Source organism: Molossus molossus, unplaced genomic scaffold, assembly GCF_014108415.1.
Source record: "Molossus molossus isolate mMolMol1 unplaced genomic scaffold, mMolMol1.p scaffold_m16_p_10, whole genome shotgun sequence".
Lineage (NCBI taxonomy): Eukaryota > Metazoa > Chordata > Mammalia > Chiroptera > Molossidae > Molossus > Molossus molossus.
Window position 1 is genome coordinate 59,311,852 of NW_023425345.1, and position 144,179 is coordinate 59,456,030.

A 144,179-nucleotide genomic window follows, 5' to 3' on the forward strand; every position below is an offset into this window, starting at 1 on the left:
GCCCTGCTGGGTTAACCACGATGGGCAGGTGTGTGAGACCACCAGATGATGTGACAGTAGCCCAGTGGAGTTTAGGGTTACCTGTACCACCAGAGGGTGGTATAAATCTTTGGAAGGCAAGGTAATACTTCTATCCCCATCCCCATTTCCCCTTTTAAACTGGCCTCTGTCTTCTCACGTCTCACTTTTCTTTAGAAGTGAATCGAACTGCCATTCTACAAGCTTATGTTGCCGTGGCTTCAAATATGTCAACAAACAGTGAGTGTGACCATCATGGGGGCAGCGTGTTCAACAAAGTTGAAGTAAAAATGTTTAAAAATATGCTCTTAATTCCTAAAGATAAGACATTCAATATCTATGCAATCAACAGAAAAAAAAATTACCTGAAAGTTGATATTTAGTCACAAATATTTATATCATTAAAAATTGCAAGAATACTGTTATTTCCATTTATAAATATTTATTGAAGACATTGTTACTGAATCTCCACTATGTTCCAGGTACTAAGAATATGGCCGTGGACCAGAGACAAAGCCTCCATCTCACGGAGCTTACACATAAGACAAAACCAAGTGAGTTTACAAATAAATGTATAAATCTAATGTAGTAAGTGTTAAGAAGGAATATAAGTCAGACTACAGAGATATTCAGGGGAAAGGGTAGTACTCCTAAGAAAAGGTGGGTGGTAAGGACCATTTGAATCAAATATAAAAGTGACTATGTAAATTGAATGATATTTATCTATTTATTCAATATATATTTATTGGCTGCCCCTATATAATGCAAAATAGGTATTTATTTTTAGTATTTAATCTATGATATTTACATTCTTCAGGCATTAACTTTCTGGCATAACATAGAGATTAGGATTTTAGGTTTTCATATCATATACCTGTGCTTGTATCTTACTATACAGTACATGTAATGGGAAATTAATCTCAGTCTCGGGTGTCTCATACATAAAATAATATCTGTCCCATAGATTTGTTATATGTATAAATAAGCTAACAATGAGAATCACCAAACATAATGCTTAGAACACATTCATGCTTATTAAATGTCAGTTATTGAAATTAAAATCAATGCATGGCAAGATCTTTCAAGTTAAAAATAAAATATCAATTACATAATTGTAAGAGCTCTGGGGATTTTTGTTATTAAAGTATTTTGCTTATTTTAGTGGTACCATTTAAAAAATGAATAGTTACAGGCTGCAATATGGAAACATATATATAGCTGTTTTGACTTTTCTACAAATGAAAACAAGTCAACCATAAGGTCTCATTTACAAGATTGTATTAGATCAAGGTAGTGTAATGCTTTTGAGAATTCTCTCTATATTCCTTCTTTCCGGATGGTTTATGTTTAGTAGCAGGGACAGAATGTTACGGGTCATCCTGCCATTAAGAAAGTGGGTTGTCTGTATTTTTCCCCTGAAATATCTGTACATTCTGCCACAGTCTTTAATCACCAAGATTCTCATACCGAGTCTTCCTTGTTTCCACTTCAGTTCCCATTTGAGGGTAGGTAGGACATCTGTACTCCTTGAATGACACAGAACTCTGAAGCCACTATCAGGCCCCAACTTCAAGTTGGATGGGCCATGGAAACAGGTTTACATTGTCTGTACTATGTGCTCAAAGGGAGGCTGAAGTTCCTGCACAAGTCCTCCTGCAACCAGGGTGTTTCTATTGAACACCCTTGGGTCTACCTAGACTTTTGACCTGTAAATGGGGGCAGGTGTGATGACTCCCTTTCAAACAACTATTTCTAAACCATTCCTATCAAATATCTTTTAACCCAGAACAGTGGTTCTCAAGCATGCAGTATAGTAACCTGAAGGGCTTTTAACTCATAGACAGCAGAGCTCCAAGTCCAGAGTTCCCGACTCAGTAGGTCCTGATTACAGCTTAGTAACTTGAATTTCTAATGTCCAGGGACAACACTTGGGGAACCACTGACCCAGATAAATCCTTATTTTCTTTTGGTCTGAAAGATCATCATGCCAATTTTTCCCTTCTTTATATTTTATAATGTAAACTATATTTCTTAGTCTTTCAAAATTAGCCCCATATTTTAAGCCAAACTTTTGGAATTCTAGGAAAACCTTTTCTTTCTTACCAAAGCCTAGTTCTTCCAAATCGAAAGTGCTTTGTATTTGAGACCTGTGGTTTCTTCTTTTTTTCTTGCTATTTTGTTTTTGTTTCAAACTAAGATTAATGAAATAAAATGCCAGGAGAAAGAACAGATATATTTTTTTCTAAAATCAAATATGCTTTTCAATTTTGAATAAACAATACATCTGCATGTTTCTAAAAAGTGTCTACTGTTTAAGTATCCTCTGTTTTAGCCTTCTGATTGTAATTATGATTTAGTCTCATAACAGTCTTCCAAACTCTGGAGGTATCATACTGTTTTGCAATTATGTTCTGTTAAATAACGCTTAGGCAGATTACAAGTGCTTAGCTAAGTTAATATGAGCAACCATTTACAATCTGTTAAATTTTGCTTATGGTAATTTTTAAGAGATTATGTTGGATGCACAAATAAGCTAGCTGAACCTGCTAAATGAAAGTGCATGCACTTAATCCTTTTTCTCTTACTGCATTTAAATTAGACCAGAAGAATTGCTCTTTTTATAGCATGTCCCTAAGAGTTGAAATGAACACCTGGCCATTGTGGAGAATATTGTGTATAAATGCCTACATACAGACACATACTCATATACATACACTCAGACATTTCAGTAAACTGTGATGAGATGAAACCAGACACAACACATAAACACAAGAGCTGGCTAGTATCATTTATATGAATAAAACAATGTATTATTTAAACTCTCAATTTCCCTGGCTCCAAGCAGACTAGACAATTTATTTGATCTAAATTTTAATCATCTTTTTTTTCAAGTAGCCTCAAATTTAACTAGGATTTAATTATAAGTTTCTATTTTAATGACTGGGATTTAGGTGTGAAATTTTGGTTGCCACTTTTTTGTTTGCGTGTGTGTTTGGTTGGTCGGTAGCTTTACAGACAGGCTCACCATGCTGCATAGATCCATGGGCACCCTTGATCTGCAATGGCCCTCAGTTTTCGTATAGAATTTACATCTCTATGGAATATGAACATAGTTAAGGTATTTGAAACTGATTGTGATAGTGGAGGACAGAGCAAAAAAGGCTAGTGCATGTTCTCAGGCAGACAGTCATGAGAGCTGCTTTCTGTTTAGCAGGTGAAGTTGTTACTTTCAGGACATACTTTTGTATTTGAAGTTCTATCTCTTGTCTATTAGTCTCTGTAATATAGATCAATCGAGACATTTCTTTTTTTCCAAAATGGTATCAGCCTGTCTCTGATTCTTCCCTGCCAGCTGCCTGTTCCTATTTCTGTTTATTTCAAGCAATCAACAACTCTTTTACATTTCTACAGGCTGAGTTTCTGCGGTCCAGTCTTTCTTTTGGCTGGAAAATAGGTTGGCTTCATTTGAGAGCAGGTCTAGTAAGCATGGCTATAATACCAATTGATGCATTTTGGTCCAGGATCTTGATGATTTCAACTCCATTTTGCTAATTGAAGACATTAACACAGTGCTTGCCAATCCATTCTGTCCAAACACGGAACAAAGGGAATGGCAGTGTTCGAGAACTCTAAGCTCTGAGCATGCATCATTATTCTTAGACTCTGTGTTAATCTTCACTGCCTCCCATGGGTGCCATTTATACTGGAGATTTGTAATTTTGCCTACTCAACAACCATTTCCTTTCCATTTGGTAAAAGCACCTTGCCTTTCTATTGGAAGATAGCTCTTTCCTCAGTCTTAATCCATGTCATTTAAAGGAGGCTTAAACTTTAGCAATACATGCCATCCAGATGTGACCATTTAGGGCACTTCAATCCCCTCATTACCTCAGTGGGACCAGTGAGATCCATATAGGTGGGTTTTACTGTCAAGAGAAAAAGGAATGGCTTTGTTTGTTTGTCAAAAGGGATGCTTAAACTGATAACACTCCATCCTGTCATCACTGGGTATCACTTTATACTACTCCAGGTAGAGGAGAGCTACCTAAAAATAAAGTCAGCAAAGATAAGAGGAAAGCAGTGGTAAAGAGTTACCGTTAGAGAGCTATTCTTGAACACCTCTCAAGCCATACCTAAGGCAGCTTCTGCTCTCAGACTTCTCTGCTGTACCAAACACTTCACTTCTGCTTGCATCACTTTGCATTGGGTTTCTGCCACCTACTGTTAAACTGTACTAGAAAGCTCGTTGATTGAAACAGTATCTCTAGCTCCAAACACTGTCACTGATAATGACAAAAATAACAAAGGCATGATTGAGCCATCCACTTTAGGATACAATGATTTATCGTGTGATAAATTAGTAACCACTTTATTGAAATTAACACCTAACATTTCACCTGTAGGGCTACTGTGAGACCACTGGATGTGATATACGCATGCACTCAAATGTAAGTCGCTGGCTTTTTAGAAAACCTTTCTTTCATTTTTGGTTATCTCCTCAGTTACCCAAGTATCATATGGCCACCTTGGTTTCACAGTATTTACTGTATTTCCTTTTTTATTAAGCCAGCCTCTTTTGACAGACAGCTGGTATATAAATAGAACAGCATAGTGGAGACTGATGATGAGCTCTGGAGGTTAACAGATACAATGACAGCTCTGGGCTCCGTAGGTCAGGAGAGAGTTGCTGCCAAGTGTAGGATTTGCCCAGCAAGACCTTGGCTTCCAGGATGATTGTCATTTCATTGTATTACACTGAGTCTTTAAACAATCCATAATTTACTGCATGTCTTCTTGAATGTGTGCTTCTAGGGCAGAGTCAGCAATGTAGAGACTTTCCCAAATAACTTTATCAAGGTCTTCACTGTATGCCTGTGATCCCCAGGAGCAGAAGCGTTTCCCTTATTGTTTAAACTCCAGATCCTAGACTTTTTGTTTCCTAACTGATCAGAGTGGAAAATGAGGACCGGAAAGAGTCAATTTTACCTCCAAGTCTTTGGCTTTATCAGTGTACACAGAAAATGATTGTTTTGCTGAATGGAATATTTTCACAATATGTGGAGATAATGTACAAGATCTCAGAGTCCTCTGAATTATGAAAACATATATTTTAACTCTGGCTCTTGTGCTTACTATCTGGGAGTTTTGGGGACTTATCTTCCTCCCATGTAAGCTAGAAAAATCTTAGTGTGCAATTTTATTGGGTGATTGTTACTATTAAATTATATAATCTTAATTAGTCAGCAAAATGTGATTTATTAGTATTAGTGTTTTATCATACACTGTAATATTAATCATTTGAAATGAGTCCAGCACTGCCCAGTGTTGCTCAGTAGTTAGAGTGTCAGCCCCGGGACCAAAGGGCACATAGGTTACAGGTTTGATCCATGGCCCTGATCTGGGCCATGTGGGAGGCAACCAGCCATTGTGTCTCTCTCACATCAATGTTACTCTCTCTCTCTCTCTTTCTCTCTCTCTCCAACCCTCCCTCTCTCCTTCCTCTCTCCCTTCCACTCTGGAGAAAATAACTTCAGGTTAGGATTAACAGCAACAACAACAAAAAGGAACATAAAATGAGTCCAATTCTCAGGAAAAGATATTTTTAGTAATAATTTTCAGGATGTGTGATTCAATCAAAAAAATGTTGTGTGGTTCATACATGTTGTATCATAAAATTGTTTGCCTGAGGTTACTACTTGATTTACATTTTCTACCTGATTTCTCCCACTCTTCTTCCTATATGCATACATCATAGCACATTATTACCAATATGTTTCTACTTGTTTTTGTTACCCAGGATGTGAACAAACATGAAATGTTTCCCCTGATGGAAGAAATGCAAAGGCCCTTGAGACAAATGAATCTCCCGGAGTTAAGGCAAGATGCTCTTCTCTGGAATTCAACACAGTCATGGAATCAAAGCACACAAGACGTGATCTATCAGTACAGCCTCAAGGTCACAATTTTCAATTCAGAGAATCACCCTTGAGAGAGTTTCAGAATTAGTAAGTGCTTCTGGGACTGCAGCAGAGAGCAGTGCAGGAGGAAACACCATTTATAAAAGTGAAGAAGCTACAGTGAATACTAATTTTTTTTTTTTTTTTTGAAAAATGACAGAATAGGCCAACCTATAAAATGTAAAGTGATAGTAATTATGACTTATTGGAGGTGTTTGAAATCATTACTATTGGTGATGATGATAAACAGAGTTATTCAGGACAAGTGGGACAGTTAAACAAAAACTCAAAAGAATATGCAAGAAAAAGACCCAAGACAATAGAAATATTTTCCTGAAACAATAAGAGAAAGGTAGAGAAAAATTAATGAGACCTGGTTAAGCTAAAAGATTAAAATCTTAGTATCAGGAGTTTGGAGGACCAAACTAATTAAGTTTAATAAAACATATTTAAATATTCTCACCATGACAAATTTTTCTATTTTATTTATATTGTTGTTTATAAATAAACAAATAAATAAATACTGTTGAAACTAATATTAGCAATGTTGATAGTGATATGTTATCTTTATGTAAGGTCTCTCTCTCTCTCTCCCTCTCTCTCTCTCTCTTTTTTTTTTTCTCATAAACTCTTAATGCCATGCTTTTAGTCAGTCCCAGAGAGAGTAAGATGCTTGTCAAGATCACAAAGCAGATGGGTCAGAATTGGCACAAGAATTTATATTTTCTAAAGGGTCAACCAAAGCTTCTCCCATCATATTATACCCTGTTAAGTAGGTTTTTTCCCCAATTTCATAAACATTTGACATAGAGGCTACCATCTCTGTCATCCTTATGATTACAGACAGTTTCATCATTTTCCTAAATTTAGGGTAGTTTTACTAAAACAAACTGGTGATTACATTGGTTATTATTTGTCTCCCTAGACACAAACTGATCCTGAGTGTGTTCTAATAATATTTTTGTATTATTCTCAGCATTGCAAAATCTATAAAATTAGCAATGGTACGGCTTAATTTATGGCAGGAGTGTGTGATGTATCTGGGAAATTAGAATTCTGCTTTGTGTGGTCAAAACGGGCTGCTGCAGGTCTTTGGGTTAAGTTTCCTGCCTCTTGAGTGCAAAACAGGGTTGTCATATTGCTTTGAGGTTAAGAGATTATTTTAAAAAGTCACTGGAGTGTGACCAGTTGGGAATTTTGAGATAGTCAGAGTTGAGACCAATCTACAAGATTGTGGATGTCAGGAAATTCAATATTTTAAACACAAAACTATTTAAACAGTTATCTCCACACTAGTTAAAAATTGCCAGTGTTTATTACAATTGCTTCTTTGCCCTGAAAGTGGCTAACTTTATAAAATCCCCATTAAGCTTATAGACAGAATTTTATTGTGGAGCTAAGTGGCATCATAACTTTTCTCTCCTTTTCCAATTGTTCAACTTCGGCAATTTAAAATATAATTATCCTTCGTGGTTCTGATACTGAACTTTTCAATTCATCAACAAGTAATAGTGTTCTTATAACTATTTCATATGTGTCTTAATTCCTTGTTAGTTTATATTTTTCTGCTATGTATTCATCAAATGCATTGTACTGTTCTCTTCATTAAAATGTATCTCTTTCTCATCTAAGTCATTTCCCCAGCTGTCCAGATTCATCAGTATTTTTGATCAAGCCTCAGAATTTTTAATTTATCTCTAGCTTCTAGCATTTTATTATTACAGATTGGGGTGTGCATTCATTTTCATATTCCACTGACTGTTTAGTGAATATGTTGAATAATACCAATGCACATTCTCATGGATCCTCGGGGACTTTGTTGTCACTTTGATCTCCCAATGACACAAAAAATAATTGTAATTTTCTATTTGCTGGCATAACTTGTTTACTCTTACTGTATCATTATTTGTATGCAACAAAACCTAAAGTAATGAAGCCCTCAATTAACTATACAGTTTATGCTTTCAACTTTTAGGGAAAAAACAAAGGAACCAATGGCTAAATGATAGGTAGCAGGTACCGAGCTTAAAAACATACTCTGCAGAGTCCTGGCTCAATTTTGCTTTAGCTCAGTTTCTTCTATCTTCTAAAGCTACAATGACAGAGTTTTATTATTTTTTATTTCTACTTTTTTGGTACGTGCCCTTAGCAGGAAGTGAACCCAGGACTCTCTGGTCTTCAGGCCAATGCTTCAACCGCTGAGCCAAACCAGCCAGGGCGTATGACAGAGTTTTAAATGGTGAAACTTGGGTAAGCAATATCCTCAGCCACCCTATTAGAAAAATGTATCACAGATTCTACAATAACCTGAAGAGAATTGGACCTGCCAGCTTCACGAGAAAATGCTCTCTCAGGTAGTATTGTATCCCTCACCTCTAGGCACAGACACATTGTTAAAGAGAAAACCACAGGCTCAAAATAACACCGCTCATGCTCAAAGCCCATGAACCAAACCTAGATTTAATACCTGATCTAACTGCAGTTTCAACCCCTTCCAGAAACATAATCTTATTCAATTAGCTTGGAATTTTCTGGTCAAGCACCAGTGAGGTCATCTGTCATATGAGCCTTCTCTCCTGTTCTCTTCTCCCAAAGAAATGATGTCCTGGCCCCAAAAGAATTCTTTCTTTTCTTTTGGTCACAGCTCCCTTACCTCACCCTTCTTCCTGAAAAACCTTCCATTTTGTACAAACCCTGGGAGTGCCCTTGCACTTGCTAGATGGGATGTTTTCTGGTTCATGAATCGCTTAATAAAGACCATTAGATCTTCAAATTTACTTGGTTGAATTTTTAAAGAAGATATATACCCAGTGAGACTAATCAGTAAATCTTTAGTGCAGAGAATTATGGAGACCTAGCTATTGTTTTCTTCAGAACAAAAAACAGCTAAAAGTGAGTCTGATGTAGACTAAAACAGGGTGATATGATCATAAATTGCTAAATGGTCATGTCACGGTGGGTAATGTTGCCCCAGGCATATTACTTTTTTAGTAAAAGATTTATTTTTGCCCGGCCGGTGTGGCTCAGTGGTTGAGTGTTGACCCATGCACCAAGAGGTTGTTGGTTCAAGTCCCAGTCAGGGCACATGCCCAGGTTGTGGGTCCGATCTCCAGTATGGGGCATGCAGGAGGCGGCCAATCGATGTTCTCTCTCATTGATGTTTCTATGTCTCTCCCTTCTTCTCTCTCTAAAATAAATAAAGAAAAAATTGTAAAAAAAAATTTATGTTTGCTTTAAGCAAACCCTGTTCATTGTTTTTGTGTGCCTAGGTTTAGACACGTTTGAAATAAGCACACCCACCCTCAAGAGATCACGTAATCTTGCCCTGGCTGGTTTGGCTCAGCGGTTGGGGAGTCAGCCTGCAGTCCAGAGAGACTGGAGTTCAGTTCCTGCCAAGGACGTGTACCTTGGTTGCAGTTTGTCCCGGGCCCTGGTTGGTCATGTGGGTGGCGGCCACTCTATGTGTTCCTTTCATGTCTATTCTTCTCTATCTCTCCCTCTTCCTCTCTCTCCCTCCAACTTTGTCTGAACAAAAAAGAAAAAGAAAAAATGTCCTCGGGTGAGAATTAAAAAAAAAAGAGAGAGAGAGATCGCATAATCTTGTTAACTGTCCTGAGATTCAATTCCCACCGTGCCCACCTTCATGTGATCTAGTATAGTCCCTCCTTAATTTCAAATGCATAAAAGAAGCTGCAAAAGTATCATTCCTGAAGCATTTGAAATCTTGCTTCCTGGCAATTGTCCTCAGTTTGGGCTCAAATAAATTAATAGAAATTCTCTATAGGTTTGGATGTTCTTATATCAACAGACATCATGCCCAAGCTCAGTATTATTATACCGTGGTCTACCCTTCAAAGTGTAGGGGAGCAGAATTTATCACCCCAAAACACTTCTCCTTACACAAGGATTATTTCAGGCTGGTTATTTTTAAGAAAGAGCAGACATAGGAGATGTTCTGAAAGAAAGTACCCTTTGTAAAAGATATTTACATTTATAAGTGAAATCTCCATTTGTAAGGGTGTCTCCTTTGTTGTACAAAGAAGAGTCGCATGGCCTTGTCTCTAGAAACTATTATCAATGCAGAGAGCAAGGACTTAAATCTGCATAGCCACCGTGTTCTGAGTTACTGAGCTTTTCCTGGTGTCCTCCCATAACTAATTCTCCCCACCCCAGCATCCTTTTTGTCTTTAGTGGACGATGATATTTAAGGTGATGGCTTCTGCCATTTTAGAATTACTGTTTCCTGGGCTTCTCCCGGGTATACATGTTATTAAACTTTTGTGTGGTTTTCTCCTACTAGTCTATTTTATGTTAATTTAATTATGAGACCAGCCAAAGAACTAGAAGGGTAGAAGATTTTTCCTCCCCCAAAGAAGCAAACACTGCCTCCTACCTGGACTGTCTCTGTGACAGTGGTTGTCACCAGTCTGCTTCCCTAATAAACCATATGACAGTGCCCGAATTTGCCACCTCAGATGTTGTTTCCTCAGTTTTATTGCCTATTTTCATACAAGTGTTAGATCCTAGCCATGGTCAAGTAGCTTGGGGGACTTTATCAAGCAGGGCTTATTTGAAATCAGTCCAAGCCAAGGGAGATATATATCTAAAAGTCAAAATTAAAACATCAGGTGTGATTTGCATTTCAATAAGCATAAACATGAAGTGTTACTGATGATAAAGAAATTATTTTTTAAATGGAGAAAATAGTGTGAAATATGAAAAATGAATACATGCATGTTTGCTATCTTAGATGCAATTAAAAGGTATTAGAACAAGGAAGGGAGATGTTAAACAGATACATAATATTTCAATTATAGCACACAAATTCTACTATAAATTATCTTGGTTAAATTATATAACCAAATCCATTCCCTGTTACATTATTCTTAAAATGGCAATTATAAATGCTGAGTTGTTCCTGGGGTTTAGGTGCAAAAGTAGATACAAAGTCCCTATGAAAGTTGCTTGTGCATGATTGACAAGAGGCCATAAAATGTTAGCTACCTACACACTTCTGTCCCAATGCAGTGCTTAGTGAATGTTTCTCCAACTATTTAGGTGAATAATGTAAAGCAAAATATGAGGAAGGCATGATGAGGAGGTAAAGTGACATAGATTGCAAAGAACAAGGAAGACCATGTTAAGTCTAAAATCTCCAGAAAGGAAACCTATAGTGTGTTAATTCATTGTATCAGTGGACCTTGTGGTGGAACCACGGCAGCAGACAGCCAACAAAATCGTTTCCAGGCACAGTATAACACTAGCCAACGGAGAGTGCTCTTGGGTTACCTCCCTTTTATTTATTTAAGAAGCAGCTCTATTTATTTATATTTCCTTCCTTCCTTCCTTCCTTCCTTCCTTCCTTCCTTCCTTCCTTCCTTCCTTCCTTCCTTCCTTCCTTTCTTCTTTTCTTTCTTTCTTTGTATTTATAAAACTGTAATGCCTCCTACAATGATCATAAGCCAAGCAGTAGAAGTAATTTCCTGCTCCTGGGAGATGTGGTTGTTGTTTCTGTGCCATGAATGGACAAGTAGAGCCCTTCTATTTTTACATCAACAGGGTATTTGAGTCACTAGATAAGTGGATAAAAAAGCATTTACACCATGGAATACTATGCAGCTGTAAGAAAGAAAGATCTCTTACCTTTTGAGATGACATGGAGGGACTTGGGGGAGTATTAGGCTAAGAGAAATAAGCCACTCAGAGAGACAAGCACCATATGATCTCACTTATTTATGGAATATTATGAACAAAATAAGCTGACAATCAAAACAGATCTAGAGACATGAAAGTAGGTAACAGACTGACAAACCTCAGGGGGAAAGGGATTAGTGGGCTTGGGAAGAGATAAACCAAAGAATTTATATGCATATACACCTAACCAATGGACACAGACAATAATTTGGGGGGGAAGGAAAAGGAGGAAGCAGGGAGGAAGAGGTCAATGAGGGACAAAAGGGAGACATCTGTAATACTTTCAACAATTAAAATAATAATAAATAAAAATATATATAAAATAAAGAAAGAAAAAGAAGAGTCAATTGAGGACGAATAAAAAAGGATTTCTTATTGTTGTCTAAAAATATTCCATAAAATTCTCTGGGAAGTTCAGAAGAACAGCAAAATCAAGTGTGCAGAATGGCTGTGATGTGGAAAATATTTTGGAAACAAAAGTAACAAATTCTTTCGAGCAGTTGTGTATCAGTGTATTATCGGTCCTCTTGATGTCACAGGGGGTGTTATTCTGAAGTAAAATACAAAGATTGACAATTCTGTGATTCAAAAGAGCCATATGCAGAATAGAAAACATTTCAGGAATAACCTAATCAAATCATTTCTCTTATATTTTCTTTTTAAGATATATACACAAGAATCATATATGAAACAAACATCTAAATTGAGTCTAAAATGTACCTTTCCATAATTATAAAATACACAAAAACTACCGAGGTAAGTTTCCATTGACAATGTTCCCTTATTATTTCTTCTTCATAGTAATGAACATAGTAGGGTGTCATACAATTGACTATGTCTTGGATTTAATGTAATTCAGCAGCGGCCCAGATGCTATGAAGTAGTGACACAGAATATATCCTAAGATGAAAATGTTATGGACATTTCAGAGTTTTTCTTGTCTTTCCTGATTAGCTTAGGTTTAGCAGCCTATAGAAAAACCACTGTGGATGCACAAAAAGTTGTAAGTTCTATCTTTTTGGACATGACCGCAAAGGAGAATGAACAGAGAACACATTTTAAAAAATTAAGAGAAGCCTGGTCGGTGTGGCTCAGTGGTTGAGCATCCACCCATGCACCAAGAGGTTGCTGGTTTGATTCCAGGTCAGGACACATGCCCAGGTTGTGGGCCCGATCCCCAGTGGGGGGGCATGCAGGATGGGGCTAATCGATGTTCTCTCTCATTGATGTTTCTATCTCTCTCTCCTTCTCCCTTCCTCTCTCTCTAAAAATCAATAAAGAAAAAATATTAAAAAAATGTTATTGCCCTGGCCGGTTTGGCTCAGCGGTTAGAGCGTCGACCTGCTGTCCTGAGAGACCCGGGTTCGGTTCCCGCTAAGGGCATGTACCTCGGTTGCAGTTTGTCCCCGGCCCTGGTTGGTCGTGCGGGTGGCAGCCACTCGATGTGTTCCTTTCACATCGATGTTTCTCTCTCTCCCTCTGTTCCTCTCTCTCCCTCCCACTCTACCTGAACAAAAAATGGAAAAATGTCCTCGGGTGAGGATAAAAAAAAAAAAAATGTTATTCGCAGATTTAAAAAAAATTTAAGAGAAAATATAAAGGGGGGTCATCTCTTAAAACAAATAAAGAGTATCTGTGGGATCATACAGATTCAGTTGCTTATCGACTTGATATTTTATGACACATCCTATAAAGTATTGAGTTTTCTGGAAAGCATGACTGGTTTGTCTATATTATATTTGTTCAACTAAAAATGGGCAAGGTGCTCTCTTTGTCATCTGAGGAAATGCAAAGTTTCCTCAGGGGTAAGGATTTTTGGGGGGTGGGGGGTGGGTAGATATTTTATTCTAAAGAAAAAATACAATCTATCAATCCCACTTTCCAGAACTTTTGCAGTAGTATAAAATAAGTGTGCTAGGCCAAGAGAAAGCTGGGGGGAAAATCAGATCAGAAGAAAATTATTTATATGGTGAAGCACATGGATTAAATGAAAGCACAGAGATACTTGAGTCCAAATTTGCTGAGTGGTGGCCTGCATTTTGCACCTGCAGCGTGTGGGCACAATTCAAACGCGATAACATCTGGCATATTGTAAGCGTAGTAATCAACAATTGCAGAAGCATTTAAATTGTGGCTGCACTATGGGAAAAGAGAGAAAATGCAATTAAGAAGATGTGCGCAGAAGATAGGTTTAAACTCACAATTTCCATGTGGCTCATTCTTCAGATGTGAGAGACCAGAGCCAAGGCTAAGAGGATGTGAGAGGGACGCAGAGGTTACGGAGCTAAGAGTATTTAATCATGGAGTGCTGGAAATGGGGAGGGGGTCTTTGGAAATAATCAGGTCTGGTTACACATCCCAGTCCCATCACTTCGTAGGTGGAGGGAGTTGAAACAACTACTTAAATTATTTGAATCACGCTCTCAGTTGTAAGAGGAAAATAATAAAGTAATGGAATACTAGGAAGGGTGTGGGTTTATAAGGAGAATTAAACTTAGAAAGCTGAAAGGTAGGAGGCATCATGAATACAAATGGTAGTTTTCTTTCTCAATGTTTTCTCCCTTGTATTTCTGCCCTATAGTTTATATCTAATGATGATAACTTTTATGAATTTACCTTGACAAGTGTGTTTTAATTTGACTTATAAATTCACCTACTTCATGCCGTAGGGAATTGGAGAGCATGTGTTCTTTCTAAACCCTGTGTTGAAAGTTTCTAATGTACAGATTCATATGCTAGGTGCTGGAATTACAGTTATGAGTGAGAAGAGACGATGACCCTCGGATCATTGTAATCTATGGGGTGGACCATACATTAGTCAATCATACATAAAAAATAAAGTGACATTATACATATAATAAGCATCATGGATAAGGAATTTACCTTGCAACATGAAAGGGTGAAGAAGTCAAGGAAGTTAGGGGAAACTGTAGTAAACTGAAGGAGGAAGAGAAAATATCTAGGCAAAAGGCCTGCTTATATTGTAATCCTACAAATTAATTCACTGATCAAGCACATTTTATGACCAACTACCATTAAAGTACAAAAATTTTGCAATGTGGTAATTTCTTAGATGTGCATTCTTCCAAATTGTCATTAAAACCGGGATGGTTTTCACAACTATAAAATAATATTTGTTTTAATTATTTAATGTTGCTGCATTGCCAATGAACTGTAAAGCTTAAACTCAATCTCCTTTAAAATTTTGTCAGTCTTTGCCATTAAGTGAATTTACTTTGACTGAATTTGACTGTGATAATAAATATTTATAATGCTGGCTCCAAATGGTGTTTGTAACGTGTATAATTCTCAATAAAATCATAAGCCTATTTTAAACTACAAAATACATTCTGGGCATAAGCAAGAACATATAGTTGGATTGGTTGAGGTCACTTATGCCAAAGAAACAAAAGATAACAAAGTCTCTAAATCAGGGTCATTTATAATAGTAATGAACATCTGTTATAAATTCTCTTCTGTATTTCTAAGATACATTTTTGGGGAGTGAGATAGAAAAACATTTTCAACATATAAACTCTTTGAACATGATGCAGTTATAGTTTGATTTCCAATGCCTTTCTTAAAACACAATTTAAAGTGGATTAACTTTCAGATATAATCTATTATTTAATTGAATATTCCATCCTTTAAATTTCTTCTTATGTGGAGTTGTTGTTCTCAGCCGTCCTCAGAGCGCCAGCATGGAGGTCTGTTACAACAGTTAACTGATCAGCCAGTTGATTAAAAAACAGCTTATGATTTATCTCAGAGACATCGTTCCCTATCATACCCCCTTCCCTTTTGTTTAAGAGCATTTACAAAACCCAGTAACTTCTCAGAGAAGAGCAAGGACCTCAGATCCTCAATGAGGCTCCCGGACACATTTTGGAAAGCGACTTACTGGTAGTTCACTCCCTATCTTGCCCTTTAAAACTCTTCTCCCAGCCCGCCGATGTGGCTCAGTGGTTGAGCGTCGACCCATGCATCAGCAGGTCATTGCTTAGATTCCCGGTCAGGGCACGTGCCCAGGTTGTGGGCCCAATCCCCAGTGGGGGGCGTGCAGGAGGAGGCCAGTCGTTGTTCTCTCTCATTGATGTTTCTCTCTCTCCCCCTCTCCCTTCCTCTCTCTCTAAAATCAATGAAGGGGAAAAAATTGTTTAACTCTTCTCCCAATTGTACAAGTCAGGTCAAATAAAGTTTCTGGAGACGACCTTTCTACTTAAAAACAAATAGTGATCACATCAGTTGAGGAGAAACTTATGTGCATTTGTGTGTTATTTTAGAGATTTTTTTGTTTATATATTTTAAACAGATAGAATACAAGTAAAGAGATAATAAAGCTATCTGGGTTACATATTCTCAAATAACATTTTCTGCCTCTGAGACTGAGAGTTAGTTTGCGGTTTAAACTTTTATTCACTTCACAAATGTTGATTTGATATGGTTATCTGTAAAGCAGACTTAGATAAACAGGTAGAATATCAACATTAAGGGATTCTCTGAGCAGCTACGTACCTTGCCTATACAATGTGCTATGCCGTTTCAACCCGGCCAGTGACTGGTCTAGAACCAGAGCAGCTGTGTGATCATTCGTGGTCATAACCAAGCACCGGTCATTGTCAGCACACCTTCGGAACAGGTGCTGCTGAGTAAGCTGAGGGCAGTGTATTCTAGTAGATGTGATAGGATAAGACCTAGGTTCTGTAACGTCAACCTAGAAAATGTCTGTGTGTGTGAGGAAGAGTACCTACCGTGTGATTCCTTAGGCTCCTGTTTAAAACTCTTGGCAGCTGTTAGAGATCATTAGCCTAATTTTACAGATGTGAAAACTGAGGTTGAGAGGTTGACAAAATCATTAACTGACACACAAGAACCAATAATTAAGCTCCCATTTGTCTGAGTCCAGGACAAACCCAAGGGTGATGGGAAGACTTTAAGTTGAAAGAGAAGTAGAAAGAGAAGAAAAAAAATAGTGTCATTCTCACATTTCCAGGCAATACCTCAATGTTTTCTCAACATGTTCTCAGTGTTTCAGTGGAAAGATTTCCTCACAATCTCCAAACAATCTCAATGAAAGACCAACTGGTTCAAAAACGTTTATCTCATCACTGAATAACAAAAGTCCTAAAAAACAATTCTGGAATCACACTGATATAATAATGGCACCATGATGTTTACAGGCTGATAGGGTCTCAAAATTAGGAGTTTTCATCAATTGCATGGAACTAATCTTCAGGTTTTAAGTTAACCTGACTTACAGCACAACTCATCTTCACTTCTGCTATGCAAAAAAGAAAAAAGGCACAAATCAATGAAAAATTGGCAGTGAGTTACAAATAGCCTTCTCTTTGAATTGTCTAATTTTGGTGAGTTATGCCTTCACCATACTTTCCAGCAATATAGTTTTTTGAAGTGAATTTCTTTTTGGCCAGAAGAAATAAATGAGTAGATAAATAAAGGGAAAATGAGGTTCTGCAGAAAAATGAAAACTTTCTAATACATCTTCCATCTACGAAATACAGCATAGTTACTTATGTAGTTAACTGGTCTCCTAACCCTTAAAGCCACAGCAAGATTTATCATTGAACACTGAAGATAAAATAATACTTGAAGTTATACAACATATCACATATTTCAAGTATCAAATTACTGTCATTTATTTTTATTTTATTTTTTTAATCCTCACCCGAGGATATGTTTTCATCTATTTTCAGATAGAGTGGGAGGGAGAATGAGAGAAACATTGATGCAAAAGAGACACACGGATTGGTTGCCTCCCGCATGACCCTGACCAGGGCCAGGGTCTGAACTGCAACCGAAGTACATGCCCTCAAGCAGAATGGGACCCATGACTCTTTGGTCCACTGGCCCACACTCTACCCACTCAGCCATACCAGCTGGGGCTATTGTCATTTAAATAACTTGTAAATCAACCTTCCTCTTACTCCTAAGACAGATTTAGTCTCAGTAAATCACTAAAATCTTCCTGCTTTTCAGCCAAACCATTATTGTCTTTTATATTCTACCAAGTGCCATGTGACTCCTCCCCAAAAAAATAAAAACCAGGGGATCACTGCTACAGAGAAAATCCTTTAGGTGTTCTCATGGATAAAGTATTTTAATTTTGCTTCCCCTAAGGTTATATAATAACGCCTTAGAGCAAGAGTCAGCAAACTTTTTCTTAAAGGGCAAGGTAGTAAATATTTCAGAATTTTACCATCATAGCATAAAAACAGCTACAAAATAAATAAACAAATGGTTTGGCTGGAATCCAATAAAATGTACTTAAGAAAATAGGACAGAATTGACCCACTGTGTGCAGTCTGCTGACCTCCGCCATGCAGGTTAGAGTCACAGCACTGTCCATTTGGCCAGTGTACCCCACTGAGCATTGTTTCATTCACAGTTTCCAAATTCACTTACTGCCAATAATCTGTATTCTTTCTTACTCTCCTTTTAATATGAAATTGCCTTCATATTTAAACCGTAGCTATTCTTAAAATTCCACATCAAATCCACCTCATTAGAGAACTTCAGTATGCATAGTATTTTGTGCATAATAAACTGTTATAAACTATTTCACCCATTAAGTAGTCTTTTCTCTTGCTGACTTAAAATAGTGTTCATTACTTTTGCCCATGAAACCTATTTTTAAGTAGTAAAAGAAAAACAAACCATCTGATTTAAAAAAACAAGTAAATAGCCCTGGCCAGTTTGGCTCAGTGGTTAGAGCGTTGGCCCGCTGACTGCAGAGCCCCAGATTTGTTTTCCGCTAAAGGCATGTGCCTCAGTTGCAGTTTTTCCCTGGCCCCGGTTGGGGTCGTGTGGGTGGCAAACACTGGATGTGTCTCTCTCACGTCGATGTTTCTCTTTCTCTCTTCCTCCCCCTCTCCCTCCCACTCTATCTGAAGATAAATGCAAAAATGTCCTCTGGTGAAGATAAAAAACAAAAAGAAAAAAAACAAAAACGAGTAAATAACTTAAATAGATGTGTTTCCAAAGAAACCTACCAATGGCCCTGGCCGGTTTGGCTCAGCGGTTGGAGCGTCGGTCTGCGGTACGGAGAGACCCGGGTTCGGTTCCCGCTAAGGGCACGTACCTCGGTTGCAGTTTGTCCCCGGCCCTGGTTGGTCATGCGGGTGGCAGCCACTCGATGTGTCCCTTTCATGTTGATGTTTCTCTCTCTCTCTCTCCCCCCCTCCCGCTCTATCTGAACAAAAAATGGAAAAATGTCCTCGGGTGAGGATTAAAAAAAAAAAAAAAAAGAAACCTACTAATGGCCAAAAAGTACATGAAAAGTTTTAAGCATCATTATTCTTCCGGGAAATGTAAATCAAAACCACAATGAAATATCACCGCACAGATGTTAGAATGGCTATTATCAAAAAGACAAGAAGGTTGCTGAGACTGTGGAGAAAGAGAGTCCTAGCACACTGATGGTAGAAATGTAAATTGCTGTACCCACTATAGAAAACAGTATAGAGGTTCTTCAAAAATTTAAAAATAGAACTACCATATGACCCAGTAATTTCACTTATGTGCATAAAACCAAAGGCAATGAAGTTACTATCTCAAAGAAACATCTGGACCCCTATGCTCATTGCAACAATATTTATAACAGCCAAAAAGTGAAAATAACTTGTGTCCATCAACTGATGAATATATATATATATATATATATATATATATATATATATATTCACACTATATTTAGACACACAGTGGAATATTATTCAACCATAAAAAAGAAGAAAATCTTGCCTTTTGTGACAACATGAATGTACCTTAGGGCCATTTTGCTAAGTGAAGTAAGTGGGAAATAAAAAGACAAATACTAATGCCCTGACCAATGTGGTTCAGTGGTTAGAGCGTTGGCCTGTGTGCTGAAGGGTCACTGGTTCAATTCCCCATCAAGGGCACATACCTGGGTTGCAAGTTTGATCCCCACACCCGGTCAGGGTGTGTGCAGGAGGCAACAAATGGATGTGTCTCTCTCACATCCTAGTTTCTCTCTCCCGCCTCTGCCTGCTCCCTCCTTCCCTTCCACTTTCTCTAAAACTCAATGGAAAAAATATCCTTGCATAAGGATTAACAACAACAAAACCCAATACTGTATATTCTCACTTATATGTGTAATCTAAAAAAAAAGGCAAACTCACAGACAGAAAAAGTAGAATGGTGGTTGCCAGATGCTTAGGTTTGGAGGAAATGGGGAGATGTTGGTCAAAGGGCATAAACTTTCAGATATAAGATAAATAAGACCTGGGTACAACATGTACAGCATGGTGACCATAACTAACAATACTACACTATATTCTTGAAATCTTAAATCTTACCTGATATTGCCACACACACACAAAATCTTAATTATGTGAAATGGTAGAGATGTTAACTAACCTTATTGTCAATTATTTTGATAAATATATATATGCATCTAATCATCACTTCATATACCTTAAACTTATATATGTTATATGTCAATAATATATTGCTAGAGCTGGGGGAAAATAACTAAAAGGAACCTGAATTATTATGTGATCCCCTTGTTGGGGAAGTATGAAAACCAGGGAGTCTAAGTAATTTTCCATGGTCAAATGACGAAAGGCACAGTAAAACCCAGCTCTCTTGAATCCCACTTTAACGATCTTTATTAAGGCTGTAAAAATCTTAGCCTTATATAAGGATTCCTAAGAGGATATAACTCAACATTCCATCAAGTACAAAAGCTCTTCTTTTAGTTCACTAGTGACTAATATCCACTTTCAATATTTTGAATCATAGGGAAATGACTACTGATGTGCTTCTACTTACACATAGCTTAGTTTCTAAAAGGACCATTGTGAGTCCACTTCTTATTAAGCCAAAATGAAACTCTTAAATTTTGTGTTAATGCATGCAGAGTTGATGACATGGTGATCTAGTGAGAGTCTTTGTTCTTATTAATAAAAATTGTAAGTAGAAAGTAAAACGGGAAGCTTCATTACCTCCTATGGAGATATATCCATGGTTGGACAAGTCTAATTGCTTTTTCTTATATTGAACAAAATCTTCCCCTCTGAAATATTTATTTGCTTTTGCTCTATTGATTTACTCTCATGGTATCTTATCTTACTTTCCCATGGCAAATCTTTGCATAGTTCAGAAATATTGTCATGCCCCCTCTAAGAATCCTTTTTCAGTGTAAACAGCAATGGAATTGTCATTAATTATCCATGGCATGTAATACCAAGAATAATTCCAACAACTCACATACATGTATATCACTCTTAAAATATGGTGGTTCCCACAATGGCAAGTGGTCTGACCAGCACAGAGTACAATAAGCCTCTTGTCTTTTATGATTTGTAAACCCAAGGATATTTTTTCCATTTATCTTCAGATAGAGTGGGAGGGGGAGAGAGAGAGAGGGAGAAACATCGATGTGACAGAGACATATATTGACTGGTTGCCTCTTGCACAGCCCTGACCAGGGCTTGGGATGAACTGCAACAGAGGTAGGTGCCCTTGACTGGAGTCCAATACACGACTCTTTGGTCAGAGGGCCGACGCTCTAATAGCTGAGCCAAACTGACCAGGGCTAGAGTTCTCTTAATACAGCATGATTGCACTACAGATAGACTCTCTTGGCAAAATCTGTTAGTAGTTTGCATATCTTCCTTACTCTTTAAGTAGAGTTCAGTAAGTTAAAATCAGAAATAACTCAGTTATGTTTCAACAAATTTCCACATAAACTATTTGCTCTTATTTCTTATTCAGTTGAGTGTTCAACAGGTGCTTGAAATTCACACTATAACGTGGAATTCTAAGCTGTTTAATTAACCTCATATGTTTTCACTGCTAATGTTGCATGGTTGGGGGGCTTTGGCTTAATTTTCTAAATGAGTGGGCCACTCTTTAGTAAGGAAAACATTCTTTTATGAGTGTTAAAATTTCTGGAAAAGAAAGTTTGAAAAAAGTATGTTTTGTGAAGTCTTAACAGAAATGTCAACAGCATGACAGAGCATTGTGCATTGAGATCTACATTTCATATGTTTTGCTAGGGTAGGCTCTCTCTGAAAGAAACTCTCAGAGTGTTGAGATTGAAACTACTCTGAACTTGTTTTTACACATAGCCATTGGTTGAATGTCATCAACTGCAATCTAAAGTTGTGAGAACAGACTCTCCAAGGCTGGTGATCAGCCCCGAAAGAGATCTTAAATATATCAATAATTCTCTACCTAAGACTCCAATTAATTTATTCCACAGGTCAGCATTTTGCTGAGTTAATTTAAATCTATTTCATTTATTTTTACAGTTTTCTTTATAAATGTCACTTTAAAGATATTATTTTGAAAGAACAAAAGAAAAAAATAATGTTTGACAGATACATGTTTAGGCAAAACCAAATTAAACAGTACAAAAACAAAAAACAAAGCAGAAGAACATGGGGAAAGTATCTGATTCTATCAACGCCACAGACTCTCATCTAGCTATGCTGGCGATCTAAAGAAGGACTTGGAGCTTTCTAAGCCTTCTAAATTAGAGTCGCAGCCTAAAGCTGCCACATCAAGGTTCTTATCTATAGAACAAGCAGATCAAAATCATTTGCAACAGTCAACTCTGCCCTTTTTTCTTATCTTAATTGGTTTATTAACTTGTTTTCAGTGGGAGTACTCCTGTATCAATAAGTTTGTTAAAGGCTTTCAGCATTGATTTAAATTTCAAAATGGATGTGACTCAAGCTGTGGAATTTGACTACCTCAGGTTACATTTTGTTCACCTACCTCTTTAAAAGACGGTTTGTAGATTGTCCTATCCACCCTGTAGTGTGTGTTTGTGAGATGGGAGGAGAGTGACAGTCATCAGATACACCATCTGACACAGAGGCCGCAGACTCACATAGAATGAATGCTTAGCCAGCTCCTAGGATCTGTAATATTAACTCCCTAGAGTAAATCCATCATATGTCTCACAACTGGTCTGTTTTTGTGATCAAGTAATAACCGATACAAAGATACATAGTCTGACATCCAATGTCCTGCCTGAGGTGTCTGCTTTTGGTGATTCCCAGTCTTGCTCATGTTCTGTTCACTAACTTTTTAAGCATTGTGAAATCCTGATGTAAAATAGACCCTTTCCCCTGGATTTTTCCAAAAGTCACAGTATTCATAAAACACTTCATTTAAATTGTCAGTGATTGTAGAGATTTGACATTAAAAAATGCGAGGCACTCTTGGTGTAGGTTCTTTCATCACTTTCTCTTTTGGTATTTTTCATGGTCCACCTGCCTTTTAGGCTCCTGTTACTTTGCTCAGCTCCAGATTTACTCCAAGACTATGTTCGCCTGTCCATATTTTTATATTTTCTGGATATTCTTTGCCTTTTGCTTCCCAATGTATCTATTTTATATTTTAGAACCATTTATATCTCCCCTTTGTATTTGTATCCAAAGATTCTAAAAGTGTCCAAAGGATCTTCTATTCTGGGCGTCATATTTAGTAAATAGCTTTTAGAAAAGCTGACAGAGGCTAAAATGTAAATCTTCAATTTCCCAATCCCTTATCGGTTCTTAGAAACTCCAGTTGCAGTAATTCAATGGTAGGCCCAAGTGTTTAATTCTTTAATAATACTTCAGGTGATTCTTATTATTATGTAAGTTTGAAAAATACAAACATAGAAGAATATGTGCATCATTTAAAAATAGTTATTGAGCATCTGCTATTTATTAGGCAATTTTCTAAATGTTGACGATGTGAAAATAAACTAAACCAACTCTTTGCTGTCATGCTGCTTATATTCTAATTGTGTTGTTGAGTGTATATAGACAATAAATAAATATAACATATTAAATCAAACGGGGATCATTTCTACAGAGAAAATTTAAGCAGCGCAAGGGTGATAATGAGAGTGAGGTAAGTATATTTTATAGGGTGATCTTAAAAGATTTCAACAATGGAGATCTATTTGTACAGAGGTCTGAGAACATATTTGTGCATTTAGACCAGCCATGTAGCTATTTCACTGAAGAGTATTCCAGGTAACTGAAAAAATAAGAATGTCCATGAGACTAAAGTTGAGTAAGTAAAGAGAAAGTAGGCAAAAGCCAAAGGTCATGGTAGGATAGAGAGGCAGGGTTGTAATATCACACAGGGATATTTTAATGCTTTGCTTGGTATTCCAAGTGTGATAGAAAGTCAAGAGTCTGAACCAAAAAAGTATGGTATAGCCTATTTAGCATTATTATTATTTTTAAATCTGATCATAGAGCTAAAGGTCAAAGACAGAAGCAAGGAAGAAGAAAAAATTCTGAATTCTCATCAGTGCTAAAATTATATACTTAGGCAATAAGCAAATGTAAGCTCAGTGTCAAAATATTTTTATGTTTTGTTCATTGTCATATCTTCAGGGCAGATTGGCATATAATGAGTACTGGCTTCTACTCAGAATAATCAATCTTCGTCAAGGTGGCTAGAAACATATTTTATAAAGTTATTGCAAGTTTTGAAATATTTAGAGTTGTTCATAGTACTATAATATTTATTATTAGAATAATAAATATTACTACTATTATTTATAATATATTATTCTTTTAATATCCATGGTATTAATGGTGGTAACCTCTCCTTCATTTATAAAATTAGCAATGTTTATCTTCGTTTTATCTTGGTTAGCTGGACTAGATGCTGATCTATTTTATTAATCTTTTCAAAGAACCATCTCTTTTATTGATTTTCTGTCTTCAATTTCATTGATTTCTGCTTTGACTGATATATTTTTCTGCTTCCTTTTGGCTTAAACTGATCTTTTTTATTTCTGCTTTTATAAAATGAAAATTTAGGTTATTAAGTTAAAAAGGTTTTAGGTCTTCCTTCTTTTTAAATAAATGTATTTAATGTTATACATTTACCTCTAAGTACTATTATCACTGCACCTCACACATTTTGATGTTTTATTTCAAATTTCATTTAGTTCAAAATATTTTTAAATTTCCAGAGAGCTATCTTCTTTGATTAATGGGTTTAGTAGAACTGTATTGTTCGAACTTTACTTCTGAATTTTCCAGCTAGCCTCCAGTAATTTGTCGAAATTACCATTACTTGTTACTACTTGATTATGGCTCTAGTGAATTCTGCTCCAGGTAAACAAGTTTCCACTGTGATTTTCTGTATTTGCATATCTTTTCAAATTTCAACATGGTGGTTTGCCCTGTGACAGCAATTCTCTGATAGGTCCATAAAAATATTTGATTTTCTGCTTGTTTAGCTTTTTTTCTTGTGGCAATGATGGGTATGATGATTTCCAAGCTCTTTACCTGTTGGAGGTTAAACTGGAAGTTTCTAAGTACTACGACCATGTGAATGTCAGTTAGTGGAGGGTTATATTTATTTTCTTATCATTTATCATTATATATGAAAATTTAAATATTTAGGGGATATATATGTATATATATATTATATGTGTGTATATATATATATACACACACATATATTATATATATATAAATGTCTTGATTAGAGCTTTGTTTTGAAATAGTTAATGGATTCCAAACATTAAGTTTAATAAATGCTAAGAAATGGATGTTTCTTGCTACTTCTACCCAGGCTTTGCAGTACCATTAAGAGATGCAAGTGGGCCCAGCCAGTGTGGCTCAGTGGTTGAACATCAACCCATGCACCAAGAGGTCACCAGTTCGATTCCCGGTCAGGACACATGCCCAGGTTGTGGGCCTGATCCCCACTGGGGTACCCGCAGAAGGAGCCAATCAATGTTTTCTGTCATCGATGTTTCTATCTCTCCCTCTCACTTCTTCTCTCTCTAAAATTCATAAAATAAATAAATAAAAAAAGAGATGCAGATGGCTGAGATCAGAACCATATAACAGGATGAGTGCCTAGCATGAACATCATACTGACTAACCCAGACTCTCATTTTATATCCCTGTTTCTGTTCTCGCCAACCTAGAAAAAGGATTATAAACCAATAAATGACAATGAAGGGTCATTGTAATAGAAGCTAATTTTTAATTATGTGCCATATGGATTTTTTTTAAGGCCTTCCTTCTTATATTCTTAGCTATGCAGCCTGAAAAATAGACGAACTGCTCTGGGCATCTGTTTGAAAGTTAAGGCTAAAAGTAGAATATGCCTTTTCTTCACAATAGCAATTAGAGTTTTCTTTCTCAAATAACCTCGCAAACAGGATGGTTTACAACTGGCATGCTGTGACCTAGTTTCAGTTGGTTTCATACGAATATTTGCTATAATAATGTAGGCACCAAAACTCAGCATGCGGAGCAGCTAGAAACCAATCCTGGGGTCTTCTACTACCTTATTGATCAATTTCAGGGAAGTATTGTCCTCCAGGTACTCAGTAGATATTCTTAAACTCCACTCTATTTATTTTTTGTTCCCTTACTCCTTATGGAGAGAGTTCCAAGATTAAATTTGCTTCAAAATTCAAGTGCTTATTAGCTGAGAATATATTTCCCCAAGTAGTTTCTTCTATGTACATGGGAAAAGTTCTAAAGAAATTCCAATTTATTTTCAAGTCATTGATAAGGGTAACATTTTTTTGGTTCTCTAAAGAGTAGAGGAGTACAAAGAATACTTCTCAGAGTCAAGACTGCAAAGCATAAACTCACTACAATACAGTTCTGTTACCAGAAATATTTTACTCCAGTTGATGTTTTCTTAATTGGTTAAAACAGCAAATGATACAAACCTCTTTGGATAAGATACGAAAATATAAAGAATTATACACAATGTTTTAATATCTTTGTTCCATTGTTTCTATGTTCTGAAATTGCATTCATGTTATTTTAACCTATGTGCCTGCTTCCTCCTCACACAGACATCTATAAACACTCTGATTCCTCTAGCTTTGTTTCCCCAAGTCCCTAATTACAGAATGAGCTACTCTTTACATAGCTGGATTGCTGATGTTTTAATAATGTAGAACTTTCAACTGGAAATCATGCTTTTTCCTGTTATCGAAACAAATAAAAAAGGATATTTTCTATAAACTCAGATGTTTCTCAGGACTAATATAGGCATCATGCAACCAGGAACTATTTCTGAACTGAATAAAAAATATTAGATGCCAATCATTTTAGGAAATATTGTAGCAATTAATGAGATTAAAGAATTACTGAGTCAGGTGATTGTTATTTTAGCAAATATATGGAAATTTTTCTTACACATACTGTTTTTCTTAAGTGTAACATAAAAATATTTATTCTGAAGGTGCTTCCATTGATGAAAAAAGTGTTTCTTTAGAAGTTGTCTTTAGAGCCTTGGCCAGGTAGCTCAGTTGTTTAGAGCGTTGTTCAGATACACCAAGGTTGTGGGTTTGATTCCCAGTCAGGGCACATTCAAGAATCAACAATAAATTCATTAATAAGTGGGATAACAAAACGATCTTGCTCTCCCCCCCCCCAAAAATGTGAATAAATAAATTTAAAAATTAAAAAAAAGTTTTTGTTAGAAACAGTGTTGTTGGTTTTTTTTTTCATTAATATTATAGATTCATTCAGCCCTAGACACCACTGTCAGGCTCCGGAGAGTTATTCTAGAAAATATAAGGCTTATGTTTTACTTTTCTTGGGCTTTGAGTCCTCGATATGAGTTAGTTTTGACCTGGATGGCATAATATGTCTTAATATTTCATACAATAATTGTTTTTTTAAAGAACCCATGACATAAAACTTTGGAGAGAATTAAGGTGATGAGGGACAGCCTCTTGATGAAACAGTTAAACCTTTTTGAAGTCCAAACAGGAATATATTTCTTTCTTCTTTAAAAAAAAAAAAAACAATGAAAAAAAACCTCTCCTTTTTAAATCACCTGATTCTGCCCTAGATCAACTGGATACACACTAGAATGCTCCAGGAAACAAAAGACAAAGAAACATTTCAATGCAGATGCTATGACTTTGTTAGCTCTAACCTAATGTGTCATAAATAGAAAAATTTGCTATGCAGTTATCCATTTGTTCAACACATAGTGAGATCCTATAATGCACTAGACATTGAGCCTTGATCTAGATTATCCCATGCATGTAGACAAATTAGGCATTTCTATAAGGGTATTCTATTTCTTTTATGAAGTCATTATAGTATTTTTATGAAGCAGAAATCTCTCTGCTATAGGTGGAGAGGGGTCAAATAGATAGTAGCAGAAAATGTAAAGATGTTAATAAGAACAGGAAGAAATGGCCAGACATGATCAGGTGAAGAGAAAGCCCACATTAAATGTAAAGATGATATAGTAAACATAGTCTTATAAATTGAATTAACATCCTAGATTTGATTCTACCAACCCTAACCCTTGTTTGGAGGGAAAGGAATGGTCTGTGTGAAATTAGAATTTTTATATGCTGATAAAGTAAATGGTAAAATTGAGACTATGACCTGTGCTAGACAGACGTGGCAGATGAGGAGGCAGATAGCAGGAGAGGAGTTAAAAATAAATGAGAGAAGAGGTAGAGGTATTTATGTTAGACCTGCCCTCCTGCCTTTGATTGTTATCCAGAATAAGAATAACCTTGAGAGGTAGAGGCTTCCAGATGCACAAGAAAAGAAGTCGTTGGTACGTTTTCTGAATTGTTATTGAAAACAGTCTCTCAACCCTTTCTCTTTTCCTTTCTTCATTCACCAAATCTCTACTGAGCACCTTCCATTTGGCAAAGTATTACTCTTTGTTGTGGGATACAACATGCAAAAACCAATATCCTGCCCTGGACAGTTTGGCTCAGGGGTTAGAGCGTTGGCCTGCAGTCTGGAGAGACCCGGGTTTGGTTCCTGCTAAAGGGCACGTGCCTCAGTTGCAGTTTTTCCCCCCAGACCCTGGTTGGTTGTGTGGGTGGCGGCCACTCAATGTGTCCCTTTCACATCGATGTTTCTCTCTCTCTCTCTCCCTCTCTCTTCCTCCCACTCTATCTCAACAAAAAATGGAAAAATGTCCTCTGGTGAGGATAAAAAACAAACAAACAAAAAAACCAATGTCCTCATGAAGCTTATATTCTAGTGGGTAGAATTTGATTCAGAGTTAGTAATTTGAAATCTTATAGCTATGTACTACTTGGTTTGTGATTACTGACTTGGGTTCAAGGGTCAATAACTATTCCAAAACTAGAGCCATTTATTTTTATAACTTGTCCTCAGTACGGTAAACAGCAATCCATCAAAACAAGTTAACTTATTTGAGTACCATGTACAACTAGAGCAGATTCAGCAGAAATTTGCTTCACTTGAAGTTCAAAATATTCCCCTTTTGAAAATCTTTGCTCAAAGTTGAAAATCAAAGTCAATGTATGATTATACTGACACTAAAAAATATCCCTTGATAAAAACAGTTATATTTATTTATATGGGGGTAGCACTTTGTTGCAATTAAAAAGAATGTATATATATTACTTTATTATATTTACATATATATGAATGTAATCAAGTATGGTGTAACTTAATACATAATAAAATGTAAATATATTATCATTATAAAACCGAGGTTATAAAATATAGAAAAATATGTACATAAATTATAAAAAGCTTTAGGTTATTCTAGCTCAAATCATTTCAAAAGGCATTTATGCACTAAAAAACTCATTGTTTTGTGAATCCAGCTAAAAATTTGTTAGACATCATGACCTTTTCCCTCTACTCTGTGAAAAAACAAAATTAGGCTAATATCTGATGTAAATAGTGAGTGAACATGGGTTTGAAATAGACTGGGAATATAGCTCAGTAGACCTGATGCTGTAAGTATCTCTAATCCTGATGCAAATATGCCATCGGTGAGGAAGAGTTTGAAATAAGGTGATGTAGGCTAGTCTAATTTTCCACTCTGTGCCATGCATGATAGTCCTCGTAATTCATACCTGGGGGAAAGGCAGGAGAAGTCTGAAACCAGAGATGCCTCAGTGTATTAAGGAAAGTGCCAATTAAAGAACATGTATTATCAACAAGTAATCATGAGTGCATTAGTGCATAGTTGAGAAGGAAAATAATTTGGCTTAAGAGGATTAGAAATCCCCAGTTCCTAGTGAAAAGTAATTCAACCACATAGCAAAATAAACAAATTCAATAATATTTGAAGTTTGTGAACAAAGTAGAAGGGAAGAACTGACTGTGATGATACATGCAAAGCTTTGTGCTCAGTGCTTCTGAAAAATTTTACTTTTCAGGAAAGTCTTACAGAGGAGAGAAAAACAAAGCTCACTGTTAAAGCCTGAACCATTGTTTTGCATTGATTTCTATGTGTTCTCTTTCTCTAAGAACGTCACATTATTTATTAAAATTGTGACATCACAATAATAGATACACAGCTGAAGTATTATTGAAAAAACACTTTGCAAGAATTATAATTCATTTATCTTTGATTTCATTGGTTTTGTGTGGGTTATTTATGCATCAATGTTCAATACAGTTTCATTTACTTTATGCCCAATGTTATTTGTAAAGTCTGTTGATGTTTCACCAATTGACAACAAATCAATAGAGATATTTTTAGAAAGTATTCTTTCTTCCCCTTGATGGTGTGACTTTTTCCAAAATGTCCCAAAATTACCTCTATAAATAGAAGTAATAATTTATCTCTATTTCAAAAAATTGTTCTGAAAATAATTTTAAAATAATTTAAGTGGAAATGTTTTACTATTATAAAGCACTATGCAAAGAAAATATCTATTATTTATTAATATAACAATTAGCATATATAAGAATGTCTTCTTTGGACACACAAAAATGAAATGACAAGGTAATTATGAGAAATTATAGAAAAAAAACTAAAGAAATCATGCAAAGGTAGATTAAACCTGTGTCAAATTTTAGTCTCAAAAAAAAAAAAAAACCCAAACACACACACACACACACAAACACACACACTTTGATCACTAGGTTCCAACACACTCCAGGTGGCAGGAAGCAGGAAGACATTCTCAATTAACCACCCTACCCCGTCCCCATAGCCTTCTACTCCCTCATTACATTACACCCGTCATTTTTCTGGACTGTGGAATGTGAATTTGTCTCAGATACCCTAACTGATGTTGTTGGCACACACCTCTGCAAATATGGATGCCCTCTTACTCCACCTCCCCAAGGGTGTTATACTTAGCATAAAACTGGACATCACTAAATGTTTCAAATGTGGTGAACAAAATAAAGAAATTGAATATGTGTTGAACTTGCCTGCATCCACTATTGGGTCCTGTTTATAACCAGAGAGAAAGAATCTTGAAAGCTGCCAAAGTGACTATTTGTTCTGCTAGTAGCAAAGTGGTCTCTTTCAGTCAGCATCTAGTAATAGATAAAATAGAAAATCTCTGGCTTGAGTGGATTTGTGATTGGTGTACAGAGCGTGGTGTTTCTCTATCTTATACTTAAAAGAAATCAGTCAGATTTTTAATAAGTGAAACTACACTATACATACGTTATTTCTATTTTATACAGGCTGTATACTTATCATTCTGTTTTTACTGTGTGTTAGTGTTATTTTAGGTTTTATGTGTTATTTGGTATGATTTGCTAAGCTATTTTTTGGGCCTAGGAACACTAAGACTTTTTTTTTCCATATAAATTACTATAATGGTAATTGTTTCTTTGCTTTATGTCATTTTGGCTTCAGAATGGTTTCATAGGAAGGCTCCACTTTAAGATAGCAGGGGAAACCAGGAACATTTATCATCATTTATGACAAACTTTTCTCACAAAGATTTCTTGAGAAAGACATACTCATTTGATGTCCATGATATTCTGTTGGGAAAGCAATTATAAAAGTAAAATGATAAAATATTTTTATTTGCGTTGAGGAAGGTGGCAGCTTCTCCCCCTCCATCTTTGAAGATGTTTCCTTGAAAAAATAATAGGCTGAATCTTTTGATTTTACAGTGTGAGGTTGAGGGTTTTCTGACCTTTTGAGCTTTAAACATATACCTCCAAAATTTACCCAGGAGTCTCTCACAAGTAATGGTCATGTGTCTCTCATGGAGACAATGAAAATTTGTTTTTTAATTTTTTTTCTTCATTGATTTTAGAGAGAGAGGAAGGGAGAGGGAAAGAGAGATAGAAACATCAATGAGAGAGAAACAATGATTGTCTGCCTGCTGCACGCCCCCTACTGGGGATCAAGCCCACAACCTGGGCATGTGCCCTGACCGGGAACTGAACCAGCAACCTCCTTGTGGGTGGGTTGACGCTCAACCACAGAGCCACACCGGCCAGGCGATAATGAACGTTTTAATGTCGCTTCCTTTATTTTGCTATGTAAATTTATGTGGATTTCTGCCCACAATTGCAGTCTCTGATGGATGTCTTCATGCATGCAATCTGATATGCATACTCAGTAATTCTCTCTTTTCTTTATTTATATAAAGTTTTAGTTTTTCTCTGAGGGAGGGACGTGAGTTTCTTTTTTCCTAACAGAACTGTATCTCAACCTCTTCTATCAGAGAGAGGTTCAAATTTTTGTCATAATCAAGAATATTCTAATCAAGGTCTAGAGGGGGGAACAAAGACAAGGACAACTTGTATATGTAGAAAGAAATGGGTAGAAATATCTTGGCTTTATACTCTTTTCTGGGTGTTTTCAGGTTATCGCACCTAAAAAGTCTGGGTAATTTGAAGATGAATAGTTTTTGAAATTAGGCAGATTTGCATTCTGGGAATGCATAGGTATGAATACAAAAACTCTTTGATATTCAAATTCAAATTCAAGTTTATTCAATAATCATCTTGTTTGAGCTTAGAATTAGCTGACTGAAATGGCTTCACTGTTGCTAACATCTTCCCATATCATTCATCAAAGTCTGTGAGAAGCAGAGATCCTGCATGTGGACAGGAACTTTGGCTAGCAGCCTCACCACATGGCGCCACCGCCTGCTCTATGATCAGGAGACCAGAGTCCAGTATTTCCTCTACCCCTGTCTTTGGTGACATTATAAGGTAGCTTTTCTGGAGCAAGGCATTTCTAGGCATGAGTGTGGAGTGTTACAGTCTCTTTTAGAAATGACTAAGGCTCCATATTTAAACAGAAGTATCTGTGGACTCTTTAAACAAGTGCTAGAAAGCTAAAGTATTCCCTGATTGTCTGGCACTGTTGAATACCAGAGTTGCAATACTTAGGAATGGGACTTAATTGTTATGCCCAAATGGAGAACCCGTTTTATATACTTTATACAATTCTGGTCAGTTAAATAGCCTAATTCAATGGAAGATTTCATATTTTTTAATGAAAACTTTTTTTTTTTTTTTGCATTTTGGTTAAGATAATGTTTGAAAATTTGTAAAGATTGTGATTTTTATATTGTTAGACTGATTTTAAAAAACTCATCAGAAGAGATTTATCTTTAATGTTATCAAATTCTTATACATTTAAACATTTTAATTTATGAATTATTAATTTATAATATATTTATTAAATAATGCTATGAAAATTAAGTAATAAGCAAGAAAAATTACTTCCAGATCTTGAAGGCAGATGTCTTAATGACCCATATGAATGCATAAAAGTTGACTGATTAAGAGTTGCCATTACAAACCGCTATTAAATATAAATTTTCTTAAAGTTAATTAATATCTTCTTTCCAAAAAAGCATGCCATTTTAATATATAGAATAAGTATACCAATGAAGAAAATACAGTGAATTTTTAAATTTAATATCAACAAATTATGTAACAGATAAAATATTTATAAACTAGTTTGTCTTGGATATTATTTTCAAGATATTTACTATTCCTTATAATGGTAGAAGAGGTATTGAGAAGGGATTCTAAATGGTGTCTCAGCTTACCAAAGCAAAAATTACTAGGTACGTTTTCATCCACCAATAGATGTATTTGAAGTAAGACAAGATTAAAAAAAAAAGAAAAGAAAACCTTTAAATTCACAAACTCTATCATGAATAAAATTAAAAGGTTCTATTGCCTTCATTAGTTTTCTTCCTTCTGATCTCCAGAATTTGCTTTTAATATCATCCATCAGAATCCTCTGTGGAGGAAAGGTCACAGATCTAATTCATCATTCAGGCACAGAGGACATTAGCATCTAATATACAATGTGAGATATCATATGTGATAATTAGGATGTAATTATGTTCATATAATTCCTCCTAGATGTCTTTAGGCGCTAGCTGATCTTCCACTGCAAGAAATCACATACGCTGTTCCTATGGTTACCACGAGGGGTGCATTTATAGAGACAGCTCAACACCATAAAAGGAGTAAGAGACTAATTCAGAACTGCACTCTGGTCTCCAAAAGTCTCTCTGCCCATTAGTATTTCTGTTATCCTGATGTTAAGATGGTGTTCTTTACTAGGAACAGAGCAATTAATAAAGCATTTAACATGAATAAACCAATTTAATTAAATTCCAGTATACTTTAGTCCATTTATTGCTGCAGTTCTATATTCCTGATAAAATGTAAAACAAAAGCAAAAGAATTGGAAAAAAGAACAGAAGTCTGTTATTTTAAAGGAGAAAGCATTTTGAAATAACTTCCCTTAAACATAACTGAAGTGATTGATGAAATAGTACAAGTAAAGTCAATTAGCACTAATATATATATATATTTATATAGTATATATATAATGAAATATATATATACATAAAATGGAAAATAGTATTTTCAACACACAATTATAAATTTATTTAACTGAGCATGAGTTGATCTTTCTTGTTATTCTTTTTTAATTATTAATTTATTTTTGTTACAAATGTTTCTCCTTTTTTTCCCTATTGACATCCTCCTCCCCATCATACCCACCCCGTCGCGAGCTTTGTTGTCCATGTCCATCGCTTAAGCATACATGCATATAAGTTCTGTGGTTTATCTCTTCCTCCACACCACCCCCTCTTCTGAGGGTTGTCAGTCTGTACCCTACTTCCACGTCCCTGGGTCTACCCTGTTCCTCAGACTGTTATGTTCATTATATTCCATAAATAAGTGAGATCATGTGATATTCATCTTTCTCTGCTTGACTTGTTTCGCTTAGGATAATAATCTCCAGGTCCCTTCCTGTCATCTCAAAGGATAAGAGATCTTTCTTTATTAGAGCTGCACTGTATTCCATTGTGTATATGTACACAACTTTTTTATCTATTCCTCTACTGATGAACACTTGGGCTGTTTTAAGATCTTAGCTATTGTAAATAGTGCTGTTATAAAATTGGGGGTCATATATTCTTTCTGATTGGTGTTTCAGGCTTCTTGGGGTATATTTCTAGAAGTGGGATCACTGGGTCAAATGGAAGTTCAATTTTTAATTTTTTGAGGTAGCACCATATTGTTTTCCATAGTGGCTGCACCAGTCTGCATTCCCACCAGCAGTGTACTAGAGTCCCCTTTTCTCCACACCCTCGCCAACACTTGTTGTTTGATGATTTGTTGATGGCGGCCATTCTGACAGGTGTGAGGTGATACGTCATTGTTGTTTTAATTTGCATCTCTCTGATGATTAGTGATGTTAAACATTTCTTCATATGTCTCTTGGCCAATTGTATGTCTTGTTTGGAGAGGTGTCTATTTAGTTCCTTTGCCAATTTTTTAATTGGATTCTTTGTCTTCCTTTTGTTGAGTTGTATGAGTAGTCTATATATTTTGAAAATTAACTCCTTATCTGATATGTCATTGGCAATTATGCTCTCCCATACAGTGGGTTCCCTTTCCATTTTGGTGCTTATTTCTTTTGCTGTGCAGAAGCTTTTCAGTTTGATGTAATTCCATGTGTTCATTTTTTCTTTTGTTTCTATTGCCTTAGTTGATGTATCATTGAAAATTCGGCTGCGTATAATGTCCAAAGTTTTTTGCCTACATTTTCTTATAGGATTTTTATAGATTCACAGGTCACATTTAAGTCTTTTATCCATTTTTATTTTATTATTGTGTATGGTGTAATTTAATAGTCTAGTTTTATTTTTTTGCATGTAGCTGTCTAATTTTGCCAACATCATTTATTAAAGAGGTTGTCTTACTACATTGTTTGCTCTTGCCACCTTTGTCAAATATTAATTGAGCATGTCTTGGGTCCATTTCTGGGTTCTCTGTTCTGTTCCACTGGTCTATATGCCTATTCTTGTACCAGTGGCAGGCTGTTTTGATTACAGTAGTTTTGTAGTATAACCTGATATCCGGTATTGTAATTGCATCTACTTTATACTTCTTTTTCAAGAGTGCCTTGGCTATTTGCTTTTCTGTTTTTTGTTTTGGTACCATATGATCTTTTGAAGAATTTGTTCTAGTTCTGTGAAATATTTTGTTGGTATTTTGATGGGGATTGCATAGAATCTATAGATTGCTTTGGGTAGTATGGACATTTTAATGATATTAATTCTTCCAATCTGTGAACAAGGTATATGCTTCCACTTTTTAATATCTTCCTCTATTTCCTTTTTCAATGTCCTGTAGTTTTCTGTGAATAGGTCCTTTATTTTTTTTGGTTAAGTTTATTTCTAGCTATGTTAATTTTTTTGCTGTGATGGCAAATGAGATTTTTTTTTAGCTTCTATTTCTGGGAGATCATCATTGGTATATAAGAATGCCATCGATTTCTTGACATTAATTTTGTATCCTGCTACTTTGCCAAATTCATTTATTAAGTCTAGTAGATTTTTGATGGAGTCTTTAGGGTCTTCTATGTATAATATCATGTCATCTGCAAATAATGACAGTTTCACATCCTCCTTTCCAATTTGGATCCCTTTCATTTTTTTCTTCCAGTCTGATTGTTGTGACTAAGACTTCCAGTACTATGTTAAATAAGAGTGGCGAAAGTGGGCATCCTGTCTTGTTCTTGCTCTTAGGGAAAATGCTTTTAGTTTTTCCCCATTGAGTATGATGTTGGCTGTAGGTTTTTCATATATGGCCTTTATTATGTTGAGATATGATCCCTCTATTCCCACACTGCTGAGCATTTTTATCAGAAATGGGTGCTGGATTTTGTTGATTGCTTTTTCAGCATCTATTGGTTTGATCATGTGGTTTTTATCCTTCATTTTATTTATGTGGTGTATCACATTTATTGATTTGCGAATATTGTACCAGCCTTGCATCCTTGGGATGAATCCCACTTGGTCATGGTGAATAGTTTTTTTTTTTTTTAATTTCTGGATTCAATTTGGTAGTATTTTCATCAGGATTTTGGCATCTATGTTCATCAGGGATATTGGCCTGTAGTTTTCTTTCTTTGTAGTGTCTTTTTCTGGTTTTGGAATTCAATTTATGCTGGACTTATAAAACAAGTTTGGAAGTCTTCCTTCTTCTTAAATTTTTTGAAATACTTTGAGGAGAATGGGTATTAGTTCTTCCTTTAGTGTTTGGTAAAACTTCCCCGTGAAGCCGTCCAGGCCTGGGCTTTGTTTGCTGGGAGAGCCTTAATTATCTCTTCAATTTCCTTAGTTGTTATTGGTCTGTTCAAGTTTTCTATCTCTTCCCAGTTCAGTTTTGGGAGACGATATGTTTCTAGAAATTTGTCCATTTTGCTTAGATTGTTAAATTTGTTGCCATATAATAGTTCACAGTAATTGTTAACGATCCTTTGTATTTCTGTGGTGTCTGTTGTTACTTCTCCTCTTTCATTTCTGATTTTGTGTATTTGGATTCTCTTTCTTTGTTTCTTGGTGAATCTAGCTAAGGGTCCATCAACCTTGTTTATCTTTTTGAAAAACCAGCTCTTTGTTTCATTGATCCTTTGAATTGTTTTTTTGGTCTCTCTGTCATTTATTTCTGGTCTGATTTTTACTTTTTCTTTCCTTCTACTTTCTCTGGGGTTTTTTTTGTTTGTTTGTTCGCTTTCTAGATCTTTAAGTTGTGAGGTTAGATAATCTATTAGAAATTTTTCTTGTTTCTTGAGGTCAGCCTGTTGTGCTATGAACTTCCCTCTCAGAACTGCTTTTGCTGCGTCTCATAGATTTTGTGTTATTGCGTGTTCATTTTCATTGGTTTCCAGGAAGTTTTTAATTTCTTCCTTGATCTCCGTGGTAACCCATTCATTGTATAATAACATGCTATTTAGCCTCCATTTGTTCCAATGTCTTCGCATGTTCTTGTTGCAATTGATTTCTAGTTTCATGCCATTGTGATCTGAGAAGATGCTTGATATGATTTCAATCTTCTTGAACTTGTAGAGACTTAGTTTGTGTCCTAACATGTGTTCTATCTTTGAGAATGTCCCATGTTCACTTGAGGATAATGTGAATTCTGCAGCTTTAGGGTGTAATTCTCTGTAGATATCTATTAAATCCATTTGGTCTAGTGCTTCATTTAGAGTCTCAGTTTCCTTTCTAATTTCGTGTCTAGAGGATCTATCCAGTGATGTCAGCGGGGTGTTGAAGACCCCTGCTATGATTGTATTGCTGTCAATTTCTCTTTTGAAGTCCTCCAGAAGATTTTTAATATATTTTGGTGTTCCTATTTTGGGTACATAAATGTTTACCAAGGTTATATCTTCATTTTGGATAGATGCTTTCAATATTATGTAGTGACCTTCGTTGTCTCTAGTTATGGCCTTCATTTTGAAATCTATTTTATCAGATATGAGTATTGCTACCCCAGCTGGTTTTTCCTTTCCGTTTACTTGGAGGATTTTTTCCCTTCCTTCACTTTCAACTTATCTGAATCTTTTGTTGTGAGGTGGGTCTCTTGTAAATAACATATATACGAGTCATAGTTTCTTACCCAATCAGCTACTCTGTGTCTTTTTATCAGAGCATTCAATCCATTTACATTTAAGGTGATTATGTATATGTTCTTATTTATTGCCATTTTTGTTTAGTGTGGTTCTATTTTTCTTATTATTTCTTCTACTAATTACAGCAGTCCTTTTAACATTTCTTGCAGTGCTGGCTTGGTGCTAATGTATTCTCTTAGCCTTTTTTTTTTTTTTTTTTTTTTTTTTGGTCTAGGAAGCTCTTTATTTGACCTTCTATTTTGAATTATAGCCTTGCTGGGTAGAGTAGTCTTGGATTCAGATCCTTGTTTTTCATGACCTTGATTACCTCATGCCTTTCCCTTCTGGCCTGTAGTGTTTTGTTGAGAAGTCAGCTGATTACCTTATGGAGGTTCCTATGTAGGTAATCTGTTGCTTATTTCTTGCTGCCGTTAGTATTCTCTTTTTGTCTTTAATTTTTGGCATTTTAATTTCTGTGTGTCTTGGTATGGGCCTGTTTGGGTTCTTTTTACTTAGGGCTCTCTGTGCTTTTTTGAACTTGAATATCTTCTCTCTTCACCAAATTAGGGAATTTTTCTGTCACTATTTCTTCAAATGCATTCTCTAACACTTGCTCTTTTTCTTCTTCTTCGGGGACTCCTATGATGTGAATATTACTACATTTCCAGTTGTCCCACAGTTCTCTTAAGATGTCTTTCTGTTTTTTAATCATTTTTTCTTTTTGGTCTTCTGATTGGTTGATTTTTTCTACCCTGTCTTCTAATTCACTGATCACATCCTTAGCTTCCTCTAGTCTGCTGTTTAGGCCTTCCAATGTGGTCTTTATCTCTGCTATGTCATGCTTCATTTCTTCTTGGTGGTTTTTATTTCCAATTGGTTGATTTTCAATGTTTCTGTGTATTTACTCATGGTTGTTGATGTCCTTACTCATGTTGTTGAGCTTCCTCAGGACTATGGCTCTGAATTCTAGCTCTGTTAACTTGCTTAACTGCATTTCCTTTATCTCATCTTTGGTAGAGGTCTCTTGTTCTTTCATTTGGGATTTGTTTTTTTGCTTCACCATTTTGGCTATCTCAGTGGGTTTTGGAGCCTGCCAAATTTTCCCTGTGGTTGTTGGTGTTCTGCTGTTTGTGACTCCCTCTACTGGGTTTAGATGAGCATGGGAGGACCCAGGTTAAACACCCCTGTCAAGTCTTACTTTCCTGGGTAGATTTGCAAACCCAGGAAAGGTTCAGTTATCCTCTAGCTCTTTTCCTGGAGGCTACTAGTTTCTGTCACTTGAAAAGCCTTGGGTACTCAGTTGAATAAAAAACTCTCTCAGGTGTTCAGTGTAAGTGGATTTCTGGAGGAGAGTAGGGCAGATGCTGGCTATTAATGAACCTCAATTTGTATTTCAATGGCCCACCTTGGTGGTGTTGAATCTCCTAGGGAGGGGCCACCGCCTCTCCCCAGAGCCCTGGGAAGGAGTAAGATGGCTACCGTCCTGCATGGCCACAACTCAGCAAGAACTCTGAGCGCCCTCCAAATCCCGAGTGTCCCCAAACTTCCAGTCCAGTCTGCCTTCCCCCTGCCAGAGCCCAGGGTGAGTGGCTGTGGCTATTTTAGTACTATGTCCCAACTCTGAGCTGTGAAGCCAACTTGGGAGTTTAACCCCCAAGGCATTGCTCACAGGTAAGACTGCTGCTGTTCGTGGGCTCCCTGCACCCCTCTTGTACCTTTGCAATCCCACCATGATCAATTCAGTGTCCCTGGTTATACGGTCCTTGAAAGTTGCTTTTCTGTTGCTTTTTCCCAATGATTTGTCTTTATTTTAGTTGTAATCCAGTTGGGTCTTGGGAGATGGTCTGCCGCTATTTTTTTAGGTTTTCTTGTTATTCTTGTTTTTATAATGACTGGCTGAAATAAAACCTCTCTATTTTGACAACCAATGTGTTTGCTAAGAGAAAGAACTAAGGAAATTATAGCATCACATGCTCTAAAAGGAGGCAAATGTAGAATTAGAGAGTGAAATAGAGATGGTAGAAACTTATTAATCTTCTCTAGAGGGAACTGTAATTTTTGTTGAGGAATCTTTCAACCTCTTATTTTTCCTGGTCACTTGCATAACAAAAAATAGGATTGGCTAAAACACCAAAATAATCTCACTAATTTTGAGATGGAAAGCAGCAATCTTCAATGTGTTAAATTTTGCAGAATACAGATGTTTATACCTAGGTATATTCACTTATGAAAGCTTATGATTATATGCCCTTTTCCAAATAATGGTAAAATATTTAATCATTTTTATTTAGTTTTGCTTTCTGACATTAAACATCTTAGAGAAAATCAGTATTTCTCAGTTCAGTTAACTTTGCTCTCTGACTGCCAGAACTGAGAAAGACCCCCCCCCCCAAAAAAAAGACAATTTATGCAAATTTTCTAATTAAGCAAGGGAATCCAAATGCATTTATTTGAACTGACCATCGAATATCCTGACATATTTTTATATTAAATAGGATATAATTATTTATGTGTCAGCAAATATCCAGTGGTGCACATCTGAGAAAAACATCTATTATGGAGCAGACACCCCCATTTTCCTGGGAATATTCTGAAATAATTAAGTTAGTGAATCATCACTTAATCCGAACATCAGGCTCCTACCACTTCCTCACCTTAGTTATGTACTTATCTTGATCTATGGCTATTGGGTGTACTGACATGCGTGTGCCTTTGACTGCTCTATTCTGGAGATACTTCACAAGCTATTCATGATTTGATGTTTTTTCGAACTCCCTAGGTTTCTTTGGCATATGTATGTATCCAGAGAGAGGTGCCTGCTATAGCCTGCTAACTCCTTGGGGAAAAGCTCCATTACAATCAATTCTCATTGTTCAGCAGCCACTAGAGTGGCATTTGCAATCAGGCAGTTACACAAGGCGTAGTGTCATGATGAGGATGATTATGATAAGTCCACATTTTGATTGAAGTATAAATATAAAAAGAGAAGACAGGCTTAATATCATCTGTTCCAAATGTACACACATGCATACATACACACATAAAAAGGAAGACTTTAATAATAATACATTTTTCCTCATCTTCAAGACTTAGAACAACTATGTTTTTAATATTTTTTTTAAAAAGAAGGAATGTAATACTATAAATTACTAACACCAACAAAAAGAAATGTAATACTATTGATCACCCATTACAGGGGTACAGCTGTATTAGTGAATATTGAAAATGTACCTGAATTTTATGTCTCTATATGCTATTTTAACTTCACAGTATTATTAATATATGTATATCAAATATGTGTGTGACCTTTCTCTTAGAAAAAATAAAAATAATGTGTGTTTATTATTTAATTAGATGATACATGAGATGAAATATGAGAACTCAATCTTCAGCCACATAAGTGTTACTTATATCTTCTGGAGAACATCCACAATAGTCTCTTCAGGAAAGTGATACTGACAATTGTAGAATCAAGAAAGGACAAGTTAATGAGAAAACAATGTTATTAGAGTACTCCATTTTAGGTTGGTTTAATGAATAATCACGGGGGAAGGGCATAGTCCTACATTACTCAACTTTGTAGAGTGAATGGATGAAGACATTATGGAAACAAAAAATGTGTAGCATTCATAATCCTTGTACCACACTCATCCTTGTGAGAAGTGACCTGTGTCCTCAAGGCCTGTCTAATGAAGATATCAACATTTAAAAAATATAGAGACAAAAGATAGCAACAAAAAAATAAGCCTCAAACCTTGACTAGTGATTGCATTTTTTTTCACCTGCTATCTTTTATTATTTAACCTGTTAACAAGAGGGGAAAAAAAATCAGCTGAGCTGTTCAGAAACGTCTGGATGTTACAGTACCCAACAAATATAATAGCCATGGCTAATGAGCCTAAAGATGGGAAGAGCATTATCTGGTTGCTGTTTCAGCCTTCAGCCAATGACTATAAATAGGCTTTCGTTGCTCTTTTGTCCTACTAAAATGTAATCCAGTTTATTGAACTGGTGAATTACATTAACCATTTTGACAGTTTTTAAAATAAATACAATACGATGTCCTTGTTCTGTTCTTCCTTTCTCTGTATTACAGACTTGCATATATACACACATGTGTGCAAGTTTTAATTTTCCTTCTTCTATTTTAGTATGTAAATTTATGTGGATGTAAATCATCTAACATGGGCACAAAAGTAGGACTTTAACTTTTACACTTACAATTATTTCTTCATACAGATTGATCTGCCTCAGTTTTGTCCCCTGTATGAGACTAATGATGGACTCTGCCCCATAGGGTTTTATAAAGATGAAATTAAGTACTGTATATAAAGTGTTCAACACTCAACCAGTGCAGGGCGAATTCATTCATTTATTGGTGTTATTATTGTACCTATTAGTATCAGAACATTAAATCTAGACCTGGGTTTTATGCTGGCGGACTCATCCACTGTCAGGAAAGAAAGGCTGCATTGAGATGGGGGCGTATGCCCAGGCAAATGGTGGGTTCATGAAAGTAAATGTGAATAAACTGGGTCCTGTTGTCAGCCATTCAGGGCTAGGCTTTCTCCTAAGGAGAAGTGTCTCCAATAAGCACTCTCGACTACTCCTCTGCTTCAAGTGGTGGTCATCACATTATATTTTATTGTGTATTCAAAGGCTATGCTCTGTGATCTCAGCTGCATTTTTCCCTTGGGCATAAGATAACAGAAACTATATTCACTGTGTACTTACCAGTGGCCACATCTCTTCACATCATTAAGTCCTGAGCTTTCATTCGTCTGAGGATGGGGGAAAGAAGAGAGGAGGGGCTAAACAATTATTTGAGTTACCTGGAAATACGAAAAAATGGATACCAGGTTTTTAGCATGGAAAACTAAAGGTATCAATAAAAATACAATTTTTAAGACACAGATTAACAATGAAAGTAAGACTGTCATTTCATTTAGCAGCATTATAACAAAACATAATATGGGCTTTATCTTTTAAAAACTAGTGTCATGTAAATAGTTTTATATAACCTTCACAACAAATCAGTGACCCAGCTAGAGAAAATATTAATTTCTCCATTTTACAGATGAAAAACCTGATTTTGAGAGGTAATGTGACTTACCAGATCTCTATACATGCAATAGATTTTATGCAGGAAGTGATTTTTTCCCTCTAAAGAATATTTTTAATATTTATATATTTCAGCTTTATAGTCATTGGTAAGACAAACATTTTTATAGATAAAGTCCCAACAAGTTGCTAATTTGTTTTATTATAAATATGTGGCAAATTTCTCTACTAGAAAATCACCTTAAGTGGCATTTTTATTCAGGTTTAATTACTTCAAGGAATAGCTTTTGGGCAACTACTCTGTTTTCATTCAAAGACATTCTATATCAAATAGAATTACACCTAATGTTATAAAAACACAAAATGATCAAGAAAAACTGACAGGTAAGTGGCTTAAGCAACTGGGTGTCCTGGCCATTAACTCAGATAGAGATGTTAATCAAGACAACTTTGGGGAGAAAAGAAAGAGAGTCTAGAGTTCCATTTCTCACATAATATATTTGAGAATGCAATTCAACATGAAAAACAGGAAGGTAAAAATATCAAGGAGGCAGTCTGGTCACATAGTCTGGAGCTCTAAGGATCTGGCAGAGCTATAAATGGGAGGAGTCATCAGCATATAGAAATGATGCATGAATCCAACTAGACATGGTTTCAAATGCCTTTAGATAAAAGTGAGAGTTTGGCCTTAAAACACTCCAACACTTAAAAACTGGGTGGGGAAGAGAAGCCGGGAAAGAGAAGCCAGCAAAGGAAAAGCTGGGTGATATGAGGAAAATCCTGAGACTGTGACTGTAAACAAGAGAAGAGAGTGTTTGAAATATGCTGAAATCTGGAAAGAAATAGTGTGAGATAAGTGGTACTTGGAACATTTTATTATCCTGGTAGAAACAAAATTCATTTTTGGAGGGATCTATATCTACCAGGGTTTCATCAGAGAATGAGAATAACCCCTTATAAAAAGAAGTACTTTATTCTAGGGATTCTACCTTTAACAGTTGTGGAAACTCATTTTGCTATCTGTGTGTGGAGTTGTGGCCGGAAGTCAACAGGGTAGTCAATTGCTAAGGGACAATTGATGTCAAGTGAGGACATAAGGAATAACTAGAATATCTGAGAATAAATGGCATCTGTGAGCACAGATGGAACCAACATTGGTCTCCCATTGTCTCCAAGATATTAGCTTCAATGGTAGAGATGTCCAGAGGTAACAGCTGGTGGCTTTTGTCAGTGAGCAAAGAGTGCACAAGACCAAGGCGTCCAAGATGCTGATGAGAGGATGAGGCAGCAGGTGGAGTTGCTGGGGGCCAAGTCACATACCAAGTCAACCAAGTGAGCCACCAGATAGATGACAATGTGTCATAGCTCTCACTAGGGGTTAATATCCAAACTATATAAAGAACTCATGCAACTTAACACCAAACAAACAATTAAATTATAAGATGGACAGAGGACTTGAACAGACACTTCTTCCAAGAATGGCCAACAGATATATGAAAAGATGCTCAACTTCACTATCTATTAGAGAAATACAAATTAAAACTACAATGAGATACCACCTCACACTTATTAGAATGGCTATTACCAGTAAGCCTAGTAATAGTAAGTGTTGGAGAGGTTGTGGAGAAAAAGGAACCCTCATTAACTGCTAGTAGGAATGTAAACTGGTACAGCCAGTGTGGAAAACAGTAGGGATGTTCCTCAAAAAATTAAGAATAGAGTTACCATATAACTCAGCAACCCCTCTTTTTGGTATCTACCGAAAAGTTGAAAACATTTATTTACAAAGATATATGCACCCCTATGTTCATTGAAGTATTATTTACGATGACCAAAATAGGGAAACAACCGAAATGTCCTTCAATAGAGAATTGAATAAAGATTTGGTACATATATACAATGCAATACTACTCAGCCATAAGGAAAGATGAAATACTGCAATTTGCGACAATGTGGAAGGATCTTGAGAATAACAAGCTAAGCGAAATAAGTCAGATGGAAAACAATCAAGAACCATATAATTTCACTCATATGTGGGATATAAAACTGTAAGCAAAAATTGAATAAAGATAAACAAACAAAAACTCATAGACATAGACAACAGTTTGGTGGTTACTAGAGGGAAGGGGTGTGAGAGGCAGTAAAGGGGGATCAATTATATGGCGATGAAAGGAGATTTGACTGTAAGTGGTGGGCACACAATGCAATAGACAGATAATGTATCATAGAGTTGTACACTTGAAATCTATATACATTTATTAACCAGTGTCACTCCAATAAAATTTAATTAAAAAAAATAAATGCTAAAAAAATTTCAGGAAATTAGTTCATTAAGTAATAAAATAGTAGAGTATTAAAGTTTTTTAAAATAAATATTTTAGTAATGTGTCTATTATCTATTTCTAAATCTATGCTAAACTATTAAATACCAGATAAGTATGACTCTTCTTCAGCAACATCTTTGTTAAAATGAACATTGAGCTTTCATAGAAAAATGCTTTCCGTAGACATTTAAATTATAGTAATTAACAACAGTTTTTTAGCTTCTCTTACCATTTACTCTTCTTCTACACCTGAGGTTTACAATTATAGATTTTTATCGTGAAACTTACAAACACACTAAAGTGAGATAATACACACAGCTTCTCCACTTCACCGATTGTCAATTACCATCTGGAATGTGTTACTTGTTACATTCCACAATGAAAACATATGGATAATTTCTTTGAACTGCGATTGCATTTGCTATCATAATAAGTAGTGGCAAACGTGCCAACATAATATTTCCACCTGTCTCCAGAAATGTAAGTATCTTGTTTGTATTACTAATGTGACTAAAGTTTATCTCCTCCAATGTGGTTTATCTACAGATAATATGTTTGTTGATGACCATAACTATGTCTGTATTTTAAATGTTAATCATGATTCTATAATGTACAGTTATGAAAAGTGGCCTTCAAGATTTTCTGGATGAATGCCCACAATTCACTAAAGTTCATTTGTTTGCTGAAAACATGACATTGTGAATTAAATAGATGAGTATATGCCTGCACAAGGGAAGAAAGAATTTTATCCTATGTAAAAATGCTCACTAATAATGCTATAATCATTGTGATTAGAAGCTGTCTCATTTGCTTTGCAATCATTTGTCTTTGGAGTGGAAAGATTGCCTCTTATTGAAGGACAGAAGCTAAATAAAATGCATCCCATTTTTTCTTTCCGCCATCAATCGGCTGTCACATCCACAAGAAATCGGGAAAATATATATTTTTAAATAGAGTATGTGCTTATGGTTTCCCTGACACTACACTGTCCTTATACCTCTCTAATTTTTTTTTTCTTTTTCTCCTGATATCATCAAAGTTACTACAATAAGTTACTTCTAATTTTAGGATGCTCTAGCGAGTAATCCAAATGCACTTTTTCCTATTATTTCCTTAATAACACTGTTGGGTATTTTATTACAGAGAGGAAACTGACTTGCCACAAAATAATAATATTAGTTAGAATCAATAGTGCAACTTAAACCCAGAAGGTGTGACTGACTTGACTCCAGCATTTAACCATTATGGCCTCTGCCCCCTCACTCTCATCACCATCACCAGTTCCTTCTCATCCACATAATTCCTTGAGGGGCAATAAGTTTCTGTTTCCTAAGTCTCTGATCTCCGTCATCCACTTTTCTCACTGCACACTTTCCTTCAGTGATATATTTCTCATGATTTCAGATTCTATTGTAGGTTGGAGGCATCCATACTCTTCACAGGTCTACAATCTGCTTCCAAAGGGGACACTGGCACCAGGTTGTTCCATAAGACCTTGGGGCCCTTATGCCCATAGCTGATGACATGATTCCCCTGCTCTACTCTTACTCTGATAAACTGGTATTTATCTTGAAATTTCTATCTTTCTGATTGCTTCAAAGGTCATGAGATCCTTAGAAAGTCCCCATCATGAGATCATTGAGTTCTTAAGAAGTTGCTTTCCTGTTCTGTATTTCAATTATTTGCCAAGGCCTAGGATCTCAACAAAGGAGTTCTCTTAACTTGTAGAAATTACTGTCTCCTCGCTTCAGCTTCAGCTTGCTTACTCTGTCTTCCATGTTTTTATTGTCTATCAACCTGAAAAAATTATCCTATCTTTCAGGACCAGGCTTATTTTCTCATTCTCTGTGAAATTTCTCTTGGCTATTATTTTATTTTTTATTAAAATACATGTTTATTTGTTTTAATTATTGTTTTTACCATTTTCAACCCTCCTCTACCTGATCTTTGTATTTATATTCCAAAGCCTTCAAAATATGCAAAAGTTATGTCTTATCAAAATTCTAAAATAGTTTATTTATGTAATAATTTAGCTTCTCAAAAGCTCCTATTATATAAGGATACACATTTTCCCTAATTCTTACCAACCCAGAGTTTTGTTACATTACAAAAGTGTTTTCTCATATGTGTTTTAATTCACATTTTAAATGAAGCAATAGTAAGCATGTTTACATATATGAATGGCTATTTTAACTTTTTTTCCCAAAGTAGTCAACTTATATATTTGTCTATTTTTTTCATTAAGGTATTATTCCTATTGTCTATTGATTTAAAGTGGCTATTTAAACAGAAACAAGCTCAAATATACAAAGAATAAACTTATGGTTGCTGGAGAAGGGAGTGGGGATGGGTAGAAAAGGGAAAGGAAGTTAAGAAATAAAAACTTCCAGTTAAAATAAGTAAGTCATGGGAATGTAATGTATAGCATAGGGAATATAGTCAATAATGTAATAAATATGGTTACTAGACAATAGTAATCACTTTGTAAGATATATAATGTTAAATAACTATATGGTTTATTATCAAGGATATTACTGACTTTACTTATCACCTGATAATTTTTTCACAACTACTTTCCACCCTTTATTTTCTAAGTATATAATCATATTTCATAGAAGAAAAATGTAGTTTGCCTCCTCTTTTCCAGATGTATACCATTTACTTCTTTATCTTTTCTCATTCCATAAGTTAGTGTGTTATAGCAGCTTGTATAGTCTTAAGACAAGTTAATGTATTTAATTCTTAACTTATTCCAGGTATTATAATAAGTTGCTGTAGGTGTTATTTACTTGCAGCAAACATATGAAATATATCTTAATATTATATTATTCTACACATAAGAAAACTGAGGCTTACAGTGGTTATGTATCTTGCATAAGGTCAAGGTGTAGAGTTGGAATTTAAACTCAAGAGGTTTGATGTTAAGATTCAATTCATAATTAAATGCCTGTAATACACAAAGTAACACTCTACATAAAATCACTGGCCAATATTATTGCAGAATTTCTTTTGCTTTTGAAGTCCCTCAAATGTCTCCTAGATGATATTTGCATAACATAAAAATTTCAAATAAAGATTCATATGTAAACTGATCATTCCTATCAGCAGTTTGCAAGAACTCAACAATATAATCATGTGGGAAACATGGTGTATTAATACCTCTTTACTATGAGTCACTCATATCACACACATCAATGCTGAGAGAGGTGATTTTTCATTTACAACAGTGACTACATGAACTATTACTAGGTAATGACAAAGAAAGGAAGGAAGGAAGGAAGGAAGGAAGGAAGGAAGGAAGGGAGGGAGGGAGGAAGGGAGGAAGGAAGGAAGGAAGGAAGGAAGGAAGGAAGGAAGGAAGGAAGGAAGGAAGGAGAAAAAAAGGTCCTAGAAATAGAGGGAAAGTAGGATATACAGAGTAGGGCAAGAGTGGGTTTACAGTTGTGAGTACACAAACCACAGGGTTTATTTGAGTAATATATGTATTAATTATGTATTATTCTCCATGTGAACAACTGTAAACTACTTTTGCCCTAGCCTGTATAGTAATGTGAGGATGTGTGTTGGCTCTGTATCTTTTTCCTTTTTTAATTTTTTTTATTAATTCATTTTTGTTACAGATGTTTCTCCTTTTCCCCCCAAGGTCTGTATCTTTTAAGACTCGTTTTTTTCTTTTTCATACTATATGGTTTCCTCCTGCATCTCATTTGACATCTTTTATGGCCCTATATATTTTAAAGTACTTTCAATAATGCTGACTGATATGACATAAAATATTCACTTAGACTTTGAATGGAAATTTTGAAATATTAATTTTCAAGCTCTGTTAACTGCTGCTTTCCAAAACACCACATAGCTTAGCTTCTCATACTTTTCTTGAATGACAACAGTGACTTTGAAGTAGTTTGGTGACTTCTATTCCATCTCTGCTTTGTTGACTTTAGAATAGAAAAATAACCCACAAAAAATGAGATGAGCTCACAAAATTCCACCTAAAATTAAAATAACAGAAATGAAAAGCAAAACAAAACACAACACAACAACAGCTGTTTGTTTTGACAATCTTTATTTGCCAGTGACTTGAGGATAGAAAGCTAAAGGATATGTCATAAAAATATATAGGGTCCGGCTGGTTGGCTCAGTGCTTGAGCATTGACCCATGCACCAAGTGATCACTGGTTCAATTCCTGGTCAGGGCACAGCCCAGGTTGTGGGCCTGATCCCCAGTGGGGGGCATGCAGGAGGTGGCCAACTGATGTTCTCTCTCCTCGATGTTTCTCTCTCTCTCCCTCTCACTTCCTCTCTCTGTAAAATCAATAAAGTAACAAAAAAAATTTTTTTAAATATATAGGGAATGCATCTGTTATGTTTGAAAGAAAATAATTAACCAGCAACCTGTTATTCAAAGCTCTATATTAATGCCATTTTTATAAAACATGAGGGAATTTATGCAGTGGGTATATCTGTAACAATGAGGATAACATAAAGAGTATGGATTACCTTTTTAAGAACCTGTTTGAATATTTGTTGAAGGGTGCTAGGAGATTTATTTTTTCCCTTCATAATTTATAATCTACTCCTCAAGAGAAAATAATCACCAGAATGCTTAACATGCAACTAGCTGTTTAGTGAAATAAGAATTCCATGAAATTAGTTATATAAAAGGTCAAAAGCAAGAGCAATCATTTCATATTTTAAAATATAAAGTGTAAATCAAAATTAAATATAAATGATCTATACTTGTGTTATATATACCTTTATATGTATGTGTGTATAAAATATGTCTAACTTGAACTTAACTGCAAAATTAAAAACTTCACAACTAATGTTTGTAATACTTTAATCACTTTCCTAATTGAAGCCCCAAATAGGCTCCCTTCCTTCCTTCCTTCCTTCCTTCCTTCCTTCCTTCCTTCCTTCCTTCCTCCCTCCCTCCCTCCCTCCCTCCCTCCCTTCTCTCTCTCTCTCTCTCTCTCTCTCTCTCTTTCTTTCTTTCTTTCTTTCTTTCTTTCTTTCTTTCTCTCTTTTTTTTCTTTCACAGATGATTAAACTAAGATTCATAGTCTCCGGGTTACTTATCCAAAGTCATTTTATAACCAGGAAGAGGCAGAGATCTTATTCTCTGGCATCCATGCTTAGTATTCTTTCTCCAAACATAAAATAAATAACTTAAAAACAGCCAGACAAAAATGACAGTTTACATACAGAGGTACAGTCACTTGACTGACTGCTGACTTCTCATCAGAAAATGAGGAGGCTGGATGTGTTTCAGTTCTCATAGGAGTTGAATTGTTGGACACATCCACTTAAAATCTTGTTCACAAATACTCATGGTGACATTATTCATGATAGCCATTGGTGAAAACAACCCATCATCAACCTGTTCATCAACTACTGATGAATATATAACCATACAACAGAATATTATTTGGCCAAGAAAAAGGAATGAATTACTAATACATGCTATAACATGGATTGACTGTGAAAATATGCTAAATGAAAGAAGCCACTCACAAACGACCACATAGTGTATGACATTTACATGAAATGTCCAGAATAGGCAAATTCTTGAAGACAGAAGGCATGTTAGTGGTTGTAAGAGGCTGAAAGGAAGGTGAGACTATGAAGTGACTGCTAGTAGAACATGATTTGTTTTTGGGGGTGATGAAATGTTCTAAAATTAGATAGTGGTGATGGTTTTACAACTCTATGAATATACTAAAAACCACTGAAATAATCCTTTAAAGGGTAAATTTTATTGTATGTAAGTTATATTCTCCAAAATAACATAATAAATGCACCTCTAGCTAACTCTGCTGTAAGTTCAAGTTGTTTCTCAGCACTTTGTTGTGTAATATTTAGATAACACATTGATAATTATCTATCTTGAATTTTTTAAAGTGAAACCATATGAAATGCTTTTATTGCTGAATGCTTTGCTGACATCTGGAATTTGATTACACCACTTCCTCAAGTAAATGTTCTCCCTCCTTAGTTCCCTAGTATATATATATTTTTTATTGAATATATTGGGGTGACATTGGTTAATACAATAATATAGGTTTCAGGTGCACAACTCTATAATACACCATCTGGATATTGTCAATATGGTTTTATGAAAAAAAATTTAGAAAAAATATATAAATAACTATACATCAACCAGCATGCATTTTCAGAAAATTCTGATGTAGCCTGAATCTTAATTGGAAAATTTGGAAGATATAGTGAACAATTTCAAGTTATCAGTGGATTATTTATTAAATCATTGATACAATTAAAAAAAGGAAAATGTGGATTCTGATACATTTTAAATTACTGGGAAAAATAATCAAATAATTATTCTATGTCCCAAGAAAACACTTTTCAAGAATAATGACCTTTTCAGACAAAATAAAGATAACAGTTGATGATCAGCCAAACAACACTATAAGAGACATTAAGGGAGGTGCTCAAGGCCGAAGGGGAATGATAACAGAAGTGACCTGGACCACCAGAAAAGAAAAAAATAACATAAAGTATATTAATCAAGAAGACATAAAAATTGTCAATGCATATATAAATATATACATGAAGCAGAATTTGAGAGAATTAGAGGAAAAATAAACATTTTTACAATCATAGTTATAGACATTCAAACTATCTTTCAGGATTTAATAGAGAAAATATATTTTAAAAATTGGTCACAGCATAAATTATCTGAAAACCATTATCAGGATATGGACCCAATTGATATTTATGGAACACCAAGTACTACAATAGCAGCATGAACATTTTCAAATCCACATAGTACATTAACCAAAATAGACTATATGCTAATCCATAAAATGAAACTCTATACATTTGAAAGGTTTCATGTAACTTCTAAAAAATATATAAATGAAAATGAAAAACACTCCCAAGGGACCATAAAAGTTATTTCAAACATCATAAAAATAAAAACAACATATCCAAATATATGAATGTCTGGAAATTCTCCAAACATTTAGAGCTTAAATAAATCAGTTCTAAACAATCCACAGGTCAATAGAAGAAATCAAAAGTGAACCTAGAAAATATTTTGAACTGAAGGAAAATGGAAACAAACCTATCAAATACTGGCTGTAATTGTTACAGTAATTAACAAGGAGGCGTCAAAGTAATTAAACTGAGGTGACTTTATTGCCTTGGTAGCCTAAGTAAGCAAACCAAAACCTAAGCCAAAGTCCTATAAATAAATGCACTTGTATTCCAAAAAAAACCCCAAAATTTAAGAACAACCAATCACAAACAGCCAACTAGACTTTCCCAAATAAGTTAACCACTTAGGTTATGTCCAGTCAAATAATGTCCTTGCTCTACTTCTACATCTGCTCTGTAAAAGTCTTTCTCTCACTCCTGTTGGAGGGGCGCTCCTAACCACTTTCAGTTGGGGTGCTCCCCAATACAATCAGTGTTTGGGTCATAAACTCTTGTTTGTTTTTGTTAATTCTCACCTAAAGATGTGTGTGTGTGTGTGTGTGTGTGTGTGTGTGTGTGTGTGTATATTTAGATAGAGTGGAAGGGAGAAAGGAAGATATATAGAGAGAAGCATTCCCCACCAGGCCTAGGATCAAACCCACAACCCAGGTGCATATCCTTGACTGGGAATCAAACCTGTGACCCTTTGGTTCAAGGTCTGACACTCTCACCACTAGGCCAAAATGGCCAGGGCAAACTATTTAAAATTTTAATGCTTCAGATTATCTTTTTTTTTTTTTCTTCATTTTTTGTTCAGATAGAGTGGGAAGGAGAGAGAGGAAGACAGAGAGAGAGAGAGAGAAACATCGATGTGAAAGGGACACGTCATGTGGCTGCCTCCCGCATGACCCAACCAGAGCCAGGGACAAACTGCAATCGAGGTACATGCTCTTAGAGGGAACCGAACCCGGGTCTCTCTGGACCGCAGGCCGACGCTCTAACCACTTAGCAAACTGGCCAGGGCCAGTTTATCTTTTAATATAGCTAAAGCAGAACCCCACCCCTATTTATCTTCAGGCAGAGAGAGGGGGAGAGAAAGGGAGAGAGAGAGAAACATGGATGTGAGAGGAGCACATCTACTGGTTGCCTCCTGCACGACCCCGACCAGGGCTGGGAATGAACCACAACCTAGGTATGTGCCCTGGGCTGGAATCAAACCCGGGACTCATTGGTCTGTGGGCCAAAGCTCTACTGCTGAGCCGAACCGGCCATGGCTAAAGCAGTACTTTATAGAAGAAAAAAAGAAAGCTCTCAACACAAATGACATTAGCTTTCACCTTAAGAAACAAGGATCAGGTCAATTTAAGCTTATAGTAATTAGAATAAATTAAATAATAAAGACCAAAATGAAAATCAATGAAATATAAAATGAAAACAATAGAAATAATCAGTGAAATCCAAATGAGGCTCTTTGAAAAGATTAATAAAATTAATAAAATTCTAGCCAAGATGATGAGGAGGAAAAGAACACAAATTGACATCTGAAATGAGAGGGGTTACATCACTTTAGAGTTTACAAACATTAAAAGGCTTTTAAGGGGGATATTATTCATAATTTTAGTCAATAAATTTGACAACTTAGACAAAATGAAAAAATATTTCTTTAAAGACACAACTACCACACCTTACCAGATAATTTATAGAAAATCTAACTAACTCTATGTCTTTAAGAAATTGAATTTGTAGTTAAAATATTAATTCTCAAAGAACACTCTCAGCTCAGTTTGCTTAACTACTAATTTCTATTTATAGATGAATTAAGAGCAATTTGACAAAATTTTTACAGACAATTTTGAAGGCAGGAATACATCTCAATTTATATTATGAGGCCAGAATTATCCTGACACCAAAACCAGTAAAATATATTACAATTAAACTATAGACAAATATCTATCATAAACATAGATACAAAAATTACATACAAAATTTTAGCAAATAGATTCCAACAATAAGAAAAGATAATTTACTCTCAAATAGGTTTTATCCCAGAACTATAAAGTTGCTTTACTATTCAAAAGTTAATTGAGACCGAAAAATGGCGGCGGAGTGAAGGGAGCTACACAGACCGTCTCCCAGAACCAAACTGGAATTACAACTATAACACAGACAAATCGACGGGAAAAACCAACAGAAAAGCAGCTTGCGAGGACCATACAACGAGGGACACTGACTCCATCCCGGTAGGCTTGCGAAGGCTCGAGACTGGGCTGGGAGCCCACGGTCGGCAGCTCGGCAGCTCGGCAGCGGCCTTAGCTGTAAGCAGCGCCCTCGGGTCACACTCCCAGGCGGCTCCACAGCGCAGCCGGGACAGAGGCTAAAACAGCCACAGCCACTCACCTTGGGCTCCGGCGGAGGGAGGGCGGACTGGACTGGAACTGTGTGGGGACACTCGGGATCTGGAGGGCGCTCAGAGCTTTGGCTGAGTGCAGCCACTCAGGAAAGCGGCCACATTGCTCCTTCCCAGGGCTCTGAGAGAGGCAGCAGCCCCTCCCTCAGAGATCCAACCCCACCCTGTGGGCCATTGAAGTGCTAATTGAGGCTCACTAACAACCAGCATCTGCCCCACCCTCCTGAAAGCCCCTTGGCTGAGCACCAGAGGGAGTTTTTCAATCAACTGACAACCCAAAACTCATCAATTAACCTAGACTGCTAGCCTCCAGGCAAAAAGCTAGAGGATAACAGTACCTTTCCTGGGCTGGCAACTTTAACCAGGAAAGTAAGACTTGACAGTGGTGTTCAACGTGGGTCCTCCCTCACTCATCTAAACACAGGAGAGAGAGCCACAAACAGCAGAACACCAACACCCACAGGGAGAACTTGACAGGCTCCAAAGCCCACAGTGATAGCCAAAATGGTGAAACACAGAAACAGAAGCCAAATGAAAGAGCAAGAGACCTCCACCGAAGATGAGATCAATGTGGAGCAATTAGGCATGTTAACAGAGCTAGAATTCAGAGCCATGATCTTGAGGAAGCTGAACAGCATGAGTAAGGACATAGAGACACTGAAAATAAGCCAATTGGAAATTAAAAACCAACAAGAAGAGATAAAAAATGACATATCCGAAATGAAAAACACATTGGAAGGTTTAAAAAGCAGAGTAGGGGAAGCTGAGGACCGGATCACTGAATTAGAAGACAGGGTAGAAAAAATCAACCAATCAGAAAAACAAAAGGAAAAAACGATTAAAAAACAGGAAGACAGCTTAAGAGAACTATGGGACAACTGGAAAAGTAATAATATTCGCATCATAGGAGTCCCCGAAGAAGAAGAAAAGGAGCAAGGGATAGAGAATATATTCAAAAAAATAGTGAGAGAAAACTTCCCTAATTTGGTGAAGGAAGAAGGCATTCAAGTTCAAGAAGCACAGAGGGTCCCAAGTAAGAAGAACCCAAACAGGCCCACACCAAGACACATAGTAATTAAAATGCCACAAATTAAAGACAAAGAGAGAATCCTAAAAGCAGCAAGAGATAAGCAACAGGTTACCTACAAAGGGAACCCCATAAGGCTCTCAGCTGACTTCTCACAAGAAACACTACAGGCCAGAAGAGAATGGCATGAAGTAATCAAAGTCATGAAAAACAAGAATCTGAATCCAAGACTACTCTACCCAGCAAGGCTATCATTCAAAATAGAAGATCAAATAAAGAGCTTCCCAGACAAAAAAAGGCTAAGGGAATACATTAGCACCAAACCAGCACTGCAAGAAATGTTAAAAGGACTGCTGTAATTAGCAGTAGAAATGGGAAGAAAAATAGAACCACACTAAACAAAAATGGCAATAAATAAGTACATATCAATAATCACCTTAAACGTAAATGGATTGAATGCTCCCATAAAGAGACACAGAGTAGCTGATTGGATAAGAAAGCATGACTCATCTATATGTTGTTTACAAGAGACCCACCTCTCAACAAAAGACTCACATAGGTTGAAAGTGAAGGGATGGAAAAAAATTTTCCAAGCAAATGGAAAGCAAAAAAAGGCTGGGGTAGCAATTCTCATATCTGATAAAATAGATTTCAAAATGAAGACCATAACTAGAGACAAAGACGGCCACTACATAATATTGAAAGGATCTATCCAAAAGGAAGATATAACCTTGATAAACATATATGCACCCAATATAGGAGCACCAAAATATATTAAAAATCTTCTGCAGGACTTCCAAGGAGAAATCAACAACAATACAATCATAGCAGGGGACTTCAACACCCCGTTGACAGCACTGGATAGATCCTCTAGGCAAAAAATTAGCAAGGAAACAGAGACTCTAAATGAAGCACTAGACCAAATTGATTTAATAGATATCTACAGAGAATTACACCCCAAAACTACAGAATACACATTCTTCTCAAGTGCACATGGGACATTCTCAAAGATAGACCACATGATAGGACACAAACTAAATCTCTACAAGTTCAAGAAGTTTGAAATCATATCAAGCATCTTCTCAGATCACAATGGCATGAAACTAGAAATCAATTGCAACAAGAACATGCAAAGACATTTCAACACATGGAGGCTAAATAGCATGTTATTAAACAATGAATGGGTCACCGAGGAGATCAAGGAAGAAATTAAAAATTTCCTGAATACCAATGAAAATGAACACACAACAACACAAAATCTATGGGATGCAGCGAAAGCAGTTCTGAGAGGGAAGTTCATAGCACTACAGGCCTACCTCAAAAAACAAGAAAAATTTCTAATTGACTGTCTAACCTCACAACTTAAAGAATTAGAAAGCAGACAAAAAGAAAGCCCCAGAGCAAGTAGAAGGAAGGAAATAGTAAAGATCAGAGCAGAAATAAATGACATAGAGACCAAAAAAACAATTCAAAGGATCAATGAAACAAAGGGCTGGTTTTTTGAAAAGATAAACAAGATTGATGGACCCTTAGCTAGACTCACCAAGAAACAAAGAGAGAGAACCCAAATACACAAAATCAGAAAAAAAGAGGAGAAGTAACAACCAACACCACGGAAATACAAAAGATCGTTAACAACTACTATGAACAACTATATGGCAAGAAATTCGACAATCTAAGCGAAATGGACAAATTTCTAGAAACACACAGTCTCCCAAAACTGAACTGGGAAGAGATAGAAAACTTGAACAGACCAATAACAACTAAGGAAATTGAAGAGGTAATCAAGACTCTCCCGGCAAACAAAAGCCCAGGCCCAGATGGTTTCACGGGGGAGTTTTACCGAACATTCAAAAAAGAACTAACACCCATTCTCCTCAAACTATTTCAAAAAATTCAAGAAGAAGGAAGACTTCCAACCACATTCTATGAGGCCAGCATAATTCTAATTCCAAAACCAGAAAAAGACACTACGAAGAAAGAAAACTACAGGCCAATATCCCTGATGAACATAGACGCCAAAATCCTGAACAAAATATTAGCTAATCGGATCCAGAAATACATCAAAAAAATTATTCACCATGACCAAGTGGGATTCATCCCAGGGATGCAAGGCTGATACAATATTCGCAAATCAATAAACGTGATACACCACATCAACAAAATGAAGAATAAAAACCACATGATCATATCAATAGATGCTGAAAAAGCATTTGACAAAATCCAGCATCCATTTCTGATAAAAACGCTCAGCAATGTAGGAATAGAGGGATCATATCTCGACATAATAAAGGCCATATATGAAAGACCTACAGCCAACATCATACTCAATGGACAGAAACTAAAAACATTTCCATTAAGAACAGGAACAAGACAGGGATGTCCACTTTCGCCACTCTTATTTAACATTGTACTGGAAGTCTTAGCCACAGCAATCAGACATGAAGAAAAAATAAAAGGGATCCAAATTGGAAAGGAGGAAGTGAAACTGTCATTATTTGCAGATGACATGATATTGTACATAGAAAACCCTAAAGACTCCATCAAAAATCTATTAGACTTAATAAATGAATTTGGCAAAGTAGCAGGATACAAAATTAACGTCAAGAAATCGACGGCATTCTTGTACATCAATGATGAACTCACAGAAAGAGAAACTGAAAAAACAATCCCATTTACCATCGCGCCAAAAAAATTACGATACCTAGGAATAAACTTAACCAAAGAAGTAAAGGACCTATTTGCAGAAAACTACAGGTCATTGAAAAAAGAAATAGAGGAAGATATAAAAAAGTGGAAGTACATACCCTGTTCATGGATTGGAAGAATTAACATCATTAAAATGTCCATACTACCCAAAGCAATCTATAGATTCAATGCAATCCCCATCAAAATACCAACGACATATTTCATAGAACTAGAACAAATACTTCAAAAGTTCATATGGAACCAAAAAAGACCCCGAATAGCCACAGCAATCTTGAAAAAGAAGAACAAAGTAGGTGGGATCACAATACCAGATATCAGGTTGTACTACAAAGCGACTGTAACCAAAACAGCCTGGTACTGGCACAAGAACAGGCATATAGATCAGTGGAACAGAACTGAAAACCCAGAAATGAACCCAAGGCAATACGCTCAATTAATATTTGACAAAGGTGGCAAGAGCATACAGTGGAGTAAAGACAGCCTCTTTAATAAATGGTGTTGGGAAAACTGGACAGCTACATGCAAAAAAATGAAACTAGACCATCAACTGACACCATACACAAAAATAAACTCAAAATGGATAAAAGACTTAAATGTGACCCATGAATCCATAAAAATTCTAGAAGAAAATGTAGGCAACAAAATTTCTGACATCATACGGAGCAGAATTTTCACTGATACATCACCTAAGGCAACAGAAATAAAGGAGAAAATGAACACATGGGACTACGTCAAACTCAAAAGCTTCTGCACAGCAAAAGAAACAATCATCAAAATGGAAAGGCAACCCACTGTAAGGGAGAACATCATTGCCAATGATGTATCAGATAAGGGGTTAATTTCCAATATATATAGAGTGCTCATACAACTCCACAAAAGGAAGAACCCAATTAAAAAATGGGCAGAGGAGCTGAATAGACACCTCTCCAAACAGGACATACAAATGGCCAAGAGACATATGAAGAAATGCTCAACATCACTAATCATCAGAGAAATGCAAATTAAAACAACAATGAGGTATCATCTCACACCTGTCAGAATGGCCGCCATCAACAAATCATCAAACAACAAGTGTTGGCGAGGGTGTGGAGAAAAGGGGACTCTAATACACTGCTGGTGGGAATGCAGACTGGTGCATCTGCTATGGAAAACAATATGGTGCTACCTCAAAAAATTAAAAATTGAACTTCCATTTGACCCAGTGATCCCACTGCTGGGAATATACCCTAAGAAGCCTGAAACACCAATCAGGAAGAATATATGTACCCCCATGTTCATAGCAGCACTATTTACAATAGCTAAGATCTGGAAACAGCCCAAGTGTCCACCAGTAGACGAATGGATCAAAAAGCTGTGGTACATATACACAATGGAGTACTATGCAGCGGTAAGAAAGAAAGATCTCTTATCCTTTGAGACGACATGGAGGGACCTGGAAAGTATTATCCTAAGTGAAAGAAGCCAAGCAGAAAAAGACAAATACCACATGATCTCACTTATATACGGAATATAATGAACATAACAGTCTGAGGAATACAGTAGACCCAGACACATGGAAAGAGGGCACAGACTGACATCCCTCAGAAGAGGGGATGGGGGGCGGGGGAGAGATAAACCACAGAACTTATATGCATGTGTGCATGACCAATGGACATGGACAACTAAGCCGGGGACAGGGTGGAGGGGGGGTGGGGTGGGGGGTGCCAATGGGGTAAAAAGGTAAAATATCTGTAACAAAAAAATAAATAAAAATTCATAAAAAAAAAAACAAAAAAAACAAAAGTTAATTGACATAATTCACTATATTAACAAACTAAAAATGAAAAAAATTATAATCATCTTAATAAACAGAAAACCAATATCTAACATACATTCCTAATAAAAACTTTCAAACCAGGAATAGAAGAATATTTCTTCAACTGATAATTAACATTTATTCTTAGTTTTTCTCATCAGTGTTTGGTTATTTTCAATGTACACATATTTTACATATATAATAATTTATATTATTTCATATTATTTTTTAATTTTTCTTTTTCTTTCTTGATTTTAGAGAGAGAGGAAGGGAGGAGGGAGATATAGAAACATCAGTGAGAGAGAATATTTATTGGCCGCTGCCTGCATGCCCCCCACTGGGGATTGGGCCCACAACCTGAGCATGTGCCCTGACTAGGAATCGAACCAACAACCTCTTGGTGCGCTGGTCAGCACCCATCCACTGAGCCACACTGGCCAGGCTTATTCATATTTTTGATGCTGTAACAAACCCTGAAACTTTTTCTGGACGCAGAATCTTTCTGAAAATTTTAATAAACCTTGACCTATTCTGGGGCCTCAGAACCTTTCTGAGAACAAGATATGTATTTTTTTTTTTAATGAAGTTTGTTTGGATGGAAGAGCTGCATGAAAGGGAGTAGAGCTCCAATAGAGAGGCCTTTCCCATGGCCCTCGGTAAGGGTCAGAGAAGAGTGACCTTACACTTCGGCAGGAGCCTTGCCTCTGTCATCTCTTCGTTTAGACTACTAGTAGTCAGCCCCGGATCCCACTTCTCGTCACAAAAACTGTTAAAAATAGCCCTGGCGGGTTTGGCTCAGCGGTTGGAGTGTTGGCCTGCGGTACAGAGAGACCCGGGTTCGGTTCCGGCTAAGGGCACGTACCTCGGTTGCAGTTTGTCCCCGGCCCTGGTTGGTCGTGTGGGTGGCAGCCACTCGATGTGTCCCTTTCACATCGATGTTTTTCTCTCTCTCTCTCTCCCTCTCTCTCCCTCCCGCTCTATCTGAACAAAAAATGGAAAAATGTCCTCGGAGGATAAAAAAAAAAAAAAAAACTGTTAAAAATAAAAGAAGAAAATGTAGGTGATACAAGAAAGCTTTATCTAACACTTCATGAAGTGGACAGTCCTATTTTCGGAGAACTGCAAAATGATGTGGAAGGCAGGAAGCTCTTTTAGGATAAACACCAAGGAAGAGAAAAATGGCAAATGCCTGACTGGCCACGCAGTCAACCATGACTGCGGCGAAAAGGAACAAAGAAATAAGTAGAGAGCCCAGAGGTGGCTTGGTGTATGGGGACTGACTGACAGAAAAGTTATTTAAGTTTCAGTTAGCTGATGTGGCACCCCTACATCATAGGCCAAGGAATTTATTTTAAGACATCCAGGGATAAGGTCTACTTGCAGCTCACTGGAAAAGAGAGATGTTTGCTGACTTTCCTTGACCATAGGTGATCCAGCATCACTAGGTATGTAGGAAGTATTTTTCTGGGATGCAGGGATCTGCAAGAGTGTGGGTGAGAGAAAGGGGAGTTTGGACCAAGTGACCTCAGTGTTAGAAGGGCCCGACTGTCATCACTCAATAAACAATTGCCAAATGAATGAGTTATCATGATAAATGTACAGTTCTTGATTCATTCCATTAATATTTATAGAGAATATAGCATGTCACAGACACAATCTAGGTGTTGGGCTACTACAATAGTGAACAAAATAGAAAAATACCTGCTCTTTATAGATCGTAGGTCCTTGTAGCAATAGACCTAATTCAAATAAATAAGTAAAATAATGACATCAGCCGGTGGCAATGCTATGTGTGAAAAAAGTGCCAAGAAAGATGAGGTGGTGGTGCCATTTCAAATAGGCTGGTTTTGGAAGGCATCATTCAAAAGTAGATAGTTTAATAAAGACCTGAAAACAGGGAGAAAGCAAGGCATTCATGTACCTCAGGAAACATGGTTCCAGGCTTAATAAACAGTAAGTCCACATGTGGGAGCTTAGGTGGCATGTCCAAGGGTGAACAGAGAGTACTGTGCTGCTAAAGCAGTCTGCTAGGGAGCCGGTGAGATATCAGGTCAGAGACATATTGGACAGAGGGCTGTTTACAGCACTGAGGGCCATTGTAAATCATTTGAATTTTACTCTGAATGAAGTAGAAATCCATTGGAAAGTTTGACGCAAAGAAGTGACAGGATATGATTTACATTTTAGAAGGATCAATCTAGCTGCTGTGTTAACATTCGGCTTCTGATTCATAGAAACAAGAACACAGGCAGGGGGACATTTGAGTGGTCAATAGACACAATGAATGCAAAAGAAAACAGTTGTTGGGAGAAGGAAGGTCAGGAAATATTGAAATGTGGCCAGATTCTGGTTATACTTTTGAATGTAAAACAAAGTTAACTGTTGTATTGGATGTAAGGGTGTAAGAAAAAAGTGAAGAATTAAGAATAATTTCAAAGTTTTTGGCCAGAGCAAGCAAAAGAATGATAATGTCATTTACTGAGATTGAGGATATTAGAAAAGGTAAAATAAGATAGAAAGGATGGATGGATTTGATTTTTCTCTTCAAATACAGTTAAATAATACAGATATAAAATGAAAGAATGGTAGTGTTCAAAGAAATATTTGAATTTCCTGCTTTATTCTTAAAATTAATAGGATATTGCACTTGGAATAGAATTTTTTTTTTCTAAATCTTGCCTTTGAACATGTTTGAATTTTTACAGTCAATATATTTACATGTTATATATTTGTATATTATATATGGTCACTCTCAAACTGTGTTTTTATGCAAATTTGGACTTTTATACTTGGTCATGCTGTCAGAGAGCTGAAATTTTGATTGTTGCAGGGTCATCATCTTTATATAGTAGTGTGATTTGTGTCATTAATTGGATATTTATTGAATCTTTTCTATGTTATATTAATTACTGGAAAATGGGAAAATAAAAATGCTGAGACAAAAGTCATAAAAAAAGTCTTATAAACATGATGGAATTATGACAAAGATAGAATTCATTAAAAAAGCAACTCTTTATTTTCAGTTCTATGATCATTAGATTTAATCTGATTGTCTCTGTGTGAACTGCGAAGGGGAAAAGAGCAAAATTAAAGAACAGGAGTGGAATGCTAGAATATGTGGTCATACTTACGAGTTTATAATAGCACATTTATGCATTGTCAATTGTTCAAATTTAAAATATGATATTTAACTTTTAAAGTTATTTTCATGGACAATTAATACATAGAAGGTAACTACCTATAATGATGTATAATTCAAATGTTAAGCTTTATATTCTATAGAATTGTGATAATTAATTTAAACATTATGCTTTTCATTATAAACCAGTATCAATGAAAATGTGATATACACATATAATGGAAATCTATTGAAGCTTTAAAAAGAAGAAAATTCTGCAATGTGACAGCATAAAGACATACTTCAAAATTCTACTTATATGAGATAACTTGAATAGTCAAACTCGTAGAATCTATAAAATTTTAGATCCTTCATTTAAAGTCCTTCCATTTTCCAGATCTCAATCAAACCCTGAAATATTAAACACTATCTTGTCATTTATGCAATCGTTTCCTTATATATTTTTATTTATTATCTAAATATGTGTCCTCAGACACTATCATTTACTATCAGTCATTTTCTTAAAACGTAGTTAGTCTCTCAAGCCTCTTAATATACAGGTGCAAACTCTTATTTTTTTCTTTTTCTTACAATTTATCAAGTTGAAAAACACAAGCCATTTAAATAGCAAAATTTCCCTGTCTGGATTTTGCTGATTATATGTTCATTTTGCAATTCATTTGTTCTACTGCCCTGTGTATTTTCTGCAACTTGGAAGCAAATAAACAGCTTTGATTTTGGGGTCAAGATCACACATGATTTTGGATTTCTAGCTTGTCTGTCTTTTTATTCATTATGAGAGTGAATATTATTTATTTATGTATTTCTTAGTTAATATCAGAGTGCTTCTATAAAGTTTTATTTTCCCTCATATATTAATTACCAAGTGTTTGCTATTTGTTAAATTAATAAAATAGTACTTCTCTTATTTTACTTTATTACTTAATTAATAAAGTATTTTAAAAAATTAACACTGTATGTAGCAAAACAAGATAAATGTTTAACTTTTCCCTTTATTTTACAGATTTCAATGTAATTTGTTCCCTGTCATCCCTTGAAAGTAAATATATTGTTGTTTAAGGGTCATTATGAACTCATGTATTTAAACATAGTTGATGGATTTCAATCCTTTAATATAAATCCAATTCATTTTGAAGTTCAGACTGTTCTATCTTTAGTAATGGCACATCTTCATATTGAATACTGCATCTTTTTTATGAGATCTTAATAGGCTTAGTGATGACAAGATATTCCAGGATCATTTTATGTATTTCCAGCCTTAGATCATATTTCCAAAAGTCCTCATTATCTTTAGTGGAAAATGGTAGTCTATAATCTCAATGCTAGAAATGTTCATTTTTACTCCATGTTTTTCTATACCATTTTGTGGGTGGAACTTAGAAGAAAATAAACATTGTTAGAACAGTGAATCCATCCATAGATAAAATTCCTAATGAGTTCATCCTGATTTCCAACTCAAATTCAGGACTGCAGAAGTACTCAACCTTTTCTATGTTGTATCGATGCCTCTTTTTCTTCACCTTCGGAATTCTGTTTTCAGGTAGTGGGGGAAGTGATAAAATTACAATATTCTATAACTACTCACTTGCATTCTCCCACATCACCCCTGTTTTTCCACATAGCAATGCAAGTACTGACAAAACCACAGTGATTATTAAGCACACTTAAAAAATATGTAATGTATTTTCTTTTGTCCTCTTTCTAATTTTACTATATCTATCTAATTGTCCTAGCATATAGCAATCATATTCTACATTCTTTGCTCATTTAATCTCAGTTCTATATAGTTAGCCATGTATCCAAGGCTTATTTTCACATGAACATTTGAATTTTAATGTCTTGAACTTTAAAAGGCAAGTCTCAGAATAGCTTTCTTAACTTTACAAAGCTGTCTCAACTTTTTTTTTTTTTTTAGTTAGTACTTAAAAATATTAAAATACGAAAAGAGATTCTTTTGACTTAGTTCCCTTCCTCTACTATTATATTATGTAGACTTTTCTTTCTTCATTTCTGTTGCCTTTATCCTGATAAGTTTTAATTCAGTAATTCAGTTCACAGTAGTTCTCAGTAGTCTTAGTAGTTTTTTGTTTGTTTGTTTTTTACTCCTCTGTTTGGAGCTCAGTCTGTTTCAAGAATTCAGAAGGGCTAGACTGCTCCAACCTCTTCACACCTTGCTACAGACCTGCACTGACTGGCTGCTACAGACCTGCACTGACTGGCTACACTGACCAGCTATGGGGTAGGTAAAAGCCTTCCTAGATTTAGCTCTTGTTTTCCGTTTGGCCCCTGCTGAATATCCTGTCCTTACATCTTAGGACATCTGATTATTTCCCTCTGTTTCCATCTATTCAAAGGCTTAGACAAACAACCCAAGGCCTGTAGCTGTCATGCTTTTCTCCATCTACTATTTTTTTTGGAGGGGGGTGGGGTGGAGATTCCTTGTAATCTAATTTTGTTGTAAATGTGGTCCATCAATTTTGGTTTACTATTTAATTGCTCTATCTGATTTTTAAAAGGTATTTGAGGAGACTAAATATTCTGCTACTATTATCATTTTCCCAGAATCCCTTGCTCTCATATTAAAACCATTTTTTTCCTGAGGGAGGTATGTGTCCTTAAATGAAAATAACTTTCTTCTCCTTTCAAAGTATTAGAAGTACTCTAAATGCATTTTGCCTATAAAATAGAACAAATTTTAGTAGAACCCCTGCCAACTAATTAAATGAAAGTAAATGCATAAACCACAGCCACATACAGTGCACCAGAAATTGTGTTAAAACCAGGCAAGTCTCTTTTGGGTTTTTCCACAAAAATCTGCACTGTAGACAAATTGCAATAAATGAGACTGACAGTTATTCAGTATTACTATGTTTAACTTCATTCGAAGAACCAAAGCTCATAACTTCTCTTAAGCAACAAAATTAGTTGGAATTTGCAAATCCTTTTTGTTTAATGCAGTTTTGTATCAATTATTTTTAAAAGTTACTGAACACATGTGAGCTGAGAAATCAATCTACAGTTATCCCTGCCATATACCCCTGGCTTCTCTATCAGAGAGTTTTGCCTTTGGGGAGATAAGCATATGGTATATTATACATAAATTTATCTAAATGCTTACAAAGTCACATTATATTAGACTGTATGGTTACATATTTCACACTAGGCAATTGCATAAGAAGACTAAACCACATACAACTTTGTACGAGCTACAGTTTTGTGACAACAATTAGTTGGAGCAAATATGTAAGAAGAGTTAGGTCTTTTGAAAAATTGTGGGGGAAAAATTTTCTACTCTCAATCCTCTAGTTCAAAAGTTTCCATTTTAAAACAATTTAAGAGTTTCATCAGGTACAAAATTTCAGTAGGATACAAAACTGTTTCTTTTTGGGGATTTGGTAAGTTTCCTAGGAAATCCTGATTAGAATAACTAAGAGTTTCATTAGCTTTTACACATGCCTAAAAGTGCATCATTATCTACTGGGCTTGATAATTTGAACATACTGCAGTTAAGATACGCTCTACACATGAGAACACATGAGCTTTGAAACCTGCAGATCTAATTCTCTTCCTGCTTTTTTGCAATCTACAAAGTGCATGACCTTGAGTAATCACTTATTTTATACTTGCCTCAGCTTCCTCCTCTAAAAAGTGAGAATAACAATAATCTTAAATTTATGGGATTGTTATAAAAATTAAATGATATAATAAATACAAACCAACTTTTACTATGCTTAATATATAGACATAAAATTTTTGAACGTATAAAGCATCATAAATTTTACATGTCCAAAACAGACTACTCTTTTTCCCTATCCAACATCCTTCCCACAACTTTTCATGTAATTCACTCCTTTTCTGCATTTAGTTCTTTGTTTAAAGATGATAATAAATATATGTTGAGAATGTGGTTCATTTACCAATGGTGCCACGGTAGAATAAACTTAATCTTTAATACTCTAAGAAGTTTTAATTAACTTGTGTCAGAAAAGGTAGATTCTAAATATCTAATAACTAAATCTATTTTATTGAAAATTAGCAATTTAAAAAATTATATCTCTGATTTTAGATTAGGGCCTCATTTTAAATAGAAAACTATTTATTTCAAAATGTTCTGTTTTCTTTTATGTAAGCATGTACTTATTTATTAATGAACATATTTTATTAAGATTTGAAAATACCTCTTTAACATAATTTTTTATTATATTTGGACTAAGATGTTAACATATTGAGCTTTTTCCAATGAATACAATATAAATGTAGGAAAATATTTATCTGTATTTGATGAATTTTATATATTTGCTAAAAACAATTGTAGAGTAGTTTATATTTAAATTAGCAGGATGAATATAATTATTTATTTTAATAAGAATATTGCTATTTAGCTATACATTTTTAGTTATAAGTTTGAAAACACTGACTTTTACTGAGAACATCTTCACTCATCAGGACAGGTAGCAGGGTCTAAATCCCATCTGTATTAAAAGTCATAGTGTACTCTAAGAAATAAAAGGTCAGTGTGCTTGAAGCATAAAAATAATAGGAGGAAAATGGGTAATGAAGAAATGAACATAACAGTCTGAGGAAGGGAGTAGTCACAGAGACGCGGAAATGGGATACAGACTGACAATCCCCTAAATAGGGGGGTGGTGGGGAAGAGATAAACCACAGAACTTATATGCATGTATGTATGAACAGTGGACATGGACAACAAACTGGGGAAAGGGCAGGGAGGGAGAGGGAGGGGGAAATCAGTGGGGGGAAAAGGAGAAACATCTGTAATAAAAATTAATTAATAAAAAAAATACAAAAGAAAAAAAAAGAAATGTTGGTAGTCCTGGAAGAGTTTTATGTATTCTTTGTATTCATGCTTTTTTGGTATGTCAAAATTTGCATGTGTACGTAAGCTTTGATTGCTGTAAAATAATCAGAAAGGATAAGAGTTACTTCTGCCCTGGCCGGTTTGGCTCAGCGGTTAGAGCGTGGGCCTGCGGTCCTGAGAGACCCGGGTCCGGTTCCCGCTAAGGGCACGTACCTCGGTTGCAGTTTGTCCCCGGCCCTGGTCGGTTTTGCGGGTGGCAGCCACTCGATGTGTTCCTTTCACGTCGATGTTTCTCTCTCTCTGTTCCTCTCTCTCCCTCCCACTCTACCTGAACAAAAAAAAAAAGAGTTACTTCTTATATTAGCATTTTCCTACTTTTGCATTTCCAGAATGATGGTTAGGTCTGTGGTCTTCTTTGTTGCAGTTAATGTTTAAATTTTAGGGTAAAAAGCTAACCTTGCTTTCACAACACCTCTCCTCCTACCATTTGCTTTACAAAGGCCTGAGCACACTTCAAAAAGAGGAGAAAGGTGCCAGTGCTCTAACTTGTGTATTTAATTTTTTGTAAATAATAGGACATTTTTAAACACTAAGGTAGTATAGTAATAGTCATACCTTACTTAAAGTAACTGTTAAAACATAAATTAAAAATGCAATAAAAAGCTATTAAGAGTTATATTCAGGTGATTACCTAATTTGATGCTATTTTTAAAAGGTTATTTAATATTTTATTTATTATTATTATTTTTTAATCCTTACCTGAGGGTATTTTTTCTATTCATCTTCAGATAGAGTGGGAGGGAGAGAGAGAGAGCCATTGATGTGAGAGACTCTTTGGTCTGAGGGCCAACACTCTCTGCTGAGCCAAACCTGTCAGGGCTATTTAATATTTTAAATATTTATACAAAAAATTGGAAAAGGGCAATTAAGGAGACTGGATAAGAGGCTACTACTGTAAAAATAAACAAAATAATTGTAGTCTTTGACCATGGTAGCGATAGAATGATTATATTTAAAATATATGTTTCTTCTTCTTTTTTTTTTATCCTCACCTGAGTGGATAGACTGGGAGGGAGAGAGGAAGGAAGAGAAAGAAAGAAACATCAAAGTGCGAGAGACACATCAGTTGGCTACCACCCACACAACCCCAACCAGGGCCGGGAACAAACTGCAACTGAGGTACATGCCCTTAGTGGAAACCAAACCCGGGACTCCCCAGTCCACAGGCCTACACTTGTATGTTGAGCCAAACCAGCCAGGGCTAAAATATATGTTTTGAGCTGTGACAAAGGTAGGAGATCATCAAAAATGACTTTCATCTTTATATCTAAAGAGACTGCATTGAGCTGGTGCCATTACTAAAGGTGGAGAGACCATGGAAAGAGTAGTATTGATGAAAAGTTTTCTATGACAGGTATTACATAGAAAGCTATTAAAAAGGGATTTGGACATACAAGTTTGGAGTTCAGAAATGTATCCCAGAATGAGAACTATAAATCATGCCATTTACTCATGAAATAATCATTTTTAAGAGCTGACAGTGTACAAGGTAAAAGACAATGTCACTGTACTGGATGCTATATAAAATACAATGATTAATTAGTTATGAATTTTTCACTGAAAAATATGTAATAAACTAGATATCATTAGTTTTTATATGGTTCTCCTGTCATACGTGATGTCAGCAAAAAGATATTTTCAGATATTTGAGGGCTTTGAAAAAAATCACACCCATGATTTCTCATTGAAAATTTAATCAAGATATAATGTAAGTGACCAGGAGATGGGTCGAAATAAATCTAGATTCAGAAGCCATTATGTAATAAAATTGACAATGAAAAATACAACCAGTAAAACATAAACTTAAGAGCAATAAGGCATGCACATAAATAACTAAAATAAAATGTAGGAAGTAGTAAATGTTCCCTGAGAGTTGATGTACACATGAAGTTCAATTTTGCATAGGGAATTTGAAATTCTGTCCAAAGCAAAAGATCAGGAATATTTGAGAAAGGAGATGCAATAGAATTGGGTCTTATCGGGTAATTAAATTTGAACAAGGAGATATAGGCGAGACATAAATAGGTGATTTAAAACAGCCCAGCAGGGAAAGTACATCGTCTGGACAAGAAGACACATGTGTTTTCACCTGAGCAGGCATATCAAGGGGAGCACTAAGTGACTGGCAGAAAAAATAGATTAGACCAAAGTGGATGAGCTTTTCAATTTATATGTCATCTCACTCTTTCACCAAATGGTCGATCATATTTTACCAGTCCAACCCAATCATTTTAAATTATTTCCATAGAAACAAATAAAATCTTGCTTTAGAACTTATATTTAATAATTCAGTTGTAACTGTCTAGTATTGAAAATAAATTATTCATTTTAAAATAGGATTCCTTAAGCACTAAATTTGATGATTATTCAATATCCTATAGGGAAAGGTACAGACTTGCAGGGAAATTGACAAAATAAGAAGTAAACTGAAAATTTTTAAATTTAATTTTCTCCATATAAAGAGAATGGTCATTTAAAAATATATTTGCATGGATTGAAAATCAGTGCCAATTAACTGTAAAGGAACTATATGTGGTTAAGGTGAATTCTTAAAATCTTCTCAGATGTGAAAATTTACCAGAGTAGTTTCAGTTTGGTCAACAGAGTGTTTTAATAAATAGATTAGTATTTATTACTAATTAGTATTTATTACTAAGTATTGTTGTTTAAGATTATTGCAGCCTCTGTGGAAAGTATTATGGAGTTAACTTAAAAAATTAAATATAGAACTGCCTTATGACCCAGTAATTTCACTTCTGGGAATATATCCAAAGAAACCGAAACACTAATTCAAAGAATATATTCACCCCTATGTTCACTGCAGCATATTTTACAATAGTTAAGATTTGGAAGCAGTCCAATTGCCCATCAGTAGATGAGTGGATAAAAAATATGTGGTATATTTACACAATAAAATACTACTTGGCCATAAAAAAGAAAGAAGTCTTACCTTTTGTAACAGCACGCATGGACCTGGATAGTATTACACTAAGTGAAATAGGCCAGTCAGAGATTGACAAGCACCATATAATTTCACTTATATGGGAATCTAATGAACAAAATAAACTAACAAAGTAGAGACAGACTCATGGATACAGAGAACAGATAGACAGTCGTCAAAGGGGAGGGGACTGGGGCTGGGTGAAAAAAATGAAGGAATTAACTAAAAAAAAAAAAAAAGACTAAAAAAAATAAAAGTATCATTTTCTAAATAAATTTTTATTAGTAAATTACTTGACACAAAATTTTTCTATATATGTGAAGTATAATGTATGCTGCATGTGAACACGAAACTTAAGAATACATGTAAGACTTCTGGTCAAGATGGCAGCATAAGTAAATGCGGTCTCGCATCCTCCCACAACCGCATCAAAGTTACAACTAAACTACAGAACAACCATCATCCAAAAGCAACTGAAATCAAGCTGAATGGAAGTCCTACAACTAAGGAATTAAAGAAGCTGCATCCAGACTGGTAGGAGGGGCAGAGGCAGATGGGCTGGGCCCACACCCACGTGTGGCAGATAAAAATCACAAGGATACCTCGGCAGGGAAGGTCCTCCCTGAGGATTGAGGGGTCCCCGTCCCACACCAGACGCCCCACTCAGGGTTCCAGTGCCAGGAAGAGTAGTCCCATAACTTCTGGCTGGAAAAACCAGTGGGAACTGAGGTTCAGGGAAGCTGACGCTGTTGGAGCCCCAGGCAGCTCCTTAAAGGGCCCACACATGGACTTATCGGACTCACTCCCTCTAAGCTTGGAGGGGAGATAGCTTGAGGGGCACCAGAGACATACAGGGAAAAACTGAGCTGTTTGGCACTGGAGCAAGGGCTGGACAGGGGGGCTTTCTCCAGGACAAATGTGCTGTCGGAGGTCTTTGTTCCTTTGGTGAGCCCTTCCCTGGGGCAGCAGACAGAAGCCATATCTGGGAATCCAGCAACCTGGTTCACACTGGTAGCCCTGCCCTGGTGATTCCCTGAGGCCACGCCCCACCCAACTTTCAGGCCCACCCAAGTTGTTGCCACTTGCTTAATCATAGGATTGGTCTGTCTTGGATCCTGCTTCAGGTTTTCCTAAATTCTTTCAAAGAAGCAGCATCTGGTCTCAGATAGCCCCATACCTCTCGTTAAGTAATACACAGAAACAAACACAGGAAGGCAGCTAAAATGAGGAGACAAAGAAACAGGTCCCAAATGAAAGAACAGGACAAAACCCCGAGAAAAGAACTAAGCAAAATGGAGATAAGCAGCCTAACAGATACTGAGTTCAAAATACTGCTTATAAGAATGCTCAGTGAACTCAGTGAGGGCCTCAAGAGCATAAAAAAGGACCAGTCAGAAATGATGGATGTACAGTCAGAAATGAAGGAGGCATTAACTGAAATAAAGAATAATTTATACAGATTCAATTGTAGAGTACATAAATCCAAGAAGCAAACCATTGATTTGGAATATACGAAAGTAAAAAACGCCCAATCAGAACAGCAAAAAGAAAAAAGAATCCAAAAAAATGAGGATAGTGTAAGGAGCCTCTGGGACAACTTCAAGCGTGCCAACATTCGCATCTTGGGGGTGCCAGAAGGAGAAGAGGGAGAACAAGAAATTGAAAACCTGTTTGAAACAATAATGGCAGAAAACTTTCCTAACATGGTGAAGGAAACAGACATACAAGTCCAAAAAGCACAGAGTCCCAAACAAGATGAACCCCAAGAGGCCCACACCAAGACACATCATCATCAAAATGCAAAAGGTTCAAGACAAAGAGAGAATCTTAAAAGCTGCAAGAGAAAAGCAGTTAGTTACCTACAAGGGAGTTCCCATAAGGCTGTCAGCTGATTTCTCAAGAGAAACTTTGCAGGCCAGAAGGGAGTGGCAAGAAATATTCAGAGTGATGAAAACCAAGAACCTACAACCAAAATTACTCTATCCTGCAAAGCTGTCATTTAGAATCGATGGCCATATAAAGAGTTTCCCAGACAAGAAAAAGTTAAAGGAATTCATCACCACCAAACCATTATTATATGAAACGATGAAGGGTCTTTTTGAAGAAAAAGATAAAATATACGAACAAACAAAATGGCAATGAATACATATGTATTGACAATGGAATCTACAAACAAAATGAACAGGCAGAACAGAAACATTCTCATAGATACAGACAACCTTTTGTTGGTTGCCAGATCGGAGGGGGGTTGGAGGAATAGGTAAAAAAGCTGAAAAGATTAAGAAGTACAAATTCTTTGCTAGACTGACAAACCTCAAAGGGAAAGGGGTTGGGGGTGGGGTGGGAAGAAATAACCCAAAGTACTTATATGCATATCCAATGGACACAGACAATAGTGTGGGAAAAGGTGGGAGGGGTGCGGGAGTGGGGAGGAGGGGGACAATGGGAGAAAAAATAGAAACATCTGTAATACATACAACAATAAAGATTTAAAATTAAAATAAATAAAAAAATAAAAAATAAAATAAAATTATCTTTCCCCAATTAAAAAAAAAAAGAATACATATAATTTTATAGATACTTTACTTATTTCAGGCTCATGCTCACAATAATGTTAATACAAATTTACTAACACACAAAAAGGTAAAATAATTTAATAAATATTTAATGCAAGATAATTAAATCAGTTTTTAATTCATAATTTTTAATTAGCTCATTTTTAGCTTTGTTTTTATGTTTTTTATTTTTTATTGTAATCAAATACTTTCTCTTTGACCTTCTTTCTCTTTTCTTCATGTCTTAGAATGGCAGCACAGACTGTGTAAGCTATTGTAAGCACATAATCAGAAATATGCAGAAAATTTAAATAGAGCTAGGGAAAATCATGCAAAAAAGAAAGTAAAAATGCAACAAAAATGATATGTTTATAAAACCATTTTCATTACCCTTTTCTGTCTCACCACTGTCTATTCTTGGCATATTCTCCCACTTTTCATTATTTAAAACTGAACTCAAATGACATTTTCTCAATAATATTTTTCTTTTCTTTTCTCCCAGGATGGTATTTAGAGTCAGGTTACACACTTAAAATATGACAGTCGGCAAACCTCACTAACCCCTGTTGCACTCTTTACTTTGTAAATTTCAAGTCACTGTTCTTTCCTAAGTGGAAAAAGACGTGTCCTTGCCTTAGAAATTTCTATGAGGATTTAATGAGCTTGTGTATATAAAGATTAGAATTATTACATGTTCTACTACAATATTCCTATGTTGCAGTATAAATGCTTCTGCTCTCTAATCCTTGATCTCTGACAAGAAGATTATTCCCCACCCAACACACCAAAAACCTCCTTGTCAAGGCCATCAATAAGACTGAAACTAATGTTATTTCTCAGTTCTCATGAAATGGCAATACTATTGGACACGATTGATTACTTCTTCCCAATGAGAACATTTTAATGAGCATTTCCTCTTCAGTCACTGGCCAATCTTCAGTTCCACTTGCTGATTCCTGCTCAAATTCTAAGACTCTTAAAGATAGAGAGACAGACCCAAGGCTCATGGGCCTTTCTTCCATGTTCATACTAACTCATTGTAACGTCACGCAGCCTACATGTTTCAGGCTCCCACATTTACATCTACTGTGAAAGCAGTACTTGTCTATTCAATGGCACACGTAACTTCTCTATTTGATATGTAAGAGAGATCTCAGACTTGCTCTCCTCGACATCAGTTTCCGCATCCCAACCTGCTCTTGCCTCCTTCTTTGAGACACCTCTGTTGATGGCAACTTTGTCCGACCTTCATAGGCACAAACCCAGGTGTTTTCTTTACCTTTGTTTTACTCTAAAATACCACATCAAATTCATCCATTGAATAAACTTTAATATATATATATATATATGTGTGTGTGTGTGTGTGTGTGTGTGTATAAAATTAGACATGTACTCACTACTCTAGTACTTTCTCTCTCTGATCAAAGTCTAGAATATAGTAAAAGCTGTTTAAAAGAGGCCCCTCATTCTATTATCTGTTCCTCTGGAGTACGTTCTCAATATTGAAACCAGAATGATTTTGTATAAAATATACTTAGATCAGGTTTCTTCTCAAAATATTTACAGTGCTTCCCCACATGATTTAGCACACACACTAAAAGCCCCACAGTGTATTTATAATGACCTTAAAATTCCCACATATCTGTTCTTTACTTCTTTGATGTCCACTTCTACTAACTTTTTATCTTGCATATCCTTTGGGCAATAATAGCTTCCTTGCTGAATTTTGAGCTTGCCAATTAGGCTCCTACTCCAGGGTCTTTGTAGTTTTCTTCTCTCTGTCTGTGATCTTTCTCTTCCACATATGCACAGACTAGTTACCTCATCCACTTGAACCCTTTGCTCAAATATAACTTTTTAAATAAAGATGCCCCTCATGGCTACCTTTTTAATGTGCAACACTCCTTATCTTCCTTCTTTGTTTTAGTTTCTCCATAGGATACACAACTTATTTTACCTTTATTTTGTCTTACTTCATTAGACTGTAATCACGGTGGAAGTAGTAATTTTTGTCTGTCCCTTACCACACTCTATGAACTATGAACTATCTTAATAACCTAGAACAATAACTGGTATATATTAGGCTCACAATAAATACTGAACTAATTAAATTTAGCTGAATTGAATATTTTCTTTGGATATTGTATTTATTTGCTTGCACTGCTACACAAGTCATAGGCAGGTTGGTTTAAACAACATAACTCTATTTTCTTACAGTTCTGGAGGCTAGAGTCCAAGATCAGAGTTCTGATTAATTCTCTCTTGCTGACAGCCACCTTCTCTCTTTGTCCTCACACAGACTTTCCTCAGTGCATGCACATTAAAGTAGAAAGAGACAGACAAGCTCTCTCGTAATTCTTCTTACAAGGACGCTATTCCTATCAGATCAGAACTTCATCCTTAAGGCCTAATTTAATCTTGGGGTCCCCATCTTCAAATACATCCCGGTGGTGGGGCAGTGATTCACATATGAATTTTGGAGGGACACAAACATTCAATCCATAACAGATATCAATCTTCTAGCCAGTGAATTTTTTTATATAGATTCAATATTGTCCATATGTCTGTGTGTAGCACCCAACATGTGGAAATGTTTATTAGTTTACCTAAAGATGAAGTGATATGTGCTGTCAAATATTTAAAAATCCATCAAAACATCTATAGAGTCTCAGCTGGTGTGGCTCAGTGGATTGACCATTGACTGAGAGGTCCTAGTTCGATTCTAAGTAAGGGCACATGCCCAGGTTGCAGGCTCCATCCTCAGCAGGTGAAGTTCAGGAGGCAGCTGATTGATGGTTCTCTCTCTCTCTCCCATCCTATCGCTCTCAAAAAATCAATAAAGACATATTTTTATTTATTTATTTATATAATTTAATTAATTTATTTATTTTTGTTACAGATATTTCCCTTTTTCACCCACTGATTCCCCCCTTCCCCTCCCTCCGTACCCTGTCCCCACCATTGTTGTCCATCTCCATTGTTCATACACACATGCATATAAGTTCTGTGGTTTATCTCTCCCCCACCACTGCCTCTTCTGGGGATTGTCAGTCTGTACCCCACTTCCACATCTCTGGGACTACCCCGTTCCTCAGACTGTTATGTTCGTTATATTCCACAAATGAGTGATATCATGTGATATTTGTCTTTCTCTGCTTGGCTTGTTTTACTAAGGATAACACTTTCCAGGCCCCTCCATTGTCATCTCAAAGGATAAGAGATCTTTCTTTCTTTCAGCTGCATAGTACTCCATTGTGTATATGTACCACTGCTTTTTTAGCCATTCGTCTGCTGATGGACACTTGGGCTGTTTCCAGATCTTAGCTATTGTAAGTAGTGCTGCTATGAACATGGGGTTACATATATTCTTTCTGATTGGTATTTCAGGCTTTGTAGTGTATATTCCTAGAAGTGGGGTTACTGGGTCAAATGGAAGTTCAACTTTAATTTTTTGAGGTAACACCATATTGTTTTCCATAGTGGCTGCACCAGTCTGCATTCCCACCAGCAATGTACTAGAGTCACTTTTTCTCCACACCCTTGCCAACACTTGTTGTTTGATGACTTGTTGATGGCGGCTCTTCTGACAGGTGTGAGGTGATACCTCATAGTTGTTTTAATTTGCATCTCTCTGATGATTAGTGATGTTGAGCATTTCTTCATATGTCTCTTAGCCATTTGTATGTCCTGTTTGGAGAAGTGTCTATTTAGTTCCTCTGCCCATTTATTACTTGGGTTCTTTGTCTTCCTTTTGTGGAGTTGTATGAGCACTCTATATATATTGGAAATTAACCCCTTATCTGATATATCATTGGCAATTATGTTCTCCCATACAGTGGGTAGCCTTTCCATTTTGATGATTGTATCCTTGGCTGTGCAGAAGCTTTTGAGTTTGATGTAGTACCATGTGTTCATTTTCTCCTTTTTTTTTTCTGTTGCCTTAGGTGATGTTTTTGTGAAAATTCTGCTGTGTATGTTGTCCAAAAATTTGATGCCTACAGTTTCTTCTAGGATTTTTATAGATTCACAAGTCACATTTAAGTCTTTTATCCATTTTGAGTTTATTCTTTTGTATGGTGTAAGTTGATGATCTAGTTTCATTTTTTTTGCATGTAGCTGTCCAATTTTCCCAACACCATTTATTAAAGAGGCTGTCTTGACTCCACTGTATGCTCTTACCACCTTTGTCAAATATTAATTGAGCATATTACCTTGGGTCTATTTCTGGGTTTGCTGTTCTGTTCCACTGGTCTATATGCCTGTTCTTGTGCCAGTACCAGGCTGTTTTGATTACAGTGGCTTTGTAGTATAACCTGAAATCTGAGGTCTTTTTTGGTTCTGTATGAACTTTTGAAGTATTTATTCTAGTTCTGTGAAGCATGCCGTTGGTATTTTAATGGGGATTGCATTGAATCTATGGATTGCTTTGGGTAGTATGGACTTTTAATGATGTTGATTCTTCTGATCCATGAACAGGGTATGTGCTTCCACTTTTTTATATCTTCCTCTATTTCTTTTTTCAATGACTTGTAGTTTTCTGAGAATAGGTCCTTTATTTCTTTGGTTAAGTTTATTCTTAGGTATCTTAATTTTTTTTCTGTAATGGTAAATGGGATTGTTTTTTTAGTTTGTTTTTCTGTGACTTCATCATTGGTGTATAAGAATGCTGTCGATTTTTTGACATTAATATTGTATCCTGCTGCTTTGCCAAATTCATTTATTAAGTCTAGTAAATTTTTGATGGAGTCTTTGCGGTTTTCTTTGGATAGTATCATGTCATCTGCGAATAATGACAGTTTCACTTCCTCCTTGTTCAATTGGATCCCTTTTATTTTTTTCTCCTGTCTGATTGCTGTGGCTAAGACTTCCAGTACTATGTTAAATAAGAGTGGTGAAAGTGGGCATACTTGCCTTGTTCCTGTTCTTAAGGAAAATGCTTTTAATTTTTGCCCATTGAGTATGATGTTGGCTGTAGGTCTTTCATATATGGCCTTTATTATATTGAGATATGATCCCTCTATTCCCAGATTGCTAAGCGTTTTTATGAGAAATAGGTGCTGGATTTTTTTGAAGGCTTTTTCAGCATCTATTGATATGATCATATGATTTTTATCTTTCATTTTGTTTATGGGGTATATCACGTTTATTGATTTATGAATATTGTACCAGCCTTGCATCCTTGGGATGAATCCCACTTGGTCATGGTGAATAATTTTATTGGTGTATTGCTGCATCCGATTTGCTAGTATTTTGTTCAGGATTTTGGCATCTATGTTCATCAGGGATATTGGTCTGTAGTTTTTTTTTCTTTGTAGTGTAAAGACATCTTTTAAAAAAAATACATAGAGCATTTACTAATTTATCATAGCCATACAGAGTGATTTTAAATTAGTCAAATTTAAATACCACATGACCACCATTCTTTTTTAATATTATATTGTTGTTTTAGAAATAATAGAAAACCCGAAGCCTCAGTGTATACTTGCATTATGACTAAATGAGATTCTACACATTAGTTCCAATAAGATTCAATAATGAACATAATAAAATGAATATGCTTTGATAATGATCAAGATAGTCCCAGAATTTAAATCTCTTTTTTTTTTTGGCTTGTTCTTTATATAATACTGAATTTTCCCTTCATCTAAAATAAAGATCACTTTATTATACAATCAAAAATAGGTTAATCTTTTTCCTTTACCACCCACTGAAGTTTCCACTTAGTTTTTTGTTACTGCTATTGTGTCTTTGTAAACACTCCCCCTGGGGCACTTTTCCTAAATACAATGTGGTTTGTTTAAATATAACACTTATAATCCATAGAAAATTGTTCCTAAACAAAATGCTTCACTTAAGAATAATCTGCCTTTGAAACTCAAAAGTGTTCTCTGAAACAACTGATAAATTTCTACCAGAAGGTCATGAACTATTTATTTAATCTGAAAAGTACATGTCCATTCTTTCTTTCTTTCTTAAATATATAGTGACTATTAATAATATAAAAATATTTCAAAGGGTTACAGTAGATCTGGGGTTGAGTCAGCACCAGGAGTTAGTATTCTCACTTATGAAATTAGGATTATATGCTAACATGTGCCAAGTACACTGTTAGAAAGACTGGCTTATAAATTAGTATTTTGCTATCTACAGAGTGGAATAAGACAGGTAGGAAGGGCATGAAGGATCTGATTAACCAAAAGAATAAAAGACTCCAAAGTTATAGAAGTATAATAGAATAAAAGTTTATGCACAAAATAAAAAAATTATTTAATTAACCAGTTTTATAGAAAATACCCCATAGATATAGATTTCTACTTTTCTTTTAATTTACAGCATTCTTAAAAGAGTATCTCCAAAAAAATTGGATAACACCTATTTAGTTTGAGAGATATGTTAACAAGAAAGGTTACGTTCCTTTAATAAAAATTCCACAAGACTAGTTTATTTTAATTTTGTTATCAGATATTTTCTCATGCCATGTATTAGAAAGAAATTTTTCGCCCTGAGGTATGCACATTTAATTGCCATATTTATATGTTTTTCCTAAATACTTACAGCAAAAATTCCTGTCTAGAAAATCATCTTCAAACCTTTTTGGCTAGAGATTCCAAAATGGCGAGGGAGTGAATGGAAGTTACACAGACCATCTCCCAGGACCAAACTGGAATTACAACTAAAATAAAGACAAATCGTCAGGAAAAAGCAACAGAAAAGCCCCCTGCGAGGACCATATAACCAGGGACACTGAATTGATCATGGTAGGATTGCAGTGGTGCAAGACGGGGCCTGGGAGCCCACGGACAGCAGCAGTCTTAGCTGTGAGCAGCACCCTCGGGATTAAAGTCCCAAGCGGCTCCACAGCATAGAGGGTCAGGACAGAGCACTAAAATAACCACAGCCACCCTGGCTGGTTTGGCTCAGCGGTTAGAGCATTAGCTTGCAGTCCAGAGAGACCCAGGTTCGGTTCCCGCTAAGGGCATGTACCTCGGTTGCAGTTCATCCCCGGCCCTGGTTGGTTGTGCGGGTGGCAACCACTCGATGTGTCCCTTTCACATTGATGTTTCTTTCTCTCTCTCTCTCTCTCTCTCTCTCTCTCTCTCTCTCCCCCCCCCTCCCACTCTATCTGAACATAAAATGAAAAAATGTCCTTGGGTGAGGATAAAAATAAATAAATAAATAAAAATAATAACCACAGCCACTCGCCTTGGGCTCCGGCAGAGGAAAAGCAGAGTGGACTGAAACTGTGTAGGGATACTAGAGATTTGGAGGGCACTCAGAACTCTTGCTGAGTTGTGGCCTCGCAGGACAGTGGCCATATTACTCCTTCCCAGGGCTCTGGGGGGAGGCAATGGACTCCCCCTCAGAGATTCAACACCACACAGGTGGCCATTGAAATGCAAATTGAAGCTCATTAACCACCAGCGTCTGACCCACTCTCGGGAAATCCTCTTACACTGAACATATGAGGAAGTTTTTCACTCAACTGAAAACCCAAGCCTCTTTAAGTACCTGAGACTTATAGCCTCCAGGAAAAATGCTAGAGTATAACCAAACCTTTCCTGGGTTTGCAAATCTAACCAGGAAAATAAGTCTTGACAGTGGTGTTTAACATGGGTCCTCCCACACTCATCCAAACCCGGTAAAGGGAACCAAAAACAGCAGAACACCAACACCCACAGGGAAAATTTGGCAGGCTCCAAAACCCACTGATATAGCCAAAATGGTGAAACAAAGAAACAAATTCCAAGAGACCTCAACTGAAGATGAGATAAATGAAATGCAGTTAAGCAAATTATCAGACCTAGAATTCAGAGCCATAATCTTGAGGAAGTGCAACAGCATGAGTAAGGACATCAACACCATGAGTAAAGACATAGAAACATTGAAAATCAACAAACTGGTAATGAAAAACCACCAAGAAGAAATAGAGAACGGCATAGCAAAAATAAAGAACATATTGGAAAGAATGAGCCGTAGAGTAGAGGAAGCTGAGGACCTGATTGCTGAATGAGAAGACAGGGTAGAAAAAAATCAACCAATCAGAAACCCCCCAAAGAATAAAAATAAAAATAAAAATAAAAAATTGGAGGACAGCTTAAGAGAACTGTGTGATAACTGGAAATGTAATAATATTCACATAATTGGAGTTCCTGAAGAAGAATAAAATGAGCAAGGGTTAAAGAATATATTTGAAGAAATAGTGACAGAAAACTTCCCTAATTTGGTGAAGGAAGAAGGCATTCAAGTTCAAGAAGCACAGAGAGCCCCAAGTAAAAAGAACCCAAACAGGCCCACACCAAGACACACAGTAATTAAAATGCCAAAATGAAAGACAAAGAGAGAATCCTAAAGGCAGCAAGAGAAAAGGAACAAGTTACCTACAAAGAAACCCCCATGAGGTAATCAGCTGACTTCTCAACGGAAACACTATAGGCAAAAAGTGAATAACATGAAGTTATCAAGGTCATAAGAAACAAGAATCTGAATCCAAGAGTACTCTACCCAGCAAGGCTATCATTCAAAATAGAAGGTCAAATAAAGAGCTTCCCAGACAAAAAAAAAAAAAAAAAGTTAGGGGAATACTTTAGCACCAAACCAGCACTGCAAGAAATAAGAAATGTTAAAAGGACTGCTGTAATTAGTAAAAAAAATAGAAAGAAAAATACAACCACACTAAACAAAAATGGCAATTAATAAGTACATATCAATTATCACCTTAAATGTAAATGGATTGAATACTCTGATAAAAAGACACAGAGTAGCTGATTTGATAAGAAAGCATGACTCATATATATGTTGTTTACAAGAGACCCACCTCACAACAAAAGACTCACATAGGTTGAAAGGGAAGAAATGAAAAAAAACAAACAAAAATTTCCAAGCAAATAGAAAGGAAAAAAAAAGCTGGGGTAGCAATACTCATATCTGATAAAGTAGATTTCAAAGTGAAGGCCAGAACTGGAGACAAAGAAGGTCACTACATAATATTGAAAGGATCTATCCAACATGAAGATGTAACCTTGGTGAACATATATGCACCCAATATAGGAACACCAAAATATATTTAAAATCTTTTGGAGGACTTCAAAGTAGAAATAGACAGCAATACAATCATAGCAGGGGACTTCAACACTTTGCTGATATCACTGGATAGATCCTCTAGACAAAAAATTAGCAAGGAAACAGAGACTCTAAACAAGCAGTAAACCAAATGGATTTAATAAATATCTCCACAGAATTATACCCCAATACAACAGAATTCATTCTTCTCAAGTGCACATGGGACATTCTCAAAGATAGACCACATTAGGACACAAACTAAGTCTCTACAAGTTCAAGAAGATTGAAATCATATCAAGCATCTTCTCAGATCACAATGGGAAACTAGAAATCAATTGCAACTAGAACATGCAAAGTCATTTGAACACATGGAGGCTAAATTGCATGTTACTAAACAATGAATGGGTTACTGAGGAGATCAAGAAAAAATTTTAAAAATTCCTAGAAACCAATGAAAATGAACACAAAATCTATGAGATGCAGCAAAAGCTGTTCTGAGAGAAAAGTTCATACCACTACAGGCCTATCTCAAGAAACAAGAAAAATTTCTAATAGATTATCTAACCTCACAACTTAAAGAACTAGAAAGCAAACAAAAAGAAAACCCCAGAGCAAGTAGATGGAAAGAAATAGTAAAGATCAGAGCAGAAATAAATGACATGGAGACAAAAAAAAAAAAAAACAATCCAAAGGATCAATGAAACAAAGAGATAGTTTTTAAAAAAGATAAAAAAGATTGATGGACCCTTAGCTAGACTCACCAAGAAACAAAGAAAGAGAACCCAAATACAGAAAATCAGAAATGAAAGAGGAGAAGTAACAACTAACACCACAGAAATACAAAGGATCATTAACAAATACTATGAACAATTATATGGCGACAAATTTGACAATCTAAGTGAAATAGACAAATTTCTAGAAACACGTAGTCCCCCAAAACTGAACCAGGATAAGATAGAAAACTTGAACAGACCAATAACAACTAAGGTAATTGAAGATGTAATCAAGACTCTCACAGCAAACAAAAGCCCAGGTCTGGATGGCTTCACGGGGAAGTTTTACCAAACATTCAAAGAAGAACTGATATCCATTCTCCTCAAACTATTTCAAAAATTTCAAGAAGAAGGAAGACTTTTAAACTCATTTTATAGGCCAGCATAATTCTAATACCAAAACTATAAAAAGATACTGCAAAGAAAAAAATCTACAGGCCAATGTTCCTGGTGAACATAGATGTCAAAATCCTGAACAAAATACTAGCAAATTGGATCCAGCAATACATGAAATTAATTATTCACCATGACTAAGTGGGATTCATCCCAGGGATACAAGGTTGGTACAATATTCACAAATAAATAAATGTGATACATCACATAAACAAAATGAAAGATAAAAAACACATGATCATATTAATAGGTGCTGACAAAGCATTTCACATAATCTAGCACCCATTTCTGATAAAATCACTCAGCAATGTGGGAACAGAGTGATCATATCTCAACATAATAAAGGCCATATATAAAAGACCTACAGCCAACCTCATACTCAATGGACAAAAAATAAACCATTTTCCTTAAGAACAAGAACAAGACAGGGATGCCCACTTCAACCCCTCTTATTTAACATAGTACTGGAAGTCTTAGCCACAGCAATCAGACATTAAAAAAAAATAAAAGATCCTAATTGGAAAGGAGGAAGTGAAACTCATTATTCGCAGATGACATGATATTATATATAGAAAACTGTAAAGACTCTATTAAAAATCTACTAGACTTAAATGAATTTGGCAAAGTCGCAAGATACAAAATTAACATCATGAAATCGACAGTATTCTTATACACCAATGATGAAATCACAGAGAGAAACTAAAAAAAACACAATTCCATTTACTATCACAGCAAAAAATTAAGATACCTAGGAATAAACTTAACCAAATAAGTAAAAGATCTATTTGCAGAAAACTACAGGACATTAAAAAAAGAAATAAAGGAAGATATAAAGAGTGGAAGCACATACCTTGTTCATATATTGGAAGAATTAACATGATTAAAATGTCCATATTACTCAAAGCAATCTATAGATTCAAAGCAATCCCCATCAACATATTTCACAGAACTAGAATAAATACTTCAAAATTTCATATGGAACCAAAAAAGATCCAGAATAGCCACAGCAATCTTGGAAAAAGGACAAAGTAGGTGGATCACAATACCAAATATCAGTTTATACTACAAAGCTACTGTAATCAAAATAGCCTGGTATTTGCACAAGAACAAGCACATAGACCACTGGAACAGAACAGAGAACCCAGAAATGCACCCAAAATAATATGCTCAATTAATATTTGACAAAGGTGGCAAGAGCATACAGTGGAGTAAAGACAGCCTCTTTAATAAATGGTGTTGGGAAAATTGGACAGCAACATGCAAAAAAAAAAGAAAAAAAAAAAAAGAAACTAGACCATGGATGAAAGACTTAAATGTGACTTGTGAATCTATAAAAATCTTAGAAGAAACTGTAGGCAACAAAATTTCAGACATCATACGCAGCAGAATTTTCACTGAAATATCACCTAAGGGAACAGAAAAAAAGTAAAAACCAAACACATTGTACTACATCAAACTAAAAAGCTTCTGTATAGCAAAATAACCATCAAAATGGAAAGAGAACCCACTGTATGGGAGAGCATAATTGGTAACGATATATCAGATAAGGGGTTAAATAGAGTGCTGTTACAACTCAACAAAACGAAGACAAAGAACCCAATTAAAAAATGGGCAGTGGCCCTTGCCAGTTTGGCTCAGCAGTTAGAGCATCAGCCTGCAGTCTGGGGAGACCCAGGTTTGATTCCCGCTAGGGGCACGTACCTCAGTTGCAGTTTGTCCCCGGCTCTGGTTGGTTGTGGGTGTGGCAGCCATTCGATGTGTCTCTTTCACATCTATGGTTTTCTCTCTCTCTCTCTCTCTCTCTCTTCCTCTCTCTCCCTCCCACTTTTTCTGAACAAAAAATAAAAAAATGTCCTTGGGTGAGGATTAAAAAAAAAAAAAGGCAGAGGAACCAATTAGACACCTCTCCAAACAGGACATACAAATGGCCAAGAGATATGAAGAAATGCTCAGCATCACTAATCATCAGAGAGATGCAAATTAAAATAACAATGAGATATCACCTCACACCTGTCAGAATGGCCACCATCAACAAATCATCAAACAACAAGTGTTGACAAGGGTGTGGATAAAAGGGGACTCTAGTGCATTGCTGGTGAGAGTGCAGACTGGTGCAGCCACTATGGAAAACACTATGGTGCTACCTCAAAAAATTAAAAATTGAACTTCCATTTGACCCAGTGATCCCACTTCTAGGAGTATACCCTAAGAAGCCTGAAACACCAATCAGAAAGAATATATGTACTCCCATGTTCATAGCAGCACTATTTACAATAGCTAAGATCTGGAAACAGCCCAAATGTCTATCAGTTGACAAATGGATAAAAAAGCAGTGGTACATATACACAATGGAGTACTATGCAGCTGAAAGAAAGAAAGATCTCTTATCCTTTGAGACAACATGGAGGAACCTGGAGAGTATTATGCTAAGTGAAACAAGCCAAGCAGAGAAAGACAAATATCACATGATCTCACTTATTTGTGGAATACAATGAACATAACAGTCTGAGGAACAGGGTAGACCCAGAGATGTAGAAGTAGAGTACAATCTGACAACCCTCAGAAGAGGGGGTAGGGGGTAGGGAGGAGATAAATCACAGAGCTTATATGCATGTACGCATAACTGATGGACATGGACAATAAAGTTGGGGACAGGTTGGGGGATGAGGAGGAGGGTGCCAATGGGGAAAAAAGGAGAAACATTTGTAAGAAAAATAAATAAAGGGACCTTGCAGGGAAGCTATAGAGAATTTATATGGTCAAGAAAAGAAAAACAAAAACAAAAACAAAAAATCCTTTTGGCTTGACATAATACCTTGGTCTATTTATTACTCTTGAAGAATAATATTTAATTTACACAATTTATTCAACGGTCATGATAAATCTAAAATTTTTCTGCTAGGAATCTCATCCCATTTACCTCCTGTAGTTAGTTCAATAAACTCTAAACATAAAATTTCAAACAATAATAGATATACATTGAGTTACTCCTAAATAATGCTTCAGAACCCAATAGGACTTATAGTAAATCTGAATATAGGAATGATTCCCTACAGATGCCAAAGAGCTACCATAGTCTTTGTATTATTAATGACACCAGGAAGCCTTGTCAAAATGGGTGACTGCTAAACCTGGAAATACTCTGAAATGTCACAAACCAAATGAATCCCCATTGCTCTACAGAAACTACACAGACCTATAAAGATATTTCAAGGTAAATTGACATTTCTGCTTCCTGAAAAATTTAGCTTTCAGGAAGCTAATGTTCTCTGGATCTGCAGATTGCTTCTTTCCATGTTGCAATACTGATACATAGCCATTGCAAATTGTGTTTAATTTAAGGAGTTTATGTATGCCATGTGAGCACAGGACACTTGACTATGCAGGTAATTGAGAAAGAAATGCCTCCACATTTTTCAAGATGTTTAAAACTTGCACAGAACCTAAGCACTAACTAAAAAAACAAATAAAATTATTTCATAAAACAGGTGTTTATTTTGATGAAAATAAAAAAGTGAAATGAAAAACTACAGGAATATTATTGTAACTGTTAAGATATTTTAAACTTACATATTCTTCAGAACTGCTAATCAGAAAAAAATACTTAAAATTTAATCTATTTAAAAATAAAATTAGGGCTATACTTTAAACATTAGAGTGAGTTGGAAAATATAGGCGATAATCTAGATAACTAAGTGAAATACAAAAACCTTCATGTATCATTGCAAGTATTCAAGCATTTTGAGGGACAACCATTTTTGCCTGATTATTGGGACAGTTGCATAAATATGTGTAGGCATAGCCTTAAAATCATTAAGAAATGAAAAAAAAAATACTAGTTGCAGATTCCTAACATCGTTGTCTTTACAATCATTGGCTTAATGCTTGTGTTTACAAAAATGATGTCTACAATATTTATACATGAAGCTAATTTTTATTTGAAATAAATCGTTCAAGCTTCTCTATATATCAAATAAATCTAGAGAAAAACATTAGTTAAATTTCCCAAAGGGTTTGGAATGTTGCAGATTCTTGATAGTTTGTTTGTTATAATTTACATTGCCTTGTAAAACATTTTTACAGGAGGCAGAGCCACGCTCATGAGATCTTTCTGGTGCAGGCAAAGGAAGAATGCCGATACTTGCCCATCAGCATCGTCTCTATTTAGACTGGTGTGAGAATGTAGGCTTCCACCTGGCCAGAGTGACTCAGTTAGTTGAGCATTATCTTGTGTACTGAAAGGTTGCTGGTTTGATTCTTGGTCAGGATACATACCTGAGTTACGGGTTCAATCCCTGGTTGGGACAGGTACTGAATGCAACCAATCAACTAATTGATGTTTCTCTTTCACATCAATTCTCTCTCTCTCTCTCTCTCTCTCTCTCTCTCTCTCTCTCAGCATGTCCTCCGGTGAGGAGTGAAAAACAGCAAAATAAGAAAAACACAAAGAATGTAGGCTTTCTTTCTCTTGGGGTATATTGGTGGCCTCTTTTGAAACCAACTTCCTTAAGACATACAAACTGCACAGTCCATATTATGAGTTGGAAGTGCCACTTTCTATGGCACCAGTTTAACCTAGTGGAAATGCATGCACCTAAGCCTACTTCTCTGCTTTATTTCTCATCACCATACTGGTCATGGTTCGTCCAGTACACTGCCAGTCTGGAAAATTCCTCAGAAAGGAAACAGGACCAAGCTCTGAAGACAAATGTCAATTTCTCAAGAATATTTCCCTGCAGTGGCTGTTCTGGGATGGGCCTGAGTTACTGCAGCTTTTGAAATATCCCACTAGAAATGATCAATGCCAATGCCCCTCTGGCAACTATCTCCCAATCTCTCTGAGACTGAGCTCCACTCAATTATCCTAGTTGGCTGTACCCAGCACTAACAGACTCATTTTCTCCCTCCAAAGCTCTCCATTTTCTGTTAAATGGCTGGATTGGTGGGAGTAAAGGTTAAAACACTAGTTAGGCTACCCTTCCCTCTTGAAAAATAGGTGGAGTCCAGGATAGGGTCTGGGGTGAGCTATGACAGCTTCATAATTGTTTTATAATGTTGATAGACTTGTTGCCTATTATCCTCAAAATTACTAAAAAACACATTTTACATACTGTAATATATCTCAGATAATCCACTCATATAACTAGAAATGTCTTGTAATACATGAATGAAAAGGGGTGGAAGGTATAAGAACAACACTACAAAAATTACAAAAGAAAAAATATTCCTCTAATGTATATAAAAGATTCTATTCTATGACCATGTAGCCAGGAAGTGATGTGCTGTGGATCAATTTTGTGTGACCATGTGGATTAACACTAAGCTTTGATGGTCACTACATAAGTTCTGAATAAAAGTCACTGCTCTTTCTTACAGCTGCATAGTACTCCATTGTGTATGGATGGGGAGGAAGGTGTCAATGGGGAAAAAGGGAGAAACATCTGTAACAAAAATAAATTAATAAAAAAACAACTCACTGCTCACAGCCTTGTAGGAATACCTCACTTATTCTAAGGTACACATGAGAATGTGTATTAATATATATTTTACTGAACAAGGCACAATTTTACTTCCATTTCCCATTCCCTCCGCTAAGCATACACCTGATATGCATCCAACACTGGGTTAAAACAAAAATTATTATATCACATGGCAGAGTGATTCATTAAGAATTTAATGTTGCAGAGTAACCTATTGAGAAATTACTGTTTCATTTTTAATTGTTTCTTTATTGACTTTTATTTTTTAGAGAGAAAGGAAGGGAGAGGGAGAGAGAGATAGAAACATCGATGAGAGAGAACATTAATTGGCGGCCTCCTGCATGCCCCCCGTTGGGAATTGGGCCCACAACCTTGGCATGTGCCCTGACCGGGAATCAAACTAGCAACCTCTTGATGCATGGGTCAATGCTCAACCACTGAGCCACACTAGTTGGGCTAGTTTTTTTGTTTGGTTGTTTTTCCTGCCATAACACAAAACAGATAAAGTATTATTCTGATTCTCTTCCATCTGTAGCAGGGAACTGTGTTCTGTGTCCTTGAATTCTGTTTTTTATTTCCTAGGTAAGAATTCAGAGGAGAGATTTTGGGGTATTTTTGGGCAATGGAAGAGAAGTTGTCAAACAGAATATAAAATAATATGTATTAAAAAGTAAAATTCCCCATGGTTCCCTCTACCCATCCTAATCTTTTGCATGTACTACAGTCATGTGGATGGCAGGGACTAAACTGTCTTTGTGCCCTGACACTCAAAGGTCTATGGTTCTCAGAGGACTCATAAATCTCCATTCTCCTTACATATGAATGGCTTTGGTTGATTATAGCAATTCCAACCTTTCTAGACATTCACATCACCTTATTCTTGCTGGCATAGTCTCAATTTCAGGAGACACATGGAATACTAATTATCTTAGAAGAAACCAAAAGAAATGCATATATATAGTTAAGTTTTAGAAACTGTTCAATTTCATCTAATTTTAACTAACTTAAAATTAAATTTAGATAGTTAATGTGGCTTGTGGATACTATACTGGACAGTGGAGATCTATAGGAAAAATCAGTTTTATTTTCTGAAGTGTTAATGTGGAGAAGCATGAGACAATACAGTACACACATTTTCTTTTTTCTTTACTGAATTTAGAGAGAAAAGAAGTGAGAGTGAGAGAGAGAGAGAGAGAAATATCGATGAGAGAGAACATCGACTGGCCAACTGCTGCATGCTTCCCACTGGGGATCCGGCCCACATCCTGGGCATATGTCCTGACCGGGAATCAAACCGGCAACCTCTTGGTGCATGGCCTGATGTTCAACCACTGAGCCACACTAGCTAGACAAGTACACACATTTTCAAGCAGTTAAGGAAATGTAGAAACTTCAGTTTTGTAAGTTCATAAAAACAACTTAAAAATGGAAGCACAGCAATGATTAAAACTAAAAATATATACCGATTACATAGACAACTAGAAATAGTGAGTCACAAAATTTCCTGTTGCAGAAAGCATCAGTGAAGGTAATATACTTTATTACATGAAGATGATTAATTATTCTACAATATAAGTATTTTTAGAGATGTTACAAAACATAGAGAGGGTTAGATCTCAGAATCCAAAAATTCACAAGGTGCAAGTTTATGAAACATAAAATTTTGAATTATTTACAAACTACAAGGCAGTATGTTCTCTCATTGAGTTATCTATGAAAACCCTGCTTGCTATGCAAGTCAGGTAGAAAGTGGAAGCCATGGAAAGAGGAATACTATTTTTTAATTAACCCATAAATCTGAAGCTAATATTCAAATTCAATACTTATATTGAGATTACAGTTTTGTTTTCTCTCAACATCATAAACTTAGCAAAGATTTATGGTAATCAAATTAAAAATCACAATATAGCTGTTAAATTATGCTTTTTTATTTTTTTGAGGACTTCCTAAAAAATAAGTTGGTATGAACACATATAACATTTCCTAATTATACTAAAATGTGTATGGAAGACAAGTTGTGAAGTTTTTATCTATTTAGTAGGAAATTTAAACTTTAATCTGAAATAATTATAATTTATTTTTGCTTTATTTCATATTTAAGTAATCACCAATGAGTTTGTTTTAGCATCTCTAAATTTTTTTTAAAAAGCATTTTGTTTTATGTTTAGAATTATAGACATAAATATCTGAGATGAATCTAGCTAATAGTGAAATCTCAGGACTTTTTTTATCTTCTAGAAATTATCCTGTGATGTGTGCATTTATATTAAATTCAAGTCAATAAACTATCTAATCATGAGCTTTGAAGTTTCACTAAGAAGTATTAAAGATGAAGAACTAAATATTTTATCATATTTGAATGTTTATATAAGTATTACATTTGAGAAAGGGTTTCCTATAGATCACTATTGTATATTTCACTACATGCTCTATTTGTCTCCAACACTAGTAAGCAGAAGTTATGGAGTAAGCCTACTATGAAAAGTAATATATCAAACACTTTCCCCTCATGCAGCAGTATCTCTGCCCTGTGTTTAGACAGTGCGGCCATAATGAGTGTGTTTCTGTGTGCCCACGTGACAAAGTATCCATTTGAAAGCTAGTGAAGGAGAAAAGTTGTCTTTTCTATTGTGGATTAAATGAAAATTTCAAAACAAAGCCCTCATGGAGAAAGGAAGTAAGATGTTATAGGCAAAGTGGTATTTTTGCATTGTGAATGATAAGAATAAACTTAAATTGTGTATTAAATCATATACTTCCTATTGGGTTTATTCATTATGATATAGTATATTCCAATAAGGTGGAATTCCAATATTCCAAAAGCCTGACTAATCACCTTTCTGGGAAGAATATTACTTATCTCATTTGCCCTCTTTAGGCAACGAGTTGGAACACAAAGTTCTGGGTGGGTCCAATTAGCCCACAGGTATTCTACGTAGATGTTTAAATTAAGAAAATTTTGTAAAAACTTTTGAAATGGTTTTATTATTCATTATTAATATATGAATAATAAATGTCACATGTGGCTAATAAATATAGAAGAAACACCCATGAATCTACCACCCGACTTAAGAAACAAACACTGTAAATGACTCTGCATGTTCTCCTCCTTCTCCGCTCCTCCTCCATAGGTAACCACTATCCTGAATTATGAGATTATTCCCGTTTTTTAAAAAAATATAACTTACCACATGTGATGAACAATAAAACTTAAAAAAATTAGGCATCTAATACCCGTATAGCACAGTACAAGCAGACAGAATTAGACTTATATTCTGGCTTTGCCACATATTATTTCTGTATCTGACATTTTCAGTCTGAATTTTAAAAAATGTAGACAAAAAGATGTAGGAAGTATTGTTGTACCTTCTTTATAGAGTTTTCATGAGGACTAAGTGAGATACTGTACCTAAAATGCTCAATGCTTGGTGCATAGTGAACGTTTTTGTCATTATTGTTATGATCACTATTACTGTCACTGTTTTATGTTGCTGTACATGTGTAATTCTTGGTTATTATTTAATAACTGTTTAGTCAATCAACATGGTTCAATCCAAAGCCTTGACATAGTCCTCAGATAATATTTTTTTGCTGTTATACATGTTACTCTTTTAATTAAAGTGCTTCCTGAGTGATTATTAAGAGAATTATAGTAAATAATTCTATATCAACTTTTATAGTCAATGTTCTCAAATTCCTGTAGATAGTAAAGATAAACAGAGTCACATGAACAACTGTGTCAGAACAGACTTTATTGCTGTACAATATTCCACTCCAGTGTCTATAGATAGTGAAACACGTTGAGCTGACCCTTTCATGACTTCTAAAAAATGTATAAGATGTACAACCTATTTCAACCTCCCTGTGTCTGGCCTTATGTGAGAAAATTGGAATAAAGTCCCATATTATTCTGAAATTGTTTCCATAGATAGCATTTATAATTTATAAATTATAGCTATGATAGGAGATTTAGCTATATACATTTAATATATACACACACATCATGTAGTTTACAATTACATAAATAATTAATAAGTGTGTTATAATGCTATAAAAGTATAGATTTCCTTTGATATTTTATGTTTCTGCTTTGTTTTACTAGATACGTGTGTTATATGGAAAAGAAAAATGATATCATTTTGACAATTTCCTATTCCCCTCAGATTGTTGCTTAGCAATGCAGATGGCATCATTTTTTTCGTTTTTTCTTTGTGTGTGTGTGTCAGGTGCATAATTTTAAAATACAGGGCTTGCAGTGGCTTTGAATAAATTACTGTCCTCAAGAATTGTGTACTGTATTATTGATATGTTACTCAACAGGTACTTTTCATACATTCTTGCTAAAATGGGCAATATTGTTTCCTCTATCATTTTTCTCCATTTCTTTGCATTTGTTTGATAAGGAAATCTGAGGGAATAAACTGTTTTATAAATAAAATCTATTTTAAAATTATGACAGAAACAAACACAAACATATTTAAGACCATATCTTAATGATAATAAGGCTATGTGTTTTTATAATAAACTATTATATATATTTTAAATAAAAAATATTCAAGATATGAGAATTTTCTGAATTTAAAAGTAATGAAAAAACTCCTAAGAAATGTCAGTAGATATTTACCATAAAATACGACAACTTTTAAATGTAAGAAAACCACAATTAAAAAACAGACCACTATGAATAACAATTTAAAAATATATTAAACTGTGTTTATATCATTAAAGTTTAAATGCCTCAGACAAATGGATAAGAAAATTCTAATGTGATAATAGATAACAGAGTACACTGTGAATTGACAATTCACAAAAAAAGAAACTATTATGATAGAATTAGCCTCAAATTTCAAAACCCATCGGAACGTGAAGAAGTTTATAAAATTAAAATTTTAACAAACATATTTATTTTGAATTTGCTAATACAATCCTCCACGGAATATATTACCTCTGGGATTCAAGATATCTATGTACATTTTTGTGGTCACATCTTAGTAGCTCTTTAAAAATTTAGGCTACGACATAACAAAATCTAACTTTTTCTCCACTGGCCCTTTATGATCCTTTTATTTTGCTTTTCAGTGGTGTCTTTATGGAGGTCTTTTTTTTTTTTTTTGGATTTCAGTGTAGCCTTACCATCTCTGTTATTAATTAACCTTTCTTCTTCTGAACTGGTTACACATTCGGTGTGCATGTTTGCCTTTCTTTTTTTCTATCCCAACTGTCTAGGAAATGTAGCAGAGGGCACCAAGTCTTTTTACAACTTACTCTTTGATTCAGGGATTCTTAGTGGTCAGATTGAGGCCATAATAGTGTCCATATGTCACCACAGACTATTCTCAGGAGCCTGCCCTCAATTCCTCATTGCCTTATAGAATCCTAAGTACCATTTCTAGTCTCTTTACCATTTAAGCTTTCAACTAAATAAGTTCAAAACCCAACCCTCAGGGGAAAACTGAAAAAAAAAAAAAGTAAAATAGAAAACTCGCTTCTCTTGTGTGCATATTCAGATAACCAGTGACCAAACTGCAGAGCCTTCCCTGCTCCTTCACAACACATTTCTGAAAAAGGAGAAAGGTAGGGCACAATTGTCACACGCCCAGCAAGTCTCATGTATATGGATGAGATGTTCCAGGGCTGGTTACTATTTTTCAATCAGAGCTTCAGTGTGGTGCTTGGTTATTCAGTGCATACAGAAAAACATCACTGTCACCCTTTGTCTAAAAACTACCACTGTGCTCTGGTGAATGTGTTTTGAGCAATCATGGTATTTAAATATAGGCAGGTCTTTAAAATTAACTCTATTAATGAAGTGATGGAGTTTGAACCCTCTAAAAATAATTTGGGTAGCAGAGATAAAGGATCAACTGTATATTTATGTCATGTGACATTGGGTCAAGTTAACTGTGTCCTTGATCTACAATTATAGCACTTATTGGGAAGAACGATGAACCTGAACGGGCCAGGCAAATCTGACACTAGGCATCGGTAAGGCAACGTTGCTAGAAGCAGCTTCTGGGTCAGTGAATCGCTGGGAGTCATGAAATTTATGTTCATGTTGCAGAAGAAAGTAGAACAATGGGTGGGGATTCGACTACAAGACTCATCAGAGATGGAAGACTTCGTTACATGAAATAGTGTGGCAGCAGGTGCCAACCCCTGTAACATTCACCTGCAGAGTAGATTCCTGCCGGTCACTGATCATTCTCTGACAGGAGATTTCAAAGGTGAGATCAGAATTTTCTGAAGGCAAAGTAGAGTGGTTATTACCTTACAGTTTGTAGAAACATTCTGACCAGTCCAGAATAGTCTTTTACTGGAAGCTGAGTTACTAAACAAGAATTAGGGAACTGTCAGCTCTTATTGAACAAACAAACAAACCATAACTGAGTTAATGTATTGGCCTGAGTCAGTTTTAGAGGTCTTTTAATGAGACTTAGAGGCTGCAATTTTCAAAACAACAACAAAACTAAGCAATCCAAATCAGCTGTCTTTTGTCCTCAAAGAAGATTCATGACATTTCATCAACAATATACTTTGTGGAGAAATTTTGTTTCCCTTTACATCAGGCAAGTCTCTCTCTGCTGGGATGTTGACTAAATGGATCTCTCTCTATTCCTATTTCTGTCACCTTTGACCTCTGACTTCTAAATTACAATTCCAGTAAACTGGCATACAGACTTTTTTCTTACCTGGGGGTTCCTTCAGTTTTATTCTGAGTTTCAATGCTACAGCTTTTTCAGAAATAGAATGCTGCTATTCAAAATGCCCTCTGGCCAGGCAGTCCTTGGTTGATCCTCACACATAATACAAATACACCTCAAAAAGTTAGAAAATCAGGATGGAGGTAACTGTAAATAGAATAATACAAGAAAGGAGGAGAATCAGGTATGTGTGTCTGGAATCTTGAAGATTGCCTCAGTGACAGAAAGGAACATGTCTGGGAGGGACTGGGGAGTTGCTTTTATAGGTTTTGGTAAATGGGATCACGTGACATATTAAATAATTACCTTCTCATAAATATAACCATTCATTTTCCAGGGCCTCTTCCTTGTCATAAGTGAATACTTGCAGAAAAAGAGAAATGCAAAGCTAGGCATACTTTGATTGCACTTAGAAAAGAAGTGTGACTATCTGTATATGTGTGAGCACATGTATGTACACATAATAACTAAAGAGAAATCTTAATTTCCATGTTATTTTGATTATTGAATAGAATATAAAAGTAAAACTTTGGACTTATTATAAGACAGTCATCAACTATATAGTCATATAACACAACCACATTTTAAAATCACAGCACAATGAGATCCTAAACAAAGTATTTGCAAATACAAGTCACCGGAGTATTGAAAAAAATATATATCATGATAAAGGTAACATTTAATTTCAGAAGGCAATGCATGTTTAATAGTTTCAGATTGGTATTGTCAATAATGATTTCAAGAGCTGTCAAAAATTTGTGATAAATTAAATCAAATTAAACCCATAATTTTATTTTTAAAAATATAAAATTCAATATATTAGGATTAATTTACCATTATTGAAGATACCTGTTCCTAGAGGAGATTTAAGAAATTTATCAATGACTGATAAATGTATAAATAGTTTCATCAAAATGAACTGTTGCACTAATTGAACAACATAGGGTAAATAACCTAGTATAATGTAGTATGTGCTCCATATTCTAAGAAAATAAACATTTTATTGTCTGAAGCATATATATTTCTGCTTCTGTGAAGATAGGTAGACATATTTATATATATATATTTTTTCTATTTCTCTGGGAAAGTACAATTAAAACCCTAGACATTATATGCTCTATAAAACAAACATTCTGGAAGGTAAAAAGAGAAAAACAGACAGACTAGGGACCGTGGGATCTGAGGAATGACAAAATGATGAGTTTCTTGAATTTATGTTTTGTCTCTTTTATCCCAAACTTGTAGCTGGAGAATCCAGCAACCTAGAAACCCAGATAGGTGCAGACAAAAATAAAAGTCCCAACAGATGCCTGCTGTTTCTAACCAAAGGACAAAGAAAATGACTGCCTAGCAAGTTGGCAATATTGCACAACAAGTATTCTATTGCAGAGAAACACCATGGAAAAGACCATGGCACCACCTCTTACCTAGCCAGCAAAGGAGAGTGAGGAGTCTAGATTCCTACTGTCTCCAGGTGTAACAGGAACTTCCATCGCTACCACATAGGGTTGTGGTCAAGAAATCTGAGAGCCAAGACATTTATTCCCTCTAGGTGGTAACAAGGACCCCACATGGTATTAATGAAGATCATAGAGTGAGCCTAGATTTCCACTTCCATTTTGCAGTAATGAGGTGATGTTCCTCATTCTCCCCCTAGGAAAGCATTAGAGGAGGCCTCTTGGGCAGTAAAGACATTTACTCTTGTCAGCAGCAAAAAGACCATCTCCCCCCAAACTCATGTAAGTGGAAGCTGTGTAAGATGTAGAAACAAGGCAGACCTACCCCTCCCAGATAGGGAGATACTGACAGAAGACTAGCTGGAAGCCAGAACTCCCACCATCTCATAACAATAATGAGTAAGCCCTCCACATACAAACCTTGAGCCTAGTGGTGAACCTGGACTTCTACTCTCTTCTACCAAAAACGATGGGGCGCCTTGCCCTTCCCTTACCTGAGCAGTGTCAGAGCAAGCTACTAAAACAGATTTAAAGAATGTCCAGAGTTTCATAATACTCAAAATATCTAGATTTCAATGATCAAATTATTCATACCAAGAACCAGAAAGATCTAAAACTGAATTAAAAAGTAATCAGTAGATACTAACACTGAGATAATAGAGATGTTCGAGTTATCTAAGTTTAAAGCAGCCTTCAAAGCAATATTTGCATGAGTGATTATGAGCATTCTTAAAATAAATGAAAAAATAGAAAGTTATAGCAAGTAAAGATAAAGTCTCAGCAAAGAAAATGAAGCTATAAAGAGGGACTAAATTAAAATTATAGAACTTGAGAATATAATAACTGAAATAAATATCTCAGTGACCTGGCTCAGTAGCACAATTGATGGAACAGAGGAAACACTCAGAGACTTAGAAAATATAACAATAAAAATTATCTAAAAAGAACAGAGAGCAAATGGACTGGAAAAAATGATCAGAACCACAGGAATCAGTGGAGTCAGAACAACAACGACAACAAAATCTAGCATTTGAAGTCCAGGAAGAAATTAAAGAGGATGGAACTGAAAGAGTACTTGAGGAAATAATGGCTGAAAACTCTTCCAATTGGGCAAAAGACAGAAACCCTCAATTTTAAGAAGCTGAGCAAATCTCAAATGAGATAAACCCAAAGATATCAACACCAAGTGACATCATAGTTAAACTTCTGAAAAACAAAGACAAAGAAAAATCTTAAAAGTTCTGAATGACAAATAACACTTTATTTATAAGGAAAAAATAATTTTTATGACAACAGGTTTTCCATCAGAAACATGAAGGCTAGGAAAAAATAAATAAAAAAGAACTATCAACCCAGTATTCTATATCTAATGAAAATATTCTTCAGCAATGTGGGAGAAATCAAGCCATCTCAGAAGAAAACAACTAATGTAAACAGGAATTTATAAAATGTAATACACAAAACTCAAAAATGTATGAAATATATTCAACATAATCTATGGAGGTAAACTCAAATTAATCCCTCTATGATTCACCTACCAGGATACCTAAAATTAAATATATTTACAACATTAATTTTTGGCAAGGATTTGGAAGATCTGGAACTCTCATTCACTGTTGGTGGTTGCATAAATTGGATAAAAGGCTGAAAAACTGTATCTACTAAAGCTAAAAATATGCCTATATCATGACTCACTAAATTACTTTTATATATCCAAAAGACATGAGTATATAGGTCTTCAAAATCATTTGCAAAAGAATGTTTGCAATAGCTTTATTTATATTTCCAAACTAGAAACAACCCAAAAATCTAACTAAAGGAAAACAATAGAATACTACACAATGATAAAAAGAATAAAAATCCTGATATGCAGAATAATATTGATTAATTTTATAGACATTTTGTTGAGCAAAAGATGTGAGACACAAATATAATACATCATATAAATCCCTGTATATGGATCTCATGAACTGACAGTACTATCAGTGATTATGTAGGTCAGAATAATGAAGAAATTCTGAGGGTATTAATCAGAAAGGGGAATAAGAGAAACTTTTAGAGTCTTGAGAAATATTCTATATCTGATATTGGGTGCTATTTACGTATATAAACAATTTTGATCTCTACATTTAAGTGTCACGCACAAGTGGAGTTCAGTATAACTGGCTAAGTATGTTTCCCAACCCTGAAAGTTGCTTATTATTTGAGCTTTGGTTCCTCAAATTTCAGAGTCCATGGTAATCTCCATTATGTCATATTACCTTCTGAAGATAAATAGTGGCATCTAGATCTAATTCTACAGCTCAGTAGCTCTGAACAATTAAAGAAGATTTATTCTGGTTAAGAACACTGAAGAAATCATACTAACAATTCAATGTAATTCACTAAATATTTTGCATAAAATATCATCTTAAATGGAATGCCATTTATAATTCAAAAATTAGAATTTTGTGTTCATATTGAAGTCAAAGAATAGGACATTTGTTATTCTCACAGTTTGTGGGCTCAGTAGTAATACTGATAAGCTATTAAAAAAGTAGTAGTTAATTTTTCCTACAAATATGTAAAATCTTTGGGTAGTATCAAAAGACAATAATTTTTTTATTCTAAACATACTTTAAAAAGTAACTGTCATATACAGGGAAATAATACATTTAAATAATGTGTAATATTAAAATAATATGCAATTAGGTGTACTATTCTCTATGGATCCCTTCAAATTAAAGTGTTTTCACTAAGTCTTTCCCATCCCTTAACTCATATGGGTATCTAACCCTGTCTCACATCTTTAGTTATCTCCTATATGTAGCAAATTATCAATAGTAAGCCAGACTTATCCTCTGCTCTCCTTTACTATGTGGACATTTAGCAAATACTTCAGAGAAAAATATCCTGCAGTAAGCTTCTCATTTTCTCCTCTAACTTATTCATGTATTCTCACTATTATATCATAGTACCACAGCTAACCCTTTCACCTAGCTAAAAACATTTTGTCATACTTCAGGTCCTCAATTTTCTAATTGCCCACTTCCAGACACTTTATATTATTGATTTTATACTTAATAGTTCTCTACATACAAAATGCTTTGGTTTCTCATCTCTCTGACCATTCCTGTTTTTAAATATTTTCTAGAAACAGCTCAAATATCTCTAATTCTCATATTCTTTCTTGCACTCTGACTCTGTGCATATATCTATTTTTACTTAACTAATTGTATTATAATTATGTAGTTAATTTTCTTATCTGTCTTATTAGACTATAACGATATCAAGAATATCCCATACATGGAAACTTCTCATGTTGAGAGAGATGATTAACAGGACTTCAGTACTATCATTGCACATCAAGATCTATGTGCCTGTTCTGAAAACACTCAACATCTGAATTAAGAGAGAACACATAACACCTAAACAATTAAGACTTTTTGTTTCGAAATCATGCTAGATTACTTTTCTTATTTTTGTATAAAGAATCGAGAGAAACCTTTCTCTTCTTATTCTAAATGAGATCTGAAATGTATGACTAGAGGGTACGTGAGTCCACAATTTCTGCTCTGATATTAATAAGAGTGTCAAAACACTTCCTCACACTGGTGGTAAGGTTGACAGGTTAATTCACAAATATTTGGCTTTTGCCAGTGAAAAATCCTTCTGCTAGCCTCATTCTCCAAGTGAATCCTGTTTTCCTCTCTTGGTCACAAGACCAGTGGGATACTTGAAGACGGTGGGAGCAATGGGGTAGAAGATGTACTGTATTTGGCAGTATATTTGGTAGAGAAAAAGGAAATAGTATCTTTTGGTGCCCTGCAATTACTTTTTAAAACAAACTTACATTTATTGTTGAATGTATTATAGATGTCCCCCCTTTTTTTCCCCATTGACCCCCTCCTCCCCTATCTAGGTCACAAATTGTCAGGAACCCCAGATTGGCTGACATGTACTCACAGATAGTTGTTTTATTTATAATTTCCTTAAGTAAAGAATCTATGCATGAGAAAACCAAATACAAAATGTTTATCTTTGTATGTTAACCCTTTTAGTTTGTATTTTGGAAGGGAACAATAAACACTTTACTATCTCACCCAAATAATGTTTTTCCAAAGTGTAATTTGCCAAACATTTATTTGAGATGCTACTTAACAGGAATTAAATAATAAAAAGAGGTCTGTGATAGAACTCTTTTGGGAATCAAATAGTTAAGCAACGCTTAATAAGTTTCTTCTCTTCATGAGTTAGAACATTGGATATGCAAATGTCTTAGAATCTGTTAGCATATGCAGATTTTTCACAAGTATTTGAGACATTGTTTTCATAGAGTACCTCAAGACAAAAATATTTTATAGAATTAATGCTACATGAAACATGCCTTGCAAAATATAACCATAAACTCACCATGTCTATCTTTCCATTTCTTCCTAATATTTCTCCCTTTTTATTAAAATGTTCCCTTTTATTCTTTTGTTCGTAGTTGTTTAGTTTTCTGACCTTAATAAGCACCCACTGACCATGGCACAGCAGACATACACGCTATTTATTTCCATGACAAGCTAGGGAACTTTAAAGGGTGTGACAAGACATAAGAGGATGTTATTCTAAAAAAAATAATTTTTTCTGGTCTGCTACATACTTTGTAGACCCATTTCATTATAATATAAATGACTACACAAAATGTCAATCTAAAGTACATCTTGGCCCCCAAAGCCTTTTTGGGTAGCCATATAAACTATTCAGGGATTTCATAAGCCTCTAAACTGTCATAAACCACATACTAGCATTTAGGTACTTGAGTTTAAGTATAATATAAAATATTTCAATAAATATCACAAAAGAGGTTAAAAGTAACATGAAACTTTACGATAGTTGATAAATGAATTCTCTCATCAATATCTTTCTATCTCTCTCAGCTATTGAATAATTATTATATTAGATTGATAATTCAATGCAAATGTCTTCAGTTATCTCTCTTGTATAGGAAGAATGTTCACCGGTAAGTTGTAATAGAAAATAATTCTGAAATTATTTGTTTCCAGATTGAGCCTGATATTCCATATGACTCATTTATATTATAGAATTACTAAGTAACATTTGCAAGAGTCAGTATTTATAATAAATTAGATTACTCGGGTATGAAACAACTTCCTATAAGTACATTAATTGTTTAAATCAAAGCACAGAATTCTATAATGACCATTTTCTCTTTTAACTTCTATGATTGTAAATCAGGTTAAATCATACTATGTACTCTATTATATCTATCTTTTGAGACCTACTAGGATCCTGAATCCTTAACCAGTTTTCGGCCCTGCTGAAAGCCCACAAGCAGAGGGTACAGGGCAGACAATTAGAGAGAGGCATTGCTCTCAAAATCCCACACACAACATAAAGGCATGGTGACTTGGGTAGAAAGATTTGTAAGTCAAAATTGTAACTTTGGGTCTTGGAGCCCAAAGTCTTGACTACAAGTGTAATGAAACTCACTCCGTGCTGTCTTTATTCCAATCTCTATATGTATTTTCTAACATTTTTTCCTTTGTCCCTTAAGAATTTTAGCATATAGGTTTTCTTTCATTTTTAACTTTAAATATTTGATTCATTTTTGTTGGTTTATTGATGAGTGCTATTAAGTAACTGCATCATTTTGTCAAAATATATTACATTAAAATCCAATTACGTAAGCCTTAATAACTTTTCTGCAAAATCATGTCAATATTTCTTTCTTCTTTCTTTTTCAATGCATAATTAATTTTTTCAAAACAGAATTATTTATGATAGAGCTTTAAAATGAAGCTTTTAGTCACTTCATGAGAATAAAAAAATTACTATTATTTTATAAATTAAATAACTAAAATATGAAAAACAAAACAAAACAAAATATTTTCCAGTAATATTTACCTAGTTAATGGCAAAGACAAAATGTGTTACAGCTAGGCTATATGGTAGCAGTCACATAGAATGGTGACATATTTAATGCAAATGTATATTCCTTGGTCTCTAGGGGAATACTAAATCCTAGTACCACCAAAGAACTGTAGCATTTGCTTTGATCTCATTTACAGTTTGAGTTTCTGCTTGATTTGTGAAATCTCGATCAATTTAAGTGCATCTGAATATTTTCACAGTTTAGTTTCCAAGTAGTGACAGGTTCAGCACCAGATAGGTATCAGCTATTCATCAGTAGGAATTAAGCTATATCCTGAGGGTTGAAATCAGATTCCCCTAGCACTCTCTTGCTTGCCAAATGGTTGTTTAGTAAACTGACACATTCCTGGGTCCCTAGGAAATGGAAAAATGTTCCTAACTGTTATCAAACAGATTTAGGAAATAGGAGTTATTGATAAAACTGTATTTTGACTCTCCTCTTACTTAGCATTTGAGTTTGCACAGTCTTCCAGAATTACAGAAGAGGTATTTGTTGAGCGGAATAAATGGGATGGTTTTTCTCTTAATTCTGTGCTTAATTATCAGTCATTGTTCTCACAGGCTTCTTGATCTAGTGAAAAAAAAAATTAATCTCTAAATCCAAAGAAAGTATGTGACTAAATTGCAATTAAATGCTTGGTGATACACACTAGAAAAACAAAAAGAACAGGGAGATCAAATATTTCTTGAAATAAATTGTCTGCTTTAGTAAACATTACTGTGTAACAAAACCTAAAATGGCCCTTTTTATTATCAATTCTAAAAAGCGCTCCTCGGATCCTTACATATGCTCACCTTATTTATTTCAGGCCATGGCATTGCTTAATGATCATGGAGCCAATGGTAATCTGTGAAGTTTCTGTTTATCTACAAATCTCAGTCCTCAACAATAGTGTCCTTTCCTTCACCCATGGTTCTCAGAGAATTACCATACACTTCACATGAATGATACTGGCTAGTTCATTTCTTAATCTTCTAATGTCCAGAAAACAGTCCACAAGATACATCTGTTTTCTTAGCCATAAACATGATGGACATAGAAGGAGACAAAATATAGTAAAAACTTCCTTTTATATTTCCAAATTATTTTTTCGTAAGAAATATTACTTCATGATGGTATTAAGCTAAACCAATGGAATAAATTGTATGTAGTTCTTTTTAATTTTCAACTTGACATTTTTTGCTATACCATCTTTATGTTTTACAAGGACCAAAGGAATACATAGCACACAAACAATTATATTCCCATTTTTTATATTATATTAGCAAATTTATACAGTGCCTATTATGTTCCTGTTTAGTTTGTGTTTAGTATATGCCTGTTCAAAGTGTGCTATGTTGATGAATTCATTTAGTCTTCACAACTTTAACTGTGTGAGGACGTTCTATTATTATCCCCCTTTGCATTTATTGAGTAAATCAAAGCATAGAAATTAAGTAACTTCTTAACATCCCACAGCTAGAGTGGTAGAACCAGAATACAACTGAGGCAAACTGGCTCCGTAGATGTCATTGTAAACTTTATATTTTACTGATTCTCACATCACACAGACACACACACACACACACACACACACACACGGGCCTTGTGAAAGGATGATTCCCCCCCCCCCATATTGTTACATAAGCATTAATATAATGAATCTGGTCTAGAGGTCTTATCTTCTGATTCTAATTTATGAAAAATTACAGCTTAATGAGTATTTTGCAAAGTTCTTCATAAAAATTAGATCAATGTTTTTCTCTAGTACAAAAAAGTGATTTACTTTTTAGTTGAGTATCATCCTTTTTAAAAAATTTTAAATCTTCATTCAAGGACATACGTAGAGAAAGAAAGGAGGGGAGAGAGAGAGAGAGATTGATTTTCATTGATGTGTAATCATCAGTTGCTTTCCATATGTGCCCCAGCTGGGAATCGAACCTTTCAATGAATAGAACTACATTCAACCAACTAAGCCACTCCAGCCGGGCAATGAGTATTTTTTCTTTGATAAGGGAAATACCACTCAGGAAATTGGGACTCAAACAGTAGCACATTGTTACCCTGGTAAGTATGTACTTGTGGATATATAATGTGCATAAGTAAAATACAAAGGCTAAATCCTAGCTAAGAGGACTGAATTGATCCATTTATTGAACAAAGATTTATTGAGTTCCTACTCATACTGAGCACTCTCTTTGGTGGTTGGTCCATGACAATGAACAAAAAATTCCTGCCTTTATATAGTCCGTGGACAAGAAAATAGAAGGATATGAAACAACAAAGGAGAAAACCAGAGTACATAAAAACAAACAAACAAACAAACAAAAAACTGTTAGGCAGTAGGAATTATAGAAAACAGAAAAAATAAAGCCTGGTAATAATAAATCTGTTTTAATGTGGCTGCTGGTTGTGGAAGGGCTGTTTTGTTTGTTTGTTTTGTTTTGTTTTGTTTTGTTTTAAACAGGGTTTAAGATGCTAGCTGACACCTGAGAAAAACTAGTACAGCGGTAAGAAAGGAGTCCTGCAGTTTTCAGGGGAAGCGCCATGTCAGGCTTTAATGTAAGTATGACGGGCACATTCAAGGCATGCAAAGTGGCCAGCAGAAATAATTATGTAACTTACATTAAATTAAGATGTTAAAAATATTATTGAGAATCTAAAGATGGTGACAAGGGAGAATCAAACCAAGTGTGGGGTCTATTTGAGCAAAGGGCTCTGTGTGAAGGAACAGGTTAGCAAAGCGGCCCTGGTGGCAGAGTAAGTGAATCAGAGAAGAGAAGAGAGAGACAAAGGGAGACCAGACCTATTTATTTTTTTAATTTTAATTTAATTTTTTTTCTTTATTGATTTTAGAGAGAGAGGAAGTGAGAAGGAAAGAGCAAGAGAAATATCAATGAGAAAGAACATTGATTGGCCGCCTCCTGCATGCCCCCCTCTGGGGATTTGACCCACATCCTGGGCATGTGCCCTGACTGAAAATAGAACCAGCGACCTCTTGGTGCATGAGTAGATGCTCAACCACTGAGCCAAATCAGTTGGACAAGAGAGGCCAGATCTTGCATGTAGTACAATTTGGGCCACAGAGAGTCTTTTGTTTTTACACTGATTGAAATGAGAAACTAATAAATGGTTTTGAGTAAAAGAGTGACCTGTTTTAGCTTAGAGTTTTAAGAAGACCTCTTTTGCTGTTGTTTTGGGAATAACCTATAGATTGGCAAGAGTGGAGGCAAAGTAATGTTTTTGTGTTAGTTATAGAACTACCGTTTGGGTTAGATGATCATATTTTAAGAAACCATATATTTCTTTGCAAAGAATTTAATAACTTTAACTATATCTGTAACTATGAATGTATACATAGTGGTATGCATGTATATTAAAAAGACTTGTTTTAGCCCCACCAGTGTGGCTTAATCATCAATCTGTGCACCAAGAGGTCACCAGTTCAATTCCTGGTCGGGCACATGCCTAGGTTGTGGGCTAAATCCCCAGTGGGGGGTGTGCAGGAGATGGCCAGTCAAAGTTCTCTCTCATCGATGTTTCTCTCTCTCTCCCTCTCCCTTTCTCTCTCTAAAAATCAATTAAAAAAAGACTTGTTTCAATTAAGAGAATTATTGGGCTTTATGTAAATTGATTTTAAGTGATAAAAATATAGTTACAAAGGAGGGTTATGTACCAGAAGTGACTTGGCATTATATATAATGTAAACATCAGATATGAAAATCTTATGTTATTAGATTTTAGTTGTGTCTGTAAGCGGAGTGTACATTTAAAAACATCTAATAAATGAGAGCATATGAGTTGTCATTGACAGTAATCATGAATTTAAGATAATCATATATGAAAAAATTTTTGGAGATTTTTTTCATTTGAAGAAAGTCATGTTTAACTGTTAAATGTATTTCTGAGCAGTAACACTTGCCTTAACCTCAGCTTTATGCATGCTTAATGATACATTTGTAATAATAATTTGATTATGCTAGTTTCATTGTCACACCAAGCAGTTTTGTGTGCATGTATACATTCTGGGCTTTAGGAATTAGAGTTACAAAATGTCTAAAATGCCAGAAACATAAAAAATTTATCTTTCAAATGTTTTAGGCAATTTGCCCTGGCCAGTGTGCTCAGTGGTTAGAGTGCTGATCCATGCACTGAAGGGTCGTGGGTTCGATTCCCAGTCAAGGGCACATACCTCAGTTGCCGGTTTGATCCTCAGCCCCAGTAAGGGTGTGTGAGGGAGCCAACCAATTGATATGTCCCTCTCACATCAATGTTTCTCTCTCTCTCTCTCTCTCTCTCCCTCCCATTCTCTCCAAAAAATCAATGGATGAGTATTAACAAAAGATATATATTTGGCAATTTTATATGAATAAAATCTTGAATTCTATCTGCATTATCATAAAGTCATAAAAATAGCCTGAGTTAATTACTATAATCTATACCATAAATACAATTTGAAGAGTTTATTGCTTTCAAAAGCAATGAAAAGATACTTACATACAAATTGTTTGTCAACTCTGAGAATTTTTCTACAAAAAACATACCAAACTGGGGTTCTAGAAAGATGGACATCATGAGAATTTGTAAATCTCCAATATCCTTATTAAGAAACAACAACAAACCATAAATTGAGACAGCAACACCAAAGCCCCATGGAAAATATTTATATATAGTAAAGTGACAAAATGGTTTCATACAAGCGTGTAGTCAAACCTGCAAGAGCCCCATGGAATCAGAAATTGCAGGAGGGAAAGCAGACAGAAACCAACTGGGCTCTGAGCACTGGGGACCTGTGAAACCCCCAAGTTGCCAAAGATATTCACTGCCTGGTGTCCCAGTTCAAACTGAGGGGAGCACGTAACGCTGAGAGGGAGTATCCAACCTAAATGTATGGGAGATTGAAAGGAGACTGTTAGAAGAAAAGGCTGAAACTGTCAGAGCCCTATGGAATCCAGGAAACTGAAGTTCATATCCAGATATGACGCTACACTGGGGAGAATGTGTGGAAAATAGGATCGAAATGAATAGGACTGAGATAAAAGGGACAGATATCTCAATATAAAGGCCCACAATTCCCTTCTAAAAAATACAGCAACACTAATCTCACTTAAAAATGAGCAACCAATAAAGAACTGTGGTTGACTTCCATAGAGATTGGTACATGAAACTAAAGAATATACAGCAGACTAACATTCTTTAAAAAGTAAAGGTATAACAGAAAGACCTGCTCATAAACAAAAAATTAAAAATATAACAATACTTCAAATTGAATGACAATCTAAAATAATAGAAGCTCTGAAAGAATAGCATTTAAGCAATTTGAGAAAATACTTGAAAGGTATATGACATACATTAATTAGAATATATTATTTTTTTATTTTTTCTTTATTGATTTTAGAGAGAGAGGAAGGGAGAGAAAGAGAGGTATAGAAACACTGATGAGAAAAAACATCGATTGGCTGCCCCCTGCATGCTCCACACTGGGGATTTGGCCCACAACCTGGGCACGTGCCCTGACCGGGAATCGAACCAGCAACCTCTTAGTGCATGGTTAGATGCTCAACCACTGAGCCACACCAGCTGGGATAATTAGAATTTTTTAAAAGTCCTCAGAAATAAAGAACAATTTGGATGAAACAGGAATAATCATAAAAATGCCATAGGAAATATAAAATATGGAAAATTTGACAATTAAAATATTTAAATAAATGAAAAAATAAATGGATTGGAGCAAAAACATTAGATATGGAGGATGGACCAAGGCAATCCAACGAAACTAAAATTGGAACCCCCCTCCATAAAAACCCCAAGCAATTCATCAGCAATATAATTTTTAAAAAATTTATTGAAGTCCTGGCTGATTTTGCTCAGTGGTTAGAGCGTCGGCCCACTAGAAAAAAATACAACTGGTTGTAAAATATAGGAAGTTACTTAATATTAGAAATATCTATTTTCTTCACTTAATCTTTCAAAATCTGTATCTAATTATATATTATCAGCATTTTTTTCTCTAAAAATAGTCTCATATTTTTATCTAGAGTCCTGAACACTAACTTGTTATTTGTGTGTGCAAACAGCCTTGCTGATTGTCACCTCAAGCTCACTACATGTAAAAGGTAAGTCTACCATATCATCCCCAAACATTGCTTGCCAGCCAACCTCATCCCGTCAATGAGGTTTTTTAAGATGACTTTCTAGATTCCCTGTCTAGAAAATATATTTGATATATACTTCTCAAAAAAATAAATTCATGTCCCTTGTGTCACTGAATTCTGCTAATTCTTTCTTTAAAATAAGTTCAACTTTGATCCTTCTCCATTTCCACTAGAAGTTCTGAGAACACGGCCGCCATTGCCTCCGACCTAGATAATCGCCCCAGTGTAAAGTTTACCCTCCGTTTTTCTGTCTCAACCATGTTAATAAATTATTTAATTCACTGTTGAAGCAGTGATATATATTTTTAATTTTCACAAAAATTTTATTGTTGAGTAAATGTCTACTCTCTTGCACATTTGGGGAAGACATCTAAATTTTAACACTTTAAATAGTTGCAAATGATGTTCACTGCCTCATGATAGTCCTTTCTTGAAGCACTATTTGAACATTTCCAAGAAATCCAAACACTATAACAATTTGATGAAACCATGATGTGTTAAAATATATAAATAACCTTTTCAGTAATTGTAGGGAATTTTGCACCTACTATATTACTAAAAGAGAATTCATTGAAAAAATGTTTCTGAGTTTTTATATGGTCCTAATATTAATCTCTGGCCAGTTTGAGCACATATGAGAAACTAGCTTAATTTTTCTTATTTAAATATATTAAAAATGTTGATTCATTGACTTACGGTATTAAGTACTGTCAGAAAGTCTGAAGACAAACTGATTTTCTTTCTTTTATACATTATATTGCGTATTTGCCTAAATGCCCAAATAGTTTTTTTTTTCTTTGTCTTTCTACTTAAAACCAATACTTTTACTAGTGTATGACAACTGGTGGGTCATTTTGTGCTAATTTTCTCATGTACAAACTGTGACATTGCAATAATACACTTCCAGTAGTTTTTTTCAATTTTTTTTTTTATCCTCACCCAAGAACATTTTTGCATTCATCTTCAGAAAGAGAGGGAGGAAAGAGGGAGGAAGAGAGAGAGAGAAACATCAATGTGAGACAGACACATGAACTGGCTGCCACCCATACGACCCCAACTAGGGCCGGGGACAAACCGCAATCAAAGTATGTGCCCTTAGTGGAAACCGAACCTGGGACTCTCTTGTCCATGGGCTGTCAAAATAAAATAGGATTTTAATTACTGAAATTTTTAGCAGAATTATTTGTAAATGATAATATATCACATTAAATTAGAAAAATAAGGAAGAGGAAATCAATTATATACTTTATGGGACTGATCACATTTAATGTTTTAATTTCAGATAACATTGGTTTGACTATATTTTATTTAGTATATGGTAATTAAATTTTTTTTCTTTATTGATTTTTTTAGAGAGAGAGGAAGGGAGAGGGAGAGATAGAAACTTTGATGAGAGAGAACATCAATTGGCTGCCTCCTGCACGCCCTTCACTGGGATTTGGCCCACAACCTGGGCATGTGCCCTGACCTGAAATCGAACTGGCGACTTCTTGGTGCATGAGTCAACGTTCAACCACTGAGCCACACAGGCCGGCCTAGTAGATGGTAATTTAAATCAAGATATTATAAACCAAGTTATAAGAAAGACATAAAATAGCATTTGGTTTAATAACAAGAAATGTGAAGAAAATTAATTATTAACTTTCTTCCAGAGAAAGTAACATGACTTGGATAAATCAAGACTGTCTGTCTATCTTCTATCTATCTATCATCTATCTATCATCTATCATCATCTAAATTCTGACATATCTGCCTACCTATGTAGCTAATATATCCTGTCCACAAACTTTAAAACATTTTATAAGGGCCTGTGTGCAAGTTGTTTTTTTTCTCCTCAATTTGAAATGATTTTACCTGTAAGAGTGAAATTGTTTTATTATAAAATAAGCAGCCTCAAAACTGTCTTGTATTATAACATGTCAGATAATTATTGTTTTAAAAATTCTCTAAAATCTCTACCTCTTTATAATGTAATTTACATTTAAAATGTCCAGAATTATACATTTTATTATGTCCATATTGCTTTTCTTGTGTTTATGAATGCATCTCCCATGAACTAGGGCTAAAATATTAGGGGAGTAAGAACGTGGAGGGTGTGGATGGTGGTCAGAAGCATTGTGTTGATTCAGGTAGGTAATAGATTGAGGATCAATTGGTAGTTGGGACCTCCTAGTGATATAAATACCTGGAAATATGTATACTTTTCTAAAGAATTCTCCATTTTTTTAGTCATTCTCCTTTTATTCTTCCAAATAGACCAGAATCGTTTTTTGTTCATCACTTTACATTTTGGATGAGTCAAACTCAAATGGCTTCAGAGACCATTGTTAATGTGATACTAAGCTTCATTAACAGGGAGGTAAAGAGGAAGATGGGTATGGAGACTGATGTAAGATCTGCAGAATTCCTTAGTAGAAGTAAGAGGACTGGATTTTTAAGTGAAATAAACAATTTTCATATACTTATTGAATATATATATATCTTCTTTAGAAAAATGTCTATTAAGATTACTTAATTTTTTAAAATTGGGTTATTAATCTTTTTATTTTTGATTTGCAAAGGTTATATGTATTCTGGATACGCATCTCTTATCAGGAATATAGTTTGTGAATATTTTCTCCTATTCTGTGGCTTTTCTATTGTCTTTTAGTCTCTATTTTTTGTTTGTTTGTTTGTTAATCCTCACCTGAGGAAATTTTCTCCATTGACTTATAGAGAGATTGGAAGCAAGAGAGGGAGTGGGAGAGAGAGAGAGAGAATCAATCAGAGATATGAGAGAGACAGAGTGATTGGCTGCCTCCAGAACATGCCCTGACAGTGGGGTTGGGATGAATCCTGCAACCCAGGTACATGCCCTTGACCGGAAATCAAACTCATGACCCTTTGGTGCCTGGGCCAACACTCTAACCACTGAACCACACAAGCCAGGGCTCTTTTTATTCTCTTGATGGTGTCTTTTGAAACAGAAATGTTTTAATTTTGATGAATCCAGTGTATCTTTTTCATATTGTTGTTGCTTGTGTTTTTTGTTGTTTTAGCAGGGAGCCCCTTATCTAATCTAAGTGCTTGACAATTTATGCCTCTGTTTTCTTCTAAGAGTTTTATAGTTTTAACCATTATGTTTGGGTTTATACAACATTTTGAGTTAAGTTTTATATGCTGTGAGGTAGGGACCCAACTTCATTTTCTTGCATATGGCTACTCAGTTGTCTCAGCACCATTACAATTCCCTTCTGGTTCTAATTATTATCAATATATTCAATTTGATCAATAATAAAATATAGAAAAAGCATTTTCAGATTTATTAACTCATATCACTGCAATAAAGAAATCCACTAGTTAGAGATCAAAAATTTGGGGGGGGGGTATTTTTTAAGGTACAATTTACAGATGGTAAAATGTATATAACTTTAGGGTACAGTTCTGTGAATTTTTATAAACTATATTCCCATGTAACTTATATACCTAATAAAATAAAGAACATTTCCACCACTCTAGAGTGTTTCCTAGGACACTACACTTTCAATACCAAAAGGTAAAACCTGTTATGAATATAGAAAAGATGACCAGAGTTGAGCAATTTAATTGTGGATCTCAGTTTTTAAATACTAATCTCCATTAAAAAGAACTATGTTTCCTTGGAGGAATGACTGGTTGCTATACCAGGACTAAAATAAAAGTTGAGCAAGAGAATAAAAGTTGAGCAATAGAAATCATGTCATGTTGGAAAGACATGCAGTATCAAGAATCATGGAGACTTGTCAGAAAGTCTCAGGAGTCAGAATGACGGGGTTGACAATGGCCAAATCTGGAACAACCTGAGCATCAAAATAAATAGTTACTGAACTATATCTTCTTAAATGAAAGAAAATTCAGTTAGTTAGACATAAAAAATTAATACATACATGAATAAATGCAGGTAAGGAAAAGCATTTCCTCTCAATTCAATAACAAAAAAAATTACATAAAAGGAATAAATGAGATAGAAAATTATTAATAGGTACTAAAATTAATAGACAACCAACGTTAGTGGACAATAGGTCCAAGGTCCATCTCCAATACGTAGAAAGTTTGAAAGTTGTCATTTTCATCTTTACAACAAGAAAAAGCCAGACAAACTGAAAACCAACTTTTCTTGGACCTATCAGTGAGCTGTTATTGCAGGACAGACTGCTACCCAGAATCTAGAGAGACAGTCAAATCCAAAAAGGCAGAGCTAAGATCTGCTTGACTGCAGCTGAAGCCATAAACTGGTAAAAACTCAGAGCCCATAAAATGATAGAAATGGTATTTTTGATAAATTGCTGGAAGCTCAGTGTGGATGAACACAGTAGTAAGAAATTCATGGGGGCTGGAGTTTTGAAGGGGACCCATCACATTCGTTTGACTGACTTTCAGGAATCTCACTAGATTCTCACAATGAGCATCCAAGAAAAATGCCCTCCTCACTGTAGCAGGGAAAGGGGACAGTAACTATTGAAATAAACCCAGAGTCTTCAGTACAAGGCCTACTGTCTAGAAGACGGAGATTAATCAGAACACTATAGAATGCCCTCTTTCCTCTCCTTACCACCTCCATACCAGGCTCTAACATAGTAACAGTGGATTACAGGTAGAGAAGCAGCAAGATGTTAACTTTTTATTTTTTTTTTTTGCATTTATCTTCAGACAGAGTGGAGAGAGAGAGAGAGAAACATCGATGTGTAAGAGACGCACACATCGATTGACCGCAACCGAGGCACATGCCCCTAGAGGGAATCGAACCCTGGACTCTCTGGTCTGCAGGCCGATGCTCTAACCACTGAGCAATAAGTCCAAAGTCAAGAAGAGAGACATAAACATGGACAATAGAACTATTAAAGACTCTGGCACCTATAGGTACAGAAAATAATTAGATAGTGAATTTAAAATAAATATGATTAATTTTTTCAGAGTTCTAAAAAAAAAAGTAAAAATATAAGGACAGGTAAAGTGAGAAGATAAAAAATCCAAGAAAGATAAAAACAGAACACTAGAAGTCAAAAACAAAAAATCAACAAATAAAATTAAAAATGCTTATGCTGTTATGATGTACTTCTATATTGTGAATAGGGTAATGGAAACCACCTAAGAGAAAACTTAATGGAAAAAAATAAATAAATAACCCCTGAACATCCAAGATCTTTGAGGCAGTTTTAAATCAAGTGAAATGTGTGTGTGTGTGTGTGTGTGTGTGTGTGTGTGTGTTATGAATACCGGGAAGAAAAAAAAAGAAAGTGGAAAACATAGTTGAAATAATAATGGCCAAGGATTTCCAAAATTTATGACAGGCACCAACATAGAATAGTTTATCTAATATTAAAGAAAATTGGGTCTGGCCAGTGTGGCTCAGTGGTTGCGCTTCGACCCATGCACCAAGAGGTCGCTGGTTTGATTCCAGGTAAGTGCACATGCCCAGGTTGTGGGCCACATCCCCACTGGGGAGCATGCTGGAGGCAGCCAATAGATGTTCTCTCTTATCGACGTTTCTATCTCTCTCCCTTCCTCTCTCTCTAAAATCAATAAAGGAAAATAATAAAATAAAGCAAATTGGGAAAAATATAAACAATTGGAGGACCTGGGGAAAGAGTATATGAAAATTTCTTGTATTTTTACTTTTTGGAAATTTAAAATTATATCAAGGAGTTTTTAAATCAATATAAAAAGTTACCTTCAAATAAAGCCATCTTTCTAACTCACAACCTTGGAGGATTAAGCAAAAAGGACTGTAGAGATCTAATTTTTTTCAGGCAATTTCTCTGAAGTCTGAAACACAAAAATGTATGTTACTAATAGTGCACAGGGAAATCACTGCTGAGGTGAGAAGCAATTTGGCTAGAATTATTATTAGGCAACTTGGCAAGGAGAAAACGATGTTTATTTCTGGGGTTTGCTTGACAACTGGACCTATCTTTTCACTTGTCACCAACAGCCCTGATGTTGCAGACATAGCTTAGAATATTGTAGGTGAAAAATGAGAAATAATGATTCATTTAAAATTTAGATAATTCTATTCTGGCAAAAGGGAGGGAAAAGAGAAAAATGCAAAGTGTTAGTAAGGAAGTTGGGAAGGTTCTCTGTAAGACAATATTAAAGGATAAAACTTTATATTTGAGCAACAAGTGCTAATATGTTTGCATTTACCAAGAATAAGAGATTCATTTACCTATTCCATAAGCACATAAGTCAATGTTTAACTTATAAGTAAAATATAAATTACATTATCATGTTGGATTTTGTACATCACCAAAATCCAAGTGGTAAGAGTGTTTTCTAGCAAAATAAGTTTTAAACATGTGAAAAAAAATTTTAAAGTTTTGCAAAACAAAAAGTCCTGTAAGTGACAAGTCCTATTTTCAACTCATTTTGTAACTGGCTATATAATCATAAAACCTGTTGATGTGAGCCAAAGGGACAGTGTATTCATGCAATGTGAATTACTTCGGAGCCACTCCATGCTTCTTCCTCTGCCATCCTTATTAGAGATAATTGGTAAAATTCATGTGCTACTGAGAATCCTTTGAGCCTACAAATAACATTGCAATTATCTCTTCATATTTTCAAACAATTTTACCAAATCTGACAACTTCTCACGGGTCTATCTTGATTCTAACATAGGTTCAGTGTTTTTATTGTGATTCCAGAGAAGGAGAATACAATAATTAATTGAAGGATTATAATTAATGTATTACTTTCTAATATATTTCTTAATTTAATGGTTTATATATGTATATATTGTCAATTATGAATATCAGTTGAAGATATCAAAATCTCTAGAGCAGATATCAAGAATCATGTCTACAAAGAAAGCTGGGTTGTTGTTTGTTTATGAATGAAAGTAGTTGTCCATACAAATAAATTTGTAATTTTTTTCCTCAAGAAATCTCTATGCTGAACTGTGAATTTTATCCAAAAAGGAGTGATTTTTTAAATTCACATTAGCACAATGTCTGGCACAGTGTACCTTGTGGACAAAATAATGGAAAGAAAGAAGGAAAAAAGTGATAGAGGGAGTAAGGGGAGTAAGTTGAGTGGTAGATCTGAGATCAGACAAACTAAATCTCATTGTTGTGCTAGTATTTTGTATGGGAATAGCAGAAACATTCTTGGCAAGTAGAATCCTTTAGTTCAAGGTAAAACTGAGAACTTTGGGATCTTAAGGCTTCATCATAGGCCAGGTAAGTTGAAGAGCAAAATTTTTTGTTTTTGCAATTTAATATTAAAGATGAAGAATGAAAGATCAAGGAGCTCCAGGAAGCATAGAGCTGTTTTCAGAACTTTCTTGGCTTTTCTTGGGAGGCAGTAAAGTGTAGAGGTCAGAAGTGTGATTTTGGGAACTAGCCACTTTCTTCCAACCCAGACATTTGTCATTGTTAGTTAAGGTCTTAATGTCTCTGTTTCAGCATGGGTACAATGAAATTAATCCATATTCATATTCACATCACTGAATCATCAAGCTTTTAAAAAATTTTTGTTTCTTTTTGGTGTGCCAGGATATCTTCATTTACCAGAAGTCAAGGAGATGACTATTTTTATTGACCATTCAAGTTTCCTATTTTATGAAGCTCCCATTGAGGTATTTTCACTCTTTTTCATATAGTTGTTTTTCCTATTTCAGTTCAAATTAATATTGTGCTTTTACTTTTTGAAGTTCTAGAGTTGATCACTTAACTCAATTATTTTCAAACTGTGTTGAATTTTTATCTATTTTTAAATAAAATAATTATGGATTACTTATAAAGTACATTATTACAAATATCTTAATTTTTACTCAGATTCTAAATTGTTTCTACTTTTCATAGGTTCTTTATTAAACTATACAATATTTAGAAAGTTTAAAGTATTTTGAAATACTGTCCTTTTAATTGTCTTAAAGATCCAAGTTTCTGATCTATTCTTTTCTATCTCTCTAAAGAATTTTTAACATTTCTTTCCAAGGAAGCCTTGCTGGCAGCAAATTCTTTCAATTTTTATTTATGTCATAAAATCTATTTCTCCTTTGTGTTAAAAGGATAGTTTGACAGGGTACAGAGTTTTAGGTTGGTGGTCTTTTTCTCTCAACACTGAATACTTCATTCCACTCTCAGCATGCTCGTATGGCTTCTGGAGACGATTAGATGTAATTCTTATGTTTATCTTGTGTTGGTAAGTTTTTGTTTTTGTTTTTTTTCCTACTTTTCTCTGACTTCTTTGGAGATCCTTTTCTTAATCTTTGATATTCTGCAGTTTAAATATAATACGCTTAGCTTGGCTATAAAATGCTTTCATGGCATTTATTCTGGTAGGTGTTTACTGACTTTCTGAAACTACAATTTTGTTTCTGTCATTAATTTGGGGAAATTTTCAGTCATTTTTCTTTTAAATACTTCTTCCATTCCTTTCTCTCTTTCTTCCATTTCTGCTATTTCTATTACACATATGTTAAACCTTTTATAATTGTTTCAGGGTTCTTGGATATTTTCTGCTATTGTTTAAGCCTTTCTTTCTCTTTTTTATTTCGAATGTTTGTATTGACATATTCTCAAACTTAGAGGTGTTTTTTCCTCAGCCTGAGCCAGTCTATTCATGAGTCCACAAAAGGTATTCTCCATTTCTATAACAGGTTTTTCTTGTTGTTTTTGTGTTACTATTGTTTTGTCTCTAGCATTTAAACATTTACTTTCTTAGAATTTTTATCCTATTTCTTTTTATTAGAATTACATTGTCCACCTGTCCTTGCATGGTGTTTATTTTACCCATTAGAACCTTTAGCAAACTAATCATGGTTGTTTTACATTCCCAGTTTGATAATTCCAACATTCTTGCCATACCTGGTTCTGATACTTACTGTGTCTCTATATTGCATTTTTGCATGCCTAGTAATTTTTTTCTTGATATAGACATGAGGTACTGTAGTAAGTCAGGCTGCAGTAGTGTGGTGGTATGTGTGGGGCAGGGAATTGCTCTGTAGTCTATGATTCGGTCTTAGTCTTTTAGTGAGCCTGTGGCCTGCGCTGTGAGTTCGCACCTGCTGCTCAGTTCCCTACCCAGGTTCACTTGAGTGGGACAAATGGCTAGAGGTGGCTGGTGCTGAGTGTTTACCTTCTCCTACATGCAATACTAGAGTTGGTTGGAATTGGATAATTCCCTTCCTCCAGGATAGTGAGCTCTTAAAACACACACATATACACAAACACACACACTAAGTTAGTTTCTGGTAAAATAATTTGTCTTGAGGGCAGGGCTTGTTAAGAAGAACAGAATGCTCTGCTGTACTTTGAAATAGTACTTTCCCCTCCCACAGCTGAAATGATGATGGGATTTTCTCTGACATTCACTGGAAGAACCTGGTCCATTGTTGGAAGCAAAGCTTTAAGTTGTGAAGCCACCCCGACCAGTTTCTCCTGGAATTTTAACTCTCAGATTTGTCCACACTGAGCCTCCATGTATTTTTCAGTTATATTTTACGCTTTCCTACCCCAGTTCTTGTTCCTACAGAGGTTTCTGTTCACGGGATTGTGCTCCAGTAAGCTGTGGTTCCCTGTGTTCCGCGGTTTCTCCAATGCTGGGGACTGTAGTTTCCTCAGTGAATTTATTTCTCTCTCAGATCTAAGAGAAGTTGTTGGTTTTCAGTTTTTTACTTGTTAGCATGGAGTAAAGACTTCCAAGATCCTCACATGCAAGAGTAGATACTAGATGTCCTATTTGTTTATTTTAAAAAGGTTACTAGAATTATTATTTGTCCTCTTTCGTTTATTTTCCAAGTATAGTTTGCCCATTGGGTTCGTGCCAGGCTCTATGTTAGGCATATTGGAGGAAGGTAAAAATTCATGTAGCTTTTTATACCTCATTACTATTTCCTATATAAATTATTTTGCTAAAAATTACTATCTTTTAACAGGTCTGAGAATAACATCACAGATTAGTCAGTTACTTTTCTATTAGTTGAAAAGGTTTATATACTATTCTCTAAGAAAAATTTTAAATACATATGCACTTCATGGACATGACTCCTGGTAACTATATGAATGAGTGATGTGAACACTGTCTGTCCTCAACAGCCCTGCTCAGCTCCCGGAGACTCATGGCTCTGGCTCCTTCTCCGGAGTTAAAACATCTTATACTTGGTCTTCCTCTTTTCCTGCTGCCTTCTATTTTTTCCCAGCATTATTTTCTTTTCTAAAAAACTGCCTTCTCACGATGTCCCCAAAATAGGACAACTTCAGTTGTATCCTTTTTACCTCCAGCGATGTTTCACTTACTTTGCTCTAAGATCTATTTGTTTATCTTTTTTGGTAGTTCAGTGTATATGTAGAGCTCTCTTCTAATACCATATTTTAACAGTTTTTTTTTTAGTGATTTTGAAATTTATTTTACAGAGAGGAAGGGGGAGGGGAGAGAGAGAGAGAAAGGGAGAAAGACAGAGACATGGATCAGTTGTCTTCCGTACGTGCCCCAGTAAGTGCCCTGACCAGGAATTAATCCTGCCACCTGGCCAGGGCACACCATATTTTAAGGTAATTATTATTATTTTTTCTATCAGCCTTCTCACTCATAGTAATTGGGAATACAAGGATGTGAATGATCTTAGCCTTTGTCTCTAATGAAACATCTTTTCTCTTGGTGATCTTTGCTAATTATTCCATGTTGCCCTTCCAAGTCTCAGCTTTCTTGTGATGTCTTGGCTTCAGTCTCCATTTGAATTGATGACAACCAAGGTAAGTGAAATCTTTAATAATTTGTATATCACATACAATTGATCAAATTAGTTAATCAATGATGTAACAGTTATGTTCCTTTATAGAAAATATAAATACTATTTCAATATACTGATTTGGTATATATACAGACATATAAGTATACATGTGCATTTTATATAATGTATATATTGTTAAAACTGTATATACACTTTATTATATTCATATGCATATATATACTTATAACTAATGTTTTATGTAATTTTATTAAAATTTTTTTCTTTATTGATTTTTTTTTTTTTAGAGTGAGAGAGAGGAAGGGAGAGAGAGAGAGAGAGAAATATTGATGAGAGAGAACATCGATTGGCCACCTCCTGCATGCCCCTCATCAGGGATTTGGCCCACAATATCTGGGCATGTGCCCTGACCAGAAATTGAACTGGCGACCTCTTGGTGCGTGGGTCAATGCTCAACCACTGAGTTACACCAGCCGGGCTGTTTTATGTAATTTTAATAAACATAAAAAGTGACTCATATTTTGATCTAACAACATTCTATCTAATATGATATGGTTAATGATATTAGTCATATCTGAACACACAAATCTTATGGTATCCATAAAGATCACAGTTGCTCACCTCATATCTTTGATACTCCTTTGCCTTTGATAGCATCGAATTTTAGAATTTCTCATGAAATATATATGTCTTTGAAAATTATAGATAAAATAAAAACAAAAAGAGGAAATAAGGTGTTTTGTAAGCCTCAGAAATCTCTAAAAAATATTAGTTAGGATATCATATATTGTATTGACTGCTACCAATTTTTGCTTAGTGCTTTTCAATACATATAGTTTATTTACTAGATAAGTTTTATGTCCTCTATGACTGTTTATGCATATATAAAGAGATATACTCAATTATAATTTCTTTAATATGTAACAGTCATTTCTTCAAAATATGGTGTAATTAAGAAACATTTAAAAAATTTCTTGTTTTTGTAGTAGAATCTTTCCCCAGTCCCAATTCACAACCACCAAGTCCTTTACTTGTCATTTTCTATCTATAACAGAAACACATCAAAGATTTGTGTGAGTTTCTGTTTTAAAAGTACCCCCTAAATAGATGTACATTTCCAAATAATGATAAGAAATAAAAGACGTGTGTCTTTCATCTCAACAAGTTTGCCATGTTATTTATTTTCACTCTCTCATGATGAAGTGGTCATCTTAGACCTTGATACACTTTTCTCTTTGAAGGCAAACTGTCCTTTTATGAATTATTCTTTCAGTAGAATATATATATATATATATATATATATATATATATATATGATTATTCCTGTTTCTCAGTCTCTGATCATAGTCTATAAAGAGAAAAAGACTTAAGAGTATCTGACAGTGGTGTTATACTGCAAGTGAATAAGTGAATTTTGCAAAATAAAATATTCTCCCTTGAGACATACCACATTCCTTTTTTTATGCTCTGGATTATCTTGGGAAATACATACTGATTTATTTTATCACCAAAGTTTCCATTTTTTTCTGTAATTTTAATGTGTGACAGGTAAGATTGGAGTGATGGAAAATACCAGCCTGAAGAATGGCCAGACATCTCAAAAGACAAAGCTTTATAAAAATTTTAAACAATACAAAGATAAATTGAGGTGAAAAAATACAGATTAGGAAATTTGACATAATATTTACTTTTAGGTGAAGTAATTATTTTCTATTAGGATTAATGGATGGTATATAGTTCTAGAATAGAAAATAAACTGCATTTTTCAAACTAACACGGGATACTTTGGAAGTCATAGCAAATTACTTTGTTGTGAGGCAGAGATAACACTGGTGGACTATATTATGTTATGTATCTACATTTATGATTTTACTTTAGTGTAACTATTATCTCCTATTCTTAGTAACTGACAAATACAAAGCCTCAAAATATGTATGTGAAGTAAATAAACTACAATTACTTAGATAGTATTTCTTTTTAATTAAAAAGGCTCATTGTTTAATTCCTTTCAGTTCAATAGTGAATAACAAGCTACTGAAAGTCTAATGTTAGATATAACTATTCCAAATTTAAATTAATTCAATACAATCCACATAGAACATAGTTTGAATAATGCTTACTTGTCTCATGATTAAAACAGAAGGAGTATGAGTTAACAACTCTTTACTCCTAATCCCTGAATATTATTCTGGTTTGCATAGCCCAGAGAGGAAAGGAAGATTTGTGGGAAAGTAATCAGTATTTTTCAAAAGCTATTATGTCTCTAACCTTTTGCATTTTGATGATGATGTGTCTTGGTGTAGATTCCTTTGGGTTCATCTTATTTGGGACTCTCTGTGCTACCTGGACATAAGGCTGCCAGCCAATTTCTCAAAAAAAACTTTGCAGGCCAGGAGTGAGTGGCAAGAAATATTTAAATAGATGAAAAGCAAGGACCTGCAACCAGTATTACTCTATCCTGCAAAGCTATCATTTAGAACTGATGACCATGTAAACAGTTTCCCAGACAAGGAAAAGCTAAAGGAGTTCATCACCACCAAACCTGTATAATATGAAAGGTTGACAGGTCTTCTTGAAGAAGAAGATAAAAAAAATATGAACAATAAAGTGTCAATAAATACATATCTATCAACAACAGAATCTACAAACAAAATGAGCAAGCAGACAGAAACAGACTGATTGATACAGAGAACTTTTTGTTGGTTACCAGTTGGAAGCGGAGTTGGGTGAAAAAGATGAAGGGATTAGGAAGTGCAAATTTGTTGTTAGACTGATGAACCTCAAAGGGAAGGGGGGAGATGGGGCGGGAAGAGAGAAACCAAGAACTTATAGGCTTATATGCATAACCAATAGACACAGACAATAGTGTGGGGAAAGCAGGAGGGGGGCGGGTTTGGGGAGGAGGAGATCAAGGGGAGAAAACAGAGGGACATCTGTAATACATTCAACAATAGAAATAAGTTTTAAAAAACAACAACAACAAAATAAACAAAATATATCATGTGTCATGTTAATATTCAGGACTTCTTTCAAATGAATTTTATTATTCCTTCCACAAAATTTTATTAAGTGTCTGACATGTACAAAATAAACTCTAGATTCTAAGGACATCAAATGAACACATTTTGGTCCATACACTCAAGGAACTAAGAGTCTAGTAATAGGGAATGAGTAATCACAATGCCATTTTGTAAATGCTGAAAGATTTTGAATGAGAGATGGCAGAGGGACAAAGTGATTAAGCTGACCTGGGGATAGCTGGGGTTGAAGGAGAGAAGATGTCACAAAGGATCATTATAGAGCCTAGGATATAGAGTATTCTCATGAAGTATAGCTTTTTGCTTTTGGAGAGTTTACAGGTTTAAGGGCTAAAAGAGATTTAAGATACTCTCTGTAATTTCTTTTCATTTGATTACAGGTGTTCTGGTCCAAATACCTTTATGGATACACACATTATGATAGTACTTACATAAGACACAGAAGCAGTGCATACAAATCACATCTTGCCTTTATTTTCTGCGGTGACATTACTCAGTCTATGACATGCTGATATTTGGAAAGTCAGATCTCAACAAGACATCCTTCAAGGAAGAAAAGATGATTATTATTTGATTGTCTACTCTTTGTTTTCTTGCTCATTGACACAGAAAATTCAGCATAAACATTACAAAGTTTGCTTATCTCAGTGTATAAACTTCCTTTGGTGGTGTATGTAGCAGAGGTGGGGGTGCACTCACCAATAATGATAATGTTAGATTCATAAGGCAACACACATCTGAAAATTTTTTAATTAGGTTGTAATCAACTATACTATTCTTTGTTCTAACTACATTAATTAAATTTCAGAGACTGTTTCTTAGGCTCAGTTTTGCTGAATAATATATTTTCAGTGAATTCCTAGGAAGTAGTTGAGGCAATGGGTATACTCAGGATAACCTCTTTACTTCCTTGATTACATATTTTTATGCCAATAAACTCATCATTAAAACCAGGAATTTCATGAAGATCATAATAAAAACCAAAGTAATTTTCACTGTTAGGTAAACTAAGATATTGGTCCTCATATGACTTTTTGAAACTAAGCTAATAAAAGCTTATTAATTAGTGTATGTCCATACATTGTGTAAAATTCTCCTTTTGAATACTAACTAGGTCCTTTAATACATGCTTCTAAATGAAAAGGAAAATGTTTTCCATGAGATCATTTATGTATTCAGTTGTGGTTACCTATACTTTGGAGATGAGGAAAATGGGTCATTGACATGGATTGAGAGGCACAGTCAGAACTTGGGCTGGGAGTGGGGCAGGAGCAGGGCTGCTGTAATTCAGGAGTAATACCATTGGTTCAATAAAGTAGAGAGGCACTTATCATGCCATGTATAGCGCATTGACGCTGAAATGATATTGCACAACTTGACCTCCATAACAGATGAAGTTATCTTGAACTTCCAGTGAGACACTGCACCTTCTTTTCACCTATGCATGTTTGCCGTCTAGGTAAGACACTGGAAGAAGTCAGTAGCAGTTACTAACTGTCTTCAAATGCCTGGCTCGATTGTTCTATCTGTGCAAAAAGAAACAACACTTTCTGCTGTTCAGATGATAATTAAAATTGCTCAGATGAATTATTATTTATCCATATGGTTTTTGATTCATATAATTTTCATTTCCTATTTATTTTTCTTACATTAGGGTATATTTAAGTGGTAATAGCAAAAAAAAATTGGAAAAGAATTGAACTGAATGCATCTCTGAGTTCTTTTCTCATAATTATGTCGCCTCTTTGTCCCTTGCCAAAATCAGTCTCTACTGGTAGTTTTTAAGCTTTATTGTGCACAGCAATTACCCAGAGAGTTGTTATATATGACTAATTCTGGTGCCTCATCCATAATTACTGAGTAGAGTCACAAGGTGTGGTCTAGTAATCTGCTTTGTAATCAATTCCATAGGAAATTTCAATTCAGACTCTTGAGAGATCACACCAGGCTGGTTCCAAAGTTCACCCATATTGTGCTTTTAATTGAAATCTACCCATTTAGAAGTCTCCTAAGTCACAGAAAGAAAAAAATAAATAAAACTTTGTCATGAATCACTTTGTGCATTTGTTTGAAGATTTTAAATTTAAATCTTTGTCATCTCTTATTGTGAACCCGGTAAGCTACAATCACTTCTACCGTCTATTTTCTAGCTGACATCTGTGAAAGGCTTCTTCCCACACTAGCAGCCTGTGTGCCAGCCAGTCACAGAACGACCAGGTTTGGAATGCTATTCTTATATAATTGCTGCCTGTGGACGCCGGCACCGCTGTGCAGGATGCTAGTTCATTAGTTATGAGTTAGAATGAAACTTGGGGATTAAAACAAGAAACTCTTCGTTTCCTTCAGTTCAAACAGAGCCGTCACTGCTCTCCTCGTACAGGAGGCTGATTCCAATTGCAGAATCAGGTGAGCACGCCCACACAGAGTGCATTCATTCACCAGCCGCAGGTCATCTTCTCTCCTCCCTCCAACTTAGCTCCGTGGGACAGCCAGCTGCAGAGCAAGTGCAGTGCAGCTCCTTACATAGAACTGATTTCTACCAAGTGGGAAATTGATGAAGATTGTGTGATTCTAGTCAATTTCCCTCACAATGGGTAAGAAGTGCCTGTGCACAAGCTGGTTTGTCACTTCCAGAGCAGCTGCTGCCTTTTACCTGAGCCTATTAAAGATGCAGAAAGGAAAATGGAGCGGATCAGAAACAGGGAGGCAAATGTGCTAGCCTATCTTATTTTCTGTCTTTTCACACTAAGAAGTCACTATATTTTCTCATCAACAATGTCATTAAAAGATCCACAGATGGTCATAGTTTTACCTAAGGTAATGAATGTAACTCCAAAAGGTTCATACAGTTCCAAACAATACAGGATTTATTTTCGGTATACTACAAAGCGGACACAGCTTTATTCTTTTGTTGTTATTTACAAAAGAAACAAACTTGTTTGTTTTCAGAATGACAGACCACCAACAAACCATGAGGCTTTGTAAAGATGGTAGATAAACATTTACTTCCATGCAAACACTTAGAAACTGGCAGAGCTAAATGTCTAACTTGACCATGTTGCTTCAGACTAGAACAAGAAGAAAATTAAAATCATGAATTATGGTTTCTGCAATTCTCTACCAGCCCTCCATACTATGCCCAACCTACACACTTATCTGCACCAAGTCCCAGGAAAGGGGGTGTCCATCAAGCCCCTCTCTTCTATCTGTAGATTGGCCATCTCTTGTGCATCTGTGCCCTTACTCATGATACGTGTCCTTCCCCCTAGACTACAAATATTGTCAGGTCTTTCTCATGACAACACACACACACACACACACACACACACACACACACTTAGATTTTCCTCTCCAGTTAGCTGTTCTCTCTGTCTCTCTCTTTTAATTGTGCAACTAAAATTTTTTTCTGAGTCTCTTCTTCATCAGTTTCTATCCATTACTTAACTGATATCTGTATATTTCCCCTCAACTCTACTAAAATTGGTCTGGTCAAGCAATTCACTGCTAAGTTCTATATACCTATGAACAATGTATATTTTGTACTTCATTACTGATTCACTGCATTCAGTATTGTTGACCATATTTTTCTCCTTAAATTAATTTGCCCACTGAATTATATGTCATTACTCACCTTGCTTCCTCTTTCATTGAGACATTACCATTTCCTCATCTTCTACACTCCTCTTTTTCTATGAATTAAATTCTGATATGTCCTAGAGTACTTCCTTTGCTCTTTCCTCTCAACAATTCCTCTCAAAGTTTTTACTACAAGCACTGTGTGATTGACTATAAACATAGTATAGGTAACACATTCCTCACTCATAGAGTATCAAACTGGACCCAACTCTTAATTCCCATTTTCACCCCCACCTCAAATGTGGCCCCTCCTCATTATTTTCTCTCTCTCTCAGGAAATAGCAGCAGCAGCCATTCCATCAACAAACCTAGAAATCTAAACAGCAATCTTGATTTCTACCTTTTCCTGAGCTTCCATATCTAAAAATAAAATCATGCTATGTGATCATAATATTTTCTTGACTCTCTTGCTCTCTCTCTTCCTGTTTATACTCTAGCCCCTTAAGCCCTTATTATTTGCTATACCATCTTGACACAAGCTCTTTTTTGGCTACAAAATTGAATCCAGATTCATTAACATTGTCACTAAAACGTTCATGATAAGTCTCTAACTACACTCCTTTCTTGCCTATCTTTTTTATGCTCCAGGAAGGAGAAATCTCTAGTTGATTTTAGAAAACATCATGCTATTTCTTGGTTCCTTAATATATTTGTTTTACCCCCATCCTTGGTGTTAAGCATTTTTTTCAACATAGAAAGTTATTATTCTCTCTTAGTTTAGTTTGCTCAGCTATTCATCACAGAAAAAATTTTCTGAATCCTAAGCTAGATTGAATCCTGCTTCATGACTAAACAAAATAAATAGATAACATTATGGATTATTTTCCCCCAAGGAACTCAAAGGGCTTTACAAAAATATTAATATTTATTACTAAATATGTCTGTAGCAGGGAAATGTTATCATCAGCATTTAGAAAATGTTTTTGTAGCTACAAAATCGCCTTTTTTTCTCCAATCCCTAAGTAAAGTCATATGAATCTACAATTTTATACAATTTTTTTCTGCTATAGAAATGGGCTTACCCCCCTTAGGAAAATACCTGATAGTCTGAAGTACCTGTACAGATCTGGGTAAAGTCATAAAACATTGTGTCAGTCACTTGTGGCCAGAGATAGAGCTATGGATCTGAGAAAGAAAATAAAAACCTATAGGAGTCTATATGTTTTCCAACAACTGGAGCACTCAGTTAAAGATATGCAACATACGGCCATTTCATTTGCAGCAACCACTAGAGAATCAGAAATCAGTGAGCAATTGACAACTGTTAAATTAGGAAAACAATTAATTTAGTAAAATATATTTTCAAAAAGATTTTTAAATCTTTGTACATCAAAATATTTTCAAAGTAGAGTATTTGGTAAACGTTAAATGAGTTTTTTTCCACTATGATCTACAACTAGATTCTGATCCTATAAATGAGAAAATTAAAAACTCTCTAAAGGGGACAACTAGTATCAGATCTCACACATAAACAAGTTAGAAGTCATCACTCTTGTCTTTCCAAAAAGAAAAATTAAATAAACAAACTTAAAATCTGTGACTCTTGCTCATCCAGAGACACATATTTGCTCACCTGAAGCAGAACTTGTTGGAGCAATACACAGGTGGAAACTCTTAAATAAAATTTTTGACAAATAACTCTAGACTGGGTGTGGATTTCAGCTTAAGAGTGAGAAACTCCTGGGCTGGGGACAAAGTTAAGGTTTTGTGGGTTTTAACCCCCAAGAATCCTCTCAGGTTTTCTTAATAAAGATATGAGAAAGACACCCACCCTCTAAATGTGTCAGGGGAAGGGAAGCATAATCAATGTAAATAATACTCAGGACCTTCTTCATAGTAAAGGCTTACCTTCAAGGAAGAAGGTTGGCAGAGCATTATTCAAGCTGGAGGAAAGTCATTCCTCCCACTTCACCCTTCTGTAGACTTCCTGTGTCACCAAAGTGGGGGAATAGTGAGTACGGGTCAGGACATTAAACAAATAGATTGAGAATGATGATGTCAAAGAAAGAAGCAAGGGAACGAGAGAAAAGAAGCAACAACATTGGGGGGAAACTTGTGAAAATCATAGTCCTGTAGACAAGCTACTGAAACCATGAGATTTAGATTTTAGAGAGATTCCTTTCTTTCACACTTTTCACCATACCAATGTGGCTTCAGTATAATATCAAGCATTAAAGCTAAAGGAGCCACAAGACATAAATCTCTAAGGAGGAATACTTAGTAAAGCCCAAAGTCCAGGTGAGACAAAAAAAAAGACACCAGAGGAATTTGATTCCTCTGGCACCTGTAGTAACCCAAACTTTAAGTAGAGCCTGATTCCTAGCTAGTTTATCATAGAATCCCGCACTGAGAACCTATCTGCTCTAGTTTCTATTAGCCAACATTGTAGGCTTTTAACAGCAATAACAACAACAAATACAAAGCTTGCCTAAAGGCAAGGAAAACACATTCTAAAGAGGTAAAACAATCATCAAGGCCAAAGATGGGACACAAGACACAGATGTTGGAATTATCAGACAAGTCATTTAAAATAACTATGGTTAATTTTTAAAAGGCTCTAAAGGAGAAAGTAGATAATATGTAAGGACAGATAGGGAATATAAGCAGAGATGAGAACTGTAAGAGAGAATCAAGGAAATGCTGCAAAAAAAACTGTAACAGAAGTAAAGAATATTTTCATTAAAACTATTAACAGACTCGGAATGGCAGAGAAAGAATCAGTTATGTGGGAGATAGGTGAAAAGAAATTTCAGATACTAAAATGCAAAAGGGAAAGAGAATGAAAAACAATGAAAACATACAAGAACTGTGAAATAATTTTCAAAGGTGTAATATATACATAAATACAATACCATAGCAGAAAAATATAAGAATAGAATAGACTATTTCAAAATATATTGAGAAATTTCCAAAATTAATGACAAATATCAAGCCACAGTTCCAAAATGCTCAGAAAGCCTTGGCCGGTTTGGCTCAGGCATTAGAGCCTCAGCCTGTGGTCTAGAGAGACCTGGGTTCGGTTCCCACTAAGGGTACGTACCTCGGTTGCAGTTTGTCCTTGGCCCTGGTTGGTCGTGTGGGTGGCAGCCTCTCGATGTGTTCCTTTTACATCGATGTTTCTCTCTCTCTCTTCCTCCTCCCACTCTATCTAAACAAAAATGGAAAAATGTCCTAGGGTGAGGATAAAGAAACAAACAAAAAAACAAAAACAAAATGCTCATAAAATAGGCAGAGAAAAATCAAATAAAAACAAATAAACAAAATTAAAACAACAACAAAAGAACACATATAAATGTAAAAAAAAAAAAAAAAAGCTATGTAGAATAAACAAAAGGAAATTCTGGAAAGGAGCTAGAAAAAATTACCGACATAGGAGCATGGATAAGAATTACAGTGGATTTCTATTTAGAAATAGGCAATCAAGAACAGAGTGCTGTTATGTGTTTAAAGTGTCGAAAGAATAAAATAATCTCACCAATCTAGAATTGTATATCCAGCAAAATTATTCTTTACAAGTGAAAAAAAAAAAAAAGGATAAAATAAGCTATTCAGAAGGAAGTAAATTAATATAGAATTGAGCCATGGGTCTAAAGAAAAGATGTATATCAGAGAAGGAATTAATAAAGTTGGGAAACCCTTTATATTTCTTACTTTTAACTGATATTAAAGACAATTTTTTAAAGTAATGAGAGTTACATAATTATAGGATACAGGTAAATAAAATGAATGACAGCAATGTCACAAGAGAGATAAGAAAGAATTGTAAACACTCTGTAATAAGGTGCCTGCCCTACATATGAAGCAGTATAGAGCAGTTTGAAGCTAGATTTAAATTAGTAAAATGTATCTAATAAATATTAATGTAATGACAAAAATGGAGTGATCTTTTTTAAAGTATTGAAAAAAAGAAACCAGCACCCTAGAATTCTAAACCATAGAAATAATCCTTTTAAAGTTAAGGATAAAGAAAACTTTTCTCACAAAGAAACACTGGAGGAATTAATCTCCAGCAGACCTGACATGAAAATGTTGATTTAAAAAAAATCAAGTGGTTAAAGTATATAAGTTGATTTATATACTGTACTATTAAAAATTGTATAATGATACCATATTTATTTATATGTAAATATGTAGAAATACAATAAATGCAAAAGTATTTTAACAACAGTGCCTAGAAATGTGGGTATAGCTTTATAGAGGAGAGAAATATGAAAGTTTCCATTTGATTAATATCTGTAATGTTTTGTTTATGTACATCCATGTTTTAAAAAGCTCAGCATGTTGTTTGTTGATTTATTAATGGTAGCCATTCCAGCAGGTATGAGGTGATACCTCATTATAGTTTTTATTTTCATCTCTCTGATCATTTGTGACCTTGAACATTTTTTTCATATATTCATTGGCCATTTGTATATATGTCCTCTTTTGAGAAGAATCTATATAGTTCCTTCACACATTTTTAAATCAACAAACAACAAGTGCTGGCAAGGATGTGGAGAAAAGGGAACCCTTGTGCACTGCTGGTGAAAATGCAGACTGGTACAGTCACTTTGGGAGAGAGTATGGAGTTTCCTCAAAAAATTAAAAATAAAACTGCCATTTGACTCAACAATCCCACTTCTGGGAATATATCCTAAGAATTCTGTAACACCAATCAGAAAGACTATATGCACCCCTATGTTCATAGAAGCATTATTTACAATAGCCAAGATCTGGAAATAGCCCAAGTGCCTATTAATAGATGAATAGACAAAAAAGCTGTGGTATATCTACACAATGGAATACTATGCAGCTATTAAAAAGGAGGAAATCTTACTTTGTGACAGCATGGATGGACCTGGAGAGTATTTTGCTAACTGAAATAAGCCAGTCAGAGGAAGACAAATACTATATAAATTCACTAATATGTGGAATGTAATGAATAAAATAAACTGACAAACAAAATGGAACCAATGAAGCATGAATACATGGAACAGACTGACCAGTGCCCAAGGGGAAGTGGGTAGAGGGATAACTGGTTAAAGAAGGTGAAGGAAATCACTAAAGAATATACATTCATACCTCATGGATACAGACTATAATTGGTAAAGGCCAAGGAATGGGGATGTGGGGAAAGGTGGAGATGGACATAGAAGGGGAACAGGACTCCTGCAATATCAATACAGATTAAATATTTTAAAATAAAAAAAAATCCCCAGGCTATTGTGTCTCAGTGGATTGAGTGCAGCCCATGAACTGAGAGGTCCCAGTTTGATTCCTGGTCAGGTCACATGTTGCAGGGTTGATCCCTAGCAGGGGGTGTGCAGGACAGCCAATGGATATTTCTTTCTTACATCGATGTTTCTCTCTTTCTCCCTTCCTCTCTAAATAATCAATAAAACATATTAAAAGTAAATAAATAATAAATAAAAATGTTATAGAAGTTCAACTTGAATAGCAGAATAATAGAATTTGAAAGCAATGACTGACAGGCAAAGTGGTACTTGCCATATTATTATATATGCTCATTTCTAGGTTTGAAATATTTCATAAAAGAATAAATATATTAAAAAAAGGTTAGCCACAAAAATATCATTGGACACACACATACAAACACATTAAAATCACCCACTGCCACCATTAACATCCATGGGAAAAATATAGCTTTTCTACTAAATAACATTTAAAACATGTTGTATTTAAATATCCCTATCAAAATATATGATATATATTTTCATAAACAACTTTAGGATATATAAATTCAAAGTAACCTAAGTTTTTGAATATACTGTTTTGATAGTTTCTCAATAATAGGTTTATAAGAACAAAAAGACCTTGAATTAACCAAAGCAATCTTGAGAAAGAAGAGCAAAGTTGAGGATATCACACTTCCTGATTTCAACCTATATGTAAAGCTATCGTAATCAACACAGTATGGGACTGGCATACACGGAAACACATAGCTCAGTGGAATAGAATAGAGAGCCCCAAAATAAATTCATGCATATAGTATGATTAATAAATTTCTAAAAAAGGAGATAAAATATATAATGAAGAAAGAATAACTCTGGCTGGTTTGGCTCAGTTAGTCATGGGTTCAGTTCCCAGTCAAGGGCATGTACGTGGGGCACATACAAGGGCAAAACCACAACAAGATATTACTTTATGTATTAGAATGACTATCCTAAAACATCTCCTAGTTGGCAAGGATGTGGAGAAAAAGTTAACACTTGTGTACTGCTATTGGGGATATAAATTGGTGCAGTCACTATGGAAAACAATAAGAAAGTTTCTCAAAAAATTAAAAATAGAATTACCATGTGACCCAACAATCCCACTTTAGTGTAGATACACAGAGGAAATGAAAAAATAGACTATCAAAGAGGTATTCATACTCCATGTTAATGGCAACATTATTTATATTAGCCAAGATATGGAAACAACCTGTCAATGGATGCATAGATGAAAAGGTGGTGTGTGTGTGTGTGTGTGTGTGTGTGTGTATGTGTGTGTGTATATATTTATATATAATAGAAGGTTACTCAGCTATGAGAAAGAAACACATTCTGCCATCTGTGACAACATGGAGGTAACTTGAGGGCATTAAACTAAGTAAAGTAAGCCAGATAGGTAAAGATACATACTGTATGGTATTGCTGATATATAAAATCATAAAAATAATTTAAAAAGATGAATGATTTATGTGATCTGAAGAGAAAATAAAGTATAGCATAGAAAACATAGTCAATAATATTACAATACCTATGTTTTGTAATAGGTGCCAGGAGGGAACTGGAAATATCAGGAAGAACACTCTGTAAAGTCTATGATTGTCTAACCACTATGCTGTACATTTGAAACTAATGCAAACTAATAAGAATGCAAACTATAATTTAAAAAATTTAAAATAAATATGAAAAAAAGAAAAAAAATAGTTAAACCTGTGGAAACAGTAGAAATGAGTTTGCCAAGGGCTGGATATGCAGAGGGTAGTACAAGGGTACAAACTTTTATCTATAAGATGAATAAGTCTGAGAATCTAATGTAAAACATGATGATTATAGATAATACTATATTGTATCATTGCAATTTGCTAAGAAATTATAATTTCAATCTTCACACAAAAAATGAAGTGAAATGATGAATATGTTAATGAACTAGACTAAGGGAATCCTTTTGCAAAGTACGTGTATGTCAGATCTCCATGTCGATTTTATTTTATTTTTTATTAATTAATTAATTAATTTATTTTTGTTACAGATGTTTCTCCTTTTTCCCCATTGACATCCTCCTCCCCTTCCCTCCCCACCCTGTCCCCAGCTTTGTTGTCCATGTCCATTCTTCATGCATACATGTATATAAGTTCTGTGGTTTATCTCTCCCCCCATCCCATCTTCTGGGGATTGTCAGTCTGTACCCCACTTCCACCTCTCTGGGACTACCCCGTTATTCAGACTGTTATGTTCATTATATTCCACAAATAAGTGAGATTATATGATACTTGTCTTTCTCTGTTTGGCTTGTTTTGCTTAGGATAATACTTTCCAGGTCCCTCCATGTTGTCTCAAAGGATAAGAGATCTTTCTTTCTTACAGCTGCAAAGTACTCCATTGTGTATATGTACCAATGTTTCTTTATCCATTTGTCTACTGATGGACATTTGGGTTGTTTCCACATCTTAGCTATTGTAAATAGTGCTGCTATGAACATGGGGGTACATATATTCTTTCTGATTGGTGTTTCAGGCTTCTTAGGGTATATTCCTAGAAGTGGGATCACTGGGTCAAATGGCAATTCAATTTTTAATTTTTTGAAGTAACACCATATTGTTTTCCATAGTGCCTGCATCAGTGTGCATTCCCACCAGCAGTGTACTAGAGTCCCCTTTTCTCCACACACTCGCCAACACTTGTTGTTTGATGATTTGTTGATGGCAGCGATTCTGCATGATGTCAGTTTTAAATATCTTCCTATTTTATTTGTCAATTATATATTAATAAAGTTGAAATAAAAATAACAGGTATATAAGCTAAAAGTCAATATTTTGTATCTATATTTAGAATTATTATATTAAATGTATTCCCCTCTAAATACATAAATGAAGTGATAAAAGGGAGAAAAATATTTTTAGTTCTGAAATATGATTTTAATTTAAATTTTTATCAATCTTTACACACAATTAATAAATTATGCAAGCAATAAACTTTTATGACAGTGTGGTTTTGGTTTGTTGTTTGCACATAACTTGCCAATTTGAATTATTTGAGTGACAACTCATAGTTTTCATTATGTATTAAATATTTCTAAAATTCTCCTATAAAGTTTCACTATCAAGTTGTTAGAATTTTTTTTGAACTGATATTGAAACACCAGTTATTTTTTGTTTTTACTTTTGGAGCTATGCAGCAAATTATTTTAAGAGCCATTCACTAAGAATTGGCAAGAGACATATGAAAGTAAAATATTTTGAACAATAAAAATTTAGCCATCTGGTACAGTGCCTGGAATTTTATCCTTATTGATTAATTTTCACAAGGGTATTTTATTATTTCTCCAAATATTTTATTTAATATTTATTCATTCATTAAGTCTTAATGTTCTTATAATATGTACCACATGGATTCATCATAAATGGTGCTATCAGCATAAATTATATTTTATTGAAAAGGTTTGGAAGCACCACTAAATGAAATAAGGAGCATGAACTTAGTATAGCTATTATTTTCTAGTAGGCCCTTGATAGAGGCTTAACGAGAACCAGGAGCTATCCAAATACATTCCTAATTTTTGAAATAAATATTTTTATTGATTTTTAGAGAGAGCAAGGGAGAGAGAAGGGGAAACATGGATGCTGAATCAGCTGCCTCCTGCACTGGGGATCAAGCCCGCAACCCAGGCATGTGCCCCAATTGGAAATTGAACAGGTGTCCTCTTGATGCATGGGACATTGCTCAACCAGCTGAACCACACTGGCCAGGGTCAAAATATATTCCTAATTTAAAGAACTTTACATCAGTGGTGCTGACTTATTGATGTTTATGTTATTAAAATGTAAGTGATACATTTAAAATAAGTGATTTCCGAAGTGATTTTCTCTTAGATTTTATTTTGTTATTACCTCATTCTCCTGCAGTAAGAAAATTAGATTGCAAAGTAATACTTATGAGGTCACTAGGATTCAAACATCCAGAGTAATAAATATTATACCTAGTGTCTCTGATCTGCATGTTTGAATAGTAGGAGTAAAAAGATAAAAGATCAACTTAAATTCTACTTAGAAATACGTCTGAATTATGTAACAGAACAGTGAGTGGTGGTTTGAAAAGTCCAAAAAATAAAATATTTGGACCATATTTTATTGTCTTTATTATTTGAAGACTTAAAGACTAGAGTGAGAGGCCTGCCAGAGATTCTGAAAAATATTAATTAATTGATTAATTAAAAATATTTATGAGCTCTTATTCTTACAATGGAACCACAAATGTACTCCACAGAGGTTCAAAACAAGGACAGAAAAGTCACCTGACAAAGAGAGCCCAAAGCAGCTGTCAACTGAATATGTTAACATGTCTCTGGATCGGATTATCGGCCATATAAATGCTAGTGCACTCAAGAAAACTTAATTATCCGATTCTAAATGTTCATATGCTGAGAGTCAAACAGATACTTGTCTGGGCAATCTAGGCTTGTGGATGAATTTCGTTATTCTTACAAAGTGTTTTAAAACTTTGTTTCCTTTTTATTTCAATCCTATTTGGGACTGAATATAAAACCAAAAATGGATTTTATTGAAGCTTCAAAGGTTTTAAAAAACTTTTTTAAGTTTTGAGTACTTCGAAATACTCTCTAGTTCATAGGAGTCTTGACCATACCCTGCTGTCTTATACCTAACCAGCCAGACTATTAATCTCTTTCTGTTGCTTTATAGTAAAAGGATCCCTGCAGGGAGATGGATGCATCATTTACATTTAACTTCCCTCATAATTAATTCTGTGTTTACCGAGTGGTCTCCCATCTTCTCCCTGCAGGAAGAGTTGATGCTGATGGTGTCTCCTTCCAGGATTCTGGTCTGTGTGACAGGTTGTTCTAAAACATCCCCAATTATTATTTGCTTCCCTTGAAAAGGTCTGCTTAGGTGCAAATGATTTCTTGATTCACCAAACTTCATTTTTTTCTGAACTAGAGAATTCCTAGTCCATTTAATAGTTATGTCCTTGGAAAGGATTCTGATATATTTTTTTTCTTTAGTATGGGCCATTTTTTAGGTAATCTCTGGGAAAATTAAGAAAGAGTCCTTTAGATAAGCCTTCAAAGTAGAAAGCAAGACATAATCTTTGAATCCTTAGGGTGACACTACCCCATTCCATCTTTCACAAGTGTGATATTATTTGTGTTTATTTTTAATTTGCTAGACTTTTACATTTACTTAAAGAAAGAGAATGCTGGATGTGATAAAGAGCATTGTATCTAAAAGTTCACCGAAGCCAAGACATGGAATAAAATACTCTCTAAATTAACTCTTCTGCACACTCCAGGCATCTCTGTCTAAGGCATATTTCAATATTGGAGTAAAACCAATCCTGTAAGTAAAAATGGAAAGTGCAGTTTACATTTCTCAAGGTGGATGATTCAATAAATGTATAAGTAGCCTGTGATATTTAGAAAAAGTGCTGTGAGAAAACAGACAAAGTGTAGGCAAGAAGAATATGCTGGCTTTAAATAAAAGAAACAAAATGAAACGTTACTCTACTTAATCTTTTTTTTTTTTTTTTTTATAGGAGCAAGCCCTCTATTTTTGAGAGTATCAGTTCAAACACAATTTGGAAATTCCTGTCTCTATCAAAATGTATTTAAATCACAAGAAATTTCAGTTACTGAGTCTTGGTGAGAACATTGATTTTGGTCGCTTCACCAAAGTAAATATTACCGTGATCCATTGATCCTTATTTGTATCCAAACTCTTATTGGTAAAATGTAGTTACTTCAGGTTAATTACACCATAGTAGAAAGTCAAGAATGTTTTGTCTTAACTAAATTTTTTAATTTAAGGAAAAACTGAAGGCTGCCAATATACAAAAAATAATATTGATATTACTAACAAGGTTTGAATATAAATTCTTCAGAAAAAATATTTTTTATTCCAGCTGATCTTTATTCAGTAATACTCATAATCTTCTTTAGTAGAAATAGGTTGTGTTCATGAGGAACCCAGAGGAGCATGATTTCACTTGCCTTCTCAACTAAATATAAGACTATTAAATTAAAGAATCTGCCACATAAGATTATAGTAATTTTTTTTTTCAATTAGAATGGTTGAAGAGAATGAGGAAAACTCTGGACTTCTCACTTCAAATATGAAAAATAAGGAAGTTTAGGAACTCAATTACAAGCTTAAGGAGATGAAGCATGATAAAAAAATAAAGAGAGAGAGAGAGAACAAAACATCCAAAAACTGTGAGACTATTTCAAAAGATATAACATACGCACATTGGAATACCAGAAGAAGAAGAAAATAAAGCAGAAGAGATAGTTAAGTAATAATGGCAAAGAATGTTCCAAAATTATTGAGAGTTATCAAAAAACAGACCCAGGAAACTCAAGGAAAATTAAACTTGATAAATACCAAAATATTTATGCCTAGACATATTATAGTCAAACTACAGAAAAACAAAAAAGAAGCCAGAGGGACAAAAAAAAAAAAAAAAAAAAAAGATCTTACATATAGAGGAACAAAGATAAGAATTACAGTGGACTTCTGATCATGAGTCATTCAAGTTAGAAAAGAGAACAAAATATTTTATGTTGAAAGCAAAAAATAAAAATAAAAAAACCACCAGCCTAATAAAATTTTATATCCAGTGAAAGTACCCTTCTCAAGTGAAGGAGAAATAAGGGCTTTCTCAGACAAACAAAATTTGAGGGAATTTATGAACAGCAGCTGGCTACTATTAAAAAAATGTTAAAATAAATCTCCAGGAAAAAAGGAAATTATATAATTGAAAAACTTGGATCTACATAAAGAACCAAAGAGCATTAGAGAAGGAATTAATGAAGAGAAAGTAATTTTTTATTCTTCATGGAGCTAAAAGACAATGGTTTGCTAAGGCAATAACAGTAACAATGAATTGGGTGATTATGGAACATGAGTAAGTAAAATGAATAACAGCAAATTCATTTGGGATGTAAAGAAGAAATGGTGAATTATCTGTAATGAGGTAGCTGCACTATATGTGATGTGATAAAATGTTATTTGAAAGTGAATTTACATTAAGTATAAATGTATATCATAAACTCTAGGGCAACCAGTGGAAATAAAAAAAAAAGAACTTTTAAAAGGATGTATAATTGATATACCAACAGAGAAGATAAAATGAAATCATAAAAATGTTTAATAAAAACCATAGGAAGCCAGATAGACACTGATTTTTCAAAGTGAATAAAACACACACTCACAAAATTAAAAACAAACCAAAAATTGTAGATTAAAAAAAATCTGACTCCATGTTATGTACAAGAATCTCACTAGATATGAAACAGATAAGTTTAAAGTAAAATAATAAAATAAAATAAAGGAGTAAAAAAAAGATATACTATGCAAACACTAATCTAATAAAAACTGGAGTATTAATATTAATTTAAGAAAAAATGCAGACACGGAAAAAATTAGTACTACAGTAAGGCATTACATTATGATAATTACTCAGCCCTGTACACAGATGTACCTAACAACATGGCATTAAATATTTGAAACAAAACTGATACAACTTTATGGAGAAGCAGACAAATCCAATGTTATAGTTGGAGACTTTAACACCTTCCTATTATTAATTGACAAACCAGGTAGCCATTATTAGGCAGAAAAGCCATTAAAGATAAAGCTGACCTGAACAGTCTTATCAAATGATTTGAATTAATTGACATTTTAGATACTCCATTAAACAACAACAACAACAACAACAAAATGTACATTTTTTCTGAACCTCACATAGAACATACATTAATATAGACCACATTTTGGACCATACAGCAAAGATAAATATTGTCATGTATACTTACACACATACCCATACACACCAGTATGCAGAAAAAGTTAGCAAAAGAAAACTTATGCAGTGATAACAAAAAAAGTAGCCTCTAATAGAAAAAAAAACTATAGCTAGAGGTTAAAAGGGACATTTTCTAATAAGAAATTTCAATTTACCAGAAAACAAAACAATTCTAAATGTGTATTCAATAAACCATAGCCTCTTTCAACACATATAAAGCACAAATAGATGACATTTTAAGAAAAAGCAGATATATTCACAATTAGACTAGGGAATTTTTATACAACTTCTTCAACAAATTATAGAATATTGATGTAATAACAGGAACAGTTTACAATATTGGGACAATATAGTTAATAGTTATCTAATTGTTTATAAAACATTGCAGTTAAAATTTAAGAAATATACTTTAAGCAAATAAAGTGTAGAGATATTACAACATGCTAGACGTTTAAGATGAAATTTTATAGTGCTAAGTACATGCATTAGGAAACTAAAAATGAAGAGAAAGCAAAATAAAATATAATAAATAATATAGAATACTGAATTAGGTAAGAATTGAACTATAGGGAGGATCATTAAGATGTAAATTGAGGAGACTGATCAAGGAAAACATTGTGAAAATACACAATTAGCTTTTACAATGTAAAAGAAAACATTGTTGCATTTTTTGCAAATATTGGTAAAGTAACAAAAAATAAAAACAGAAAAAACTTTATTATGTAAATTCGACTAAGTAATAAAACGAATAAATTCTAAAAAAAGAAAATACACTTTACCAGAACAGAAAAAAATAAGAAATAGAAAATGTTAATTATTCTATAACTACTAAAAGTCAAATTTTACTACCAAAATGTTACCTAACAAACAACTGACTAATATCAATGACTAAAAACAACTGTGCAGGTCATTTCTGGCTTTGCTACACTGAGCAAGGGTTGGCTTTACACTGCCTTAGGTTCTGTTCTTCTGCACTGTCTCCATACTCTAAGACCAGTGGCCACCTGGGCATATTCTTCATGAGAGATGGCACAAGTGCAAAAGGCCAGCCCAAATGATGGTAGCATAACTAAATTGTGTAACTATACAGCAATATATTCATTCATGATGTTTGAGTTGATTCCAGTTTTGTTTTTATTATTATGAATAAATATTCTCTGAAAAAAGTTTTTAAATATATGTAATTGAATTTATTGGGGTTACAGTGGTTAATTAAATACCTTTTAAGTGTAAAATTTTATAATTCATCCTCTGTATATAGTATTATGTGCTCACCACCCATAGTCTAGTCACCTTTCATCACCATTTATCAGTATGGAGTTTTCTCAAAAATCTTTAAATGACTCAGCTATTCCACTTCTTGAATATGTGTTTTAAAAAACAACAAAATACTGGTCTGAAAGAATGTATGAACATTCCAATACACACCTTTAGTGCATATTAGTAAGAAGCAATTCCCTTTGTCTTGTACAAACCCCCACCTAGTCTAGCTTATATTATGTGCATGCACACACATCCCCATTTTAAGTACACTCCTGGACTGTGGAATTCAAAAACAGAGAGGAGCAGCCTCTCTCTATGTAAATGCAAAACAGTTGTTTATGTTAGTATTTGCTCTGGTCATCCCCAAATGTTTCAACCTGCTTTATCTTAACACTTTTCTTTATTACTCAAGATTCATATGTAATGTTCTCAGCTTTGGCACTGACTTGTTCAAGTTCACATTATAGTAGTGGGCTAATGTAGGGTCTGCTGCCTATCTACAGCTAAGTATTTCAGAAAGATTACATTAAGGAGCTTCACAGAGTGGACAAAAATAGAAAAGAGTAAGTCTTTACCTTTGAATTAATACATGGAACTAAGAATTCGTTGAAGGCAAAGATATCCTGTGTGTTAAAAGAAAAAGGTGTTCCTTCATACTGACAAATTATTAGAATGTCAACAACTTCTTTTTCAATACTTATGAGTAGCTAAAATTTCTGCAGGAACAGAATGAAGATTTTATAAAATCAAAATAGGAACAGAGGCATGGATACACGGAACAGGCTAACAACTGTCAGAGGGCAGGGTGGTGGGAGGATTGGATGACAGGAGAAGAGATTAGCCAAAGAACACTTACATAACCCATAGACACAGACAACAGTGTGGTGAGGGCCAGAGGGAAGGGTGGGGTGAAGGTGGGCAAAGGGGCGGGAGAATGGAGGCATCTGCAATAGTGTATATAGTACAAATAAAGTTTAAAAAATTAGATAATTTTACTCTACTGCCTTTTAAAAATGCCTTTATGCCTTGGCTTGTGTGGCTCAGTAGGTTGAGCATTATCCAATGCACTGAGAGGCTGCAGGTTGGATTCCTGGTATGGGCTCTTGCTTGAGTTGGGGGCTGATGGATGTTTCTCTCCAAGACAGGTTTCTTTCTCTCTCCCTCTCCCTTGCTCTCTCTCTCTCAAAAGATAAATGATTAAAAAATGCCTTGCTATAAAACTGGATGTACTGATTTATAGTAAAATACTATAAATGTGAAATCAAAGCCGCATTCAGTAGGGACAATCAAGTTCCTTTTAATGATGTTATCCAGATATTGTGTACATCACTTTCTCATTAGGCAAAACTTAGTCATCTGGTCATAACTAGTTGCAAACAGCTTGAGATGTGTATTCTCTAGCTGCACAATGCACAAGCTAACACACAAGGGATTTTATCACTAAAGTCATGAAAATAAACTTTGCAGACAATCCATGTCACATACAGACATTTTAAAGATGCTAAACATAATCTGACTTTTTCATTTTTTGTTGCTTTTGATGCACAAGGAATATGAGGGCATTATTTTTCTTCATGTTTATTACTTTTCATTGCATATTACTTTAAAATTATTTTTTCTTTGAACTCTCTATAGTTTTAGTTCCTAGGGTTTATATTTGTTTACAGGTTTTGATAACAGGGTAATGAACCATTGTTTCAAATGTGCTAATATTTCTCATACATTTTCAGTCCTTATGCAACAGACTTTTAAGACCAGTTTCAGTGTAAAACAGTGAACTACATTTTGGTGCATCCTATTGTTATCCATCAGCACAAAGGCATAAGGTTGTGAAAGCAAACTGGTCTCCTGAAGGACTTCACTTGGTTTTAACCCTAAGGCAAACATAAGGGGAAAAAGATGAGGCTGAAAATGTGGGTAAATGGAATGGTTAAAGATTCTAAAGACCAGTATGTACCTTCGGACTGCCATTATGTAGCTGGGAGAGGAGAAATCTGCAAAATATTTTGTTGCATATACCTCTCAATAAAAACTATTAGCATATAATGCAAATATATAATTTAGTGTATGCTATGCACACATATACTACTCTGCTGTATTATGTGCATTATAAAGCATATATTAAGTTAGAGCTTAAATAGATAAGAAAATACTAAACAGTCCTGGCCGGTTTGGCCCAGCGGTTGGAGTGTCAGCCTGTGAACCAGAGAGTCTTGGGTTCGGTTCCCACTAGGGATACGAACCACCCCCGCCAAAAAACAGAAAATACTAAACAAAATTTTAAATATTTATTTTACATGACTGTTAAAAAAGAGTTTTATCTCCAATTATAAAGTTTAGTTTCATATTCTTTATATTCTGTTTTTAAAAATCTTACCAATGACATGAAAGTTGTAAAATAAGAAGTGATATTTTAGGCTGCAATTATATTCAGGGTGAAGTTTGGCATTCACATGCATAGATAGAAATCTCTATTTCATGTAGTTTTCTTGTTAATGGTAAAAAT